Source organism: Osmerus eperlanus, chromosome 18 (assembly GCF_963692335.1).
Source record: "Osmerus eperlanus chromosome 18, fOsmEpe2.1, whole genome shotgun sequence".
Taxonomy (NCBI): Eukaryota; Metazoa; Chordata; class Actinopteri; order Osmeriformes; family Osmeridae; genus Osmerus; species Osmerus eperlanus.
In genome coordinates, this window is record NC_085035.1 from 7,982,486 (window position 1) to 8,107,839 (window position 125,354).

General features: G+C 41.3%; 3 protein-coding genes across 7 annotated transcripts; 1 reads left to right on the forward strand and 2 right to left on the reverse strand.

Moving 5' to 3' along the window:
• Positions 1-10,640: 10,640 nt before the first annotated feature.
• Positions 10,641-11,945, reverse strand: LOC134039087 (uncharacterized). The gene is made up of 4 exons (XM_062484836.1): positions 11,332-11,945; positions 11,025-11,234; positions 10,770-10,899; positions 10,641-10,722 (listed from the first exon to the last, which is right to left on the reverse strand). The coding sequence occupies exons 1-4, from the start codon at positions 11,846-11,848 to the stop codon at positions 10,641-10,643; spliced, it is 939 nt and encodes a 312-aa protein (XP_062340820.1). The 5' UTR covers positions 11,849-11,945.
• A 46,296-nt stretch (positions 11,946-58,241) lies between these two features.
• Positions 58,242-64,412, reverse strand: LOC134038834 (GTP-binding protein Di-Ras2). Its single transcript, XM_062484443.1, has 2 exons — positions 64,225-64,412; positions 58,242-61,073 (listed from the first exon to the last, which is right to left on the reverse strand). The coding sequence occupies exon 2, from the start codon at positions 61,051-61,053 to the stop codon at positions 60,454-60,456; it is 600 nt and encodes a 199-aa protein (XP_062340427.1). The 5' UTR covers positions 61,054-61,073; positions 64,225-64,412; the 3' UTR covers positions 58,242-60,453.
• Positions 63,311-119,664, forward strand: syk (spleen tyrosine kinase). Of its 5 annotated transcripts, XM_062484427.1 has the most exons (16): positions 63,311-63,375; positions 63,751-63,840; positions 71,276-71,745; positions 72,392-72,552; positions 73,755-73,893; positions 74,114-74,192; positions 74,497-74,534; positions 75,038-75,082; positions 75,513-75,584; positions 77,191-77,269; positions 77,507-77,666; positions 80,427-80,636; positions 81,252-81,441; positions 82,323-82,463; positions 118,675-118,787; positions 119,066-119,664. In XM_062484427.1, exons 3-16 carry the CDS (start codon positions 71,344-71,346, stop codon positions 119,136-119,138), a joined length of 1,902 nt encoding a protein of 633 aa, XP_062340411.1. In that variant the 5' UTR covers positions 63,311-63,375; positions 63,751-63,840; positions 71,276-71,343; the 3' UTR covers positions 119,139-119,664. The 5 variants fall into 5 exon arrangements, with proteins under 5 accessions (XP_062340411.1, XP_062340410.1, XP_062340413.1 ...); XM_062484426.1 differs by lacking the exons at positions 63,311-63,375; positions 63,751-63,840 and adding an exon at positions 66,407-66,661; XM_062484428.1 differs by lacking the exons at positions 63,311-63,375; positions 63,751-63,840 and adding an exon at positions 66,666-66,780.
• The last annotated feature ends 5,690 nt before the right edge of the window (positions 119,665-125,354 follow it).

Sequence of the window (125,354 nt, forward strand, 5' to 3'; positions counted from 1 at the left end):
AAGTCCTCGGGCGGAGGAGGCGGCGGCCAGAAGTCCTCGGGCGGAGGAGGCGGCAGCCAGAAGTCCTCGGGCGGAGGGGGCGGCGGCCAGAAGTCCTCGGGCGGAGGGGGCGGCGGCCAGAAGTCCTCGGGCGGAGGAGGCGGCGGCCAGCAGTCCTCGGGCGGAGGTGGCCAGCAGTCCTCGGGCGGAGGAGGAGGTGGCCGGGGCACAGGGCAGGACCGGGGCACAGGGCAGGAACGAGGCTGGGGTACAGGGCAGGACCGAGGCTGGGGTACAGGGCAGGACCGAGGCTGGGGCACAGGGCAAGAACGAGGCTGGGGCACAGGGCAAGAACGAAGCTGGGGTACAGGGCAAGACCGAGGCTGGGGCACAGGGCAAGAACGAGGCTGGGGTACAGGGCAGGACCGAGGCAGGGGCACAGGGCGAGAACGAGGCTGTGGTACAGGGCAGGACCGAGGCCGGGGCACAGGGCAGGAACGAGGCAGGGGCACAGGGCAGGACCGAGGCAGGGGCACAGGGCAGGAACGAGGCTGGGGCACAGGGCAGGAACGAGGCTGGGGTACAGGGCAGGAACGAGGCTGGGGTACAGGGCAGGACTGAGGCTGGGGTACAGGGCAGGAACGGGGCTGGGTACCGGCGGCAGGTGGCCGAGACTCCCCGGCAGGAACAGCCTCGGTGCTCTGGGTGCTGGGCGGCGCAACCTTGTTCGTCCGGGCGCAGGGCGGCACAACCTCAGAATGAGGCAGGGGCACAAGGCAGGATCGAGGAAGGGGCCCAGGGCAGGACCGAGGCTGGAGTACAGGGCAGGAACGGGGCTGGGTACCGGCGGCAGGCGGCCGAGACTCCCCGGCAGGAACAGCCTCGGTGCTGGGCGGCGCAACCATGTTCGTCCGGGCGCAGGGCGGCACAACCTCAGGATGAGGCAGGGGCACAGGGCAAGATCGAGGCAGGGGCCCAGGGCAGGACCGAGGCTGGAGTCGGGGTTCAGGCTGGGGCTGGAGCCGGGGTAGGAACCCGGACTTAGGGTGGGCCCTCCGCTGCAGGCTTCGGGGTCCACCAAAGGCAAGTCGGGTCCCTAGGAAAGGGTTCAGGGAACTCTCTGCTGGGTCCATTTGTGGTCTTGTCCTTCTGTCAGGGTGTGAGGAGGGGTAGGACCCAAATGCACGAGAGATGCGAGGCATGGTCGAAACAAGGGTTTTAATTCTCAAAAAACCGGGGAACAGATAGGGCACTCACAGGGACAGGTACAGTAAGGACAAGACAAAGACTGGACACAAAACAGGAACCTAAATACACACCCAAACGACACACAGGTGGACACAATGACGCTAACGAGACAGGTGAAGACAATGACAGGGAAACACTAGGGCAGGACAAAAAACTGAAACTGGGGGGGCACGGCTGTGGCCGTGACAGCTTGTCTGCAAAGCTCTGATCTAAATCCATTGGGTAAGCAGAGGAATGTGTATTGGCCCGCTTACGAATATCACTGGTGTCAGACTCATTGTCATCAAACACAACTCCAAAGCATTCATTCAAAGGCCTGTATGCATCCAGTCGTTGATTGAGACAGCTGAGTAACTGATCAATTATCACGTTGAAAGTCTCAACTTGAAACTTGTGGCTCCCCTCAATTGTGACTTCATGCTCCCTGGTTTCATCTGCAAATGCTTTCCATTTCCTTATCCGATGAAGGTTGTGCTGATAGGTCTGGCACACATCTCTAACACCCATGGCAGTCTTTTCAAATTCTGAAAACTGATCCCGAAGTGATGCCAGATATGACAGCAAAGACTCCAGTAGTCGCACAGCAGTCTTTAAATCAATGTCGCTTTTCTGCAACAACTCACTTGTCACCTTGAACCTGTGTAGGACCGCATCCCAGAAATGGGCCATGAAGGCTGCTTCCAAGCGTTCCATTTTGCCACACAACAAAGCTGCCTCGTGTCGTGTATCGGGAGTTTCATGCATGTCACCTGACAAACTCCCCAAAGCATCCCTTATTGAGCTGTAGTTCTTTCAAAGTGCTGATGTTGAATCTGCGCGACAGCTACATTGTGTGCTTGATAGGGATTTCAGAGTCATATTTACTTTGATGTCAGCAATGTGAAAAACTTTATTCCACCGGTGAGTTGACGCGGCGCAAAAACTGTACGTGGACTGCAGTATCCCAAAAACACTTCGAGCCTCTTGGCAGCTGTTCTCAATGGTATTGACACCAACCAAATTCAAGGAATGTGCAGCGCATGGTATGTAATTAATTAGTGGGTTTTGTTTTTTTAAATGGGCCTGAAGACCGTTGTATTGGCTGAATATGTTACTGGCGTTGTCGTATGATTGGCCGCGACAATTAGACAGATCCAAGCCCAGGTCACTGATCATTGCAAGTACACTGTCAGCCAGGCTCACCCCAGTATGGCTTTCAATAGGCTCGAATCTGAAAATAAAACAAAGCTGGTCCACATGAGATAGGTCCGGTGTTGAATCCACAATCACAGAAAAATATTTGGCATGCTGTAGCTCGGCTGCAATGACCCGCTTTATTTTCTCCCCCATTAGCACAATAAATTCCTCGCATATTGTAGAAGACAGATAGGATGTACTGCCTCTACCCTTCTGACCATATTTCTGAATGTGATCAGCCAAAAAGGGATCAAACTGAGAAATCAGCTCTAATATTCCCAAGTAGTTTCCATTGTGCGCTGACCCTAGAAGCTCATCGTCGCCACGGAATGGGAGGCCACTCTCATCTAACTTGATCACGGAAACAACGCGCCTCAGCACCTCTTTCCAATACTTGCTCTCTCTTTCCAGTTGCCGCTCAAGGGATGCATCAACAGTACCAATTGCTTTACATCGCTGTAATAACGCAAGCGTATTAGTTCTATGCTGTAAGCTCTTCTCGTGTTTAGTTATGCGATCAGAGGGCTTCCAGTCGCTGAATCTTATGACAAATGCAGTTGCTTTTGTGGACAAAACCTTGCAGGCAAAGCAGTACACATGTCCAGTACTAGGTGAGTAAATCAGCTGACACTGGATATTTGGCCGCTCGGTTTTGGAAGGCAGACACCCCGCTTTCAATTAACGTTGTCCGGAGTCGCTCGTCTATTGTGCCCCACAAAGACGGGTCATTTATATTTTCATGGGTTGTGCTTGAGCTGGTGGCACCAACCTTTGGGACCGTGTCGCATGTAGCACTGCTGGCTCCAGGTGGTGGTAAGAGACTCTCCGGCGGCTCGGGCTTGCAAGCGGGACTGGTGGCCTCACAATCAGACTCATTGCTGACGACATTAGCAGAGGAGTTAGCAACAGGTGCCTCCTAAGATGTGCAATTAGCAACCTCTTTTTTTTAAAAGCTGTCGATTGAAGGCACACTTTGGAGAAGAGCTGCTCCTCTCGCTTCTTTCTCCTTTTTTTGTTTTCGTTTAACGTACCCGCTAGCACTAGGAGTGCGTCGATCCATTGTTTTCTTGTCTAGCTAGGCTACAGTACGATTGTCTTAATTTTGTCAGCCTTTACTGTAAATTAAACCCACCCTCCCTTACCATTGTACCAATCGTAAAGGGTATGTATTCTGGTCGAAAATATTCACACGATTTAATTGGTCAATTTGTCGCGCTTAAACAGTGAGTGTGTAAACATTGGACAGTTGACTTGCTCATTTTAATTTATTTCAGTTACACGACATGTCGTCGGGGGCCCCCTGGTGGTCGGGCAACTTCCCCGGTTGCCCATATGGTAATCCGGCCGTGCATAGGTCAATGATCATAAACAACGAGATAGCCCCAAAAACATTGCAGGTAGCCAAAACATGAAGCATACATTGTGAAAAGCAAATAAGTGCCAATGGGAAGAAACATAAGAGCATGTAATTAAACAAATTACAAATTAAACAACATGAACCTCAGAAGTGCACAAGTGTACCTGTATGAAAGCAAGCAAAAATAATATAATTTACAGCGAGTACAAGTAGTTAAATCAGTTACAACTAACCAACAAGTGCAACAAGTCCCTCAATAAATGTCATTGTGTTCCTGGAGCTCTGGAACTGGGGATGGCCAACTCATTCCTGAGGAGATACGCCACCTCTTCCTTCATAACTGCCCTTTTTGTCATGTTCACCCAATAAGGGTGTTGGCTGATGGGGGCAGAGGGCAGGACAGAGTACTGACTCTGACAAATCTAACACGTCACTCAGCCGGCGTGACTGTGCGCGCGTGACGAAGTACATGGAAAAGCCTCAGGGAACTCTCCAGCCAGGTCATCGGACGAAGAGAAGTCGGGGAAATCCAACACCTCCAATACAGGCATCACCCTACCACCAGCAATATAAATTCCTAAAAGGAAGTTTATGCCCTTTACAGGTAGCACGGGTTGTACACCTCTCGAAACAAGCCGCTAACAAGTTCGGAGGCTATATGCACATTGTGTAGAGGCACCGGCACACAACCCATCTCGATGCCCTGCAACAGTACCTGTGACCCACAGTAGGACTGAGCAGACCACGGTAACGTGTCCAACAAGAGCAGGGACTGTGAGGTGCCGGTATCCCATAGGATAGTGACTGGCCGCCGATCCTCGGTCCTACCAGTCAACGAAACAAAGCCCTTAAAAATATCGACCTTCAGGGAACGGTCAGGGGTTGCCCCAATCACAGTTCCAGGCACTCCTCTCACCAGACCAATCCCTTTAAGTGGTTTTGGGGTTTGTGAGGCTAGAGGTTTACGTCGTAGGACAGGTCATGTAGATATAAGATGACCTGTCTGATGACAGTAAATATACTTACGGGACTCCCTCGAGCCCGGTGGCGCATCGACTGCACAGCTATGGGGGCGAGACGGGAGGCAGCGGTTTTTCCTTCTGAACGCGGAGACGCAAAGATTCTCCGTCCAAATACCTAACGCTCAGATCTTCCCCTGACTTAGCATCGGAGCTGGAATTACGGCTAACGCCATTCCTTGCCGGACGACAATACACCAGTTTGTTTGAGGCAGCATGATGCAAAGACTTTGCATGCTCGTGTAATTTGTAAACTAAACCTTTGCCTTTGCTTCTGGGACTAACTCATACGTACGGAGTACGGTGGCCTTGACCACTTCATACTGGGAACTGTCCTCAATCGAGAGGGAAGATATGACCTCTTGGGAGTTCCCCATCATCTTGCATTGTAGAAAAAGAGACCACCCTTCTTTTGCCCAATGCAAAGCCACAACCACTCGCTCAAACGCACCAAAGTACACGTCCACCTCAGACTCCCTGAAGGGTGGGACCAAAGAAATGTTTCTGCTGAGGAGTGGGCTGGCCTGGATGCTGGGCTTCTGCGTGATGATTGGAGGGTCTGTTGAAAGACTGCATCTCCTTTTGATTGACAGCGATTTTGTACTATAAAAAGTCGCTGAAGCTATTCAAGCTCAGTCCCATCGCGGATTTTGCAAGTGTAGTCGAAAGATATACAGCTGCAACCTATTTCTTGGTAATTGCTTGCCAATTTTCATAATACATTTCATACAATTATACACCACATTCCTTGTTTCAGTTTAACCTAATTCCCACATTTCCTCCTTCGAGTTTAATATTGTTTCGTTTCATTCATTCATTCATACAGTAGGCTAGGCTAGAGTCGTAGGGGTGAACTAGCCAGTGAACTAGCCAAATAAATGGAACATTTTTATGATGTAGGCAGAAAATGAGCTTCCCCTCTTTGAAAGACCAGCAGCCGCCACTGGTTTGTTGGTCATGGGGGGAAGAGGAACGGAACCCAGGGGGAACGACAGGGGTGTGGGCAGCAGCCTCCAACTCCAACTGTCAGAGCTGTACTCCCCAGATGTTGTGTGCCTAGGATGGGGAAAGGGGATGCAACACAGCTAGCCCAAACATGTAGGGAAATGGTTTCGGTATAAAGGGTACACTGGACACAAAGGTCCACGTCCTTTGTGGTGGTTCATTATGACTAACAACCCCGAGAAGGGTGCAAGGGAACAGAGAGCGGTGCCAAATAATAGAACAGAGTAAACAACCCTGCCTGCCTAACCAAACGCTAGCTAAACAGAAATACAATGGGTGGCACACGCTCCTTACCTAGTGTTCTTCAACAGGTCGCTAACTACATGATGGGTAGTGTAGACCCATGGGTAGTTTGCCTGTCCCCTTGTTCCTTGCCAGGTGAAACGCAAAGCTCTACACCGAGGTAGGCATAAAACAGAACTAATAATTAACGGTACAAAACCAAACAGGGAAAACATGTACGAAAGTCTACAAACACAGAGATCGATTTTGCAACCAAAAAGCGGACCACATACACAAAACACGGTTCTCTGTTGAAGTGAGTGGCCTTAATAGACGGGAGCAGGGGTTGCCGATTGGTCGTCGCAGAGGGTGAGTGGGTAGATGAGGGATGCGCCTGTGAGGGAGAACATAGCGGGGAGTGGACAAAAAGACGGGGAGAGAACATAATACAAAACACAGACACAACAACAGGGGTCGTAACAGCCATGATGCATTTGAATCCTGTTTGTGGACTTCAGCTCTGCCTTCAACACCATCATCCCTGCCCTGCTTCAGGACAAGCTCTCCCAGCTGAACGTGCCGGACTCCACCTGCAGATGGATCACAGACTTCCTGTCTGACAGGAATCAGTGCGTTAAGCTGGGAACACAAGTCTCTGACTCCCGGTCCATCAGCACCGGATCTCCTCAGGGCTGCGTCCTTTCCCCTCTGCTCTTCTCCCTGTACACCAACAGCTGCACCTCCAGTCATTCGTCTGTCAAACTTCTGAAGTTTGCGGACGACACCACCCTCATTGGACTCAACTCTGACGGGGATGAGTCTGACTATAGGTGGGAAGCTGACAACCTGGTGACCTGGTGTAGCCAGAACAACTTAGAGCTCAATGCTCATAAGACAGTGGAGATGGTTGTGGACTTCAGGAAGAATACAGCCCCACTCACCCCCATCGCCCTGTGCGACTCCCCAGTCAACACTGTGGAGTCCTTCCGCTTCCTGGGCACCATCCTCTCCCAGGACCTCAAGTGGGAACTGAACATCAGCTCCCTCACCAAAAAAGCACAACAGAGGATGTACTTCCTACAGCAGCTGAAGAAATTCAACCTGCCAAAGACAATAATGGTGCACTTCTACACAGCCATCATTGAGTCCATCCTCACCTCTTCCATCACCATCTGGTACGCTGCTGCCACTGCCAAGGACAAGAGCAGACTGCAGCGTATCATCCGCACTGCTGAGAAGGTGATCGGCTGCAATCTGCCTACCCTCGAGGACCTGCACACCTCGAGGACCCTGAGGCGTGCAAGGAAGATTGTGGCCGACCCCTCCCACCCTGGTCACTCTCTGTTCCAGCTACTCCCCTCTGGCAGAAGGCTGCGGTCCATCAGGACCAAAACCTCACGCCATAAGAACAGTTTCTTTCCATCTGCTACTGGCCTCTTCAACAAGGCCAAGGACTCCCATTGACATTCATTCACTTATTTAACTATTATAAGTCCATCTAATGGCAATTCAGTATGCATAAGCCACTTATCTCAGTATCCGATTGCACTATGTTGACCATTCACGCTGCTCATTCTATTCTTATTTTTATATTTATTTTATTTTATATTTAAATTGTTGTATTCTTAGATTGTTTAGTTCTTAGAAATAGTTAAACTTTTGTACTTTTACTTAATTTAAGATCTGTATATGTTTAGTGTTTTGCACCTCCCTGCCACAGTAAATTCCTTGTTTGTATAACATACATGGCGAATAAACCGAATTCTGATTCTGATTCTGAATTGTATTTATTTATTTACAGTGCACTGGGGCAGTGCACTGTAAATGTGCCAGAATCATTTTTCATCAGTAGACCCTTGACTGAATGTTAAAAGGTCACCCTAAAAAACAATACATCTTATTAATACAAAAACATTAAGCAGCGATGCGGGTTCCTCGGCAAAATGGCAAAACATTATAAACATGTACACTGTAGAAGATCGAGAGTTGGACAACAAGAGAGCAAAACTACTTCATGTTCAGCCAACAACAATAGGCTGAATGGAGATTTGAACTCATGAGCATAAAGTTAAAAGTCAGTCTCTCTAGCCTCTCTGCTACACACCAATTGTTGAGATTTTATGAATAGAAAGAGCAGAGTATTAACTTTCTATAGGATATTTAAACTCTTCTTGAGTTGATATCTTTCCAGAATCTCAGTCAATGCACAATTAACATCAGTCATGTGGGCAACAGGCCTAGACAGAGCTCATGTTCAGCTGCTTGCAAGAATAACTTGTGATAGTACAGCAGCCGACTCTCTGGTCCCATTAAACTACACAACATGCACAATCAGGGTGACCAACAAGATTATATTAACTAACAAACAATAACATTACAAACATCTAACTGAACGAACACAACAACTGAAATCCCTTGCACGGCTGTTGTAACCAAACTATTTTCCACAAGTCTTTGTGTTTTTTGACATGCCGCACTGCATGCTGGGTACCCAAGGGCGCTGACTCTGATTATCTAGCTGTGCTCCAACTGAATGATATGAGTATTAGCTTTGGTCAGCTTTGGGACAAAGGTTAAGAAACGGTTGACATTTCAAGGTGAAATTGCAAATTGCATGAAATTGCGCATATTTCAGAATGATGTCATCTTGTTTAACTAAACAGATAATCAAAATTATGACAGGCCAAAAGACTGGCTGGATTTGAACCTGTGACCTTGCTCATTGCAGTGCACTGTCTTAGCCTACTCCGCTAAAGCTGGGAAACAATCACCTATTTGAGGGGGGAAGAAGAGGGAGAAGGAAGGGGGAAGAAAAAGGGAGGAAAAAGAAAGAAAAGAGGAAAAAGAGAGAAAAGGGGAAACTCAAAAGTCCCCATTCATAGTTTAAACATTTTTAACCCGTTACATTTAAAGATAATTCGAAAAAAACACCCGAAATGACGAATTTTACATCGTTTGGGGAAGACGTAGAATGGAACCAAAGGTCCGCGGTTCGCGTCCCACCTACGGCACCTTTGACTATTTCTAATAAACAACCACTTGAGTTTCCAAGTGTGTATGTTATCAAAACATTATGTTATCCTAATTTAGTGTAATTTGAAAAACATTTGTATCCACTAGAGAGTGCATTATTTATATTTTACGTGGTTATCTATTGTACACTATTTGCCTTTATTTGTTTTCACTCCGCACAGGAGTACTGTTTTTAGTTCGTTTTAGTTAGATCTATCTCTCTATCCATCCATCTATCTATCGCTCAAACTGTGTGGCTTCTGAGCTTGTGTGCTCTTATCTGAAGCTCTTACTTTTTGGTTTCTGCACTTACCATTTCAACACTTGCATGATCCGTATATTAAATATTTTAAAACAATGTGCGCAAGCAAGGGTAAAGTTAATCACTTTTTGCTGCTTCTTGTAGACTTGCCGTATTTGGTTAGAAAGAGTAGTGATTGGGAAATAAATACGGACTGACCAACAAATAGTTGATAAATAGAAACATTTATCCACAAGTGTAAAAATAGAACAATGAACAACAACAAAGGAAGGTGGAACGAAGCTGGGGAAGGTGGGTGGTGCAGGAAGAGGGTGGGACAAAACGCAGGGCTTGGGGGACCATCAATGGAGAGGGGGCAGAGGGTGGCCTCATACCAGGGGCTCGGGAGACAAACAGCACAGTAGGGTGGGCAGCAGGGCGAGGGGCGATATGGGTAGGGCGAGGGGCAATGGGGGTAGGGCGGGGCATGATAGGGATGGGAGTGGGGCCTCCAAGGGCGGCTGAAGGACCAGGGAAGAGCTGCCTCTGGGCTGCCAGCCTGGGTCAGACCGCTGGAGGTGGTGCTGGAGATGGCCTCCACAAGGCGGCAGCAGTCTGGCCACTGAGCAGGCGAACCAGTGGACCCCAGGACACACCTCTCCACACCTGGCGTGAACTCCACCTTTTTTTTGTGGCGGAACCGCCCCTTGATGAGCCTGTCCAGGTGCCGCGCAGCAAACACTACCCTCTGCTTGTCATAATCCAGCAGGTCTTGCCACAGCCCCACAATGTTGCTGACCTAAGAAGGAAAGAAAACATATATTATATGTTTATATATTATAAATATATAAACATTGTACAATGCATGTCTTGCTGACCTGCTGGTTATGGAGGATCATGTTGGTCTGATGCCTCAGCTCCACTAAGCACTCTGCCAGTCTATCCACCCGATCCATGCCAGGCATGCCATGCTCGTCCACAGCCTGAAACATTCAACAATTTGACATTTAGTGCTGAACACCTTATGGCAAAGGTTTGTTATATTGACTGCTGCTGCTGTGTGTTTTATTTGTTTGCTGTCAATTACTGTGTGTTGTTCCTAATAATCAATTGCGCTTGTATTCAGACACTTTCCTATCTGCTGAACTTGTTAGTTTCTATGAATGACAGTTAGTTACTAGTAAAAAGTTAACATACCAGCTGTTCTTCAGGCACCTGAGAGGAGGCACCTGGGACACAAGGCTGGGTTATGGGGGGAGGCAGGTTGGTGGGGGTGACAGGTAGGATAGAGGTGGTTACAGTCAAGGTGGTGGAAGGCAGGGTGGAGGAGGTGAGTGGCAGGGTGTTAGAAGGCAGGGTGGAGGAGGTGAGTGGCAGGGTGTTAGAAGGCAGGGTGGAGGAGGTGAGTGGCAGGGTGGGGACCACAGGCAGGGTGGTAGAAGGCAGGGCGGAAGAGGGGAAGTCTTCCGAAACACTACCGATAGTGAGGTCCTGTCCTTCATCCTCAAACCCTTTATCCGCCTGTTCCTCCTCTGTGGCGTGGTCCTCCAGCAGCTGGTCTGTCTCCTCAGAGTCGGGGTCCATGTCCTGCAAGGGCTGCCCTGTCTGCCTAAGCAGGTAGTTCACCCCAAGCAACTCTCCTGAACATGAACAACAATGCAATGCTAATTAGTATTAAAAAACAGATATGGAACTTACCATAATGCATAAATACTGAGCTTTCAACAACATAATTATTTGTATTTATATTTGCCCTGAGACTTACCGGTGTACTTTCTAGGCGGGATGAAGGAGGGGACATACTTCCTTCCAAAAACCTTCAGGCTGTTGCTGTTGACGGACTCCAGCACGTCCCCCGAGTACGTCAACAGCGCCATGCGCTTGGTGGTGATGGAGGCCGCTGCCCGGTTTTGGTTCCACCTGTTCAGGCCTTCCAGGAGGTACAGCTGGAAGTTGAGCAGGTTTGCACTCGTTCCTAAAAAAAAGAGAGAACGTGAACAATGATGAACAAGGCTATTTGAATAAAATGTCATCAGTAAGAATAATGATAAGATGATGAAATCTACACCAACCTGGAATAAACCTGTTCAGGTGGCAGTGGAAGGACTCCAAGGAGGTGGAGCCTCTTGCACACCTGTATGTAGTCAGCTGGATCCCCTCCCTGGTGGAACTGCCTGTCTCCGTGTACAGGAGTACACCTGGCACATCCTGGATGCACTTCACGTGCCTCTTCTGGGTGCGCCAGATGTGCTCCATCTTTGCCTGGTCCAGCAGCGGAACCCCCAGCAGGTCTCTCCCCTTCTCCCCCATCAGCTCCTGCAGCAGCTGCTCAATGCGGAGGACCGTGGCTTCCACTCCACGTGTCCTCCGCCTGCAGAACTGGGACAGCTCAGCCTTGGTGATGGCCTTGTCCACCATGTCGTTGGTGATGAGGGGCACACCCTCCCTTCTGAGCTGCTCCCTCTTCACCCTGCGCAGTAGGGCTACGTCCGCTGCATCCCACTCAAAGAGGCACACAGACAGGCGGCTCATAAAGAGGGGGTACAGGGCATGGGCATCGGTGGTGCATCCCACGGCCAGCCGCTGCATAAAATGCCAGATGTCCAGCCTTATCTTCAGGTCTGGCCACCCACCAAACCTGGCCTGAAGCTTGGTCTCCCCCTCCTCCGAGCAGCAGCCACAGTCCACATAGAGCAAGACCTGGGTGCCTGGGTGTACCTCTCAATGAGACCAGAGACCATCGCGTCCAGCCCCGGTCCCTCCTGGGCAGTCAGGACACTGACGAGGACCTGGCCGATCTCGTTCCCCACCGAGGTCACCCAGAATGCAGTCCCCTTTGCTGCACCAGCCAGCTTCTTTGTCATCTGAAATGACAAAATGTACACAAACAACTTAATGAGAGCTTTCAAAAGAAAGTCTGTTAACTAAACACAGAAGTTTATGTATTTATTACTACAGTCTTAATCAAAGGCACGGATATGTGTGCTTATAAGAATACAAATCATTGAGGATTCATGTTTTCATTGTGGCATAATTGCCACAATGGATTTTCTTCATCTTATTACCTTCTTGGTGGAGTCCATTTTTAAAATGGACCCAAAGGTTGACGTGATGGACGCCTTTATATGGTCCATACGGCTAATGATGTCCCTTCCGTACACCGACAGCACCCACCGGCTGGTTGGGACATCGAGTGGCTGTGGAGGCTCCTGGCAGGTGACTGGGAAGAGGCTGGGCTGGTCAACAAAGGCCGCACACTCCCCCAAGTAGTCGGCCAGGCGGTCCAACCACTCTTCCCCATGGTTCTCCCGCAGCTGTTTCACCAAGCATGCCGGGCTGTTGCCGAGGGTCCGTTCCCGCAACATGCGGATGACCCGTATGTCACAAGCATACCTTGAAGAAAAGTTTAGTTTCAAGAACTTGTTCAATTATGTAAGGACCTGCAGCAGGCATTATCAGAAAATTATTGTAGATTTTTAACTCACAAGCGTGTCAGGATCATCCTGAACTTCCTCCTGTGAGGCAGGTCCAGGACAGCCTGACTGGTTGCCAGATGGGTCAGGCGACACACAGTGCACCTGAGTGTCTCCGTCACCATCAGGTAGTACCGGTCCACGTCCAGGACCTTCCGCACCCTCTTGTGCACACCATACCCCGTCAGCTGCTTCCCACAGGTTTGGCAGAATACCCTCACTTTCCACAAGTGATAGGGCATCCATACCAAGAGCCTGTGGGCAATAAAACGGTCCGGTGTTGGAGCCTGGTGGTAAATCAGGGCAGAGGCTGGTGGCTCATACCAGAGCTTCAAGTGCAAACGCAGCTTGCCAGACTGAAACAGGGTGGACGCAATCCACCGCTGGTCCTGAACTGGGATTGTCTCCTTCATTCTGACAGGAAGCCATAAGTCAGGAGTGGGACCAGGAGCGGGGCCAGGAGCGGGGCCAGGAGCAGGGCCAGGAGCAGGGCCAGGAGCAGGGCCAGGAGCAGGGCCAGGAGCAGGGCCAGGAGCAGGGCCAGGAGCAGGGCCAGGAGCAGGACCAGGAGCAGGGCCAGGAGCAGGGCCAGGAGCAGCAAGCTCATCCTCATCATGCACATCCTGTTACAAAACAAGAGAAATATATTTACAAAAACAGAATAGCCCAATCATATGAGAACATCCTCATCCTATAAAACAAAAAACAGTTCAAAGAACACAACACTTACAGCAGCCATTGCAGGGCTGGTGCTGGTCTCGGAGACAGTGCTGAGGCTGGAAGCTATGCTGGACCTCACAGAGGTCGTCGCAGGGCTGGAGCGGGAAGATGTCCTCACGGAGGCTTTGTAGGGGGTGGATGTGGGCTTTGAGAACGGTGATTCGGTCCTCACAAAAGCTAAGGCAGGGCTTGATGGTGTTCTAGGCCTCACAGAGGCCATAGGGGAACCAAAGCCTGGTGGGGTGGTCCTCACAGAGGCCTTAGGGGAACCAAAGCCTGGTGGGGTGGTCCTCACAGAGGCCATAGGTGAGCTGGCAGTGGCCTGGGTGTCTCCTGTCATGGTTGGTGACTGCACAGAGACTGGGAGAAGGAGGGGGGGAAGCATTTGTAAAAAGTAGAGCTCAATGGAATCAAATCAAGCTCTTAAGATTTAGGTTTGCTCATATTAACCTATAAATATATATTTACATATTATCATATTTACCTTTGCCTTCTTAAACACATTCACATTGGGCTTTGCAGCAGCGCCATGTGAGCCTCCAAATCGTGGTTTAGAAAACTGTGGTGACAATTAGAGACATTTATCAAAGGAATACATTGTAAACCTGAAATGCTCTTCCATTTTGCCATCATCATATGTAATCAGTGGTTGTCCATATTTGAACGCTTGTATGACAATAATAATATTGAAATAGTCACCATGGACAAAGTCAGTGTGGGCCGTGCTGGGACATGGGCTGAGGCAGAGGCAGAGGCTGAGGCCATTCCCAATGGAGGAGGGGCAGAGGCAGAGGTAGAGGCCGTTCCCAGTGGGGGAGGGGCAGCACAGGTAGAGGTCTCTGCCACAGTTTGTCCAGTGGTTGGCTGGATTAAGGACAGAGAGATCCATGTCAGACATCACATTACTGAGCACATCACAAAGTGATTCTTTTAGTGTTTTGGTGTCAAGAAGTCTCATTCACATTACCTTTGGATTATGAAAGCCACAAGTACACTGCTGTGTCCCACCAAACAGCATTCTTTGGCCACGTAACTGCAACGGGCACTTCTCAATCTGTTCCAAATAAAACAAACACATTTTTTAAAGAAAACAACCCAATATAAATGGAGTGTTTTGACATATCATCTTCTATTGGTGACTAAACATGACATTGACAGTGAAGTTGCTGTTCATTATCCTTATCAAGGTCCCATACTGTGACTGGTATTTCTGGCAATTCAGTAATCTTTTATAGGCCATCAGAATACATCAATTTCTTTTCAGTGATCTTTTGGTCATTTTACATACCTTTTGAAAGAGGTCATACCACCTCTTCTGTCCTGGGGCTGGCCTGTTGCCTGCATCAGCAGGCCGGGCAGATAACAGCATTTTTTGATGAAGAATCGTTCAAATGTGGATACAAGCGCCAAAATTGGCACAATTACTCTATGGGTACTGCTCTTCCAATAAAGAACGTTAGCCAACGCAAAAAAAACTCATGTTGGCCGCGGCGGCCATTTTATTTCCCGCCATTATCATAGTATGCGTTTTCCATGATATCTCCTGAAAAAAACATCAGAGCACATATACGATGATGTCAACCCCTATGTTTTGATGGTCAAGGAATGCAATGATACCATAGACAACATCATTGAATGCTTTGTGGCACTCATGGCTGCCATTTTGCCTTCCTCCATAACCGAATTCTGTATTTTGCATCATATCTCTTCAGCCAAACACAATAAATGGAAAGTGGTAATGTCTACCCCTATGTTTTGATGGTCAAGGATTACAATGATACCATACACAACACCATAAACTTTATACATCTAAAGATAAGTCTAATTGTGAGGTATAATACTGTGGAATGGAAATCGTAATATTAATAGACCAATTTTTTTAAGGGATTTTAGGTGACATTTTATTTTGAAGAAAGAATAATTGAAAACAGAATTTGGGTTTTCTACCTGTTTGTCTTGTTACTCCAAATTGGAATAACACAAATTGATGTACTGTCTCTTTAAGTGGGACTGTCTCTTTAAGATCAGATTTTGTTGGTGGCAACTGTTGCTGAGCAGAGCATATCTGAGGTAAGATATATTATTTATGTATATTTATGTAAATTTCCAATACTTAAGGGTTTTATAGCATACCCTCTATATGTGAAAATATGTAATTTAAGGGTGTAATCTTATTGACAGATAACATAATTTGTTTATCAATTTTGGAGTTAATTAGACAGCTGATTGATTACTAGCATTAGCTGAACATGCTAATGTTTTAACATGACATGACGATTGAAAAAGGTCACTGTAGCCAGTGTATTGGCTGTAAAATGACTATGTGACTCATTTGTTTGCACTTAGTAGTTACTTGTACTACTTTATACATGTGTAATACGCTGTTTGATTAATAGATGATAATAATAATAATAATTAATAGATAGAAATAATAGATTTAGGGTTTGCCAATCTCTATATCAACATCACTTGTGCCAGTTTTATCTTGAGTATACAGGCCTACGCAATGTGTTGTTTTCATTTTAATCACTGACACTTATGTTGTCATCTTGTACACTGAATTGGTTTCAATTATGTGTTTGTGTTGTTTTATGTTATAGGCATGTATAGCAGAAATAGACTAGCCTGCCAAGCAAGATGGCAAACTCTTCACCAACACCAGCTAAGTGGCAAACCGACTGGAGAAAATGTTGTTTATGTCAAAAGGAGACACAAGAAGTTCTCAAAGCCCCGCCAACACGATATTCATCTGATCAGGACGGCTACAGCATGATTTCAATGACCTGCCAATCATTCTCGATCCTGCGCGGCTGGATGAGGGTGGTGGGATAGATGGAACATTAAGACGGAATAAGGCCATGTATCATCAGAGCTGCCGCCTCCTTTTCAACAACACAAACCTTGACCGGGCCAAAAAAAGGAGAGCACAGAACAGTAATCAAGGTGATTGCCAAACAAAGATGCGCAGAGCTCATGAAGGTCAGAAGTCTACCCTAGCTTTCTTTCTCTGTAATACAGAAGCTCCAGCATCCGAGCTTAGACAAGTAATGACGATGCAACTTAACCAGAGACTAAATAAATGTGCCAAAGCACTTAATGATGGAAAACTTCTGGCAGCACTGAGTGGTGGAGATGCCATTGCCCAAGAGCTGAAATACCACGTCACATGTTTGACTAATCTCTACAATAGAGAAAGAGCATCCCTCAGAACCATCAAGAGACAAGCACGTGAACAGACACGTGAACAGAATGCGTCCCCACAGGCATTTTCTGAGCTGGTCATTTATATAGTGGAGACCAAATCTTGCTCCGAGGATCTGTCTGTCTTCCGGCTTGCAGATCTAGTTAACCTGTATCAGCAACGGCTAGAACATCTGGGTGTGGAAAAACCTGTAAATGCCACCAGACTTAAAGACCGATTGCTGGCCGAAGTACCGGAGCTGGAGGCTCATAAGCAAGGAATAAATGTACTCCTCGCCTTCAAAAGTGATGTCGGATCAGCTCTATCCCAAGCCTGTGAGTACGATGATGCCATGATCCTTGGTAAAGCAGCTAAGATCTTAAGAACACAGAAGGAAAGTGACCAGCAATGGCAAAATACCAACTAACTGGCGGAACTTTCTTAGAAATGACGACAATAAAACCGAGTTGTTCCACTTCCTTGCTGACAAGGTTGCACAAACATTGACACCAAATGTGCTTATAGTGACCAAAGAGGAGCAGGCTGTCAGCAATCAGTCCATCAACCTAGATGAAGTCAGTTCATGCCCACATGAGGAAGCAGACACCAGGATCTTTGTCCATGCCAAGCATGAAGTCAAAAACATCATGGTCAAAGCCAGCAATACAGACATCCTTGTTATAGCAGTCAGTGCTTTGCCAGTTCTTCAAGCAGCAGGTCTAAAACAATTATGGATTGCTTGTGGTCAAGGAGTTAACATGAGGTGGATCCCTGTACACGACCTCTGTCAGTGTATAGGAAGAGAGAGGAGCAGAGGAATCCTTTTCTTCCATGCCTTTACAGGCTGTGATGTTGTTTCAGCCTTCCGTGGCAAAGGGAAGAAGACTGCTTGGCAAACGTGGGCTGCATTTGATGAAGCCTCTGAAGTCTTCACCAAACTCAGCCAATATCCACCAAGAATAGATGACAGTGACCTGAAGACTTTGGAAAGGTTTGTGGTCATGATGTATGACAAATCCAGTGAAGCAGCAGGAGTGGATGATGCTAGGTTAGACTTGTTTGCCAGAAAACAACGGTCATACGAAGCCATTCCTCCGACTAAAGCAGCATTGCTCCAGCATGTAAAGCGTGCAGGCTACCAGGCAGGCTGCATTTGGAGTCAGGCAACAACATGTCAACCAGAACCCGTGAGTCCTTCTGAGTGGGGATGGACCAAGAAAGATGATGAATGGCAGGTCCTCTGGACAGAGCTATCACCAATAGCAGAGAGTTGCCAGCAGCTGACCAAATGCGGATGCAAGGTAGAATGCAAAGGAAGATGCAAATGTTACCAGTTTGGTCTTACCTGTACAGCTCTGTGCAGCTGTAGGTGTCTGGACTAGAAAGAACTGCAATGAACTTTCAAACATTTTAGATGTCCTAGAAAAACTAAATAGATCTAACCTCAATAACATGATACATTCTGTCAATTAAACATTCTTTATATTAAATCATTTTTCTGTCTTTTTCCATGTTATTTACTAGAGATGGCACAAAAAGACCCTCAATCCTTAAGATTCTGTACATTATTGATGTTCCCAGGGCAAATAATAGAGGATTTAATGGTAAAAATATAAAAATATGTCCCATGGGTACAATTCTGTGGCAGAATATGTCTGTCAAGCAGCAACATTGGCGGCCATCTTGGAAAATGGCAGCCATCTTGGAAATGTAAGTGGCTAACGTTCTTTATTTAATTAATATATTTATATTTAGTCATTAATGTCAATTAATGACCCCAGAGGGATGCATATACCAAATTTGGTGCTTGTATCCACTTTTGAACGATTGTTACAGTTATCTGCCCCACTACAAACCCCAGAGCTGACAAACCTCCTCAAACGAGACATCCATTCCCCATCTCCCATACTTTTGTGGCTTTTTGAACTCGACATCTAAAAGGTAAAAGGAGCGATTTTTCACACTAGTACAATAACATGTATTTATTGTTAACTTAGGTAGCTTTTTAACATATCAAATATTTAGCTACTATTTCCAGAGGAAACTTTTTCTGGGTCACTTTATTACCACAAGTGAAAAAGTTCTCTTTATTTCGTTTTGTCCCCAGTGACATCTATAATATATAACAGGTTAAATATTGCTTTTGCTAGTCTGAATAACATCTGTCGCTACAGTAACCTATTAGTAATCCCTTAAAAAAGTCAATGACAGCCAATACTACCTGAGGAAATCTACTGTAGCTACTGTACATGACAAACTCTAATATTCGTGATATGACTTGTCATTGACCCGATGAATGATAACATGTATTTAAATGTCAAACGGATTATTTTTTTTATTAGCTATGTATATATTTACCTTTGCGGTGCGGTACTGCAAACAGCTGGAAATGGCGTATCCTGCAATGAATGAACTGACGTGACTTACTGTCACTCATCTCACATCTTTGGCGGGGGTCTCTGGGGTCGTGGACACCGTTGCTATCGGTGTGACGTAATTGGAGATGTACGTGTTCCGATTGGCTCAATCGGCCTGACGCAATTGGACAGGGTGAGAATCCGATTGGCCCTCGAACCTAGAACCGAGGTAGCTGATTGGTCGCGATAGATAGTCGAATGTGCCCCGGGTGCCGCTATTCTCAGTGTTGGGAGTTGCTGTGGTCAGTTACCGATGCAGAGCCCGCATCACTGCGGACACCACACCGATCCGCCTGTCGATCTCACGCTCCATCCTTCCATCACTCGTGAACAAGACCCCGAGATACTTGAACTCCTCCGCTTGGGACAAGATCTCCTCCCCGACCCGGAGATTGCACTCCACCCTTTTCCGGTCGATAACCATGGCCTCAGATTTGGAGGTGCTGATTCCCATCCCAGCCGCTTTGCATTCGGTTGCGAACCGCTCCAGTGAGAGCTGAAGGTCACGGCCCGATGAAGCCAACAGGACCACATCATCTGCAAAAAGCAGCGACCCGATCCTGAGGTCACCAAACCGGACCCCCTCAACGCCCTGGCTGCGCCTAGAAATTCTGTCCATATCAGTTATGAACAGAATCGGTGACAAAGGGCAGCCCTGGCGGAGTCCAACCCTCACCGGGAATAAGTTTGACTTACTACCGGCAATGCGGACCAAACTCTGGCACCGGTCTTACAGGGACCGAACAGCCCCGATCAGGGAGTCCGGTACCCCGTACTCCCGGAGCACCCCCCACATGAGCCCCCGAGGGACACGGTTGAACACCTTTTCCAAATCCACAAAACATGTGTAGACTGGTTGGGCACCCTCCAGAACCCTGCCGAGGGTATAGAGCTGGTCCACAGTTCCACAGCCAGGACGAAAACCACATTCCTCCTCCTGAATCCGAGGTTCGACAATCCGACGGACCCTCCTCTCCAGAACCCCTGAATAGACTTTCCCAGGGAGGCTGAGGAGTGTGATCCCCCTAAAGTTGGAGCACACCCTCCGGTCCCCCTTTTTAAAGAGGGGAACCACCACCCCGGTCTGCCAGTCCAGAGGCACTGTCCCCGATGTCCACGCGATGTTGCAGAGTCGTGTCAACCAAGACAGCCCTACAACATCCAGAGCCTTAAGGAACTCCGGGCGGACCTCATCCACCCCAGGGGCCCTGCCACCGCGGAGCTTTTCAACCACCTCGGCGACCTCAGCCCCAGAGATAGAAGGGCCCCCCCCAATGTCCCCAGACTCTGCCTCCACGTCGGAACGCGTGTTGGTGGGATTAAGGAGGTCTTCAAAGTATTCCTTCCACCGATCCAGGATGTCCCCCATCGAGGTCAGCAGCGCACCATCCCCACCATATACAGCGTTGACAGTGCACTGCTTCCCCCTCCGGAGTCGCCGGATGTTGGTCCAGAACCTTTTCCGAGCACACTAAATCATTTAAATACATTAAATAAGTAGGAAATGGTATCTAAACTCATGACTGACGTAAACGCAGCAAACCACGGGAAGCAGAAAACGTACGACTTGACGGCTCCATATACACTCCTCCCCCAACTGCAAGCAGTAACTCTCGCAGATCGGTGCATCCAGCCACAGCCTGGAAAGAATCTTCCCCTGACCCACTAATCAATCAGCAGGTTATTAGTGGTGATTTCAGATTCACATCACCGATATGACTCTATCGTTATTGTTATGACAAAAATAGCATACACCATTTTGTGAAGGTATAAACATTACTTAGATGGAAGATGCATGTCTGAGACTGTTGAATACTACATTTTGTTTAGTTTACATCCATTAAAGGCAGTGCCTATTTCATTTCAGTCACAAACTTTACTGTCATACAAACACTGAAAATGCTACAGTTGAACTTGCCGGTTACATTATCAGTACCTCTTGAGAAATTAATATTGATTAGTCTGTTTGAAATGGAAAGGAATGAAAGGAAAACTGTTGAAGGGTTGTTTCGAAATAGTCGTTGTCCTACTCTCGTGCTTAGATTTAATGATGATAAAGCTCAATCAAATGGTTTCCATGTGTTTTGCACCAAAGGCTGACTGACTTCACATCCAGGCCAAGGTTGGATACTCGGGTACCTTTTATGTACATTTTCAGGAACACAAAGTACAAGGCTGCTTCAGCATATTGAGAGTTCAGACAAATGGTCTCAATTGAATACAAATAACTCTTGCCAGTCTGACACCTTATTTTAATGCTGACTAGTTGCTACTGGCATGGACAGATTCAGTCACAGGGAAGTAGGATACAAATGTAATGTGAAAGAAGGACTGAAAGACAAGACAGTGACAAATGGTCAGCAAAAAGACATGGTCTTTGATTTTCTTTGTGCCCTATTCAGCTGAGGTGTTTGAAAAGGAAAAACACAATTTGCTTGCACAGAAAAAAAAGGGTAATTTTGAATTATTTTCATCCTCAACTCAGCAGGTATAATGACTTTTATTATTTCCAATTATGCCTGCAATTATAATTAATCTGTCTAACAAAGTCAAGCTGAGCACATATAGCCAATTTGGATTTAGATTGTATTATGTCTGTAGAAAGCTCAATCAGCTAATCAACTATCCCAGTACTGAACTAACTTAATTCCACAGTTTGCCATGCCATTCCGGATCAGAATCAGAATTCGGTTTATTTGCCATGTATGTTATACAAACACGGAATTTACTGTGGCAGGGAGGTGTAAACACTAAACATATATTCAAGATTGTAATGCAATTTGTATTAATTTGCCAAACCCAACATAAACCTCATTAGCACCTCAGTACAGTACATTGTAGAGTACTGTAAAGCAAAAGTTGGCTTTGGTGGTGCACACAAAACCATAGGGTAGCAGACTGCACTGCATCAGTTACCCAGAATTGGCATTTGTGACACTGGTGGTTGACATTATGTGAGAAGTCACAGTGCTATTTTGAGAACATAAAAGAGCCCTAGACAAATCAAGGTCAAAGCTAATTGAGCTTCAGTGAGGCATCTTAGACAGACTCTCCATTTTGAAGAGCTTCTGTAATCCAATTGCAGAGATCTCAGAGTAAAGGCCAGAAAAATATTGAAAAGACTATGTTAAACTGTAGCTACTGGCCCAGTCTCCCCTACAATAGTAATAGTTGTATCCCAAACTGATGAGACTTTTGGAAAATGCAGTTTGATAAAGGAATAAATGTGATCATTGCGTTAAGTAATTAATCAGTTAATCCAATTCTGAATAGTCACAAGTTCCTCCCACCAAGGATGCCTAATGACACAAGTAATTGAAAAACCTGAGTCTGATATCGCAATCAATCTATATTTATTCAGCTACACAGCAGGAGGTAGAGATACATTTCTATAAAAAGAAGAAAAACAAACAACTAGAGAGGGTACAATTTCTGGGGAAAAGCAAATCAGTAAGTAGTGTAACATTAAATAATGTATTAAACTCAAGCTTGTGTGGTGCGTCGCTGGCTTCAGTGGCACAGCCTAAACTTTATGTCAAAAGAAACGTTCTCATTTCAGGCGCTTTCAAACAATCCCCTCACTCAGTGAAGTTTGGCTAGCCACCGCAACTAGCTTGCTCGTAGCAAACCTCTTTTGAATTAGCCAATTCTCCCTAAATAGATGTCAAGCTTATTTACGTTTTTGGGGGCATATTTTCAGTTAGCAGATGGTACAGTTTGAATCGCGATTCCATCTGAAATACTACCGGTGACAACGTTGTTACAGTAGTTTGTTTCAAAGGGGGTTCTTAATGAATTATGCAATATGAGTATGCTAGTTAAATGCTTGAAAAATGTCACTAGAAGAGAAAAACTTAAGGGGACGGACCCACCTGCAAACAACGCAAGCAAGCACACCCTACAATTTCTCCAGAAATTGTACCCTCTCTAGTTTAATCCGATACAATGCGTTGGAAATCATACTCATATCACAAAGAAAAAAAGCAACATATGTGATGAGTTCCATCTAGAATAGCCCTATAGCCTATTTGGCCCTATAGCTTATTTCTAAAAACCAAGTGAAAGGAATACTATACAGTGACAGCATACATTTCCGTAAAGTTTGCATCATGTCTCTGATTCTTATCGGACTTGTACCCCATTCTTAGCCTGGTCCTAACCAGACTCTCGTACATTGCATTTGTACAGAGAGTCTGGCCTCGCTCCATTGACAAGCGTTGACTTCCTTGTAGGCGGGTACTCTGTTGAAGTGTAAAACTATTGGATCTGCCCAGATCCACTCTGATCTGCCATAACCAATCTCTGGCGTTCGCCTTAGCCAATTCCTTCACCACTACTGTAACAGAGCTAGCTGCCGTAGCTGGAAAATATAACTGTTCCCGAACCCCGTGGGGAGGAGGGCCACAACATCATGGCCACCAACAAAACTCAGCAAAACTTGTTCTTGCTCCGGCTTTAGCTGTTGGATATTCGGCAGCGTTGCCACAACGGACCGAATGGCTTTCCTCGCATCCGCCGCCATTACGGAACTACAACACAAACTAGCGCGACATCAACGTCATTGTTCTCAGCCACTCCCTCTGTTCGCTGATTTGCCGGTAGAAAATCAACCTGAAAAATCTGACTTACGTACCTCATGGCCAGACCTATGTACAGAAGCAAAAATAAAATTGAGCGGAAGTACGTAAGAGGGCAGAGCCAGGCTACCCCATTCTGCCACTGCAATGCCTTAGCCCACATGCTCGCAACCATATAAATCTATGCTCGAGACTGGTTGTCGCAAAGTATGACGTGTACAGCTAGTTGCAAGTGTGCACGAGGTCTCGGAGCTAGGGAAAAAAAGAGCCACTGTTTAAAGCTAGACCGGAAGAGTCGGAAGTGGAAAGATGGCGCGGTCCAGTTTCGTGCTCTCGCTTGCCTCACTGCGCCACTGAGCACTTTTCATAGAAATGAATGGGGACGCCATCTTGGAAGACAAAAGTTGCTTCCTCTAGTAATATTAACTCTATGTTTCATATTCTCACATTCGGAAGAAGCTACTTTGCAGTGTCGCGTTAGGGTCCGGGTAAAAACTACCGATACAATTTTGAAAAATTATGACTTATAATATTTTAATGAATATAAAACCTCAAACGGACACCAGAGTATTCTTACAATGTCTGGTGTACTTCCTCAGCCTTTACTTTACTAACCCCCAACAGTGCCTAATGCAGTGTCTGCTCATGAAGGTATGTCCTCTGAACATCAGTAAGATTTACGTAATACAGTAAAGGTATGATATCAGTTATATTTATGTTTGTTATTACTCTAGGAATCTATAAATAATGGTAAAATTACTGAATAAATGGTTCTAAATGTATGAGTAGGCCTACAAATAATAAATCTGTAATTTCAAGTTTGCAGTTAGAATGTTTATGACCTGTATGACTAGTAGAACTTACGGAATCGATCAAAGAAACTGTAGACTAATTTCTAGACTGTTGAAAATTATTATAAATACATTAGAATAAATCATAATTTGCAATAGGGAAATCCCATATGCGGGATGCTCAATTTAGATTAAGGATGTGACCATTTACTAACAACTACACAAAAAAAATGTTTTATAGAAAATTCTTAGTTTATTGAGATATAACATGCAGTGTTTCATTACCTACAACTAGTGTTGTTTTTGGCGGCCTGTTTTAATTTGAGTTTTAGCGTAGTCTTTGTGTCAAGCTGTCATTTTAGTTTTTATTCGTTTTAGTCAAGTTCATACTCTTTTTAGTCTAGTCTAGTTTTAGTCGACTAAAAGTCTGAGCATTTTAGTCTTGTTTTAGTCTACGAAAACTGATGACATTTAGTCTAGTTAAAGTCAATAAAAATTGTATTTTAGTGTCTTTTTAATCAAAACAGAAGTAGTCTAAGCAGTAGTCTCAGGAGGCATGTTAATGCCAAAACCATTTGTTTAATGTATTGGTCGAGAACAAGGTATTCAAAGTCATGTTGTTGATGCCAAATTCAGTTCAGTGTGATTGCTATGTGAATGACAAAACTAGCTACAGTATTTGGCCAACAAGGGATGCTTAGTACACATGCAGTCAGTCAGGTAGGAACTAAGAACCCACTTTACACTGTCTCATACAAATACACACACACACAGTACACACACTAGTCACACATGGTAACCCACTTCACACTCTCTCACAAACACACATGCGCTAGTCACACACGTTTGTCTCAGACTCTCAGTCGGTTTCAGCTCAGTAGCTAACGTCTAAAGCTAACGTCTAAAGCTAACGTTAAAATGAGACACATTAAGCACAGCCTCATGAGTTAGCTAATAATAATAGCGCGACTAAACAAGATGAAATAACGTTATAACATTTTGTCTCGTTTTTATTTTGTAAACTACATTTCGTCTCGTTTTTATTCGTCTATGATATTGCATTATACATTTAATTATAGTCATCGTCAAATGACCAGCATTTACGTTGTTTCTCGAAATCTTCGATTTCGTCACTTGATAAAGGTTCGTTGACGACGATATTTAGTCCAAATTTTCGTTGACGAAAGCAACACTACCTACAACAACAATGGTAGATTTTTTTTTTTTTACTTGAGTCTCGATACGTGGTTGATGGCCACCCTGCTCTGAGGCTGTGCCCCTGCCTGGACACCCTGTTCAAAATGTTCTAGACACGCCCTTGGTACGCGGAGGAATCTCAGAAATATTTAAATACTTTAACCATGATATAATTGAAATGTGATTTTAAATAAGTTTTGCCTTCCCTATAATATTTTAGTTTCGAAACTAAAATAAATGTTGGCACGTGCTAGGACCTGACTGTTCCCGGGTGGTGGCGCATGCAAACATACACGATAGTTACTGCGTGTGTAGCTCAAGCTCAAAAAAGCGATCAACATTTTTTATCCTATTACAGTAATATACCACAGTGACTGGACATAATGTACATTTACATTTACATTTATTTACATTTATTCATTTAGCAGACGCTTTTATCCAAAGCGACTTCCAAGAGAGAGCTTTACAAAGTGCATAGGTCACTGATCATAACAACAAGATAGCCACAATGTAGCTACGTTAGCCTGCTGCTGCTACATAGGTTATTACTTAGCTTTGATTCGTGTAAAGTAGCATGATTATACGTCGTCAATATAAGGCAAGGTAGCGCGTCGTGATGCAAATGTTACAAGCTGATGCTGCACATTTTATTCGAGACACAAGTGGATATATTTTTTTAAATTACTATTCACAGGGCATTTGTCATTATCTCCATTATTTCAAAAAGTCACGTGAAAGTGTAAAGGCCGAATTATACTTCTCCGACTCCGTTACGGACAGGCGGACGGACGGAGTCGGACGGATTGGTTGAATTTATAGTACTCCGAAGGCTGTGGGTGCTGAAAACACTTAACTGCCAGAAGAGTAGGTGGCGCTGCACTGCGATGCTAGCTAAGTTATCGAAAAGTCGGAGCAAATTTACAAATTAGCCGTTTCATAAATAAAATAAGCACATTTTCAGCAACTACACTGCCCATTTCTTGTCACATTTTAATTCAGATGCTGATTTACATGTACTGTTTAGCTGAAATATAAATTGTAAACTTACAGCAATGGCGGTCAAAGGATTCTGTTCCGTCTTGTTGGTCACGGCAACCCCGCCCCCGCCCCTGACGCAAGCGGTTCTTAATACGGACCAATCACAGCCAAGGGGTATCCGTAAAATGACGGACGGATAGTCAGGAAAATCAGGAGGTGCACGTAGAGCTCTCCGAGGGGCTCGGAGAGGGCATGGAGAGGGAGTTCCTCGTCGGAGAGGGCGTTCCCTGTGTCCGTCTCCGTAAAAACGGAGAAGTATAAATCGGCCTAAAGGGTTTTCCTCTCCTTCACTCGCAGTCCACCGGCGTGTGAATACAAACAATGACATTATGGTGGCAAAATAAATTAACACAGAACTGGATAATATCGCAATTTAACTTTACTGATGATGGGCTTATCGTATTGATGCAGCCACAAGTTTATTTAGCCTCTTTCTCCAGAGGGGCAGATCAGCCAATCAGGGCAAACATGCTGTTGCCCAGGCAACACTAGCCTGTACCTGTGCACGTCCCTGAGGGTAGGCTTACGCTATTGTAACGTCGGTCATAATGGTGGTACTTGGAGTCAAATATTTTCTGAGGTGGTACCGGCTGTAAAAGGTTTGAGAACCACTGTACATAAACATTATTACTTAACATACAGAAGTTCAAATTAAAATATTTGCACATTCTTGAAGTTGATTTAGAATTATTATTATTTTCTTATTATGGGGGTGTTCAACGTATCTAGATACATATCGTATCGTGACGCCAGTATCGGGATACGTATCGAATCGTGAGCTGAGTGTATCGTTACACCCCTACGAAATAGTCACACAAAAAACTAAATAGATCTAAATTGGCTTTTTCCTGCCCAAACGCATCAGCTACCATTCATCTTCATAGTGTGTGTGACAAGTTTTGAAGCACGTCTTCATTTGCTGGCCGTTGACTTTTTGACCAATGACAGCAGACGTATAGACAGTAGAGGTGCTAGCGGCTACTGTGTGTGATAGAGTGGGGAACGTGATTTTTGACATGGCTGGCTTTAGAAACGATTTGAATGAGGTGGATTACTTACTTTCTCATCCATTTTCATTTTGTGAAAAATTTGAAGTAAAGTGACTTGGGACACCGTCCAAATTACACAAAAGGACAAACGACAAAATCGTTTTGTGTTGGTTTGAAAGAAAGGACTGGCTAACTTCAAGTGTAGCTAAGAAGCCTTTCTGTTAACTGGGTATCTCGGATGTAATTATGCATTTGCTGCAGTGTGAACAATTTATGAATGTATAATAGCCTACACTTTTTTTGCCCTCCCACCCGAGCCGTCACTGGAAGGAATTAACTGCTCCGTTTAGCTTTAATTCCTTCCAGTGAATGCATAAATATATTTACAATGTCTGAGCATATGGTTAGATTGCGTGTGTGTGTGTTTGTGTGTGCCCACAAATGGAGAGTGAAGCTCATTACTGCTAAGTGAAGAGGACTATGAGAACATAATGGAACACCTGCTTGAATCAAGAGCCTATTCCTGCATTGTGGCTGCTCCTGGCAAAATAAATGGGTGTAGCACAGTCCACAGACAAACCACGTACCATCACACCTTTCCCCTACCCCCGACAAGGAGAAAGGGGGTTTTCCTCCTTTGTCCTTATCTCCAGAGCAGGAGCTTCAAAGCTTCTGGCCCAGCATGGGGTCAGAAAGTAGACCAAAATGGCCTTACAGTATGGAGACAAAGGATTTTAAGGAAGAACTAACTTTTCTGGATTTACAAACATATTCTCAAGGACTACATGGCTCATGGACACTATTTCAATGACAGTAGTTGATGTGTTATAATGTATGCTTTCCCTTTAATGCTGTGTTGACATAATTTGATGTTTTAATGTAACTTCCTTCCCTGTTATGATAAATCAGTCAATCTTGATATCAAAATGATTCTAATCTACAAACTAAACCATTTATTAATGTTGTATTGTTATATTTCGAAGTATAAGCAATACATGGACATTTGAAATAGCTGAACTCTGAAAAGTTATCAGCCACTTCACACCTAGGCAGATCTCAGGACGACGCCCAGGTGGGGGAAAACTGACCAATGAAAGAGGTCACCTTCACGGGGACCCCCCCTTTTCCTTTGGAGTATAAAACCCCCAAACGTACAATCACCCCCGCTTGTTCGTAGGATTAAACTGAAGTGCTAGCTACATTTCTAAACTATTCCTCTCAACCTGCAAATTCACTGAGCGCCCGGAACTTTGGCCAAAGATTCCGTTGTTCTATTTTCGTTGGACGATAACGAAACCATTGACTCTACCTTTCTTCAAACCGACAAAAGTAACTACGATTTGCAATATTTCTTACCTGTGACATATTGGCATGTTGTGATTAAATTGTTGATGTTTGATTGTATTTTACAAATGAGTTAGCTTAACCCTTGCTAAGTTTGTTGCCCTTGCTCGTCCATTGTTCCCAAAGGCCTACCCCTCTCTCTCTCTCTCCCTCCCCCCTTTACACGCGCTCTACACAGCCATTGTGTTGCTCGCCCTCATTTGCATCCAGCCACTGTACTACTCTGACTAACCCATAACTTATCTGGTATTTGTTCATTATAATTACATTCTCCTAAATAAATCATTGTGTATAATATTCGCGTATCACTCACGTTATCTGATCTGCTCTACTTTCATAGAATTCACGACTTAAGATTAGACTGATTATTACGAAGGCTATTATTTAAATATTATTCAATAAGGTTTCCTCTATCCCTTTAACAATAAGAGGTGGTGCCCCAAGAACTACATACTTTATTATAAATTAAGTATTGCTAATCTTAAACGAGCAAACCCCGCTACATATTGGTGCCCCGTGTGAGGCTAAGATAGATTGAAATGAGCAATCGTAACTTTTGTGAAACGAACTGTTAAAATAGAGCGAGCTCTAACTGTATGTAGCACCATGTATTTAATACTACTGTGCCTGGGCTACAGTGGCTGTGTGCGTATTCAATTGTTTTTCGTGAAATAGCTGCTAGTGTGTGTGTGGGACCAGCTAGCTCAAAGGAAGCGGCTAGGTTTGACCGGAGGTACGCGCGTGCTCAGAAACACCGCTGCCCCGACATTTACGTTGTAATCTGCCTCGGCCAGCTCTTCACGGAAAGTAGCATAAGAGCCTTTATTATAGCCTCTATTTTTAATAGTGTAGCTATTTGGTTAAGTGAATTAACCAACCAACTAATACGTTGGTGCACATGTCTAGTTCAGGGAAACAGACAGTAGTGCTTAGTCCTGAAGGACTTTTGTTTAGAAGCAACTAAACAATGCAGTTTCTACACGTAACCTATTATGCCGCCACGATAGCTTGTCGAAAAAAGCATTGACTATTCCCACAGCTAACTGTGTTTTAAAATAACAGTGGTTGCCAAACTAAAGTTACATTATTAGATGCAGTTCATCAATGTGGTTTAGTTACGTTGACTTCAAGAAGCTACTTAGTAACTATAATTGTGTAAAGTATGTACTATAATTACCTTGTACCTTTATTTGTTATTTGTATACGTCTTTGGCAGTCAATTGTAACCATAACCTAAATGAGTTTATTGAAACTAGTTTGATTTAAAAAGATTGGAAAGCCGACAACTTTTCCCTCATCTAGACCCCTAGTCACAAAGCTTCAATTGCTACGGCCATTGTAAGCCACTTCAAGTGCCTCTTTTTGTTTCAATAATTTCCTCTCAACCTTTTTCCTATGTCATGTCATAGCTTAATCACTCATAGCCATGCCAATGTCTGGGGAGGGGGGGTGACATGCTGTTACGCTGCTGTGGTCTTTCTTCTCTTGTCTTCATGTCAACAGTTTCATCGACGACGGTCTATGAAAGTTGAGATCCGGGGGGATGTAGTGAGGTCCACAAGACCACACGGAGCCAACATCTTGCCACACCTGAAGAGTGATTCAATCACATCAGAATCAGCCCTTGTGACACCCTCAGTATGCTGATTACCCACCAAACGCCGATGCAAAGGAACCATAGAATGGGGGGGGGGGCCTCCCCAATCTACCTAATCAGCCCTCCTGCTAGCTTGCAAGCTTCAAAGGGCCTGATTTAGACAACACGTCTCCAGCGACCATTTGCTATCCGTTTCGGCGGCGATTTGAACAAAGAACATACCTTGATCAGAACTTTTGAGGAAAGTCTTGAGACTTCACCTTTACCACAAGAGTACAAGGTGGAGAATTATGAGAGGGATATTTGTGTTATGTTTGTTACTTTGTTTTAATGTTGTGTTCACTGAAATCTTGATTCTAGTAACAACTCCTTCTTCCTGAAAGATAACCACGTCATTCTTGGTATCTACACGAAGCTATCATAATAAAACAATCATTCAACTATATTTTGTAACTGTACCAAGATGTCCAGAACAATATTTGAACCATCGAATGAACCAGCCAAAGATCAGATCACACCTTTGGTAGGTGTGAAGGAAGGAGGGGGGAGTTGAGAACCCAACTTCCCCCAATCCACATCTGACCCCAGACGGGTCCTCCCTCGAACTGTATAAAGCCCTAAGATGACCATCAATCTCTGACTCCAGCGAAACCGACCATGGCATGAACGCCATCAGGATTGGCGTTCCAAAGGACGTCGCCAAGCTTCTCCTGAGATTCAACTTCATAGTGAACGCGTCACTATCGGGACGTTTCAACAGGAGAACCAAAAACGCAATTCCAAATGCGACTTCACTGAGATCCCGCAGACTCAGTCACATGACCCAGCGCAGCCGCGCTGTGACTTCAGATTCTTCAAATGGACCTTTGGCGCAAACCGCCCTCAACATCATTGATCAACCCCTGATCAAACGTAACTATGGCTAACGCTCTTTCCTCCTCGACATGGCATTGGCGTGAGCTCTGTTTATGATTTGTAAGGATGTAATCACTGACTGTACAATTTCTGCCTTTCTTTAAGTTAGACCATTTCATTCTGTTCATTGAAACCAATCTCTCATATCAAACCCATAATCCAACTTTTCATAAGATCTGTTTACCTTACTTGAATAAATTCATTGTAAAGATATTTTGACGTGCGTGTTCACTGATGTTACGATTGGCTCTACTCTTAGAACGAATTCATTCTTTAAGATTAGACTGATTATTACGAAGGCTATTATTTAAATATTATTCAATAAGGTTTCCTCTATCCCTTTAACAATAAGAGGTGGTGCCCCAAGAACTACATACTTTATTATAAATTAAGTATTGCTAATCTTAAACGAGCAAACCCCGCTACATATTGGAGCCCCGTGACAGGCTTTGAAACAGATTGAAATGAGCGATCTATAACGGAGATACATTTTCCGTCTGAAACCCACCCTCCCACCCTTTTGGTTAAATTAACGCTCCGTTGTATTTAACTATTCCCCCAGATAGCTACGGTTTTAAACACTGTTTGAATACTGTGCTGCGTACTCATTGAATTGGCTTTGTCGTGAACAATTGGCTATTTGTGTGTAACTAACTAGCTTCGGAAAAGCTAGACTTGAGCGGAGGTACGCGCGTGCGCAGTGACACTGCGACCCGTCTCATTTCATCTTGTGAAACAAAGGCAGCGCTTCTACATGAAGGCGTAAGAACCTTTTTATAGAGTCACAACACTACTATTTTGGTACCATACACGCTTCGGAAAGGTGTATTATAGTAGTGTTGGCCATTTGGGTTGAGTAAATCAACCAAGCAACTGATAAGTTGCCATTGTCTAGTTAGAGGTAGATAACAGACATTGATCAGTCCAAAAGGACTTTGATTTTGAAGGAGACTACGCAGCTCTCTACATTAAGCTATATGCTTCTACCTTGTTAAACAATTGGTAAATTGATTAACTTAGCTTTTCGGAAAAGCTTCACTTTGTTTTGCATATAATTCAACATTAATGTAAACACTCAACCTCTAGAATCAGTAAAGTAACAGTAAAATAATTATTGAGACAGGAGAAGCTGCTTATTTAAGGACCTTTATTGTTGCTTAACCGGAAATAGTTACCTTTCGTGAACAAAGACCTGTAATTTGATTTTCATTCCGCGCACTTAAAAGTGGAAGTTGTCAGAATATCGGCGTTGTTGACCATACTGAACTGTAATCCTATTTATCCCTCATCAATATACAACTTTAACAACAATCGCTAAATAATAATTAAACGTAAAGTGTATTATTTTTAGTTTGCCCACTCTATCTGCGATCAGTCCAAAAGGACTTTTGTTTGGAAGTAGCCGAACAACGCAGCCTGTACTGCCACAATATTGTTAAACAATTCCGAAATTGATAAACTAGCTTTTCGAAAAGAAGCTTCACTGTTTCGCATTCAATTCGAGGTGAATATAAAACCCTTGCCCAATTTAAAGCTACATTATAGATGCAGCAACAATTTAGTTCATTATCTGTTTGATTCTACAAGCTAAACCGGCTAACTTAATGTGCTATAGTATTTAAATACATTGTACTTTCTCAGTCCAGTTTAGGCTAAAACAAATCAACAGCTACTCAATCTAAATTCTCTAATCGTTTATAGATACTATAACAAGATTACTGAAATTAAGATTTAATATAGGCCTAAAAGAATAAATAATTTGTTTGAATCTTTGATCCTGGAAGGTGACTTTAATATTAATTTTAATTTCTGAATATTAATCTCAGTTTTTGATTGTTAATCTTTGAATATTAACTTCTGATTTTAATTTTAGTATTGATTTGATAAACAATTTTTTTTAATCTTTGATCCTGGGTGGTGACTTTAATATTAATTTTAATTTCTGGATATTAATCTCAGTTTTTGATTGTTAATCTTTGAATATTGACTTCCGATTTTAACCTTAATATTAATTTGGTAAACAATTTTATTTATTTTCTGAATCTTTGATCCTGGATGGTGACTTTAATATTGATTTTAATTTCTGAATATTAATCTCAGTTTTTGATTGTTAATCTTTGAATATTAACTTCTGATTTTAATTTTAATATTAAGTTGGTAAACAAAAAAAAAAAAGGGAAAAGAAAAGTATATATATTGCTGCCAAAAAGAGAACCACTACAAAACTAAAGTGCCTATCAACATTATCACAATAGCATTGTGTTAATAACTTCCAGTAGCCGAACCAAACATGTCTCACCTCACGGAAGCTGAGAAACTGATTGTCCACCTATCCGAAAAAGAAAACCCAAATTATGTGGAAACGCTGACCGATCTAAATTCCGATATGATCACCAGGAAAACTCAAGAAGTGGTCATAGAAAATGTAGGCCAAATATTGAGCAAATCCCAAATTGTCAAATGCCTATCCAGCCTCGGTCTCAACTATGCTGCACTACTCAGGTTATCAATAACAAAAGTCAAAACACAATGGACACAGGCTCTCCAGGATCGAGAGGATGCTACCAAGGCGGCACAAAGAGAACAAGAGCAGAGGAAACGATTGGAACAGGAAACCAGCAACCTGGCTGTTGAACTGGAAAGAGCTAAGACACAACTAATGGAAAAGGAAATAACCCTCAAAGATGCCCTCAAAGATGCCCTCAAAGAAAAAGAAAAGGAACAGGACCGACGGGAGCTAATGGAACAGGAAACCAGCAACCTGGCTGTAGAACTGGATAGAGCTAGACAACAGCTAATGGAACAGAAAACAACCCTCAGGGATGCCCTCAAGGCGAAAGAAACTGAACGAGATATCCGGGAAACACTTCAACAGGAGAACAAGGAACTCGCTACGGAACTGGGAGACCTAAAAGAAGAAATGCAGGGGGTTCAGAAAAGCAAAAAGGACTCAACCGCCCTCATGGAAAACACTATTAAGATGTTGGATGAAGCTAATGAAAAAGTAGCAGACTACGACCACCAAAAAGAAGAATTGCACACTCTCTACACAAAATTCCAACACCTGGACCAAGATCTCTCACACATCACAGCTGACAGGGAGACAATGAAGGAGGAGTTACAGGAAACAAGAACTGAACTGCTATCTACCATTCGTAAGCTGAACAAGGCGAACGCCACAATCCAGTCCACAGAAGACCCCAACACCAACCGAAGGTGGGGAAGAGACGACAGAGAAGTAGATCGGCATTCAAGAAACCAAAACCCAAGACAGCTGCAATCACCTGAAGCACCGCTCCACTCAGAATACGAAACAAGAAGACCATATAGGGATACATCCCCTCCCAGCCAATCTCTGTACCAAGCTGACACGAATCCACGAAGGATGAGGAGAACAGAAGATGTGGAACAGCAGAGCAGAAGACTGTATGACCAGAAAATGGAGCTACAATTCCAACCTGAACGTCGCGGTCAGACCACAGCCCCAAACAGATGGAATGACCATGATGAACCCTCACGTTCAGCCTATCCACAAAATGCATGGGAAATGCATGACCTGCCACCAGCAGTGTCACTAGATCTGCTATTGAAAATTAGCAGGAACATAGAGAAGTTCGATCCAGACAATCCCACTCAGAGCATTGAGATGTATCTAGAACAACTGAACTCTAATCTCGAACGCCTGCCTACAGCTACAGACGCGGACAAGCTGTACCTGTTGAAGAACACCTCTTCCAGCTCAATCAGAGCCCTGCTTGACAGGCAACCTGCTGGAGAACGCCACAGCTATGACATGGCTTGCCGGACCCTCAAGGCTTGGCACTCAGAAAGTAAAGGCTCCTGCTGCACTATCGCCCTGCACACAAAACAAAAGGCCAACGAAAACCCAAAGACATTCTATGAGAGGCTCCGGAAAGCCTATTTTGCAACAGAAAACCAACCCGGAGGAGAAGAAACTCCCATGTTCAAGTCAGTGTTCATCAACAACCTCTCCCAATCCATAAAACCCTTCATGACGACCTTCGCGAACCAGGAAACCATGACGGCTCTGCAGCTGAGGGACATGGCATATAAATCATGGGCGAACAACAACCGAGCTCCAGACTCAAACGTCTATGCGGTGGAATCAGATTCACACCTACAACTAGAAGGAAGAGAACTCCAGAGACCCCAGGATCCAAAACCTGCCTACAAGCAACACAACCACCAAACAAGAGACCACTCAACAAGAACCAAACAGTACCAAAACGAATATGACAGGCCACACCACAACAACCCTGGACGACCCCAGGACAACTATAAAAGAGACAAACCCCAACAGTATCAACAAAGAAGAAGTAAACGTGACGAGGAAATTGACATCATGAAGAAAAACATTAGTGACATACTAAGGAAAATGGATGAAGCAAACAAAAAAGTTCCATCAAAGCCAGCATGACTAGAAGGCCCCGACACTGAATACTCACCCCAGGTGCTCCTCATTGGGTGGGAAAAAGGAATAACGATTCAGAAACAACACAAACCCACAAGGACACGTCCCCCAAAACCAACAACACCCCTGCAAGCACCACAGTTACACACATTTCTGGGTGAGCTTTCCAGAAAAGGAAGAGCTAACCGAAGCTATGTCCCCATCACACTTGAAGATGAAGTGCCCTGCGAAGGATTGCTGGACACGGGTGCAGAAATCTGCCTGATTGCACCCACCTTGGCCGCTCAGCTAAAAGGAATAGCCAGGTCAAACAGAAGATGGATTAAAAGTGAAGATAGTGAATTCAACATCACAAGCTTCACCCAAAACAAAGCTCCAGTCACAGAGACGCTGTACTTGAAGCTAACGTTTGGGGAAATGTCCCTAATCCACCCCATCCATGTCTCACCGCTTGAGACCGAAAAGCTGCTGATTGGACACGATCTACTCAACAGACTGGAACCCCTCATTGACTTCAAACGAAACCAGATGTGGACAAACGTCGAGAAGCCCTATCCACTGCCTCACCCTGAAGCCCAGAACACAGTCTTCACAGTGGAAGGGGGGGGAGATTCCACGTCTGATCCACATCTCTCAGAAGAGGACCGAATCCATGAGTTAGATGGCCGCTCCAGACCGCCCCAGAGCTACGCCACTCACCCATCAAGACACAAGATTCAAACAAAATCAACACAACGCCATGACCGTCGGGTGCCATCAGAAACCCACCTGCGACGAGAAGCATCACAGGTCCAAAAGAAGTCATATGATGCCAACTGGATGAGAGTGCAGGAAGTAGGAAGACCTACTATGGCCACCAAGCATCCCAGAAGAAGCACCCCAGCTGCAACAAGCTGGCACAACCCCCGGAAGAAACCATCAGTACTCGCGGGGACAACAGGCCATGCACAGAGGCCTGGCCTGGCCTTATACCAGCAACCTGACCCTGTCAAACTGCTGACGAAACAAGTGCACAACAGGTGCCTTAGCCAAAATGCCTCAAAGTTCAAGAATGAATGTTCCTTTAAACCAAAAATAATAGGAAAATACTGTCATGAGACAAATATGGCTCCACCAATCTATCAAAATTTTTAATCTGTTACCAGAAAACCCAACATGAATGACCTTGAGGTACTGTCAAAATAATAGGCTACAACGCCTCATAACCAAACTACCCTGGCCCCTGACAAATGAGGTTTATGACTCCAGGAAGTCAAAGCCCACTCCCACTCCTATCATTTTATTTTATTTTAATCTTTCTCCTTTCTTTCCCTTTCCTTTTTCCTTTTATTTCCTTTCATTTTTAGGCATAGAACCTTAGCCCAGAGAAACTTAGTAATAGGACCCAAGTTAGCCCCATTGATTCCTACATTGTTTAGAGTCCACTCATGCCAATGTGTCCAGTAGAAATGCTATCGTACTGTCGTGTTTGTCTGTTCTCTGCTCTTCTTACGTGCCAACAGCCCGACGACGTCGAATCACCGGACGTTGCCAGCAGGGGGATATGTAGCACAGTCCACAGACAAACCACGTACCATCACACCTTTCCCCTACCCCCGACAAGGAGAAAGGGGGTTTTCCTCCTTTGTCCTTATCTCCAGAGCAGGAGCTTCAAAGCTTCTGGCCCAGCATGGGGTCAGAAAGTAGACCAAAATGGCCTTACAGTATGGAGACAAAGGATTTTAAGGAAGAACTAACTTTTCTGGATTTACAAACATATTCTCAAGGACTACATGGCTCATGGACACTATTTCAATGACAGTAGTTGATGTGTTATAATGTATGCTTTCCCTTTAATGCTGTGTTGACATAATTTGATGTTTTAATGTAACTTCCTTCCCTGTTATGATAAATCAGTCAATCTTGATATCAAAATGATTCTAATCTACAAACTAAACCATTTATTAATGTTGTATTGTTATATTTCGAAGTATAAGCAATACATGGACATTTGAAATAGCTGAACTCTGAAAAGTTATCAGCCACTTCACACCTAGGCAGATCTCAGGACGACGCCCAGGTGGGGGAAAACTGACCAATGAAAGAGGTCACCTTCACGGGGACCCCCCCTTTTCCTTTGGAGTATAAAACCCCCAAACGTACAATCACCCCCGCTTGTTCGTAGGATTAAACTGAAGTGCTAGCTACATTTCTAAACTATTCCTCTCAACCTGCAAATTCACTGAGCGCCCGGAACTTTGGCCAAAGATTCCGTTGTTCTATTTTCGTTGGACGATAACGAAACCATTGACTCTACCTTTCTTCAAACCGACAAAAGTAACTACGATTTGCAATATTTCTTACCTGTGACATATTGGCATGTTGTGATTAAATTGTTGATGTTTGATTGTATTTTACAAATGAGTTAGCTTAACCCTTGCTAAGTTTGTTGCCCTTGCTCGTCCATTGTTCCCAAAGGCCTACCCCTCTCTCTCTCTCTCCCTCCCCCCTTTACACGCGCTCTACACAGCCATTGTGTTGCTCGCCCTCATTTGCATCCAGCCACTGTACTACTCTGACTAACCCATAACTTATCTGGTATTTGTTCATTATAATTACATTCTCCTAAATAAATCATTGTGTATAATATTCGCGTATCACTCACGTTATCTGATCTGCTCTACTTTCATAGAATTCACGACTTAAGATTAGACTGATTATTACGAAGGCTATTATTTAAATATTATTCAATAAGGTTTCCTCTATCCCTTTAACAATAAGAGGTGGTGCCCCAAGAACTACATACTTTATTATAAATTAAGTATTGCTAATCTTAAACGAGCAAACCCCGCTACATGGGTAATGGATAAATGCTAAAGCCAGTTACAAGTGTTGCCAGGGCAAGTTCAATACAGACCTGTTCACTCCATGACAAGTCTTTAACAGGTCATAAACAAGTGGTGACCATAATGTATGTAAATTGATGTCTGCAGTGATGGGAATTGGGGATGAGTGTGTGTGTTTAACTGTTCCTTAAAGCGTTATGTCTTGAGTATCATACATGACATGACATGTATTTTAATTCAGAAATGTTACTCTTATTCAGTGATATCTACTTTGATAATGTTCATCTTTCTTCACTGAGATTTTAATCAGATTTAAATCATTTAAACAGCAAGGAGAGAGAGAGACTGTTTTCCCTGTCACCGTTGCGTAACTTGGTGTCTGCGTCAGGACCCAATGAATCACAAGCCTGGTTGTATTGACCTCCAGTGATTGTGTGTGAAGTTGAGCTTTTGGCTATATTTACTTCTTCTCCCAGGGGGCATCGTTGGAGTCAAAATGTGTTTTAGATTTTTTTTGTTGGTATAATGTCAAGGACAAGTAAGGTGGAACGAGGTTCCACATTTTGTCATTTTTCCCACAAAGCAATTCTTTCCTATTGCTACTACAGATAATTAAATTATTTCACAAATACTCATTCAATTTCATCAACCATTTATAGTAAACGCTGCTTACAACAGTAGCAAGTCATTAGGGTTTTGCATAAATAGTGTCTACTTCTTTGTAGCACATATCCTTTTCACCATCTACAACTCAGGTCTTAAAGATCCTGTAAAGCAAATTCCATGATTTGCTTCTCAGTACATTATATACGTGTGAAATGAGTTCCTGAAAGCATGTGCAAAGCGCGAAAACTTTGTCGACCTGAAATGTGGAGTTAGACCGTAAAACAGTTCCTCTTCGGTTTTCAGATCAGGTTTTAATGGGCGGAGCCAAAAAATTACCTATCTACGTCATTTTGACCCATCTACGTCAGATCACTGAATGGCTCCTCCTGCCGTACTGTTATTGTAGCCTACATCAGCTAGCAAGCTAGCTTCAGGATGTCTCCCTCCACCCGCAACTGCATCTTCGCTGGATGCAATAACTTCAGCTGCGCTGCAACGCTATTTAATTTCCCTATTTATGAGGAAAGGAAAAATAGGTGGATTGATTTTGTGAAGAGCCACGCTGATGGAAAGCTTCGGATAAACTCCAACAGCTGCCTCTGCAGTGACCATTTCACGGCGGATAGTTTTAACATGGACCAGAGACAGACGGGGTTCAGGGACACACGGCTTCTCTTGCAGCACGGAGCCGTACCGAGCATCACCCCTCCCGGCCGTTCCTCCTATGGTCGCACCTGGACCATCCACTGCCGCCAGCAGTTCATCACTCAGTTCTGGGTGCTTGTTATAATTGGGTGTGCTCAAGCCTTCGGGGAGAGCACAACCTTTGTTCTCTCACATATATATTTATTTATTTATTATTGTTTATTTTCGCCCCCCTAAGGATCAGTCAATATTTGGACTACATACACAACGGCGGTGTCAAAAGGTTCGTCTTGGTAGCGATTGCGTTGGTTGTATTTTTATTTACGTTCCGTTGCATGGTTTAAGTAGAAATTGTGTTTTTGTGGTGAAATGTGAAGCTAACGGTGGCTAATTTGCTAGCCACAGTCACTGACGTTACTAACGTCACTACGTCACGAAAACACGCGTGACTACCTGTAGCAGAACATTCGTTTCACATCTGTTAACTTGGGGGATAGCTAGGCTAACTATAGCTTTACTGCAAGGCAGCTGCAGGAACGCCACAAGCAAAGAGGCCAGGGTGATAACTATTTACTCATTTTACTTTGTGATGTGAAACACAATTATGAAATGTAATGTACAATATTAGCTGATATTATTAAGGAAGTAGGCCCACATCTACTTTTGGAAACGGTAGTCTACTATTTCACTGAAGCATTAGCATCATGACATTAGCCTCTGTTGCCCGGGCAACACATACTACAGTGGTCTATGATGCATCTGTTTTCAATCTTTAAAATAAACATTCCTCACAAATACATTTTCGTTGTAGGATTTATTATGACATTACATTACAAGTAAACGATTTGTGGGTGAAATGATCATTACCTGTGGTTTCAAACCAGTGTTGCTCACTGCAATGCTGTAGCCTACGCGAGACACTACAAAAACATCTACACAGCTGTAGGAAGTCAAACGGCTACAGAACATGTTCGGCACTCCCCTTACTTAAATCAAAAGTCTAACTACTAACCTGAACTTCGTTGCCACAGCCTAAACGTTGTCAATCTGTTCATGAAAATAATTTATTTCAGCCTAAACCGTACAACGGAACGTTAAATCCAATTCAACCAACGCAATCGCTACCAAGACGAACACAGCAGTAGTCTACTAGTACTGTACCGTAGTAGTACAATTTACCGGGGCAGTAGTGATGGGTCGTTCGCGAACGATCCGTCTCTAAGAGCCGGCTCTTGAAGGTGAACGTCGGGAGCTGGCTCGCATATCTGAAGAGCCGACTCTATTTTTAATAGATTAATACAGCCTATAAAAACTAAATGATTATGAAATAATGAATTTTAATTGTATTTAAAATAATTGACTAATTCAAAGAACAACAAAAAAATACTTGTAGGCTTAAAGGCGCACACGATCATCCTCACATTCTGTTCCTGTCAATCCTGCATGAGGGAGGGCCAGTCAAAACTCGGAGGAGAGACATTTTTAAAGATATGTGGTTACGGTCGAGTATGATTTCATTTCATAATTTAATTCAAATTGTTTTCACACCCATCATAGTCAAATTCATAGTTAAAACATGTATTTTTTAAAGAGCCGTTCGGGAGCCAAAAGAGCCGGCTCTTTTTGGTGAGCTGAGCCATACGAGCCGGCTCACGAAAAAGAGCCGGAATGCCCATCACTACGGGGCAGCTTCTCCACACAGGGCTATGTCGCATTTTGCGTTGTTACTGACAATGATCGCTACCAGTGAGCTTTTTATGAATGAGCGATTTTCCACTAAATAAATGTCAAGCTTATTTACGTTTTGGGGGGCATATTTTCAGTTTGCAGATGGGACTGTCTGAATCGCGATTCCATCTTCTACTGCCGGGTAACGTCGTAGAATCATCTTCAAAGGGGGTTCTTTATTAATGAATGAATGCAATGAGTAGGCTACATGCCTGAAAATATCACGAGAAGGGAAAAACTTAAAATTACGTTTAAGTCATAGAGATTAGGTCCATTTTTACACCGGTCTGCCAAATTTATTCGTTTTGATTCAACGATGAGGCTGCCTCTTGCAGGGGAAATGAGAAGACATCTATTTCATTCTACACTTCACTCGTATTTTCAGTTGTAAATGAGCAGCAAAAAAAATGCTTTTAAATCTATTTAATCTTGATAAATAATAAGTATGCATTTTCATATAAAATATACAGAAATCAGTTGTAAAAATGTCATTCAAAAACGGACCCCTGTGCAACCGACGCAAGCAAGCACACCCTACAATTTCCCCAGAAATTGTACCCTCTCTAGTTGGGTGTGCTTTGCCTTCGGCAAGGGCACAACCTTTGTTCTCTCACATATATATTATTATTTTTTTTATTTCTTTTTGCCCCCCTAAAACTCAGTCAATATTTGGCCTACATAGACAACCTAGGTGTCAAAAGTTTCGTCTTGGTAGCGATTGAGTTGCTTCTATTGGGATTTACGTTCCGTTGCATGGTTTAGGCTCAAGTTACGTTTTTGTGGCGAAAAGTGAAGCTAACGGTGGCTAATTTGCTAGCCACAGTCACTGACGTTACTAACGTCACTACGTCACTAACGTCACGAAAACACGCGTGACTACCTTTGGCAGAACATTCGTTTCGCATCTGTTAACTTGGGGGATAGCTAGGCTAACTATAGCTTTACTGCAAGGCAGCTGCAGAAACGCCACAAGCAAAGAGGCCAGGGTGATAACTATTTACTCGTTTTACTTTGTGATATGACACACAATTGTGATGTGTAATGTACAGTATAAGCTGATATTATTAAGGAAGTACATCTACTTTCGGAAACAGTAGTCTACTCTTTCACTGAAGTATTAGCATCATGACATTAGCCTGTGTTGCCCGGGCAACACATACTACAGTGGTCTATGATGTAGCGTTATCTGTTTTCAATCGTTAAAATAAACATTCCTCACATATACATTTTCGTTGTAGGATTTATTCTGACATTAGTAAACGATTTGTTGGTGAAATTACCATTACCTGTGGTTTCAAACCAGTGTAGCTCACTGCAACGCTGTAGCTTACGCGAGACACACTACAAAAACATCTACACTACACAGCTGTTCAGGAAGTCAAACGGCGACAGAACATGTTCGGCACTCCCCTTACTTAAATCAAAAGTCTATCTAACTACTAACCTGAACTTCATTGCCACAGCCTAAACGTTGTCAATCTGTTCATGAAAATAATTAATTTCAGCTTAAACCGTACAATGGAACGTTAAATCCAATTCAACCAACGCAATCGCTACCAAGACGAACACAGCAGTAGTCTAGTACTGTACCGTAGTAGTACAATTTACCGGGGCAGCTTCTCCACACAGGGCTATATCGCATTTTGCGTTGTTACTGACAATGATCGCTACCAGTGAGCTTTTTATGAATGAGCGATTTTCCACTAAATAAATGTCAAGCTTATTTACGTTTTGGGGGGCATATTTTCAGTTAGCAGATGGTACTGTTTGAATCGCGATTCCATCTTCTACTGCCGGGTAACGTCGTAGAATAATCTTCAAAGGGGGTTCTTTATTAATGAATGAATGCAATGAGTAGGCTAAATGCCTGAAAATATCATGAGAAGGGAAAAACTTAAAATGACGTTTAAGTCATAGAGATAAGGTCAATTTTTACACCGGTCTGCCAAATTTATTCGTTTTGATTCAACGATGAGGCTGCCTCTTGCAGGGGAAATGAGAAGACATCTATTTCATTCTACACTTCACTCGTATTTTCAGTTGTAAATGAGCAGCAAAAAAAAAATGCTTTTAAATCTATGTAATCTTTATAAATAATAAGTATGCATTTTTATATAAAATATACAGAAATATCAGTTGTAAAAATGTCATTCAAAAACGGACCCCTGTGCAACCGACGCAAGCAAGCACACCCTACAATTTCCCCAGAAATGGTACCCTCTCTAGTTATACTATATAACTTTAGTTAGTGCAAACCGATAAATTGATATTAGGCTACTCGGTGTAGAATGATGGTATTTTGGTGAAATGGTAGCTAATGTGCTAGAAGTAGTTGGAGAGCTCACTGTCTGCTGTCTCTGGTGTCCATTTTTACTCCTGTGTTACAGCTCAGGGGAACAAGCTTCATATATATGCATCTGTATGTTTCACTCATTGAACAAATAAATTCTAATTCTATACTGTTTTGTTCAGCTTGACGTAGCGTCCATTATCTGGGTCATAGGTACTTGAGAGAGGCGGCTCCTCCAGCGAGGGGGCAGAGCTTCGGCTCCTTCAGGCGACACGCCCCCCCAGTCTCAAGCAGAGAAGACTGCTGATTTTCTCACGATTTCAAAGCCTAATTTAACATACTTGTCTGTGTTTTTTTTCCATTCGAATTTGGATGGGTTGTTAATAACACATTCTTCTGTGGTGTGGTTAACTTAAAACTCGTTTTCAATTCCACTTTACAGGATCTTTAAAATACCTAATAGCAGTTCAAAGTCCCTATTCAGGTCCTCTTAAAAAACAACATGCACAGTGAAGGTTGTCCCCTTCAAAACATGTACAGTGGATTTAAACACAGCTAACGACACAAGACTGCATTGTTCATAGAGGATAAACAATTAAATCTGACATCCCAGTGCAGTCAGGGCTGACATTGTTAGGCCTGATTTCCTATCAGTGCTGTAGCATGGACAATGTGGTTCTCAAGCTTGGAAAGCAAGGCAAGCACACACAGGGACCAAGGGCAAGGCCAAGCCCAGATGGAGATTAAGAATTACCATGGAGACCACTGTGGCCATGCCTCTGGCAGCACAGTGGAGGAAGTAATTCTGTAATGTTGGCTACTGACTCAGTCAGTGATACAAGTCACACACAAAACAGAGGAGAAAGCTAAGAGCTAACCATGCAGCTAGGTAGTATATGCGCATTAAATGTTTGGACTCACAGCTTTTGGCTATTGATAGACCATTGCACAGAGGGAAGCAAGTTTACTGCAGCTTTAATTAGTGTTGGAACAATGGGCGTTTAACATGGTCGGGTTGGGTATGGGTATGCAGTACAAATCTCGGGTCGGGCCAGGTAATGAGTGTCATTTTACTTTAAGTTTTGCTAGCCCCTGCACAAGCTTAATACTATACTATAGCCTACAAATCTTTTTACATCTTTATATATTTTGTCTTCTTTTTTGATGCTGTATACTATATTATTTTACATTTCTTCTAATGCTACTGTGTAGATGTTGCCAGCCAAGTCATAAGAATGTCACTGTCCTGATGACGCTATCTATTCAGTGCATGTGAGTAATAAACCACTTTGAACTTTGAACATACGTTTGATGTAGTTTGTATCAACATAGCAAATGAATCAGGGATCTTAAACTGGGCTTACACTGGTATCGCACAAATGAAAATCATGTTTTGTGGGTAATGTATTTAATACACATTGGGATAACTCTACAACGATTTTCTTCACTTTAGTATTTCTTTTATACATAAACCTTTCAACTATTATCTGGATCAGTGTTCCACAGCTCTTGTGGTACTAGTGTTATTTTACACTGTGTCATACTGTGTAACTCTCATCAGTGTGTTTCAGTATTTACTAAATTATTTTCTTTAAGATGATGGCAACTCAGTTGCTCTCTTGTTTTGATGTTTCAAAGCTATTCTGTTGACAGTGTACTTGCGTAACACTCTACAACTGAATTATTTTGAAGATAGAAGAGTAGAGTAAAATTGAGTATTACTTTATTATTTACTTTTCTTTAAGACATTAGCTTGTCACGTATTAATCAAACAGTCCCATTGAACAGAAAATTCAATTTAAGTGTGTTTTTTATGGCAATTATTTTCATTTAGACTGTTACAGTGAACATATTGTGCGGCCTGAGAATACTCAATTCTGTAGGTGAAAGTAATTTTAATACTTTTCCATCTCGGTCTGTCTTTGCCCTTTGAAATGTTAACACAGGGGACCTTTGAAATGTCTTACATTGGATATTAACTTAAGGGAGGAGAAAGAGACCCTCTCCTCTTCAACAAGCTATTTATAGTTCCTCCATCCACATTAGTTGCAGATTCAGTGCTTTGGCCTGGAGGCCAAACATTGCCCTTCCATCTCGCCAGGTCCGCAATTTCGTCATTGGCCTGGGCGCACATTCCTAAAGCCTGGCCTAAATGTTCCTACTTATTGACCCTGATAACGGGTTTATAACAATACCAACCTAGAACACATTAAAGGCATGTCAAAGCACCTCACATGTCTCTCCCTCTCTTACACACCTGCCTGCTTGCACGCTCCCCTCTTTCATCGCCACAGAAATGTCTTCAGCATGGTGATATCCGGTGTGATACCCTTTATGAGTACTGTACAGAGCCGACACTCACATATTGTGAAGGCTACTGGCCCTGTCAGTATAGCAGAAAATTATTTTACAGTTAGCAGGCACGATGTGAAATGATACTCATCTATTCAGAAAATCAACCCCATTCAAACTCTGAAAATGGAGCTATTAATAGGACCAGTTATTTTGTTTATGTTTATGTTTGATGCATCACAGGGGGTCCTAGCACGCAAGATACAAGACACAATATTTGTACACCACCGTGGCACATTACATCATTGTGCTTAGACCTTTTTTCCGTGTTGATTGGTTGTTGATTTACATATAGCCATGGGGCATTGAAGTTCTGAATGTACAGTGAAAGGATAGTACATACATTACACAAGGCAGATTCAAATACAATACCCACAACAAGACAGTACATGACTTGTTGTGAATTCATGAAAGTAATGTTTTAGACCAATATTACGAATTTGCTCATTCTGTTCTAAAACATCTTATAACTATCTCAACTGTTCTGATATTTGTACTCACTTTCACAATTTGACAACATTTTGAATATCCCTAATGTCCACTTGTGATACATTAAAGCCTCTTTACAGAACTGGATTTAGTGCTGCTGGGCCAAAAAAGGGCCAAATTGTTTTGGAGCTCATGTCCCATCTTGTTGGACCAAATAATCTTTCTATTGGCTTAGACTGTAAGTCTAGAAGTGACCCACGTCCTAGACAAGCAAGTCAATGTTGTGTATGATTTGTCCCTGTGAAAAATGGCTGTCAGTTCCAAATTATTTAACATAAGTAATAATAATTAGGTCTACATACTTTGACAGGGTAGTAAAGTTACTTAGATTGTTAAATAAGTTAACCACACATTTCAGCCTGCACAAAAAATCTGAGCTTTTATTTAGTTTAAAGTACATGTAATCCGTCAGGTATTGTTTCAACTAAATAATGTATTTAGTTGCAATAATGAATTATGTTTCTATAATCATCAACCAAAGTAAACAGCATCAAGCACTCGTGGTCACAACAGTAATGTGTAGCCTACTCTGCTGATCTGTGATTACCTCTTTACCCCTTCCATTCTCATTTGCTCTTTCCCTCCCATTTTTTCACCCTCCTTATTTCTTTTTTTACCCTTTCTACCCTACTCTGATCTTCTCACTCCTCTCCCCCTAGAGAAAGCAACGATGATGCATCCTAGAACTCCTGCGCCCCTGTGCGAGAGTGCCGGTTGCTATGGGGACATCATTGGAGCTGGTAAGCGCTAGGTGCTGGTTGGTCGGGGGTTGTGGGATAGAGAGATGGATAACCTGACTCATTCTGCCTGCCTCGGCTCTACTGCAACAGGCAAATAGGAGAGGAAGTAGGCTTCAACAAATCTGGTTGAGGATTGTCTTTCATAACATGTTTATTGGGTGTGCTTGTCTTTGGCAAGACACCTATATTCTCTCTCATATTTATTGCAAGCAGGGCCGGTCCTTCCTATAGGCGACATAGGCAGCCGCCTAGGGCGGCATGAAGAGGGGGGTGTCATTTTCCGAAGTGCATCCATTAATTAACCCTTCCGCACTACCAGCAAAGGGCGCCAACTGCGCCACGTCATGTGTCCGTGTTGTGGCTGGGGGGGCGGCACCCCCCGGGGGGGGGCGCCTAGGGCGCCGAATGTGCTAGGACCGGTACTGTTGGCAAGGCACAACCTATATTCTCTCTCATATATATTTATTATTATTCATCATTATTTTCCCACCGTAAAAACTCAATTTTTGCATACAATGTCGGTGTCAAAATGTTCGTCTTGGTCCTGATATGCTTGTATCTCCGCGAACGTTCCGTTTGACGGTTTAGGCATAATTTATGTGAAGCTAACTAGCTAGCCACAGTCAAAAACGTCATTGTCACAACGTCACAAACCCGCGTGCGATTACCTATAGTAGAACATCAGTTTAGTAGCTTAACTTCTGGGAGATAGCTAGCCACCTAAAACTGTAAAACAGCTGCAGAAACACCACAAGCAAATGCCGGGGTGATAACATGTAGCTAGCTATGTTTCCAGGCTGTGATATCAACACCCTGTATTTTTGTACGCCCTTCGTACTGGTAAACTCCTTCAATCCCACACAGCGGTAGTCTAGTTAGCTCAGCTGTATAACTTAGGTCAAAAAAAAGCTTATAGCAAAACGTAGCACAGCAGGCTTCTCTCCAGCCCAGGTGATCAAAATGATACATTATGGCTTCTAGGATGTGCTCTTCTGTAGCTGAAAATCCAGTTCTCCAAAGCACAGGATGTACCAGCTGGTAGACAGCTACATTACTACCTGTGGCGATTTCTTTAAGACTGCAAGGGAAGCTCAGCTTCCCCTAAAATGTCAAAAAATGAATGGTCAAATATTTACAATTGTGTTAATGTAACCGTAACAGGTTGAAATGTTTGACCCTTCGATACATACCAATACCAAAACGTATTCGTAAAAGATGAGATTTTTATTAACAAGGTCTAAAACAGGAAAACTGTCATCCTATAAAATATTAGCAGAGGAAACAATTCACAAATAAAACAAGGTGGCTAGACTAGGCGCCGACAGTGGCAATGAATATTATGTGCAAGTCTGCAGAGAGGGCTAGACTAATCTAAACGACCATGTAGCAACCTTATAGTGGTAAGAGTCACTATGTTGCTCGGGGTCACCCCGATCGCTCGGGGTTCCGAGAAGAGAGTAGCTGGCTCCGGATCTCGCCTCCGTGCGTTGAATTTGTTGTCGTCCGTAGCCGGGTGCGAGTTCTTGAGAGGAAATCTTGGTGTGTTTTTATGCATTGACAAAACCAATCCCAGGCAGGGGCGTGTCTAGAACATTTTGAACAGGGTGGCCAGGCAGGGGCACAGCCTCAGAGCAGGGTGGCCATCAACCACGTATCGAGACTCAAGTTAAAAAAAAATTATCTACCCTTGTTGTTGTAGGTAATGAAACACTGCGTGTTATATCTCAATAAACTAAGAATTTTCTATTAACATTTTCCTCCTGTGTGAAGTTGTTAGTAAATGGTCACATCCTTAATCTAAATTAAGCACCCGCATGGGATTTCCCTATTGCAAATTATGATTTATTCTAATGTATTTATAATAATTTTCAACAGTCTAGAAATTCGTCTACAGTTTCTTCGATGGATTCTGTAAGTTCTACCAGTCATACACGTCAAAAACATTCTAACTGCAAACTTGAAATGACAGATTTATTATTTGTAGGCCTACTCAAACATTTAGAACCATTTATTCAGTAATTTTACCATTATTTATAGATTCCTAGAGTAATAACAAACATAACTAGAGAGGGTACAATTTCTGGGGAAATTGTAGGGTGTGTTTGCTTGCGTCGGTTGCACAGGGGTCCGTTTTTTAATGACATTTTTACAACTGATATTTCTGTATATTTTATATAAAAATGCATAGGGCCTACTTATTATTTATAAAGATTACATAGATTTAAAAGCATCTTTTTTTTGCTGCTCATTTACAACTCAAAATACGAGTTAAGTGTAGAATGAAATATGATGTCTTCTCATTTCCCCTGCAAGAGGCAGCCTCATCCCTCTAAACATTGGACGTCGGATAGACGTGCAGATAATGTCTATATTGGGTCCGTCGGTCCATGACCAATCCTGGACATCTGTTCGACGTCCAAACTAGGTCCACTATTTGGTCCGTCCAACTGTGACCTAACGTGGACGTCATATTGACGTTCAACATTTGGCCTTTAAACTGGGTAATTGTTTTGGACGTCATTTGGACGTCCATGAAAGACGTGGAAAATTTACATTATAATTATTTTTAATTTACAAATATCAACATTGTTGTTGTCAACATGATTAATGTATGATTACAGATTATTTTTTAACAGACACGATTGATTGTGTATGCCTATTCATTTATGTTGGACATGTTTTTTGGTTTTGTGTTATTTTTACATTTTCCTGTTTTTCTTTAACAAGCTTTGTCATCAAGGACGTTCTATCTGAAATAAATGTTTCCCTTGTGATCCCAGCCTTTTTAGGCCTAAAATTGACATTTCAGCCCAGAAGAGGTGAGAGATACAGGCAATAGCCAGACTATGCAGTCATGTCAAGCGTGCCATTAAGAGGATCTAAAGAGTATCACATATTTGAGTCTTACCCATGACAATAGTGAGCTCAGTTAACCAACTGACGACTGTGTGTGTCCTCTTAAAAAACTCCAGGGTAAAGGGACTCTGTTCAAAAAGAACAAGTCTGGTTTTGAAGTTTAAAATGGAAAATTACACAATTGCTTCTCCCCCCCTCCATGTTTTTACTTATGAATTTATATTGATTATAATTGTCACAAAACCTGTGAAAAATAAAGTTCATTTATTAAACAGACCTGTTTCATTAATAGATTATTTTATTAATTTACCTTTGTTGCATAAGGCAGGCTGATATTATGTATGTTTTGATTTCATTTTCTTCCAGGTAGAAGTAGACACGCTCTTGTGCTGATACCTGTCTTTGATGGAACATGCCAGGCTTGAGTTGGGGGGGACAGATGTGTACCCCATGTTTATATTGTGGGTGTTTATAGCAGTCCTATCAGGTGGTTGCACGGTTCCAAGCCAGAGATGAAACGTTCATGGCTTCACAGCCACTTCATGGAAGAGAAAATCCAACCAGACATACCAGGTGATTATTATCCCCATAACCAACATTGAACACTACCAGCACTATCAAGCATTATTTCTGTTCATACCAACCCCAACTAACCTAAATTGTTAGGCTACAATCAGTACACTGGTAGACAGTCAAAAGTGTATAATGTTTAATTTATTGAAGGTTGTGGAGACAATGGTGATAAATGACGAGGGAAAGGTAATGATGGCAGATGTGGAACTGTAGCTGGGCTGAGTTGGATGGTGTTGAGGGACCAGCAGAGGTCCTCAGGAAGGGTGTTGAGGGATTAGGCGAAGTCCTCAGATATGGGGACACCCAGGAAACTGAAGACAAAGATTACTTGTATTATGCTGATATTAGTTTTACATTAAGTTAATCAATAAACACAGTAGGAATCATTTTGGCCACAAGTTACTTTGAGAGAATGCATGTGAACGTTAAACATCAAGAGTCAATTTGTAAGTTTGTAACATATCCCCCTGTACTACTAACACACAACTTGATTATACAACATGTATGGCACAAAAGTCTCCATTCATATGGGTACAGAAGAGTAACACAACAAACAAGGTGGCTGGATTAAAACCACCACTGAAACTAGAGACTGAACTCACGAGCCAGGCCGTCTCGTGGTTCAGAAACACATTCAAATTGTGATAACAAACGTTATTCTTCGCAGTTGTTGGTGGATTTGTAAGACATAGGTTAGAGTTTGACATAGTGTAGTTTGACTAGGATATTCGTTTTATTAGTATAGTTGTTAGTATAGTAGTAATATAGTTGATTAACGCTAGATATTGATAGTACTGTAGGTTTTTGTATTTTAGTGTGGCTTAGAATAGTATAGTTAGTTGAATAATTGTGTAAATATTACCTTTAATCAATCGTTTTATCTATTAGTGTTTTAGTGTAGTTAATTGTAGATTTTTGTAATTAATCGTTAAGTTAAATCAGTAGTTAGGTTAGTTGACAACCACCAACTTCGACAAGCTAGCTATAACGCTAGCTCTACGTAGCTACCAATCGCCGTTGCCAGGTGAGGCTACACTGGTGTATGCAGATAGCTACATGTTAGAGCTAGCTAATGTATTGTTAAGGTTAATGTGGGTATGAACTTAAGAGTATCTTTGTGTCTAATTTCCGACAAAATAACCATTTTGTACTGTACTGTGGTAAGGTGTTCTATGCTAATGTGACAGTTGGAAAACCTCGGTGCTACTATACAGTAACGGGTAACATCAAATGCATTGCGCGAGCGAGCTAGTGAGCGGGGAGTCAATGTTAACCTACTCCTTACGATACTGATGGTTAACCTAAAAAATACTCGACATGACTGATAAAAGAATATAAATTGGACAACAAAACGATTAATCTAAACTATGCATGCCTTCTGTATGATAAACAACTTACCATTCACGCTTGTCCATCACGAATGGCTCCTCTTCCAGGTTAATTCATCGACTGGTGTCGTCGACCTTGTCCTTGTCCGATGTGGTATTTTTTATACAGCCCAAGGACCCGAACATTGGCTAGCGGAAATGTAGGTTACATTGCTTGATTTCGTTGCAACAACTGAGTTTATAACTTTAAAAAGTTAACAATAACCAAACGAGCAAATAAATGTATGGACTATAATCGTAAAATGTCTAAACATTCCTATACAGGTGCTTAAAATGGTCTGATTAATTGTATGGGCTATATTATTGGTCAGGCTATTTATCATATATGATAAAATATCTCTGTTCAACGTTTTGTATAATGAACGAAAACGATAACAAAGTAAAAATAAACTACTTAATTTATACTATCATTTGTCTATTTCCTAGTGTTCTATTTGAACATATGTTATTGGCAGACGTCAAATCTAACTAATATTAATATAACCAATATATATTATCACGAGTGATTCACCTCGAAGTTAATTCCTCGACTGGTGCCGACGGCAGCTCAGGCACATTGCGAGGTTGCGCTAGATGATAAACCAATCAGAATGATCTTTGAATTAGGACCCCAAAATGTAAACATTGAATGTCTAGCAGTAGGTTGCATTGCTTGATTCTGAACAAGTTCGTAAGCTTAAAAATTTAAAAAAGTTACAACCCTTGACCGAATTAATGTCCAAGTAGAATCGTATTCTAAGCTGTCTAAACATATTCCTATACAGGTGCACAAAATGTCCTCTGTGTTAAGATGTATTCTGCTATTATTTCTCATATTATCTAAAGTTAAACAGAATAAATATTTTGCATATTGTTGTAAACCCTCAATTGAAGAATGTCAAAATAAACTATAATGTAACTATTAGTCTGTCATGTCTGACATCTTTGTTTGATGCTAAACGTGGGAACATGTATGGAGTGTTGCAGCAGTTAACAAGCTGTAGTACAACGAATACATGGCGAATAAATCCCATTCTGATTCTATAGCATTTTGAGATGCAAGTTGGACCATATTTGTACATAGTTATCTGCAGTGGGTGAATTTCATACAGAAAACTAAACGGCTATAAAAAAAAAATAGATAAGTCACATTCCAGATGTGCCAGCTAATGTAGTCCACCACTCGCAATATAACATTTTGAAACCCAATATTGTAAATAGCACTAAGCACAACAGGCTGATAAAACACAACATTCTAAACACACATTAAAGGATCTAAGCTTTCTCAAAAAGTACAGTCTGCTTAGTCCCTTTTTGTAGACAGCCTAAGTGTTACAGTTAACAACTGCTTGAGATGGCTTTGTATTAATTTGGATTTACCACGCCTAGATGAGCCCTACAGGACTCAAGAGTTCAATTCTATGAATTATTAATTCATAATTCTCTCTGTACATTGTATTTTTGAATAAAAATCGATATGGTGGTATTGAATTGTGATTTATTTGCTTATAGAAGTAGTATAAAAATGACGTCTAAAATTAGTCTAAATTCGATGTTGAAAAGACGTCCACAAACGACCACATTTGGACTATAAATAGCCTTTATACTGAGGTCCCAATGACGTCAACATTAGACGTGCGGTAGACGTCCTAAAAATCACGTCGCCTGGCGTTACAAAACAACCCCTTCAGTGGACCAAAATTAGACGTCCAAAAATTACATAGAAAAGACGTCACTCCGACGTCACATTGCGCGGTGGGATAGCTTAATCAACGAATAAATTTGGCAGACCGGTGTAAAAATTGACCTAATCTCTATGACTTAAACGTCATTTTAAGTTTTCCCTTCTCGTGATATTTTCAGGCATTTAGCCTACTCATATTGCATTCATTCATTAACCCCTTTGAAGATTATTCTACGACGTTACCGGCAGTAGAAGATGGAATCGCGATTCAAACATTACCATCTGCTAACTGAAAAAAACGTAAATAAGATTGACATTTATTTAGTGGATAATCGCTCATTCATAAAAAGCTCACTGGTAGCGATCATTGTCAGTAACAACGCCAAATGCGATATAGCCCTGTGTGGAGAAGCTGCCCCGGTACATTCTACTACAGTACAGTACTAACCTAGACTACTGCTGTGTTTGTCTTGGTAGCGATTGCGTTGGTTGAATTCGATTGAACGTTCCGTTGTACGGTTTAGGCTGAAATTAATTATTTTCGTGAACAGATTGACAAAGTTTAGGCTGTGGCAATGAAGTTCAGGTTAGTAGTCAGATAGTTTCACCTATTGAAAGACTTTTGATTTAAGTAAGGGGAGTGCCGAACATGTTCTGTCGCCGTTTGACTTCCTAAACAGCTGTGTACTGTAGATGTTTTTGTAGTGTGTCTCGCGTAAGCTACAGCGTTGCAGTGAGCAACACTGGTTTGAAACCACAGGTAATGATAATTTCACCAACAAATCGTTTACTTGTAATGTAATGTCATAATAAATCCTACAACGAAAATGTATTTGTGAGGAATGTTTATTTTAACGATTGAAAAAAGATGCATCATAGACCACTGTAGTAGCTATGTGTTGCCCGGGCAACAGAGGCTAATGTCATGCTAATGCTTCAGTGAAATAGTAGACTACCGTTTCCGAAAGTAGATGTGGGCCTACTTCCTTAATAATATCAGCTAATATTGCACATTACATTTCACAATTGTGTTTCACATCACAAAGTAAAATGAGTAAATAGTTATCACCCTGGCCTCTTTGCTTGTGGCGTTTCTGCAGCTGCCTTGCAGTAAAGCTATAGTTAGCCTAGCTATCCCCCAAGTTAACAGATGCGAAACGAATGTTCTGCCAAAGGTAGTCACGCGTGTTTTCGTGACGTTAGTGACGTAGTGACGTTAGTAACGTCAGTGACTGTGGCTAGCAAATTAGCCACCGTTAGCTTCAATTTTCGCAACAAAAACTTAACTTGAGCTTAAACCATGCAACGGAACGTAAATCCCAATGGAAGCAACTCAATCGCTACCAAGACGAAACTTTTGACACCTAGGTTGTCTATGTAGGCCAAATATTGACTGAGTTTTAGGGGAGCAAAAATAAATAAAAATAATAATAATAATATATATGTGAGAGAACAAAGGTTGTGCCCTTGCCGAAGGCAAAGCACACCCAAATATAACTGATATCATACCTTTACTGTATTACGTACTTATTAAATCTTACTGATGTTCAGAGGACATACCTTGATGAGCAGACACTGCATTAGGTACTTTTGGGGGCTCATTGCTGCCTGTGTCAGTCATTTCTTTGTTCTTCAGAAAGTTCACATTGTTCAATAATATTATGTTCACCTCACGTCAGCCGTATGTAGAATTCCAATGATTTCTTCTTTTGTATTATATGTGGAAGTAGGCCCTACATTATTAGAATAATCTGGTGTATATTTGAGATTTTTTGACACAATTTTGAAAAAGTTATTAAGATTTGTGAAGATTAAGCTATTTTCAGAGATTAGTGATTTTCTATAATTTTTTTTGAAACTTAATTGAAAAAGTAAAGGCTGAGGAAGTACACCAGACATTGTAAGAATACTCTGGTGTCCGTTTGAGGTTTTATATTCATTAAAATATTATAAGTCATAATTTTTCAAAATTGTATGGGTAGTTTTTACCCCGTCCATAACACGACACTGCAAAGTAGCGTCTTCCGAATGTGAGACGAATGTCAAATGTCGAATATGAAACTAACTTCACCTCAGTCTTCACAATAAAAATGACCGGAAGAGCCGGAAGTTTAACAAGAAATGCAATACCACCTACATCCACCGGGGCCGTTGCTTCAAGCCGAGGGTCGAGGGGTGGGGGCTTGATATGAAACTAACTTCATCTCGGTCATCTTATGACTGAAGTAAGCCAGGATCATGATTTCCACTTATTGTAGTACGCTTGCCAGAATAACAATACAATGCATTGCATTACTTGGGAGTCAGATGGCTGAGCGGTGAGGGAATCGGGCTAGTAATCCGAAGGTTGCCAGTTCGATTCCCGGTCATGCCAACTGACGTTGTGTCCTTGGGCAAGGCACTTCACCCTACTTGCCTCGGGGGAATGTCCCTGTACTTACTGTAAGTCGCTCTGGATAAGAGCGTCTGCTAAATGTAAATGTAATGTACTTTTGTTAACTTCTCTACAAACCAATTATCATGTGAAACACTTACAGACAAATGGAATGGGTATTTAACATCTTATAAATAAAATGTCTCACATATCGTGAATGCTTGCTAGCTAGCATGCTATTTAGCAAAGCAAGCTACAGTCTGTAGAGACTTTACATCAGGCTATTTTTGGAATACGAACTGTATTCCATACACCAAAAGTAAAGGGGCTGCATGGTGTTGAATAACGTCATACAAATTCCTAGCTCATGTTTAGTTTCAGAATGTTTATATCCTTACGAATATCTCCCAGCACACATGGAAAAATCGACGTTAGTATCTTCAGCGTCTTCTCTCATGCTTCTCCAGTGTAGTTGTTGAACATGCCATTCGGCCTGAACTCCTGCCCCTCATATTTTAGATTTTTTTTCATTGGCCAGTATTCAAAGCCTGGTCCTAACCAGACTCTAGTACATTTCATTTGTACAGAGAGTCTGGCCTCGCTCCATTGACAAGCGTTGACTTCCTTGTAGGCGGGTATTCTGTTGAAGTTTAAAACTATTGGATCTGCCCAGAGCCACTCTGATCTGCCATAACCAATCGCTAGCGTTCGCCTTAGCCAATTCCTTCACCATTACTGTAACAAAGCTAGCTGCCGTAGCTGGAAAATCAAACTGTTCCCGAACCCTGTGGTGAGGAGGGCCACAACATCATGGCCACCAACAAAACTCAGCAAAACTTGTTCTTGCTCTGGCTTTAGCTTATGGATATTCGGCAGCGTTGCCACAACGGACCGAATGGCTTCGCTCGCATCTTTCTCCGCCGCCATTACGGAACTACAACACAAACTAGCGCACGACAGCCACTCCCTCTGTTCGCTGATTGGCCGGTAGAAAATTAACCGGAGACATCTGACTTACTTACCTCATGGCCAGACCTAGTACAGAAGCAAAATCAAAATTGAGCGGAAGTACTTAGGAGGGCAGAGCCAGGCTACAGTATTCATGCATATGGACAAGACTGTCAGTAAATAGCAGATCACATGGTAGGGGTGGCACCAGTGGTGGCCAATCACTTTTCAGTGGTGGCCAATGTCACCCCTGGCCACTCCCTGGACACGCCCCTGCTTAGGAATGATTTGCTGGACTTGATGTTAGTTTCCTCCACGATCACAAATGACTCTTATTGAGAGACTTGTTGCTGTTGTTGGTTAGTTGTAACTGATTAAAAATGATTGTACTCGCTGTGAAATATATTATTGTTGCTTGCTGTTCTACAGGTACACTCTTGCACTTTGAGGTTCATGTTGTTTAATTGTAACTTGTTTAACTACATGCTCTTGTGGTTCTGGCCTTTGGAACTTATTTGTTTTTTCACAATGTCTGCTTCATGTTTTGGTTACCCGCAATGGTTGGGGCTATCTCGTTGTTATGATCAGTGACCTATGCACTTTTGTAAAGCTCTCTCTTGGAAGTCACTTTGGATAAAAAAAGTCTGCTAAATGAATACATGTAATTGTAAACTCCATGGAAAACACTATGCTTTGGGTTTTCACCCCACTTCTACAACTTCTACATCCTACATGCCAGTGACTGTTGCAGCACATAAATGTTTGTTAGGGAAGTTCTTTCAATTAAAGATAATTTCGAAACTTTCCTGCTTCTCATAAATGATCATTAATATACACAGATTTAATGATAGGACAAGTGTCTTATTAAATGCATAATAGTCTTTATTCTTGTGATGCAGTATCTACAATTCAATATAAACATATAGGCACACATGATTTCTATACAGGCATTGGATTAAAACTATGTACTATGAAATTCCAGAGATTTTGGCTTGGAAATAAACTGAAATTGAGTTTAATTACTTTAGCACTTGTCCTTAAGCACATCCCCAGAAAACGCACCATTTTACTGACAATGTTACACTTTCACAAACCATTTAATTTACTTAAAGAGCATATTAAATAGCTGATCCCTAGTTACTTTGGATGAGACTATTTGCATAAACTTCTCTATCTCAACTTAACAATAGTAGTCAATGGTCCACATTACCTGCTCATTGTGGGATCGCATACAATCAATACAGTTTCTCTACTCAAATAGTGCAGTAAAATAAGCTAACTATAAAGCCAGACAGCACTGTTTATTGAAACATGACCCATAATGGGCTGCTGAAAATATGTACACATACACTTCATTCTGCTCAGGTGAATAGATGTTAAATGCTTTAAAATAAAAGAGATGTACATGTTTATCTTCATGTACTGTAATAAGACATGAGGGATATATTTTCAGTATCCACCTATTTACTGTAACATGACAATCATGTGAGAATGCAAGTAAAGGCTAGCTAGAAGACTAACGTTGTTAGTGTAAATGTAGATTTCTGCTGTGAGTTTGTCTACCATGAATTAAATCCATAGTGTTGGTAAAAAATACATCATTAATGAACCCCCAAAACTTCTAACCGGAAGTGACCTCACAAACCACACCGATATGATAATATTCTTTCTCCTTACTGAACTCTCTGAAAACAGCTACCTTGCTTACAATGTACATCAAGTGCGACTGCTTTACAACCTGCAAACTTCATCTATTATCAAAGCCAGTGCCAGTGTTAGGAATCATCTGTTGTCTTGATCTTGTTATCTTTAGGGTTTATATTGCACTTTCCATTCTAGTTATTTTTGTCAAATAGGCTTAAACACTATAAATATTGAAAAAAAATATATTTCTGAACTGGCAAATATAAAGCTATTACTTAAATCAGAAAACCATACATTCTCAGAAAGCAATATAAGAGGGGTCAGATGGCTGAGCGGTTAGGGAGTCGGGCTATTAATCAGAAGGTTGTTGGTTCGGTTTCCGGCCGTGCATAATGATGTTGTGTCCTTGGGCAAGGCACTTCACCCTACTTGCCTCGGGAGAATGTCCCTGTACTTACTGTAAGTCGCTCTGGATAAGAGCGTCTGCTAAATGACTAAATGTAAATGTAAGAAGCGCGGCATAAATTCCAAGTAAATAATTTTTGCCATACATTTTCTTTTTGACGTATAATTTGAGTTTCTTAAAGATGATACATTTCCTGTGATGGATAAGGAATTTAAGAATACTTACATTATCAGTATAAATAGAAAATATAATTCTCACAAAAAATTCTAAGCTATAAAAAAAGAAAGAAAAGAAATTGACCCTTTCCTCTTTTTTTGTAAGTACTGAACTGTTTAAACAGCTTCCAAATTTAACTCTGTAACAGACCTGCTCTGATAAGTATTGCTTCTATGTAGCACAGTTCTTGGGAGTAAAAAATATATTTGGTAAGCATTCTAAAATGTGCCCTCCCATGTTGCCACTATTAAAAACAACTAATTGTCCAACTGTGTTTGCAGAGATAAACAGTCTCTAATGACATTCATGGAAACCAAGCATCTCCCAGGCTCTCTGTAGCCCTGCACTGTACGCTTCAGGGGGTTAGGTGGAGGGTGGGGGAAGGTTGTCAAGCGCTGCTTATTAGTGTTGAGACTTGAACGTTTGAAATTCTGCAGTAGGTTAAAATCCTTAAATCCATTAAAATCCTCTCGGTTGCAAGCTTGGAATAGTAATATTTAGTCAATGCACCTTTGTTTATATGAGTAGCTTAATGGTTAAACCTTCACAACATCTCTCCCATTCTACATTATGGATAATAAGATTGATTAAATCACCTGCCTTTCCGTTTCCAAGCACTCTGCATTGGGTGTAAACGTTCAGGTACTGTATGTTCTCTAGTATGAAAGAGTATCTTTTCTTGCATGGTCCGCCTTCTAGGAAGACTCAAATCTCTCTGATTCCTTCCTCTTCCCCCTTTGAGGCATCTGCTGTGCCTCCCTCACGTCCCTCAAGTCCACATCACATGACCACACACTTGCCCTTGAGCTTCTCTGCACGTTTCTGCTGCTTGTTCTTTTTACCATCGATCTGGAGGCTAACAGTCCTTCGCTTTTCCAGGTTGAGCAGTTCCTGGAACAGCTCCTTCACATTGTGGTTGGTTTTGGCCGATGTTTCCATGAAGGCACATTTCCATTTCTTGGACATGGCCTCCCCATCCAATGTTTCCACCTCTCGCGCTGATGTCTCATCACACTTGTTGCCCACCAGCATGATGGGGATGCTCTCCACATCCCCCTTGATCTGACACACCTGCTCAAAGATGGGTTTGAGCTCCTCCAATGACTGACGGCTGGTGATGGAGTAAACCAGGATGAAGGCGTGGCCCTTGGAGATGGACAGGCGCTGCATGGCTGGGAACTGGTGGCTGCCGGTGGTGTCTGTGATCTGGAGAGTGCAGATACTTTTGTCACAGCTGATCACCTGTCGATACGTATCTTCGATGGTGGGGATGTAGCTCTCGCGGAAGGTTCCCTTGACAAAGCGCAGCACCAGTGAGCTCTTTCCTACACCACCGGCACCAAACACCACCACGCGATAGTCGTTGCTTTGCTCCGGCATGATGGACTAATCAGATGGATCTGAAAGGAAAGGAACCATGCAGGACGGAAAACAAAAAGCAATCTCTAATTAGAAATAGACATTAACCTCCTTGATTAATGATGATGGTCATCGTTTAATTATTATACCAAATGTTTGGTATTAGTCATAACGTACACCATTTATTCCACTTTAAGAGCTGCTACAGTGATCTCAGATGATACCTTTAATTTTGAGTGAACAATGAAAAATTAAAGCTAGGATGTGTAATTGTCTCCAGAATTTTTTTTTTTGTTATGAAGGTCTCTTCACATCCTGATAGCATTCAATAATTTAGGTGGTCTTAATGTGAGAAAAAAAATACACACACACATATATCTTCTGTGGAAGGGACAAAGAAATGATCAACCAATTATTGCATTTAGCCCGAATTTAATGATAGGATGTTTTTCCTTCGTGTCTGTCAATCTATATTTGCACACCGTCACAGGCGTTGCTTTTCCACGCTGGGGGAAACATATGTGGGCAACGAATCGAAGGATCTGAAACCCCACGCCATGGTTGCTGTTTTTCTTTTGGACAGGTAATTACATGGTTTGATTAAAAAAAAACATATATATATTAGTGTAATTAAAAGTATTTAGATCATGTAGTTTGTGGACATCTCTCTAAAAATGCCAGGAATCTCTGTCTGTCTGCCTGCCTATGTAGCCTATCTATAGTTTGACTGGGATTTTAGGGCAGTGAGTTTCCAACAATTTTGTTGGAAACCCACTCTTGAAAGTTCATATTTTGCAGGTGTCCTTTTTATAATCCAATGGAGTGCAGTGCTGCTATTGACGTTGTTTGAATAAGCATTTCTACATTTCCCGATGTTACCGGAAACATTCACACGGCCAAGGATGAAGGAAATACAACTTGTAAGAAGTGTTTTAGAGTGGTTACTAGAGGAGGCAATATGTAGGCCTATGATATCCCATCTACGGGAGCACCACTCGTCAATATTTGCAAAATTCAAGATAACTGTGTCTTGAAATTAATATGCAACAAGTTAATAGAGTTAGCGTGTTTATCACTGGGGAAATAAACTTTGAACAATACTATTGGCATTCTACCGACTGAGGTAGATAACACGGCTAATTAACTATCTAGCATCAGCTAGTTTCATGTTAAGTTACACCAGAGCCAAAGAAAAATATTTCTCTGGGGAAGAGCAGATTAGCCTACTTCAGGTCTCTCAAATCTCACGCATTTGCAGTGAGACTCACACATTTCAACCATTTCTCACACTGAGAAGCGTAGATTTCTGCAGAGTTGATACTTGTCTCGAGTTATACAGAGTTAAAAACCAGACAATAAGAAACAATCTCACGCCAAACTTTTGATAAAACTTGAGAGCCCTGCTTCTACATTTCTGCGATTTAGTACAAAATTAGGGCCTAAATTTATCTGGTTTCACGTATATACTTGTATTTAAGACTTCCACCGTGTGTATATAAATTACATTAAAACAATATATAGGCTATGTGCTGTTCTTTTTTGTAAAAAAAAACAACAACTAAGAATTGAACTATTTAACTTGATATTACTGCTGTTCAAACAGCTTTATGTTTTTTTGTATAAAATACATTGTGTTCAACAAATATATTTTAAAGCTGTAATCGCAATACCGTGATACCGTGAAACCATGGTATTTTTTCTCAAGGTTATCATACCGTCAAAATCTGATACCGGCCCATGCCTACTCTCGACTCAGCCAACTTGAGTTGACTGAGCTGCACAAAGCTAGCTCTCGCAAGCTGAAACTATAGCGTTCCGAAAACAGGCATAAGACATGAACAATATTATTTATGTCAGTGCAATACAGAAAATCCAAGACTATTTTACTGATGAAATACTGGCTAGCTAACTAAGACAAATACTATATTTAAAGTGGATGGTTTATTTCAGTAGGTGTAGCTGGAAGATTATTAGCTACACTTGTTGCTGTGTAGATTAAAAACTAAAAAGTCTGAGTGCTCGTCTATTTTCTTTTTTTCAAAGATAGTTTCTGTCATTTTAGGTACTTGTTATTATGCTGATGTCTGTTCAAGTGCTCATTTTTCTGGTCAGTTAGTTTTTAATGAGTTATTTGACGATAGAAAAGGGGTTTAGTGTGTGCTCGCGATTGGTCCATACCGCGGCTCCACGACCCGATCACTACTGCGCAGAATCTGGCTCCAAATGACATCACCAGCGCAAGATGGCAGAACCCGTATCCGGGATATTTTGGCTTCATTTTCGTACAGTGGGAGGAAGCGGAGCTGTTGCCCCTTGATTAGGCAAAACATAATAGCTTTAATGGTAGGCCTATTATTTTCATAAGACTGAAAAATATATATATATATTTAAAATTCTAACTTTAATTAGGAGATAGGCTACAGTAGACTGACATGGGTTAGTCTAGCGATTGACACAAATTCAATTAACAGCAGACAAAATAGTGCTGCAAAGATGTTAGGAACACGCACGCCAAGCAGCGGTGCATTCCCAATACAATATATTCGACTCATTCAACACCGTTTTAGAAGAATTAGCCTGCGTCATAAAACACAGCAATCTCATTGGATCAAAGAGATTGACTAAAGCAATAATAGGAATGCCTGAACCCCACTCCGAATAGTTGACGTGAATTATAACCCAATTTAACGTACCCTATATGCTAATTGTTTATTTAAGTGATAGCCTGCAAGATGAGGTCACGAATGGTCCATGTCAGTTTAGGGCTAACATAGCATCTTGGATAGAAGATACCAGTTGTCGCGGAGGGTAAGTATAGTGCTATTCTAGGGTGGCTTTTAGATAACATTTGGCAATTATACGCGAAAAAATAGCCTACATGATTTCCATGTGCTATATTTCATTCTGTAGGCTACTGATATATGTTTCAACTGAGAGCATTGCAGGAATCGGCTTTCGACAGATGTAGCCAGGATGCAAGGCAATTAGAATGCGGGTAAAACCACTGCATTGGGAAGACAAAAGGCTAAATCATATCCTTTACATCAAGCAAATCAAGGAAATGTTTCATTCCAAAACATATTTTATCACTTTTTAAAATAGCCTACCATTGCGTTGTAAAATACCAGATAGGCCTAAATTGTAGAAAGACAATTTCTTAAGTAATGTTTTTAAAAACGAAACAATACTTACTTATTAAATGCAGCGATGAAAAGATTAACGTTTAGACTGTTGATCTCATGGTGTAGGCTATCAAAGGAATGCAATATCAGACACCGCAATTGTCCCGTCCGCATTGAGGTCTGCAATACCACTAAAAATCCATCTGTTTCTGGACTGGTAGCATATTTAAAGGCGTAGCTTGCTGGAAATAAGTGCGTCTCTGTAGGTTCGCCCTCTCATGACGTAGGATGGAACCTCGCAGCTTTGCTACTCCCGTTGCTGCCCTAATCAAATCCCAACCAGAAACCCACGCAGAAGCGTGGGGTGACCACAAGAATCCATATAACTATTTTAATGCAGTTTGCTTCAAACGTTGACTACAGCAATTAATGATTATTCAGCTTTATTTATCCTTATATCCCAATTACATATACATATATTCAAGCCAATATTTTTGTTGAATCTAAACCAAAAGTACAAATTGTCTGACACATTAATACCATAAGGTACAATCACGTATAAAAACAAAATGAGATTCACAGTCCCTCACATAATATCTTTAGAAACATGCAGTAATTGGTTACCAATATTTAATTGTGAGTTTTACCAGCAATTCATACATTGTTTATAATGTAGTGATGTGTGATTGTAGGGTTTTGTTGGAACCATGTATAGTCCAGTGAAGGAAGTTAGATCAAAGTGGAAGTGACAAAGAAGGCAAAATAAAGATCAGTAAAAAACAAAGAGTCAATGTTGAGAGGTACAATCGTGATCACATATGTTGAAGTCTACTCCTACAACTTTAATTAATCCACAGATAGTCACTTGTTGTCTCAGAAAAGGTAAAGACGAGTAGATGTGAGAATCCCTCAAGTAGATGACACTGTGTTAGTCTGTCCCCTATTGGTTATAGAAGGAACTAAACAATGGCCATGTCCACAAGACTATTTGGACATTTCTATCTTTGCACTTTTGGCAGCAAAACTCACTGGCAGCAAGAAGGAAATAACAAATATTGCAAATTTCATAAAGCAGAATCTTGAGTACTGTCAAGTTAGGGCTACTCCTAATACTACTCATTGTAGTATTAGGATTTACCCCATGACTTAGTAAAATGTAGAAACAAGTTTAGGCCACCATGGTGGCATAATTTTCTAAGGTTTCAACCTCTTGTGAAACTTTGAGGAGATGGTGCTGTGCCAGTGCTACCTCAAAATAGTTTTTTGTGCTGTGAAATGTCAAATGGTTGCATGTTACAAAACATGTTCACACTTCTCTCATGTTTTACTGAAGGCTTTATAATAGATTCATTGTACAATGTACTTTAATTCTGTACAGTATTTTTTCTCTTTCTCCTTTTCTATCTCTTACAGATTGTAAGAATATAGGCATATTTATGGGTTATTTCTAAATTTATGAGTATGAATGGTAAGGCATGGTGGGTTCAGTGGGTATTTCATGGCATGATAACAATGCATCTATCTTTAGCTTGACTTCCTGAGTTAGTAAATGTGAATTTGCATGGATGACTGGTTACACACACATGCTCAAAAACCACACAAAATCATCAGCATATGTACATGATGTGTGTTAGGGCAAATTTGAACACATTTAAAGACAAACTCTCACATGAGAACAAATTCTGTTGTATTACACACACGTTTATAATCGCAAGAGCAGTTTAATTGCAACCCGTTTTCCGTGCATAATCAAAGAACATAATGCTGACAAGAGTAAATCCTTAATAAATGTAGTCATTTGATCAAATGTATCCCTATATCATGAAGTATTGTTTTCATATTCATGAAAACATTTGCAGTCTTGGTGTATAAAACAGAATTTGCATTTGGAATTGCTATTTACATAACTTTTGCATCTTGTGTCACCGTACATGGAGCACAAAGTTAGAGAGTGAATGAACCAAAGTACCATGGTACCATGAAAGTTAATTCTTAACTAATTGCCAAAAAATAGGTAACATGGTAACTTTCATCTGAACTGAGAATGGCCTTAATTGAATCAATGTCTTCACATAGCTTTTTTACACTGGCATTATGTCCTCCGTTAAGCAAATTTGCTTTGGTCAGTGTTTAAGATGAAAAAAGGAAGTAAAGACATTTCAAAAGTCAAGGAAGTAGCCTTTAATGTTACACAAAAATGAGGAAGCCTAAAAACACTAACACTTCACATTCTACATTCTTATATGTTTGCTACATTTCAATGAGCAAAGGATACCTGTTTTGATCCCCAACAGACTTAACAGAATGTTCTCTTAAGAATGTTCTCTTAAGAGAATGTAGTTAACAAGTTGTGGCTTTACTGAATTTGGCCGTGTCTTAGTTCCTGGTTTTGCAATCAAATTTGAATTGACCTGATCACATCCTGCTCAGCCTGTGGCAGTTGAACATGGTCGACCTAGTAAAACGTCATATGCAACAGCAGAAGTGAAGCAACATTCTTTTACAAGGTAGGTTCACTATGCCAAGCAATGTATATTTTAGTGGTTTGAGTTGCTTTGAGCAGTTTTCTGGTCAACATTGGTCCTTGTTGTGATGAAGCTTGGTTTGGATACGTTTTAAAAGACTGGTAAGAGACAGTACCTTGGTACTATGCTTTCACATAAGTATATTGGTGTTTTGCTAGAACTTTGTTGAATTGTAATTACAACTGCTATTCCATTTGCAAAATCTTGAAGTATAACAAACCAACAAATGTTATACCTAGACAAGAAACAGGGAAAGTTTCTTGATTATATCCACTGCCCACTACCGTTGAAGAATACAGTATAAGAAATTATTTGATTTGTTTTTGGTGATTTAATGAAATGCTTTTAATTTGCCTTTAGTTTCTTTGATTACCACAACGTTTTTTATGCACTTGATATGTGTGCATGTTTTCATCAATCGATTCAATTGATCATGCCACATAAAATGCATGCAAGTACGTTAATCTTGGTGGTTTCTTGGTTTTGTTTGATGTTTTATACATAGAAGAGATTTATAATAATATAAACTGAATAGGAAAATAGACTAGAAAAAATGTCTCTGTGATAAAATCTGTAGTATAGTGAAATTATATTTTCAATGCTTTTATCTTCTTCAAAACCTTAAAAAATCTTTTAAATAGGTTTTCTTTTTCTTTACTGTTGTCCTATCCAATATTGTAATCTTTGATCTACCGTATCCATACATGACAGAAATTGTATCTCTTTCCAAGATAGTTTCAGTTTGAGAACAAATTGGGGCGTCAGGTGGCTGAGCGGTGAGGGAAGCGGGCTAGTAATCTGAAGGTTGCCAGTTCGATTCCCGGCCAAATTACGTTGTGTCCTTGGGCAAGGCACTTCACTTGCCTCGGGGAGAATGTCCCTGTACTTACTGTAAGTCGCTCTGGATAAGAGCGTCTGCTAAATGTAAATATAAATTGAGGTACCTTTAAATAATGTCGTTGTAGATATATTTGAGTTATTATACTGAAAGCTCCTGCCTGTTTGTATATTAGCATACAACTTTGTATGTTAGAAGCATACAAAGAAGCATGGAAGAATTATGGATTAAGACAAAACACCTTTGCAAATTTGCACAAGAGATCCAACAGAATATAGAGTTTCATTGTATCCCTGGTCAGCTAATAAGGCCCCACCCATGAAGTCTGCTTTGCATAAAGCAATGATATTTGTTGAATCATACAATGTCTTGGGTGTTTCACCATATTTATCATCATCATCATGATCTCCCCTTCCCCAGATGAGTATTAGACTCTAAGGCCCACTCAACAACAACAAGTAACAAGTACTTTAGTAACACTTTACATTACCGTGTCCTTGTTACAGTGTCATTGCATAAGTATGTACTGTGAAATAGGAAAAGTAATGTGAACAATATGTAATTAATATACTGTATAGTAATTTTGGGGAACAGACTGTAATTACACACTACATTTATTTGTGCCACCAAACATCACTCTGAGCACCATTCTGCTCTTTCATGTGGTTCTAGTAAGGCTCTCTCCAATTATTACTGTTTGAGCATTCAACAGCTAACAAATAGCCACAAGCCTAAATTCTCAGGATTCACATCCATTTTACTTCTTACTTTTAAAACTAAATAACCCAACCACAGAATACAGTGTCACAACATGCCTTCTGGTTTTTATATGTATTAGTTACTTCTCTAAAAAGCATTTGAGAGGTTTTCCAGTGTCAATGATGTTGCTGGTGGCTATCCTTGACCTAACAACATGGATTCCTCGTCAAATTACAATTAATAGGGACTTGCACTAAGGCATCACATTTTGAAACATCAATACACTGATTATATGGCAGTTACAAATTGTTCAACATACAAGGTCAAGTTAGATGACTGTTCATGTAAATAACATTGTTACTTAGGCTACATACTTTTTGAGCAACAATATTTCCTCTAGAAAGGTTTTGAAGGAAGAAATACTTTGAAACCTAAATATTCATATTCAATAAAATTCTTCAAGTGCAATATTTGTATAGAATTGTTCCACAGTACGATTATAACTTTTCTTGAAGTATTCTTTTTGATACAATTGTTGATAAGTAAAAAAGTATTCTTAGAATTTGTGATTTAAATATTCTACACACCACATACTTAACCATTCAGTTTTAGTCAGTACAGTATTATTCAGTTGCGAAGAAGTCACATGATCTAACGGATCTAACATTTTAAAGAATACAACTCAGTATAGTGCTTATGTAATATTGTCTACACAATCTATATTGTACACGTGTGGCTCATGTGTTGCTCAATACCAGCATTCTTTCCATTAGGCCTTCACCCAGTTAGTACTTGTTTGCTAAATGCAACCACATTTTTAGGTCTTTCTTAAAAAAAGCTGTACTTTTGTCTGTCTATCCTTTGAAGACTGTTTGAGTAGTCTGTCTGCAACAGGATGTCGACCTTCCAGTTTCTGCAAGTTGTTTCTTTATATAGTTTACACATACAGCAATCTTTAAAATCCACAATCTATTTTTAAAAACTGTGTAGGTTTTACACAAACCTTTGGTCAATGTAGACGTTTTTATAATATTTTGTTTCCTTTTCTTAATTTTCTCGTTTCTTATATTTTGTTTTATTTGTTTGTCACTTGGGTCTATGAAATGGAACAACAGGAAGTTTCATGGTCAACCATAAAAAGCAACCTTCCAAAAAGGACACTGTTGTGAGACAAATAGCAATGCCAATTTTGAAATAATAAGTTGGAATATTTCGATATAAACCAACAGCTTTCAAAAAATTACAATACACCAGGAAAACAAATAATATATCTCAACATTTATTAGGGGGAGTTTTTTCCTCCTTCAAAATAGGTTTAATTATAAAGCTCACAATGGAAGTTAATGACACAGTATTTTAGTGGTTAATACATTATACTCTATGTACTATATTTTGTTGTGTTTTTTAGTAGGTGAAATTAATTATGAAATTCAACTACAGGTAGGTTCAGTGATTTCATAACCATCAAGAGCAACCATCCAAAAAAGGGCATTGTTTTAATATCACAGTATTTAAGTCAGTGTCCTCTTTGTAAGGGATATCTGATTACATGCCTGAAAGATCAGATAGGGATTGTTTTAAAACATCCGATTGGGCATGTTTTACGTCAGCACCATTGACTGACAGACTTATCTGTATCTGTCCCCAGTGCTTCTCCGAGACACTTTTCTGAAAGGAATTAGCATAGACTATTCACTGCAAGTTGCCCCAGCCGATGAACAACTCATCAATTTTCTCCCGTCACCAGTTTCTTGGTTACTATTGAGAACTGGTCTGTGACGAGAATAGGTATTTTTCTTAAACAGTGCATGCTTAAGATATGCCTACATCCCTCCATGTATGTTAGTCAATACAGACATATGAACTTGAGAAAGGCAACATTTCCACAAAATCTTCTCTGAGAAATAATAGATTACTTTCAAAAAATCATGACACATACTGTAATATGGATGCTAGCCACTATGAATATACTTAAAAACTCCAACTTGAAATGGAGGACTGGGTAAACTTTAGTCTTAGTGAATGTTTCAATAACATTTAGATAGTTGAACATACTGTCATTTTTTTTTTACAAAGGAGCTCCTTAAACAGCTCATTGGTAAAAATATGGTTTCAATTATCCCACCACAAGACTAAAGTTGTTTTAAAGCACAATACCTTATGCATATCAACATATTCCTTAGTGTTGGAGCTAATATTTGAAATATAGATTTAACATAACACACACCACACTTCAATTTTATAGTTTGATTTCATGGATATGTTCTCTACATTAATATAGACCATAGCCGTGCCCATGGTATATATTTCAGACTATGATTGGTTTCCTAGTTCTTCGAGTTAAACAGACAGAATGTGCCTTCTCCTGTATATTTCCCTATTTCTAATCAAATAACAAAAATCTAATCTGAATAACCTTTCCAGTTACCATGTAGCTAGCTTAGGTAGCTAATGCTGTGTGGTGATGTAAAACGTTCCCCTGCTTTTATCTCTGGATGATCTCCTCATTCGACATGAAACCTATCCTTGACTCTTCGTCCATGGTAAAATAAAATAAAATGTTCAGTGATGAAGTGAAGTCGGTGCCAGTTCGCGGCAAACCTATTATTATTTTATATTATTGATGTATGAATATATTTACGCTGTGTTCCTCACCTCTCTTTCACCCACCATCTCTGGAGGAGGGGATCCCTCACTGAATTGCTCCTCCCAAGGATTTATTCATTTCATTTCATTCATTTTTTTCTCAAATGAGTTTTTCTGGAAGTTTTTTCTTGTCTTCCTTGAGGGTTAAGGTTGGTTGAGGGGCAGTTCTATAGACGTATGTGAAGCCCACTGTGACATTGCTTGTAAAAAGGGCTATACAAATACATTTGATTTGATTGAATTTCAATCTTAGCCATAGAGTACACAACCAGCACATAACTTCTTTGCTTCTGCACAAGCAATAACTTATAAGTGATGAGTGTGAGTATACTGTAGGTCCTTAGTCTTCTATCGCAAAACCCTTGAAGCGCACTAAACATTTAACATTCTTGTCTTTTTGATGTGTTTTTAAGGTATTCGTTTAAAGAGACACCGAGCTTCTATCAGACATTTCCAGAGCAACCAAGTTTTAGGACCTACAATGGCTGACAAAGTAAACATGTTGCCCTTCTTCTATGGCAACATCACTCGAGAGGAGTCAGAGGACTACCTCCATCAAGGTGGCATGGCTGACGGCATGTACCTGCTGAGGCAGAGTCGGAGCTACTTGGGGGGCTATGCCCTGTCTGTAGCCTACGGGCGCCAGTGCTTCCACTACACCATTGAGAGGAACCTCAACAACTCCTACGCCATCGCTGGTGGTAAAAGCCACCCAACCCCTGTGGACGTAATTGACTACCACTCTCAGGAGTCTGATGGGCTGGTGTGTCTACTGAAAAAGCCCTACAACAGGCCCAAGGGCATGCAGCCCAAGGTCGGCCCTTTTGAGGACTTAAAGGAGAAACTGATCAGGGAATACGTAAAACAGACCTGGAACCTCCAGGTTAGTCAGAGTACCATATTTGCTTTGTTGTTCCATGACCAAGACTATCTTGGAAAGTTATGTCATAAACAATATGTACGGTTAGAGAATGTTACGTAACATCTTGGATAGAAGAGTAATAAACAACTGCAGTGATCTGAATAGCAGTCCCTTGTCCCCAACATTTTGCTTAGATAGAGAGTTCTAGGTAGTGGTGTCATCAATTATATGTAACATACACTGAATGCCCACAAGGATTTCTTGTATGCCCATTTTAAAATGAGCAGTGAAAGATCAGTGGCGGATGGCATAGGGAGGTGGGGAGCTGGATAATTTAACCCTTACTCTAACCCTAAAAGACGACATGCCAGGTACTAGGAGTACAGTAGAAGACTAATCACCCCCTTCGATATAACCATCAGATCTGAGGCCATTGAAAGGAATATACTGTTAATCCTAACCATCAGTTCTAGCCCTCAGAGTTTTAAAACCGTATAGGGCCACAGTCTTCTATGTCAAGGGAAAATAATCAAGTCCATACAAATGCCTCCACTCAAGTCCATCGCAAGACCCCATCACACACATTGCAAGAGCAGCTAACACTTCTTATCCATTTAAAAACAACACAATGTGGACTGAGATGAAGGGTAGTTTGTGGTTTCCTCAGGGTGCAGCCCTGGACCAAGCCATCATCAGCCAAAGGCCTCAACTGGAGAAGCTCATTGCCACCACCGCTCACGAGAAGATGCCTTGGTTTCACGGTGCTATCACTCGTGAGGAGTCTGAGCCACGCCTACAAAGCGGCTCACGCACCAACGGGAAATTTCTGTAAGCTTTAAGCCTCATCTAGGCTTATTGTTTTTTGCATTTCTAGTTTTAAAAATATCTGAAATAATTGGAGTGGAGATTATTAAAAATGTCCCCAATAATACTAGGAAGTGGGACTTCCTAAAAATGTTGGGATTGGAAAACCACCCCCACTCTCAAAACCATGCCCCTCTCTATTTCAGTGATGGTAGTGGAAGAGGATGAATATTCTGTACACATTAACATGCATAAGAACATGGCTTTTGCTTTTTCCTTAACTTAGTTCTCATAAAAATGTGTATGCCTAAAACATGCATTCTGGAATGACATTCTACATGATAAATACTTTTCAGTTCTACTTTCTAGAGCTTGCTTTTCTGGGCCAAGACCTATGTCTATGGTAGACTAGTAAGCTACAACCAAGAGCACAAAAGCACAAAGTGGTACAGTACAGGCCAGAGACACTTCCACACAGACATGCTGCCTTTGAGCATTGGGAAGTATTTATAGAATATGAACCTTGTGCTGCAGAGCACTAACACTTGCCTAGGCTGTAGAGAGAGAGAGCACACTGTGGTTTCCGCTGTGTCAGTTTGCAGAGGACTTCCTGGAGTGACCAAAGAGCAGAAGCAGTGAAAATAAGTTTGAATGCTTTATTGTCTGTCTTGAGAATGCTCGAAAAGAAAGTTTCTTTACTCAAAAGTGTCTTTATAGAAGAAATACAATTGAGTAAAGATTTCACTTAAACAATTAACTGTTTGTGCTTATTGGAAACAAAAAGATTTTCGTTTTAAACTAGCACTAATTTAGCATAAACAAATCCTTGCCATTGACAATTTATTTAACATATTACATGTGGTTGAAAGGTTTGAAATTTTTTATGTAAAGTTAAGACACCCCCACCTATACCACCTAGATATGCTGTAGATTTCTGTCTTGATTGACAGTGGAGTAAAGTATTACTTATTTTAACTGGTGTCCTTTACATATACAATGACCTACAAACCTATTCAATGCCATTATGTATCTGTGCCTGGAGCCAACAAATGCATTACAGTACCAAAGTTGCACTCATCTGTATCTATAATACATCTCACCTTTACCTAGTAAGCAATAATGTAGCTCTAGGACACTTTCTCTATACACAGAAAGTGTGCTTTGTCACCCTGTCTCCCTCCTTGGTCACTGTGTTCTTTAATTATTTCCTATCCTTTTTTAAACAGTATTAGACAGCGGGACTTGAATGGTTCCTACGCCCTTTGTTTCCTACACGGAGGACAGGTCATGCACTATCGCATTGACAGAGACAAGACGGGCAAGCTTTCCTTCCCAGATGGCAAGAAGTTTGACACGCTGTGGCAGGTCATATTGTTATACATATTGTCTCTTCCAAATCCACACAACTCAAGTGTCAAAAAGTACATTTCTCATTCAATAATTAATACCCACAGATGAAGAATATGATGGGACATAAAATAACATTGTACTGTATGTATTCAGTTGTTTTAAATACAGTACATTTTGATTACCTAAAGTGCTTTTTGCCTTTTTTTAAAACAGTTTGACTTGCTTTGTATCCTAGTTAGTGGAGCACTACTCTTACAAACCAGATGGACTGCTTCGCGTGTTGACAGATCCCTGTCCCCGACCAGAAGGAAACGGTACTCTACTGTACATGAATAAATAAGACTGTGCATTATTAATGTAATATCAATTTATCTAGATATCACTATGTTATGTATAAATGTCTTCTTGTGACCTTTGTATGTTATGCTATATGACGTTCAGTTTACAAGTAAGTTGAACGTTTAAAAAAAAGTTGTTTAAAATAAAATCACATTGGAATCAAATTAATTATTTTGCAAAGTACCTATATGGTATATTGTGGCAGGATAAAATTTGTCTATGGATGTTGGATAATTTTAAGAAATATTTTAACGAATATGTTCTCTTCTTGTTATGCAGTGGATATTGGCCGACCTCCTCTACCACGGGATCACCCTGTAAGTCTTTCCCAATGACTGTATATGTGTTTGTTTGGCCAGTGCGAAAAGTCAAAATCTGTATGTAATCAAGGAAGTTGAGTGTTGCTTTATCAAAAATATCAAGGACTTACTGAAAAGAGGAAATTGTAATTGTATGTTACAGTAGGGCTTCAAAGAAAGAGGGTACTACCTTTCATTAACTACAGTTAAAATAGAAGTGTCAAGCACACAGACACGCTCATGCCATTCACAATAAAAAGTGAACAGTATATTTATAGCATCGACATTATCCACGCAATAAGCAGGACTCTCAACACAGTTACACCATTGCCCCACCAAACTCAACGTTCCCAAACACGACCTCCAACTAATTCAGCAGTTAAATTAGTTTATTGTACCAGTTGGGAAGATAAATAAAGGTTCCCCCACCATTCTTTGTGAGGCAAAAAAAAATACTTTCTGCCAATATTGATCTTTCTGATTGCACATTGCTGACACTCTATTCTTTGATGTTTTTCAAGGTTGACAGTTCTGGTATCACTTCTCAAAAAGCTATTCTGTTCCTAGTAAGTAAAACTGACATTGTGCCATATGTTGACATATTTACAGTCAAAGCTATGGATAAGTCTAAATAAGTGGGTTAAAAGCTGGGCAAATAGCCGTGCCTGTCTTTTTCTTGCATGAGATCTTTTGCTGTTGAAATTAAGTTTTGACTCAGATAACTTTTAATAAATAGCTGTACTACTTAAAAGTTACTGTGTAATGAAAGTGAAACCCTTTTCTGAAGTGTAGGGACCCTCTAGTATGGATGTGACAGAATTCTATTTTTGCTGTAATTACCAATGATAGCCAGGAACTACAAATTATGAAGAATTATACTTGTTTACATTACAAACAGACCCTTTCCCTGAACAACTTAACCGCTGTACCCCACTTAACCAACATAGACATTAACAGTCCTTAACGTTCATGACACTCTGAAATTGTGATTTCTAGCAAGGAGCGACAGGTGGAATGCTCTCCAGACTCAAATCCTACACCTTACCCATACCTGGGAAGAAAGAAAAGGTGCACTAACACACAATTCCCCCTTCCCCCTTCCCCACCCCCTGTGGTACGTTGGACCATATGCATCCACCTAACTCTCCAAATTGTGGTTTTGCTAAAGTGTGGTTTGCTATTTACTAACACACCTGTGAGATTTACCTTGCACTCTAATTTCTACCGTCTGTTTACTACCCTTCCCTTTTAATTGTTATTAAAGGTGATGACAGACATCCTCGTTAGTATAACTATTGATTGATTGATTTCAATTGAAGATGTCAATTCTAAACAAGGTTTTTTTATTATTATCAGGCCCTCTGTTTATAAACCAAGACAAACGTTGGTCTCGAAAACTAATTAAAGCATTGATGACCTGAGAAGGACATTTTCCTTCTACGACACTATCTAGGCTTTCTCAACTTAAACTTAGCTTAGACTTAGGATATTCACAAAAACAACAAATATTATGAAATTGCCATTGAGAATTGTTGCAAGCAAAGTTCAATCATCATTTCCAGGAAACTGTGACATTGTAAACATGCCCAAGATACAGTTCCAAAGTTTTATTGACTATTCAATGTTCTTGAGTAAATTGATCTTCTGAAAATTATTAAAACCTATATGTTTAGTTTGAAAGCATATAGGTTGTAGGGCATGTAGGGTTGAAGGGCATGTTGTCATTAAAGGTCACTCACAGGTAGGATTTCAGCACACACTGACATCGTCTATTGTAGGTAATGGGTTATACTGTATGCCTGTAGTCTACATAGACTTCTTTGGGCTGGAATGCTAACCCTTGGCTACTATTATGTTCCCTACTTGTCCTTCAGTTGCATGTATACAAATCTAGACCTCTGCATTAAAATAATTTATATACTACTATGTGAATCCATTACCTTTTAAATTTGATACAGTCTTTTCTCTTTCATCGACACCCATGTATTATAAACATATACATTTGAAAATGCAAATTACATAAATGTCTGATTGATAAATGTCAATTTTCAATTATAAAATGTCACACTACAGATGTGTTTTATAATGTGATATACAAACACCTTAAGAATACTTTCTCATGGACATGAGTAATAGGGTATAAGCCTTTCCTCCAATTTCAAAGCATTTTATTTGAGTCAGGGGGTCTCTTACCAGTGGGAAAGTTCAAATAGGAAAAATAATTACATTGTCAAACAACTGGGGGGGAAAACGTTGGCCAAAAATGAGTAATTTTCTTCATGTAGGCTGAGTATGACATCATGCTATTAGTAGTACATACTCAACCTAGGATATGCCTGAGGAATATGATGACATCATAATCTCAAGTAAAATGATGCTGATTTTGGAAAAAGGCTGGCTTTCATGCATGATTGAAACGTTAAAGTATTCTTAAGATGAACAACATGTTAAAATATTATATGTACAATATAAAATAAAGATGGGTGTATTGTCATTGAAAGAAAGAGAATGAAGGATTGGTATCATGCTTTAGAAGGAAATAATATTTTTCATTTTTGCTTGTTTCATGCATTTATCAAATCATTGTTCCAGCAGAGTTAATACTATATTATTACAATATATTTGCCATTATATGTAATATGTCTTCTTAACCTTGTGTACTTTACATTACCAGAGGGAGACACGTAACAAAACCACAGATAACCTTAACCCTTATGAAACCAGGGTTCCTAATAATCAGGGGCTCAACAAAGGTAAGTAATGAGAGGACCATCATGTACAAATAAATGTTGCTCTGGGCTATACCTGAGATCTAAATTTCAAAATATATTATTTATTCAACATATCCATTGATATTAGCCACAAGTACTTGAAAATGTGGAGAAAAAAGCATTCCGTCTAGTAATCCCTATTTTAGGGATTACCTATTTCTGTCATTGTAAGTCAACTATCATAGTACTTTAAGGCGGTGTGTGTTGTGTGTTCAACAGAGGCCATGCCTATGGACACAGAGGTGTATGAGAGTCCCTACGCAGACCCAGATGAGCTTAGGACCTGCACCGTAGACCGCAAACAGCTCTTCCTAGAAGATGGAGAGTTAGGTTCTGGGAACTTTGGCACAGTCCTTAAAGGCGTCTACAAGATGAGGAAGTGGGTAACCTTGAACCATAAAACACAAACTTACTCTGTGATGCAGAACCACTGCATTGTAGCACCTTCTTGTGGTCATTTTATATTACAGTTTTTCTCAATGGCTTTGGTTAATTTCTTGAAACAGTAATAACATTCTCAAAGCTCTAGGTGCATTTGTCAGAATAGCTTATATGGTACGGCACAACATGATAGCTCACCTGCAAAAGGTAATTTGATTTTTACTTTTCAGTTTTTCCTCAATCGTTTTTTTTTCTTTGTCTTAACATTCTCTAAACTATAAGTGCAATCGTGCAGTTTGGGACATCACAACATCTATTTCATTACTATGTCACCTGGCAGGTAATTTAGCAATGTAGCAGACATCACACATTCCATGTCATAGATATTTACACAATACATATTTACTATGTCAACTGACATATGAGAACTGTTTAATGGGACGTCACATCACAACTCTATTGCATGTCTGCAAAAGTTAGTTTCTCACCCAAACATTTACTTCATGCTTCAAAACCCATTCATTGTGTCAGTGAATTGGCCAATGCTACATAAAATGTTTTTAAAAAATGTCATTGTGTGAGCCGTATTGGCTCACAATTTCTTTTACACATTTCCCTAACATTTTACACATCTTACATGTAAAGTCATATATACTGAACTAAAAATTACCACAAAATGACATCCATGCAAAAAAAAAATATGTGGGTTGATTGGAAAGATTGTCATTCCTATTTAATTACCATGTCACCTTGCAGGGAATTTGCCAATTTAGCAGACATGGCAAATATTCCATGTCATAAATATTTATTGTATATACATGTATGTCTGACAGATTTTTATCATTGAATCAATCATGCTTGTAAGGGCTCACATGATGAAAGAATGTTTTGAAGTTGTGAAGAGTATGACAATTTCACTGAGAAACAACTCACCAGTTTTGATCAGCAAGCCATGTGCATATAGTTATTGTGAACAATTGTAGAATCAGAATTCGGTTTATTCTCCATGTATGTTATACAAACACGGAATTTACTGTGGCAGGGAGGTGCAAAACACTGAACATATAAGAATCTTAAATTAAGTAAAAGTACAAAAGTTTTACTATTTCTAAGAACTAAACAATCTAAGAATACAACAATTTAAATATAAAATATATATGAAAATAAGAATGAGCAGCGTGAGTAGACAACTGTACTTACTCTTTTGCACACAAGCTAAAACATGTGCAACTTGCTTACAGTTTTTCTTGATTGCTAACACACTTGAATGTGTACTATGTTTTCTCAAAACTCTAAACAATATATAACAATTGATACTTCCACTGTTTTGGCCAAACCCTTGACTTTTGACTCCAAATTAAACATTGTAGTCAAAACCACATTATCTGTCATAGAAACCAAATTTTGCATTCAAAATACACACAAAGCTCTTAAATAAAATCAACCTTCTGAATACTCTTTACACACTGCTGAGAGGCATTGAAAACAATATTATAAAAAGGTTTTCATGAACCAATAACTATAATGTGTCCCTGAATTTCATTTGACTTTAATCATACAATCACACAAATACCAAAATTGTCCTTTTTACAGGATGTTGATTTTCAATTCAAACATTCTAGAGTACCGTACTGCAGTTGCTTGTCAAACAATCATGCTTGTCACTGTAGTGGTCACAGTAATTTACTGTAAGTCACCAACACAAATTCACCAAATTGGAATCTGCGGAAAACAAAGTAGGCTAAGAAAACAAGGAAAGTAACATCCTCTGATGTTTGAGTCATTGATTCTTACCTGTTGCCCTTTTTATTCATTCCAATCTCCTGATAGCATGTTGAGTATTTTTGTCCGTTTTTGCGTACACATGGTAAATGGACTGCATTTATATAGCGCTTTTCTACCTTAGCAGCACTTAAAGCGCTTTACAATGTTTGCCTCTCATTCACCCATTCAAACTCTCACTCACACATACCGACGGCAGCGAGCTACCATGCAAGGCACTGCCATCCCCATCGGGAGCAACTTGGGGTTCAGAGTCTTGCTCAAGGATACTTCGGCACATGACCTAGGAGGAGTCGGGGATCGAACCACCAACCTTGCGATTAACAGACAACCCTCTCTACCCCCTGAGCCACAGCCGCCCCACATGGACAATTGGTTGTTAAGCATTTGAGTTTGGGTTAGGGGTAAACCTTGCCTAGGACACCAAATGTGCTAGGACCAGCACTGGGTACGTGGTCTTTCTGCTGGGAATTGGCAAAATGGTTTTGTGAGGATGGCTTACACATACCATTTTTGTGTGTTAGCAATCGAGAAAAACTGTAATAAATAAGAAATTCCAATCTGGTGTGAACAAGAAACAAATTGTTCAGAGATTTGAACTTATTGTAAAAAATATATATACTGACTCATTGTAGAATTGAGCCAAAGAGATTGAGGAAAAACTGTAAATTACTATATTGATATTCATGGTATATCCCTGGTGTATTAGAATACCAAAATACAATAACAATGCCATACCTATCACAATAATAATTCTTGTTTGTCTAATCATAGCATCCAAAACCATAACATCTCATTGAAAAAGCCTCAGTGGATGCCATCTTCATTAACATAAATACAACTGTTGCTTGGTAAAAGTTTGGCCCAAGACACTACAGTACTGTCGTGTAACACAATAGCCTATGTGTTGGCCAGGCCAATACTGATAAGCTCAGTGGACAGTCAAATTTCAGCAGTTCCCTTCTTTCCATCCCAGGACAGAGAAGCCGGTGGCAGTGAAGATCTTGAAAAATGATGACAACAACCCGGCCGTGCGTGATGAGATGCTGAGGGAGGCCAGTGTCATGCAGCAACTGGACAACCCCTACATTGTCCGGATGATTGGAATCTGCGAGGCCGAGAATCTTATGCTGGTCATGGAGCTTGCAGACCTGGGACAGCTCAACAAGTTTCTGCAGAAGCACAAGTAGGTTTCCTTGACTGTACTCATTACCAGAGGCATTCATCCAAACCTTTTTTAAGAGATTGAAATACAGTAACAAGAAAAACTTTAGAAAAACCTCGTTATCTAGGGGAGAATGACACTCTGCTAGCCTACTCAAGTACAAAACCCTAGTAAAATCTTCCTGTATCCTTATTGTACTCACAAAGGTTGGTGTCTAATGTCTCATTACAGATGAATACAGTTATTGAACATGATCTTTACTCAGTTGTTTAAAGCTGTACTAGGTAATATTATAAAATAAATAAGAAAGATTTTAGAATTTAACCAACATGATTAACGGGGACAAAACTTTTCACTTACCTACTGTACCTTTTAAGATGAAGTAACACTTTAATAATCCCTTGGCAGGGACATTTGGGTAATCTCCCATGTCACATCATACCTCTTTCAAGTAACCCAAAAGTCACATTTACACCCACCACCACCAACAACTTTCAAGCCTAACCTCCCTGCGCTCTACCACCACATCACTGCAGTGCTGTATAATGTGTTTTAACACAGTCAATTATTGTAATCACTATTCCTCTTCCAGCGTATTACAGATAATGTATTGGTATTTAATTGTGGTTTTCTTAGGCAGATCTCCATTAAGAACATCACAGAACTGGTGCACCAAGTCTCTATGGGCATGAAGTACCTGGAGGAACACAACTTTGTCCACAGGGATCTTGCAGCCAGGAATGTGCTCCTTGTCACCCAGCACTATGCTAAGATCAGTGACTTTGGGCTCTCCAAGGTCCTCACAGAGGAGGAGAACTACTATAAGGTCAATGAAGGGCCTTGATATATAGCATTGTATCTTTTGAATTGTCTTTGATTTGTTTAGGAATTATTTAACTTAATCATTCCTGATTATGAAAACCACCCACTCTAAAATCAAATGTGTTTTTGCTAATTAGTTAGTTTTTTGGTGATGTAGCTGTCAATTGGTAGCATTTATGAGCATTTATTAAGATCAAAGCCTGTAGAGTAAATTAGGAAGCAATACTGGGAGCAACATAATGACACCAGTGAAAGTAATGACTCTGGAAACACAGTTGGGCTCTGCTCGAACAGCAGGGGTGTAAAAGAGTGAGTTTAGGGGTCAGTGTAACAAAGTTGAAATGGTTCAATTCACCCCTCAATATAAATAACGCCTACCCATGCCTTGTTAGCTTGGAGAAACGCAATTTAGATCGTCTGTGTAACTACTTGTTGCATGGTCTGATTGACAATAAAGTTCACTTTGACTTTGACTTGGCTGTTTGGTTGGGTAACTGACCAAAGCAATATTTATGAGAGGTGATCAGTTCGGTGCATGAGTTAGCGATCTCAAGATCAATCTCTTGAGGGACCCAATGAGACGAAGCAATTCTGATGATCACATTCACATCTGTTACAATTTATGGTAGAGCAAGTGCAGACTTTAGAGAGTAAAAAGTTCTAATATTTTTAAAACATTGTGTCAAGTTAGACACATTTCTGACCCTCAATGCACTGTACATGCTACATCAGGTGGACTGATGCTGTCAGTCACAATCTTTGTTGCTGCTTTATGTGATGTTGAAACATTTTCAGTCAATTTGTGTCATAAATAAATGTATTGTTATTGCAAAATTATTGCTCAATGATGTGTAATCATTAACCTGATTCTACTTCCTCCTTTAGGCCAAAAGCCATGGGAAGTGGCCAGTGAAATGGTACGCCCCAGAGTGCATGAATTTCTTCAAGTTTTCATCAAAGAGTGATGTGTGGAGTTTTGGAGTCCTAATGTGGGAGGCCTATTCACAAGGGCAGAAACCGTACAAGGTAGTACACTGATAGTATAAATAATAACAGCACTCACAATCATGCTTTTTTCATATTGGTGTTTAGTATCCCTCATCTATAGATTTTTTTAAATTTGTATTACCTACAAACCTGAAACATTTCATTCATCAAAGGGCTTGACAATCAGTTGACTTTATGAGTCAAGGAGCATATGGGCTGTACTAGAACAAACAGTCATGCGAGAAATCTGTCTGTACAAGTTTTATAGTAGGATTTTAATGCATTACATTTACATTTATTAATTTAGCAGACGCTTTTATCCAAAGCGACTTCCAAGAGCGAGCTTTACAAAAGAGCATGGGTCACTGATCATAAAAACGAGATAGCCCCAAAACATTGCGAGTAGCCAAACATGAAGCATACATTGTGAAAAGCAAATAAGTGCCAATGGGGAGAACTATAAGAGCATGTAGTTAAATAAGTTACAAATTAAACAACATGAACCTCAAAAGTGCAAGAGTGTACCTGTAGAAAAAAGCAAGCAACAATGATATAATATAATTCACAGCGAGTACAAGAAGTTAAATCAGTTACAACTAACCAACAAGAGCAACAAATCCCTCAGTAAGAGTCATTGTGTTCCTGGAGGAAGCTAACATCAGGTCCAGCAAATCATTCCTAAGTACCGTTGTACACCCGGAACAAGTGCGTCTTAAGCCTTTTCTTGAAGGTGGGGAGAGAGTCAGTGTCTCTGATGGAGGTGGGGAGTTGATTCCACCATTGGGGGGCCAGACAGGAGAAGAGCTTGGGTTGGGAGCGGGTGCTCTTGAGAGGTGGGACCACCAGACGGTTGTCAGAAGACAACCGTAGGTGGTGGGTGGGGGTGTAAGCCTGGAAGAGAGACTTGATTTAGTCGGGAGCAGTCCCGTTCACTGCTCGGAAGGTCAGTACCAGGTAGGGCTGGGCGATATGGGTAAAAAATAATCGATATAGATATTTATATTTCCATTCGATAATGATAATTAAGACGATAGACCACAGATCCGTAGTAGTAGCAAAATAAGTATTTTCCTCAACTTTTCCCCTACACTCTGCAAAAGGTTTAGGCAGCGCGGTGTGAGAGACATGTTTGCGGCCAGGGAGCACGTACCTGGGGTCAAGTAACTTAAGCTTTTTAAAACCTTGCTTTTTATCAATACCTTGGCGCAAACTCACACTTTCTGCATGTTCCAACGAGTGATTTTGCTTCAGTCGGTGAAAAAGGTTTGTCGTATTACCAGACTTGGTAGCCACTATTTACTACACAATTTGCACCAAACATTGCTCTGCTCTTTGTCGGATTTCAAAAAGCCAAACCAATTCCAAAAGACTGAAGAAGACGAACCCTTTTTATCAATAATTTCTTCATTGGAAGTTGCTCCCTCACCATGGCTATCGCTGGCACTGTTTTCGGCAATATGACTCAATATCATTTTACGCGGTTAACATTAGCTACTCCACTTGAGGTGCTCAGTATATTTTAGTGCGCGTAGGCTACCATTTCTCCGCAACTTCCTGCTGCATCACAGAAATTAAATGGACTGCTGTTCTTAATTATTCTCTATCGACATTATCGATATTATTGAAAATGAATTAATATTACGATAAGTTTATTGAGGGAAGTCATTACTTCGATAAATCGATAAAAAAAAATATTTCCCAGCCCTTGAATCTGATACGGGCCATGATGGGAAGCCAGTGGAGGGAGATGAGGAGCGGGGTAACATGGGAGTGTCTGGGTAGATCGAAGACCAGGCGGGCCGCTGCGTTCTGAATCCTCTGGATAGGGCGGGTTGCGCATGCTGGGAGACCGGCGAGCAACGAGTTGCAGTATTCCAACTTGGAGAGGACAAGTGCTTGGACTAGCAGCTGGGTGGAATGCTCAGACAGGTATCTCCTGATCTTACGGATGTTGTAGAGGATGAATCTACACGACCGGGAGACCGCAGCAATTTGGGCAGTGAGGGAGAGCTTGTCATCCATCCTTCATCCTTGCCAGGTTCCTGGCAGAGGATGAAGGGGTCACCATCGCAGATCCCAGGGTGATTGAGAGATCGTGGGAGATGGAGGGTTTGGCCGGGATGATGAGAAGTTCTGTTTTGGCGAGGTTCAGCTGGTGGTGGTGCTTGGTCATATACGCGGAGATGTCTGTGAGGCAGGCTTTATCCTAGCTGAGATCCCCTGATCAGTCAGGGGGAACGACAGGTACAGCTGCGTGTCGTTAGCGTAGCAGTGGTAGGAGAAGCCATGGGAGGTGATGATTGGTCCAAGTGAGGTGGTGTACAGGGAGAAGAGGAGGGGTCAGAGGACATAGCCCTGTGGGACACCAGTGGAGAGCTGGCGAAGGCCTGACACTTTGCCTCCCCAGGAGACCCAGTAGGACCTTCCCGACAGGTAAGATGAGATCCACTGAAGTGCAGTGCCAGTGATGCCCATCTCAGAAAGTCTAGCAAGCAGGATCTGATGGTTAACCGTATCAAACGCTGCAGAAAGGTCCAGCAGGATGATGACGGATGACCTCGAAGCCGCTCTGGCAGTCTGGAGGGCAGTGGTGACTGACAGGAGGGCAGTTTCTGTGGAATGGCCAGTCTTGAAGCCTGATTGGTTTGGGTCAAGCAGGTTGTTCTGAGAGAGAAAGTTTGACAGTTAGTTAGATACAGCACATTTAATTGTTTTTGAAAAGAAGGGTAGCAGTGATACTGGTCTGTAGTCCTGGAGGACGGCAGGGTTAAGGGATGATTTTTTGAGTAGAGGGGTAACTCTGGCCTGTTTGAAGGCAGAGGGGAAGGTGCCGGAAATAAGGGAGGAGTTAAGGACATGGAGAAGAAAGGTTATGATGGAGGGGGAGATGGTTTGAAATAGAGGAGAGGGGACTGGATCGAGGGGACAGAAGGTGGGGCGATGAGAGAGAATGAGGTCAGAGATCTCTGCCTCGGACAGGGGAGAGAAAGAGTTAAGGAATTTAGTTTACATTTAGTCATTTTTTTTGTTGGGTCAGTCATAGAGGGTGAGCGGGTATGAACGGTGTGCACAGGGAACTGGCTGCTAATGTCAGTGACTTTTTCCTCAAAGAAGGAGGAGAAGTCATCTGCCGTCAGAGAAGGAGGGGGTGGGGCGGGGGAGGTGGGATAAGAAGGGTGGAGAAGGTAGAGAAAAGTTTGTGAGGGTTTGAGGCAGAGTTAATTTTGTTCAGGAAGTAGTGGGTTTTAGCACCAGTTATGCCAGCAGAGAAGGATTAAAGGAGGGAGTGATACTTATCAAGGTCCAGACCTCTTTGGACTTACGCCATCTCCTCTCAGCTGCCCTAAGGGTGGACCGTTCTTCACGAATAACATCCGTGAGCCACGGGCAGGGGGGAGAAGATTGTGCAGGCCTGGTTGACAAGGGACAGAGAGTGTCAAGTGATGCAGTTAATATGGACAACAGGGTGTTGGTGGCAGTGTCAGTGGGGTGGGACGTGAACTTGTCAATGGGAGGGAGGATGTTACAATGGAGGAGAAATGTGAGGGGGATAGGGAACGGAGTTTGCGATGGAAAGTTACGAGGGGTGGGGAGACAGGAGGAGTTGGGGGGAGAGAGACAGAGAACTGGATAAAGAAGTGATCAGAGATGTGTAGTGGGGTTACAGAGGTTAAGTCAGTGATACAGTTACGTGTCAGGATGAGGTCGAGCTGTTTGCCTGCCCTGTGGGTCGCCGGTGTGTTCAGCAGCATCAGGTCAAAGGAAGTCAGGAGCAATGCAACAATTGTTTAACGATTATCTCAAGAACCGGGCAGTGTGCAAAGTTGTACATTTTCCGGTGAGCATTTAAGAATCCAAGGATGTGCAGTGCAGTTTGACATTGTTTGGATAAGCGCTTCAAGAACCCTAAAAATTATTTGTCGCTAGTTTCGGAATTGATCCCTGTCCACCATGTTGAGGTGGCCCTATACATAACGATGAGCTGCACTATGGACTACACAGTGTAACTTTTGCTCAGTTCTAAGAGCCTGAACCACAGTGTGTGTTAAATACTGTGTATTGCTCGGATGAGTGATTAAATGATAACCAAAATATATTAAATAGTCCTATAAAGTGCATTGCTTTCTCTGAAAACCTCAATAAAGACAAGCGAAAGATTGCGAACGCAATCGCTAGGTAAGCAGGGTTTTCTTTATGGATCAAATGCTAGCTAGTTAACTAATAGAAAGCAAATTTTTAAGTGGATATGCCATTTCAGTTTATACCATGGTCTGGGTGAATACTCAATTCTGATTGGCAGCAGGGGTGTCCGTTATCATGTGATAATGTACACCTACTAAGTAGTTTCAGTAAAACTGTCTGTTTCCTGTTCTAAATGATTGCGCTGGATACATAGTATAATGAGCCTGTGTCTAAAATGAGTAACCATAGCAACAAGTTCTGTTTACAAGCCATCGTTTACAATTTATTGACAAGCTAGCTACTAACATGTCAACTCGATCAAGGGGCAACAACTCCGCTTCCTCCCACTGTAAGAAAATGAAGCCAAAATATCCCGGATACGAGTGCTGCCATCTTGCACTGGTGATGTAATTTGGAGCCAGAGTCTGCGCCATAGTGATCGGGTGGTGGAGCCGTGGAGCCATATAAAAAGAGAGTTGTGACACTTCCATGGACTTCCATTGTAATCGAAGAATGCGGAAGTAAAGCGTGTCATGTGCGACCTATAGTTCCAAACGTTGTATATATCCAACTTTCAACCCCATTCATTTTCAGTGTTTCCGAAGCAAGTTAGCTGGTAAATTGATAAATTGCTGAATTTTTTCATATTTCAACACATTAGTGGATCCCTTATCAATTTTTATTAGTAATATTTTATATAGCCAGCTTTACTTCAAGTTTATCGTAACATAATAGCTTGTTAGATTCTAATTGCAGTTAGAGCTAGACTGTAGGTCTAGTATCTAACGTAAACAACATTTTACTGTGGCTAGCTAGAGAGCACGTGTATCATTAAAGATCATGTAAAGTGGAATTAAAAACGAGTTTCAAGTTCACCACACCACAGAATAATGTGTTATTAACTACCCATCCAAATTCGAATGAAAAAAAAACCCGACAAGTATGTTCAATTAGGCTTTGAAATCGTAAGAAAATCAGCAGTCTTCTCTGTTCGAGACTGGGGGGCGTCTCCTTCAGGCGTGTCGCCTGAAGGAGCTGAAGCTCGGCCCCCTCGCTGGAAGGCGCCGCCTCTCTCAAGTAAGCTACCTACGACCCAGATAATGGACGCTACGTCAAGCCGAACAAAACAGTATAGAATTAGAATGTATTTGTTCAATTAGTGAAACATACAGATGCATATAAATGAAATATTCCCCTGAGCTGTAACACAGGAGTAAACATTTACAGCAGACAGCAGACAGTGAGCTCTCCAACTACTTCTAGCACATTAGCTACCATTTCACCAAAATACCATCATTCTACACCGAGTAGCCTAATATCAAGTTAGCGGTTTGCACTAACTCATAGCAGAGATACCTCTGGAAAAGTTATCTAGTATAATTATAACAAGCACACAGAACTGAGTGATGAACTGCTGGCGGCGGTGGATGGTCCATGTGCGACCGGAGGATGAACGGCCAGGGGGCGATGCTCGGTACGGCTCTGTGCTGCAAGAGAAGCCGTGTGTTGGTGAACCCTGTCTATGGTCCATGTTAAAACTGTCCGCCGTGAAATGGTCAGTGGCGCAGAGGCGGCTGTTGGAGTTTATCCGAAGCTTTCCATGAGCGTGGCTCTTCACATAATCTATCCACCTATTTTTCCTTTCATTATCAACTTAAATGGCGTTGCAGCGCAGCTGGAGTTCTTGCATCCAGGGAAGATGCAGTTGCGGGTGGTGGGAGACATCCTGAAGCTAGCTAGCCAGCTGATGTAAGCTACAATAACAGTACAGCAGGAGGAGCCATTCAGTGATCTGACGTAGATGGGGCGAAATGATGTAGATAGGGCATTTTTTGTCTCCGCCCATTAAAACCTGATCTAAAAACGGAAGAGAAACTGTTCTTCGGTCTAACTCCACATTTCAGTGCGACAAAGTTTTTGCGCTTTGCACATGCTTTCAGGAACTAATTTCACACGTATATAATGTACTTAGAAGCAAAACATGGAATACTTTACAGGATCTTTAACCCTTGTGCTGTCTTCGGGTCACATGACCCAAAGGTTCATAACGAACCATCGTTGTGTTTACCCAATTTTACCCAATACAAAAACAAATAAAAATAATTTTCTTTTAACCTTCGCAATGTGGGGGGTCTGAGACAGCCCACCGGTTAAAAGAAAATGCTTCACTTTGTTTTTGTATGCGGTAAAGTTGTCGCAATACAACAGTGGGTCACAATGACTGATGGGTCAGAATGACCCGAAGATAACACAAGGGTTAAAGAAGTCAGTTGTTTTTTTTGGTCTGTCAAATTAGTTCTAGTTATTGGTGTTTGTTGGCATACAAAGTTAGTCTTCTCTTATTAGCCTAGTTAGTACATCTGATTAGAGCTAGCAACAATGAATTGCAGATTTAGGGGTCCCCTATCGGCCAGCTAGCTCTCGACGCTCGTCAGGAATTTCAGGTCCACTCACTAAAAACCAACTTGACCCTCTTACTGGACATATTGTAGAATAAAATGTTTTATTAAATGTAATTGGTTGCCTTGCCTATATTCTGTTCTATTTACCAAACTCCTTTCTTAAATTTAGCAGTTGCTGGTGTGATTGCTATCTAGATTAGATTCAACTTGCATCAAGTAGGCTACTACAAATATCAGACCCTCCAGGAATTCGCGATGTTGCGATCGCACCAATTCACGCGAATTCAACGATTCCCCGCGAATTCAGCGCTACGTTGCAATTTTAACCAATCACCGCAATTTTCCCGCAACTTTGACCAATCATCGTCGTCTCCCACAACTCTCTCCAGTAGGGGTTAAATCCTACGCCTGAACGCGTTCATTGAACGAAAGTTCATGAACTCGTTGATAATTTTGGTGAACGTGAACTGAACGTACTGTATTACTGCCTGATGAACGATACTGTGAACGTATTCATTCTGGTGTCTGTGAACTCTTTCACTCTTTTTAATTTCGTTCAATAAGGTGCCAGATTTATAGAGACTTCCAGGCGAAAAACACACCGTTAACAGTCCTGTATCCAGGGTTGCCCAACCAGTCAATTGCTGTGTGTGCTTTCTTCTACTGTCTATGCCTGGCAAGCGTGATAGCGCCGAGTTGCGTAGAGGCCGAGAGCGGTATTGCAGACATATAGAGATGTCAATATTTTTTGTTAAAAAAAGGGAGATTCCTCCCTTCAATGCATGCGAATGTAAATCCTGGTTAGATAAGGATTAAAAATGGGATATGATGAAAATTGGCATGTTGGTAATGTTATTTAGGGGAGCATTTCTCAATGGTTTTATTCTTTGATGTTGTTTGTTAATTACTTAATTTTCAACCAATAACTCAATTAAAATTACAAAGAGGGAAATTCGCAACTTTTTATCACAACTTTCACTTGCTCCCGCAATTTCATCGCAACAAACACCTAAAAAACACAGCAACTTTCATCGCAACTTTTTAGAAAAGCTCCCGCGAAATCAGGAATTTTAGCCCGCAACTATCACAAAAAAGGCCCGCGAAATCCTGGGGGGACTGAAATATAAGTGTTGTTAACGTGGTAAATTGTAAGTGGGCTGATGAATAAAAAAAACGTGTTTAACAAGTCCCATTTACTTCAACAGTCCAAGGTTAAATGTTAAGTAGAACAATAGTTCTCATTAGGCTACAGTATGGTAGCCTGCATAGCCATTTCTAGCTCTGCTTCACAATATTGCTGCCATATACATGATGCAACACACCAGTAACCAATTGATATTATGTGTTAATATACCGAAAATGTCCGTAAATCGAGATGGCGCTGCTGTCTGTCCCGTCGAAAGCCATTCAGGTTGACAGCAGTAGATTTTTTAGAACTACAGCAAGCTACTTGAACCACGTGATCACGTGTCGGTGAGATCAAAGAGTGTCATAACACTTTTTATATGGCTTTGGCCGCGGTATCGAGGTCTTGATCGACATTCACCCGACCCAATCATAAGGACACACTAACCCCTTTTTCTATTCATAGTTTTCACGTGACGTCCCGTTCCAAGGGGCACGCCCCCTTGGAGGGCAAAAAAGACTTTCCGCTGCCCGCCACCCATTATAAAGTCATACATTTTGTCTGTTGCTTTTGTGTTTCCAAAATGCCGGATAGTTGTTGTTCTATCGGATGCAGTAATCGAAGAGGAGACAAGCCTGGGCTGTGTTTCTTTAGAATTTCGTCCGATAAAGAAAATCCAGAGGAGGAGATTGGATTTGTGCCATTAAACCTAACGTTACCTCTGCCTCCGGGGAGGGCAAACAATGCCAGCCGTCCAAACTTATTTGCAGCTAACACTTCATCAATCTCAAGTGAAATTAAACACAAGAATATACAGGTATATTAATTATAATATTTTTTGCCATAAAACACATCTTTATGTAATCGGTTTGACATAGTTTGTTGTGTTTTGAGGCGACCAACTGCAGTGGTCGTAGTGAGTTAAAGTTAGCTAGTTGTTGTGTTAGACACAACTAAATTCAAAATGCATGTAAAAATGCAATGTAAAACAAAGACAATGAGGCTTGTGTTAAGACTGTTTTTCATACTCATTTGGTCCTTTGTTTTTATTTAGGTTTTTCACAGCATCCCAACTTTTTTGGAATTGAGGTTGTAATAAGTAAAAATTAAAGGAAAAGTTGACTTTCCGTTTGAATAGTTAGCAGTTGTTTAAGAGAGAGAGGGGTTAGCTAGTTTACAGTTATGATATCACATAGTCATCACATATATAAAAACCTTGCGGTTTTTAGGGGCAGAAATACGGCAGCGGGTCGGTGCTGTATATGGATCGCAAGTGCCCAACACTTGCAGTGTGTGTCCATATCTTTCATTTTCTTTAGCTAAGAGGTGATCCAAAGAAACGTGGGAAGGTAAATTTGCCGGCTTTTGCTGCGTCTCAACGGTGTGAGCCGCTATGCCAGCAGCTTTCTGCCCTCCAGGTCTCTGCGGATGTCACGTGACTGAAAACTATGAATTGTCAAATAACAAATTAAAAACAAACTGATCAGAAGAATGAGCTCTTGAACAGACATAAGCGTGATAAGAACTAACTAAAATGACAGAAAGCATCTTGAACTAGAGAGGGTACAATTTCAAATTGTAGGGTGTGCTTGCTTGCGTCGGTTGCACAGGGGTCCATTTTTTAATGACATTTTTACAACTGAAATTTCTGTATATTTTATATAAAAATGCATACTTATTATTTATAAAGATTACATAGATTTAAAAGCATTTTTTTTTTCCGGCTCATTTACAACTGAAAATACGAGTGAAGTGGAGAATGAAATAGATGTCTTCTCATTTCCCCTGCAAGAGGCAGCCTCATAGTAGAATAAAAACGAATACATTTGGCAGACCGGTGTAAAAATTGACCTAATCTCTATGACTTAAATGTCCTTTTAAGTTTTTTCCCTTCTCGTGATATTTTCAGGCATTTAGCCTACTCATATTGAATTCATTCATTAATAAAGAACCCCCTTTGAAGATTATTCTACGACGTTACCGGCAGTAGAAGATGGAATCGCGATTCAAACAGTACCATCTGCTAACTGAAAATATTCCCCCAAAACGTAAATAAGCTTGACATTTATTTAGTGGAAAATCGCTCATTCATAAAAAGCTCACTGGTAGCGATCATTGTCAGTAACAACACAAAATGTGATATAGTACGGTGGCCCTGAAGTGCAAATCACACCCACTAACATGAGTGCATCCCCTAAATGAAAACACTCCCCCCAAATACGAGTCAACTCCCCCCAAATAGGATGACTTGCTCACCTCCCCCCAATACAAGGACACGCTCCCCCAAATTGGAAACGACATTACATTAACTCAAAAACACATTACATTAACTCAAAACGGAAAGGGTTACACTTCGTTGCTGAATGGATGCAGTAACTAACAAGAAATTGATAGACAGAAGTACAAAATGCAATAGTCTGACAGAGTTACGTGCACCAGGACATTTGTTTGGCTATCAAAGCATGTAGCAAGTAGTAGGCTACTTATGCAAAAGTATAAATTGCATGTTAAACGTCAAAATCGATAGCGAAACAACCATCCTGGTCCACGTAACTCTGTAATTACCATGAAGTTGATCATTTTGGTTGGAAAAAAAGAAGAAACATTTGTGTTAACAATTCAGAGTCATGACTTGCACTACTCTTTATTTTAATCAGGGACATTCCTATGAAATTAAATAGATATGCTGTTAACGTTTCACAACATTAAAATAAGTAGCCTATGCGCACGCTAAAAACACAGTTGAAGGAAGCAGGACTTTTCAGAAGAAAAAACTAATAGTCCACAACAGAAGAACGAAATGCCACAATGACAGAGTTACGTGGACCAGGATAATTGTTTGGCTATCGATTTTGACGTTTAACACGCAATATATACTTTTGCATAAGTAGCCTAATATTTGCTACATGCTTCGATAGCCAATCAAATGTCCTGGTGCACGTAACTTGTCAGGCTATTGCATTTTGTACTTCTGTCGATCAATTTCTTGTTAGTTACTGCATCCATTCAGCGACGAAGTGTTGTACCTACCCTTTCCGTTTTGAGTTAATGTAATGTCGTTTCCCATTTGGGGGAGCGTGTCTTTGGATTGGGGGGAGGTGAGCAAGTCATCCTATTTGGGGGGAGTTGACTCGTATTTAGGGGGAGTGTTTTCATTTGGGGGATGCACTCATGTTAGTGGGTGTGATTTGCACTTCAGGGCCACCGTAATATTAGCCTGGTCCTAACCAGACCCTTGTACATTTCATTTGTACAGAGGGTCTGGGATCGCTCCATTGACAAGCGTTAACTTCCTTGAAGGCGGGTACTCTGTTGAAGTCTAAAACTATTGGATCTGCCCAGAGCCACTCTGATCTGCCATAACCAATCACTAGTGTTCGCCTTAGCCAACTCCTTCACCACGGAGCTAGCTGCCGTAGCTGGAAAATCAAACTTTTCCCGAACCCCGTGGGGAGGAGGGCCACAACATCATGACCACCAACAAAACTCAGCAAGGATTGTTCTTGCTCCGGCTTTAATTTATGGATATTCGGCAGCGTTGTCACAACCGCAGAATAGCTTCGCTCGCATCTTTCTCCGCCGCCATTACTGAACTACAACTCAAACTAGTGCACGACATCAACGTCATCGTTCTCAGCCACTCCCTCTGTTCGCTGATTGGACCTACAATTTTTTTTTCCTGAAAACTATTTGTGAGGAATTTATATTTTAACGATTGAAAACAGATGCATCATAGACCACTGTTGTATGTGTTGCCCGGGCAACAGAGGCTAATGTCGTGATGCTAATACTTCAGTGAAATAGTAGACTACTGTTTCCCGAAAGTAGATGTACTTCCTTAATAATATCAGTTTATATTGTACATTACACATCACAATTGTGTGTCATATCACAAAGTAAAATTAGTAAATAGTTATCACCCTGGCCTCTTTGCTTGTGGCGTTTCTGCAGCTGCCTTGCTGTAAAGCAGTTAGCCTAGCTATCTCCCAGAAGTTAACGAGCTGCTTAACTCAGGGCCAGGAGCCGAGTGCACCAGCTGGGCGTAAAAAAGTTGGTCTTAACTCCTACGTCGGTCTTAGCTACGTCCGATTTTGTGATTTGAATTTACACCGAGTGCACCAAGCTTGACAGGCCACGGTCGTAGCTACGCCTGGTTTTAAGATGCGCGTCCTTGTGAAAATGCGAAAGCGTCGATCGTTGCCAAGCAACACATTTAAGAGCCTATCCAAAGCGCACTTAGCTAGCCTATCTCCCTTCAAAACAAGCCATGGATTTAAAAAAGAAAGAAAAGGAAAATACATTTTACTGATAGAGAAATTAGAAAACTTCTTGAGTTGTTTACTCAGAATAGAAGCGTGCTCACGGGGAAATGTAATAATATCAACACAAACAAACAGAAACAATCAGCTTGGAAATCGATCACCAATAAAATTAACAGTGGATTTGTGCGATCACAGACAACTTTTTCTCGCCTTAATGTCCTTTCCATATGTTGCCTATAAACAAGACGCGCTGCATGTGCGATCAAACTGTTGTACATTATAATTACCATGGATATTAGTCCGATTTTCCAACTTACGCCTGCTCCCCACTAGGCGTAAAATGTACACCCAGGTGCAGCACATAAAGGGCTTAAGTCTAACTGGTGCACTAGTCGTAACTTTAAGTTAGTCGTAACTTTCAGTTCTACATCGGACGTAGCGTTACACCCAGGCGTACGCCCAGCTGGTGCACTCGGCTCCAGGTGTTGGACCGAATTCTCACTCCCCCGCAGAATCCCACTCCCCTACGCGTGAACGCGCACTGCCTTCCTAGCGTATTGCTAGTTGTAGTTTGACGAACCGAGGCGATTTTTACAAGCCTAGGTTGGCGATTTTTACAAGCCTAGGTTCCCTCGTCTTAAGGTGCGTTTACTGTGCGTGTCCACTGCAGCGACGCGATGCGAGCGACAACATGTTTCCCATTCATTTTCTATGGAGCCAGGAGAATCGATTGCGTGGTGCATTGTGGGTAGCGACGCGACGCGACAGAGTTGAGATTTTCTCAACTTTATGCAAATGAGGAGCGATTTTCGCTAGCGATGGCCAATCGGAGTGTTTTCTTGTTTCTCGTAACGTAGCAACCATGGTAAACATTTCTAGCTTTCTAGGTTTCAAGGTGGAGGAGAAACTAATCGTTTGTGTGGCTGCTTACCCAGTCCTGTACGATACATAGCTGTATTTGTACAGAGATGTTAATAATAAAAAAACGATGCATGGCGCAAGGTTGCCGAAGTTGTTGGTGCTTGTACTTTCTAATTCAGTCTAGTGACATTACGTAACTTCGTTCTGTAGTAACTAGCTAGCTAGCTAGCCCGGCTGGAACTCACTATCGTATCGACAGATTAGCAGAGACTGAGGAATATAGTAAAACGTTTTTTACACATGTCAACGTGTATGTCTATTAAGCAGTTTTGTATTTTGTATACAAGTTGTATTTTGATCGATGTTGCAACTACGTAACCCCAAGTCTGCACACTTGGCCATGAGAACTACAACAGTGATTTTAGAGAACTACATTCTACATTCATCTGTTTGAAACGCCCTTGAGTGTGGTGAACTGTGGGAAGGCGAGCGATGGCAAGCGATTCGCGTCGCTGCAGTGGACACGCACTGTTACACTGCAGCGACGCGATGCGAGCGACAACATGTTTTCCATTCATTTTCAATGGAGCCAGGCGAATCGCTTGCGTGGTGCATTGTGGGTAGCGACTCGACGCGGTCGAGTTGAGATTTTCTCAACTTTATGCAAATGATGAGCGATTTTCGCTAGCGATGGCCAATGGCAGTGTGTTCTTGTTTCTCGTAACGTAGCAACCATGGTAAACATTTCTAGCTTTCAGTTTTTAAAATGGAGGAGAAACTAATCGCCTGTGTGGCTGCATATCCAGTCCTGTACGATACGTCTCTGTATTTGTACAAAGACATTAATAAAAAGAATGAGGCCAGGCGCAGGTTTGCCGACGTTGTCGGTGCTCCTGGTGTTTGTTTTGTACTTTGTACTCTCGAACAAAGTTACGTTACGTCGTATCGACAGATTAGCAGAGACTTTGAGTACTATAATAAAACGTTTTTACACATGTCAACGTGTATGTCTATTAAACAGTTTTGTATTTTGTATACAAGTTGTATTTTGATCGATGTTGCGAGTACGTAAACCCAAATCTGCACACTTGGCCATGACAACTACAACAGTGACTTTAGAGAACTACAATTCTACATTAATCTGTTTGATACGCCCCCGCGCGTGGTGAACTGTGGGAAGGCGAGCGATGACAAGCGATTCGCGTCGCTGCAGTGTAAACGCACTGTTAAGCCCAATTTATACTTAGGTCGCAGACACTTTTGAAAAGGTCGCCGACAGAAATGACGTCTCGGTCGACACTTTTAACCGTCGCTTAGAAGTGTCGCCTACCAGGAGAAATTTCTACTGGCGCGGATGTCGTCACATAGTGAAAAATTAAAATTGTCAGTTTCTCCGATTGATCACCTAGGCTACAAAGCGTTAACAATGTAATATTGCTATGAATGTAACGGTAAAATGATTCTGTTTACGTCACGCGAACCTTGAGCACAGGCGACTGTTTTCCAAAGTATAAATGCAGCAGCCTGAGTGCCACTTTTTTTTTTTCGTCGGCGACCATTTCAAAAGTGTCCGCGACCGAAGTATAAATTAAGCTTTAGGCTTTGAGGAAACTGTCATTAGGCTATTTAATTTATGTTTCATCAAAATATAAGTTATGTTGTGCTGCACTTTAGAGCCTATACGATTAGTATGTCGTGCTACTCGTAAAATCCGAATGATTGTCTCAAGAAAATAGACGTACTTTGGAGCTGCACTTGAAAAACGATGTTGATGTCGATGTTGTGCTACACTGTCCTATTATCGGAATGAGGGTAATATGTGAATTATGTTGTAGTTGCGACTGCTGTTGTCACTGTCTGTTAAAAGCGAGCATCGTTCTTTGTATTCATTTGTACGAATCACTTTTAGTAGAACCCATGGGCGGAAATCCCGGGGGGACAGGGGGGACACGACCCCCCCAATCCTGGGAAAAATATGATTTGTCCCCCCCAATAAATCACTGTAAACATAACTATGTAATTTCTACAACATTAATAATATGCAATGAAAGCGCTTTGCTGATTATGGACACAATGGCGCTTTTTGAAGTTTAAAAAGATTTCGAACCCCGCCTTTGGTCCCACAATGGTTTGATCCACAGCCCCAGCCCTCAGCAGTGATGCAGGTGCGTGTGTGAAAATCGGACAGTATCTGTTTGTGTCGTTGGTGGCTGATGTCCAGTAAGTAGTTGTAATATCTGACAAGGTGACTTGAGTGTCTACCATTTGAAATGCACGTGGCTAACATGAAATTAATCCAGTTAATCGCACCATAGCGATTTCACTATGTTGGCAGGGTTCACACACACTAAGCTAGCTGCATTTGCATAGCTAGCAAACAAACCGATAGAGAAAACATTAGCTAGCACTATTCCATTTGGCGTCGTCAAAAGATGGAAACTTTGCTATCGTCAATTTAATCCAAGATCACCATGGATATTGTAGTTCTTCTAAATCCATTTGCCATGCTTAGCGATACTGAACAGAACTATACTATATTCTACCATTATCATAATTATCTTAAATGGTCTCGTTGCAAAAGCTAAATCGTCTCTAGGGACTTTGAAGCACCTGTGTGCCGATCTGGAGTAAACTGGCTATAACAAAGATGATGGCAAATACCACACAAACGGAATTGGGGCTCGCTAGCTGCATATTCAGCTATTCTGGGAAGCCAGCCAAATATAAAACCAAAACATGAATTATATTAAAATGACAAAAGGTTGCAGTTTGCGTTGTGTAAAGGGTGAACTCATACAGCTGTCAATCCAGCTGTCAATGCAATCCGTTTCACCTTTCCTAACTGACTGTCTAGCTACCTGGTAGATCGAAGCCTATTCTAGAAGAATGGTAATAAATGATAAAAGCCCATCTTCTACTGTAAATAACCTGTACATTGTGTGTGCGGCCAGCATGGTAGAAAAATTGCAGAAAAAAGAAAGACGGACATCAGAGCATTTCAGGACACCAAAACGCAAAGAAAGAACCCTAGTGGCCTAATTTCAAAGACTAGTTGATAAAATGTTCATAAAAATGATGTGAAATGTGCTAAAATAAGTTTGTTGAGTCTCTTGTTTGGCAACATGACGGGTTCCTCTTCTTTAGACTTATAAAATAGGGACATAATTGCACAATGCCATGGATACCCCCATTCTCTACTTAAACTGGTGACTGAACCAAGATTAATTTGAGGCAATGGTATTGTTGTTGTGATTAATTGTGTAGTATTGGGTACTGGTAGTTAGGAGGATGGCAAACATCTTATTTCTTTTCTAGGAGACAGACTGTGAGTCAGTGAGGGTGGTGAAAGGGAAAGAGCCAGGGAGAGACTTCAGATGATAGTGTCATAGCCATGGCAGGACCGGGGGTCAACCTTTTTGCCAGCAGCACCAGTATAGGAGACAGTGGCACAGCACTGTTTAGTCACCTCAGTGGTGGCACAGAACCATATCAGCCACACCCACAATTTATAGAACCGCAGACTCTTGCCAACAAAGTGTTGACATTTCAAGAGAAATGGTTTTGCGATTTCCCCCGACTTTATGATGGTTCAATTGAGATTATTTTAGATGAGACTGCACCATGCCCATTGTAATTACATAAACTGCCATACTGGCCTTTCTTGGTATTGCTGGTTGTAAATACTGTACACCTGCATTCATACTTGACTGATAAGAAACACTACTATAACTACATTTGAACAAGTTGAGACAACCCTTCAGTTACTAACTATAAATGATCCAGGAGTATTAATTATGGTTCCTCAATATACATTTAACATATTACAATGTAGGCTGTGTTACAGCAGTCATTTTGGTGTCCCCCTCAGAAATTGCTCTTGAGAAAATGTCATATAATTGTCCCCCCCAAAGTTGATAGCAGATTTTCGCCGCTGGTAGAACCATTCACTTCTGATTCTTGATTGCGTTGTACTTGCTGTTATAGGTATGCTTACTAAATGCACTATATGCCCATTCATTGGCATATAATCGTCTGGTAAATGAGTATAGCTACATTATTTTACAAATGTAGGCTATATAAAAAGGCCCCTGCTCACAGGTCCCTCCTACCAGAATTCTACTTCTATTTCCCTCTCAGTAAACTACTTTCCACACAACTGTTTTGTGTTTACAATCATATCCATTTTATAGATCCTGCTTCCCACAGCCTAGTTTGTGTCTTCTAACTTGCAATGTACAGTGCTTGGTTTTAGTACCTGATAAGCCAAGCCTGGACCTTCCCTTTGTGAATGGCTAGTGAAAAACATCTAATAAATGATGACATTTTGATTGGTTCCATCACATTTATTTTAAACAAAAAACTATAATGATATATTTAAGAAAAGGTAGAAAAAAGAAAGAAAGTGATAATTTAAATAAGAGTTTTAACAAGTTTGAGGCTTGATCATGAAAACAGGTCAGGGATGTTTACGGCAGGCAACATTTTGGGTAAACATTAAGATTAATTTGTGGAATGATAATGAATGATCAAACATTAGGAATGGCAAAAACTGTCACTGTCACCTATAATAACATTACCACTTATACAAAGAAATACCAATGCTTCATTATAAATGTGTCTAGTAGTGAAACAAGTATTGTATTCAATACCAGTTGACAAGCTATTACCCAGTTAGTGTCGCCATCCAGATTGTCCACATCCCCACATAGTTGGGGTGTCAGATCCTATAGCCCCAAGATATGGGGAGGGGGGGGGGGGTGGATTTCGGCAGGTATGAAAAACTGTGTTGCCAAAATCCTACTCCACTTCTAACTTTTACATTTATGCTACTAATATCAAAAACCTTTTATGGCACACTCTACAGGGCATGAGGAGCCACCAAAATAATTTGGGGGGGGGGGGGGGGGGGGTCAGATCTTATAGTCCCAAGATATGAGGGGGGGAGGATTTCGGCAGGTATGAAAAAAAGTATTGCCAAAATATTACTCCCCTTCTAACTTTTACATTTATGCAACTAGTATCAAGAGATTTTTATGGCACACTCTACAGGACATGAGGAGCCACCAAAATAATTTTGGGGGGTGTCAAATGTTATAATCCCAAGATATGAGGGGGGGAGGATTTTGGCAGGTATAAACAACAGTGTTGCCAAAATCCTACTCCCCTTCTAACTTTTACATTTATGCAACTAGTATCAAACACCTTTTATGGCACACTCTACAGGGCATGAGGAGCCACCAAAATAATTTGGGGGGTGTCAGATCTTGTAGTCCCAAGATATGGGGGGGGAGGATTTCGGCAGGTATGACGAACAGTGTTGTCAAAATCCTACTCCCCCAGTAAGTTAAAAAGAAATACTGAATTGCTGCCTCATTAAATAGTTGATTCAAATAGCAGTTGGTTTTTAGGATTGTTAAATTGGTGAGGTAGCGTGCGAGATAAAGAGAACTCATACACATTAGCCTACTGCAATGCATACAAGGTGAAAATAATGGGGCATTTAGTTGTATTAAACATGGATAAACACAGCTCTATTTGAACATTTCAGGGAATTCAGTTTTATTATACTGTTTCTAAAATGCATTGTGAAATGCATTGTAGTGCAAATGCGACGTTTCACAACTGATTACGTAGGATAATGTCTGCGGATTGAAAAACATGTGATTGCTGTTCTGCTACAGGGCAAACTGTTAACTCCTTAATGGACAAAGTGTTTGTAATTTCACTAACAGAGTTACAAAATTAATCTGAGTTGTGGGTTTTATAAGAAGCCTATTATCAATCTGCAGATTAGAGAGAATGTTTAAATAACACAACAATTTAAAATGAAGTCTCTGAGGATAGGACGGTGTTGATAGTCAATAGAGAAAACAAATATTACATGATTTACAGCCAAATAGGGTTTGTCAGGAATCAGAGAGCAATCCTCTTTACAGAATCTCTGCAGATACTCCAGGGCCCTACTCTCTTGTGCACTCATCTTCAGCTCAGCCCACAGGTTTGCAATAGGGTTAAATAAATATTGCCTTTGTCACCGTATCTATATAGGCTACAATATTTTACTGCTCGTGAATTCCTAAATATTACTGTGTATTTGTATTTTTTTTTAACACATCGTTCACTTATATTTGCCAATGTGTTGCCAGTAATTCTGGAGTTGGCTGTATGAACAGGTGATAAGGAAATGGCTATTGTGATCAGCATAAGCACATAGGAAATGTATTTTCTTCCACCCCCTATATACCTGAAATGTTCAAATAGAGCTGTGTTCATGTATGTTTAATACAACTTAATGCCCCATTATTTTCACCTTGTATGCATTGCAGTAGGCTACTGTGTATGAGTTCTCTTTATCTCACACGCTACCTCACCAATTTAACAATCCTAAAAACCAACTGCTACTCTAATCAACTATTTAATGATGCAGCAATTCAGTATTTCTTTTCAACTTACTGGGGGAGTAGGATTTTGGCAACACTGTTTTTCATCAGAATCAGAAAGGGTTTTAATTGCCATGAAAGTTTGCACAGACAAGGAATTTACTTTGGCAGGAAGGTGCATACATTAAACATATAGGAACCTTAAAACTTAAATATGTGGTCTAACTATACAAAAGGTACAAAGTCTACCTAATACTAAGGGGATTTAGAATAAAATATAAAGTAGCCATAATTTACAATATGAAAATACAAATAGTACAAAAGATACAAATAGTGTAATATAGTGCAAATTGCAATGTGGCAAGGTGTCATTGTGCAGATTGTGATTGATGTCATTTAAGTCAGTGTGAGCCCCTTGTTGAAGAGGCCAACAGCGGATGGGAAGCGTGTGGTATTGGTCCTGATGGACCGCAGCCTTCTGCCGGAGGGGAGTGGCTGAAACAGAGTGTTCACAATCTTTCTTGCTCGCCTCAGGGTCCTCTAGGTGTGCAGGTCTTTGAGGGTAGGCAGATTGCAGCCGATCACCTTCTCAGCAGTGCGGATGATACGCTGCAGTCTGCTCTTGTCCTTGGCAGCAGCGTACCAGATGGTGATGGAAGAGGTGAGGATGGACTCAATGATGGCTGTGTAGAAGTGCACCATCATTGTCTTTGGCAGGTTGAATTTATTTTGCTGCTGTAGGAAGTACATCCTCTGTTGTGCTTTCTTGGTGAGGGAGCTGATGTTCAGTTCCCACTTGAGGTCCTGGGAGAGGATAGTGCCCAGGAAGCGGAAGGACTCCACAGTGTTGACTGGGGAGTCGCACAGGGTGATGGGGGTGAATGGGGCTGTATTCTTCCTGAAGTCCACAACCATCTCCACTGTCTTAAGAGCATTGAGCTCTAAGTTGTTCTGGCTGCACCAGGTTGTCAGCTTCCCAGCTGTAATCAGACTCGTCCCCGTCAGAGATGAGCCCAATGAGGGTGGTGTCGTCCGCCAACTTCGAGTTTGACGGATGGATGACTGGAAGTGCAGTTGTTGGTGTACATTTACATTTAGTCATTTAGCAGACGCTCTTATCCAGAGCGACTTACAGTAAGTACAGGGACCTTCTCCCCGAAGCAAGTAGGGTGAAGTGCCTTGCCCAAGGACACAACGTCATTTGGCACGGCTGGGAATCGAACTGGCAACCTTCAGATTACTAGCCCGACTCCCTCACCAGGAGAAGAGCAGAGGGGAAAGGACGCAGCCCTGAGGAGATCTGGTGCTGATGGACCGGGAGTCAGAGACGTGTGTTCCCAGCTTAACACACTGCTTCCTGTCAGACAGGAAGTCTGTGATCCACCTGCAGGTGGAATCAGGCACGTTCAGCTGGGAGAGCTTGTCCTGAAGCAGGGCGGGGATGATGGTGTTGAAGGCAGAGCTGAAGTCCACAAACAGGATCCTGGCGTAGAATGCTGGGGAGTCCAGGTGCTGTAGGGTGAAGTGGAGGGCCATGTTAACTGCGTCGTCCACATACCTGCTGGCTCTGTAGGCAAACTGCAGGGGGTCCAGGAGGGGGTCTGTGATGGCTTTGAGGTGTGCCAGCACCAGGCGCTCAAAATACTTCATTACCACAGAGGTCAGGGCGACGGGTCTGTAGTCATTATGTCCTGTTGGTCTTGGCTTTTTGGCTACAGGGATGATGGTGGATAACATCCTACCTGCCGAAATCCTCCCCCCCCCCCATATCTTGGGACTATAAAATTTGACACACCCCAAAATTATTTTGGTGGCTCCTCATGCCATGTAAAGTGTGCCATAAAAAGCTTTTGATACTAGTTGCATAAATGTAAAAGTTAGAAGGGGGAGTAGGATTTTGGCAACACTGTTTTTCATACCTGCCGAAATCCCCCCCCCCCCATATCTTGGGGCTATAAGATCTGAGACACCCCAACTATGTGGGGATGTGGACAATCTGGATGGCGACACTAACTGGGTAATAGCTTGTCAACTGGTATTGAATACAATACTTGTTTCACTACTAGACACATTTATAATGAAGCATTGGTATTTCTTTGTATAAGTGGTAATGTTATTATAGGTGACAGTGACAGTTTTTGCCATTCCTAATGTTTGATCATTCATTATCATTCCACAAATTAATCTTAATGTTTACCCAAAATGTTGCCTGCCGTAAACATCCCTGACCTGTTTTCATGATCAAGCCTCAAACTTGTTAAAACTCTTATTTAAATTATCACTTTCTTTCTTTTTTCTACCTTTTCTTAAATATATCATTATAGTTTTTTGTTTAAAATAAATGTGATGGAACCAATCAAAATGTCATCATTTATTAGATGTTTTTCACTAGCCATTCACAAAGGGAAGGTCCAGGCTTGGCTTATCAGGTACTAAAACCAAGCACTGTACATTGCAAGTTAGAAGACACAAACTAGGCTGTGGGAAGCAGGATCTATAAAATGGATATGATTGTAAACACAAAACAGTTGTGTGGAAAGTAGTTTACTGAGAGGGAAATAGAAGTAGAATTCTGGTAGGAGGGACCTGTGAGCAGGGGCCTTTTTATATAGCCTACATTTGTAAAATAATGTAGCTATACTCATTTACCAGACGATTATATGCCAATGAATTGGCATATAGTGCATTTAGTAAGTATACCTAGAACAGCAAGTACAACGTAATCAAGAATCAGAAGTGAATAGTTCTACTAAAAGTGATTCGTACAAATTAATACAAAGAACGATGCTCGCTTTTACCAGACAGTGACAATAGCAGTCGCAACTACAACATAATTCACATATTACCCTAATAATAGGACGATAATAGGACAGTGTAGCACCACATCGACATCAACATCGTTTTTCAAGTGCAGCTCCAAAGTACGTCTATTTTCTTGAGACAATCATTCGGATTTTAAGAGTAGCACGACATACTAATCGTATAGCAGGGCTCTATGCGACCAAAATGTGTACGGGTGCGACTAAATTTTTTCCTAGGTCGCACCGGTGCACCTAACCTCCTCGCATCCGCTGTCTCTCCACAAACGAAGCGTTTGTTATCCTAAGACGGAACTGACACTCATGGTTGGATCATATCGTGGTCTAAACCAATCAGAGACAGAGATGGGGCGGGTCTTTGCCTCTGATTGGCTGTGGTCCAGATATTCCTGTAGCTCCGTGCTGTGTGATTGAAATTACGACCTGAGCACCAGAGTCAGTTTAGCAGACCTGGGCATTGTATGGCCCGCGGGCCATAACCGGCCACAGGCTGTCTCAATCCGGCCCGCGTGAGGTAAATCAAAAATTTAAAATAAATAAATGTGTTGAGCGGTAGTAAATATGTAGTCCTGAAAGACTACAGTGATCAGGCGATTTACATATGTGCACTTGCGCAACCTCACCGACAGGAGAGTTAGCTGTTGGTTAGCTCTCAAAAATGAAAAACTTTGCCACTGATTAACTTTTAACAAGACATGGACTTCTAAGTATCTGTTTACTGAGGTCAAAGTGAAAGCTGTGAAGAAAAAAAACTAACGCGGACATAATAAGAACTTGACTGATTCAGTGGGCGCGGGCTGATGATTTGCTAGTTGAACTGCAGACCCTGATCATTACCTGTCAGCTGTCCTTCGCATATCCACCTCAGACATTCAGACAGATTTCGATGCACTTGTTCAAGCCCACTGGATTTCTCTCACAGAACAAAATGAACTGAAAAAACGTATTGCTTTTTGTATAAAGTTGATCAATTCCACATCTTTAACATACTGCAAAACAACTTTTCAGTGTTTGTGAAGATTAACTGGTTACAAATAAAATGAAACACTGTTGTTGTTGTTTATACTGTTTATTACTTCTATAATCTTTCCTATTTGATCTACACCAAATTCTAAAATATTTATATAAATATTTACAGAATATCCTTATTCTTCTGATAACCAGTAGGAGCTAATCAAAATATATACTTTACTGCTTTTTACAATGGGAGAAAATGAATAGTGAGCAAATTGATGAGGCCCTCCAACACATTTCAGGTTTCTCATGTGGCCCCTTGTAAAAATGAATTGCGGACCCCTGAGTTACGAAGCTGGGTCATGGAGCTAACCCATGGAGCTAGGATTTTGATGCTAGGGAGAGTGTGGCAAGATGATTTAGCCAAGGTCATAGGGCAAGAAGGCCAAATTACAGGTGTTGGCCATCTGAAGGGTATGGGACAGCAAGGTGGGACCCGCTATAAGACTTTGAGCCATGAAATGTTAGGTCTCAGTTCAGGGAAGCACTTTTAAACAGTAGCACTTTCTATTTTGAAATGTTTTATTTTGCTTAAAATGTTTTAGTTTGGTAGCTCAGTGAAGCACTTAAAATATATTTTTTTAATATATATACAGTATGATTGTGCTTCAAATAAAAAATATATTTACCTACTCCTTATTCTTGTTTAAGATCATTTACATAATATATATGAATGTATATGGAGCGTGATAAAAAGGTGACCTTGAAATTGTGGCGACGCAAGGAAAAATTTGGGTTCACCTAAATTTTGTGCTGGTGCACCTAAATAAAAAAGTTAGGCGCACCAGTGCAACCAAGGCAACAAGTTAGTCTGGAGCCCTGTTATAGGCTCTAAAGTGCAGCACAACATAACTGATATTTTGATGAAACATGAATTAAATAGCCTAATGACAGTTTCCTCAAAGCCTAAGACGAGGGAACCTAGGCTTGTAAAAATCGCCAACCTAGGCTTGTAAAAATCGCCTCGGATCGTCAAACTACAACTAGCAATACACTAGGAAGGCAGTGCGCGTTCACGCGTAGGGGAGTGGGATTCTGCAGGCGAGTGAGAATTCGGTCCAACACCTGATTAACCCTTGTGTTATCTTCGGGTCGTTCTGACCCATCAGTCATTGTGACCCACCGTCGTATTGCGACAACTTTACCGCATACAAAAACAAAGTGAAGCATTTTCTTTTAACCGTTGGGCTGTCTCAGACCCCCCACATTGCGACGGTTAAAAGAAAATTATTTTTATTTGTTTTTGTATTGGGTAAAATTGGGTAAACACAACGATGGTTCGTTATGAACCTTTGGGTCATGTGACCCGAAGGCAGCACGAGGGTTAACAAATTCTGGGCCCCTGGGCACGAAGGCATCATGGGCCCCTCCCACCCCTCTTCCTATCAACTCAACCACAGCTAGTTATATATGTAAAACTATGTCGGTTATAAATTCAACTCAAAATTCAATGATCAGCACACAATCTATAAATGTAATTAACCCTTGTGCTGCCTTCGGGTCACGTGACCCAAAGGTTCATAACGAATCATCGTTGTGTTTACCCAATTTTACCCCATACAAAAACAAATAAAAATAATTTTCTTTTAACCTTTGCAATGTGGGGGGTCTGAGACAGCCCAACGGTTAAAAGAAAATGCTTCACTTTGTTTTTGTATGCTGTAAAGTTGTCGCAATACGACGGTGGGTCACAATGACTGATGGGTCAGAATGACCCGAAGACACAAGGGTTAAATCATACATACCAGCAGCGAGCATAATAGCATGTAATAATAATAAAGATGCCTCTTACCTTAGAACATCTGCCTCTTTCTTGATTTCTTCCTTGAGAATTTAGTCACCACGTCATCAAAGTCCAGCTCTCTGACAAGTTCGGACTCAATAGCCATCAATGAAAGCGCACTAAGGCGTTTCTGACACATACTTGTTCTGAGTTCATTTTTTATTCTTGCCATTTGTGAAAACGATCGTTCCTCCTCACAATTAGTCACAGGTAGATTCAAGAAAAGTCTGAGGGCAACAAACACGTTTGGAAAGGTTGATTGTAGGCCATTTTTCAACAAAATCTGCAGCAGTTTTGAGGGTGATTTATCCTGCTCACCTCCTTCAAAGAACTTAAATTGAATGAGCTTGTCTGCAAAGCTCTGATCTAAATCCATTGGGTAAGCAGAGGAAAGTGTATTGGCCCGCTTACGAATATCACTGGTGTCAGACTCATTGTCATCAAACAGAACTCCAAAACATTCATTCAGAGGCCTGTATGCATCCAGTCGTTGATTGAGACAGCTGAGTAACTGATCAATTATCACGTTGAAAGTCTCAACTTGAAACTTGTGGCTCCCCTCAATTGTGACTTCATGCTCCCTGGTTTCATCGGCAAATGCTTTCCATTTCCTTATCCGATGAAGGTTGTGCTGATAGGTCTGGCACACATCTCTAACACCCATGGCAGTCTTTTCAAATTCTGAAAACTGATCCCGAAGTGATGCCACATATGACAGCAAAGACTCCAGTAGTCGCACAGCAGTCTTTAAATCAACGTCGCTTTTCTGCAACAGCTCACTTGTCACCTTGAACCTGTGTAGGACCGCATCCCAGAAATGGGCCATGAAGGCTGTTTCCAAGCGTTCCATTTTGCCACACAACAAAGCTGCCTCGTGTCGTGTATCAGGAGTTTCATGCATGTCACCTGACAAACTCCCCAAAGCATCCCTTATTGAGCTGTAGTTCTTTCAAAGTGCTGATGTTGAATCTGCGCGAAAGCTACATTGTGTGCTTGATAGGGATTTCAGAGTCATATTTACTTTGATGTCAGCTTTGTGAAAACTTTATTCCACCGGTGAGTTGACCCAGCGCAAAGACTGTACGTGGACTGCAGTATCCCAAAAAAACTTCTAGCCTCTTGGCAGCTGTTCTCAATGGTATTGACACCAACCAAATTCAAGGAATGTGTAGCGCACGGTATGTAATGAATTAGTGGGTTTTGTTTTTTTAAATGGGCCTGAAGACCGTTGTATCGGCCGGACATGTTACTGGTGTTGTCGTATGATTGGCCGCGACAATTAGACAGATCCAAGCCCAGGTCACTGATCAAGTACACTGTCAGCCAGGCTCACCCCAGTATGGCTTTCAATAGGCTCGAATCCTATAAATCGTTCAACAACTTTCCCCTCATTATTGACGAACCTGAAAATAAAAGTAAGCTGGTCCACATGAGATAGGTCCGGTGTTAAATCCACGATCACGGTAAAATATTTGGCATGCTGTAGCTCGGCTGCAATGACCCGCTTTATTTTCTCCCCCATTAGCGCAATCAATTCCTCGCATATTGTAGAAGACAGATAGGATGTAGGCTACTGCCTCTACCCTTCTGACCATATTTCTGAATGTGATCATGCCCCTGGGCAACTGCCCCGGTTGCCCATATGGTAATCCGGCCGTGGCTAAACTAATGTTCTGCTAGAGGTAGTCACTCGAGTTTTCGTGACGTTAGTGACGTAAGTAGCGTCATTGACTGTGGCTAGCAAGTTAGCCACCGTTAGCTTCACTTTTCGCCACAAAAACTTAATTTCTACTTAAATCGTGCAACGGAACGTAAATAAAAATACAAGCAACTCAATCGCTACCAAGACGAAACCTTTGACATCAACGCTGTCTATGTAGTACAAATATTGCCGAAGGCTTAGGGGTGCGAAAAGAAACAATAAGAACTAGAAAGTGCATTTCCTGCAGAAAATGCGTTGGAATGCTGAAAGATTATTATTTTTTATTTTTTTTGCTGAAAATACAGAAATTAGAAAATACCCAATTCAATTCAGCTGAAAGCTGAAATGAATTTCAGCTTCAGTGTGGAAGCTGAACTGCATCATATAACAAAGCTAAGTGCTTAACCCTGTAAGACCCGATTTAAAATTTCAACATCACCTTTAGCTCTCCAAAAAACACATTTGCAAATACAATTTTTTTGGAACGGCCACATTTACATAACCAATGGGTCCTATATTATCTTGCCTTGAAATTGGCAATTAAAGATCTAAAGGTGACGTTGTAATTTTACAAGGGGTCTTACAGGGTTAAATATAATGCGGGAGAATAAGTTTGAACGTTGTGAAGCAATCGAAGAAATAGTTGAATTTCAAGAGGCAGTGTGGAAGCTGAACTGCCTTATCCAGGGCCGGCCCAAGCCTTTATGGGGCTTTAAGCAGAATTGATTTGGGGGCCCCTCGGCGTCGCCAATTATTTTATTTTTTTTCTTAATTACCGTATTTATTCGATTAAACTTCAATTTATTACACATTGTACATTTTTGGTGCACCTTTTATTCGAGGGCAGCGTTTATTTGAGGGCGACGTTTAATCTAAGAAATATGGTATTCTAGGCTATCAGCGCTTGCATGCTAACGTGTTAGTTTGCTAAATTAAATGTTCTTAGATACAATACGCTCTTCTAAATCACCGATCAAGCAACAATCAAATGTCAATGTTAGTTAGACTAGCTAGCTCTATCTCATCTGCTTTTTGTTAACGCTGATTTGCAAGGAATGCAATACAGCTAGACTACCTACTGTAGCCATGTAAACTAGTTTATCTTGCTAACGCAAGAGCACCTGCTTCTCTCCAGTTCTTTCAATAGATAATCTAGACAGGCGTTATCAATAGGCTAGACTGCTATTCGTTTTCTGGCTATTTTTTTCGTAAGCTTCCCTTCTAATGCCGACTAACAGCTAATCTCTAGCTAGCTAGAGTCATTTGCTAAGTAAGGTATGTTTAGATATTTGAAACGCATAGCTAGCAGTGGACCCCGAGTGCAACACAACAGATGTTTATTAAAATGACATGCTGCTACTAGGTATTTCAGGACATGCTGCTCCTACCGTATTTCCGGGGCGGCGTTTATTACACAATGTTCATTTTTGGTGCGGCATTTAATCGAAGAAAGACGGTACATTAAGGGAGTCAGATGGCTGAGCGGTGAGGAAGTCGGGCTAGTAATCTGAAGGTTGCCAGTTCGATTCCCCGCCGTGTCAAATGACGTTGTGTCCTTGGGCAAGGCACTTCACCCTACTTGCTTCGGGGGGAATGTCCCTGTACTTACTCTAAGTCGCTCTGGATAAGAGCGTCTGCTAAATGACTAAATGTAAATGTACATTAAACTGTAATTTCATGTGCTCTTGGGCGCCCTCTGGTGGCCACGGGGGCCCTAAGCAGCCGCTTAGTTCGCTTATGCCTTGGGCCGGCCCTGGCATCATCTAACAAAGCTTAAAGAAAATACAGAAATGAGAAAATACCCGCAAGCTGAAATGAATTTCAAAAATGTGTGAGTCACACAAAAGAGGCTGTGTGGAAACTGTGGAAACTGAAGCTGAAAGCTGAACTGTTAAACTGTAGAACTAGTAGAAGTAGGATATTCGTTTTAGTAGCTGAAATTATAGTGCTCTTAGTCTTTTAATGAGACGAGTTGACTGAATAGCTCTGTCTTGTGACTCCACTAATCAGCTAATACCAATCACCTGTGTAAGAGACTAAGTGGCGTGTCCGTGTGGTTGCCACGGTGATGGTGCAGCTATGATTGCTAACGCGCTGAGGGCGAGAGAATAATATACATTTACCTAGAATCCACACCTTAAACAAGTTAACCTAGACGCAAAACTATACGTCCAATCAAAAAAATAAGGATATTTTCCGAGTTCCAAGACTCTGCCGAAACCAGAGATGTCCTTTATATGTCTGTGCGGTCAGAAATACGACTCTACCGGCAGTTTAAAAAACGTGTTCCTTCTGCTTTCCTGGTGCGTGTCTGTTTGGTTGCCATGGTGATGGCGCAGCTGTGATTGCTAACGAGCTGGGCAGAGAATAACATACATTTACCTAGCATCCACACCTCAAACAAGTTAACCTAGACGCAAAACTATACGTCCAATCCAAAAAATAAGGATATTTTCCGAGACCCAAGACAGGGCTCGACAATACCGATGGCCCGATGGCCCGGGGCCAGTAAAAAGTAACGTCGGGAAAGTTAAACTAGCAACTCTGGCCCGATCGGGCCACTGCAAATTATTGATTGAAAAGAAAATTCGCATTGTAAAAGTTAACATCCTTCATATGTTTTGCTATCTGCTAAATGCATAAATAACTTTGCAGCTCGTGGGGCGCACAGTTGGCAAATCAAGAGTTGAGTAGTGAGTGACGAGTGGTTGTCAAATTGTAATTCTCTAATCTCGATGTATTTTTTAACAACTGGCGTGAGACAATAAAGTGAAGATGGCAGCAAAGTAGAGCTACGATCTCAAACGGAAGCAACTTTTTTATGGAACGAAGATGGACTGTGTCGTCTGTCGTATGTTCCCGTCTAAAGCAGACAAAATGGATATTTTTACAGAGGCACCGACAATTTTCGAAAACAATACCTGACCAGCCATGCTAGCAGACAGCCCCTGGTTTGCGTGACAGCTAAGCGGATGGTTGACAATCCATCTTCGAGGCCGTTGACCATGCTGGTCAGGAATTTAAATGTAGATGCCCATCGTGTTATTGCACGACTTATAACAACCGCATATCACGTAATTAAGACGGGCCAGCCGTTCGCCTAGTTTCCCCAGGCAATTGAACTGCAGCAGAAGAATGGTGTCGACTTGGGTACTTAGTATCATACTGATGAAATGCAATGGAAGCTTTTATAGGGAAGAGACCACGTCATGTTTGAGGTTAAGTCAATTGTTTTTCTGACTATTACCTTTAAATTTTTTATCCCTAGAACTGTGATTTCATTTTTGTTTGTTTTTATATCCAGGATGTGTTTAATAAATGGTTAAATATGTTAACAGAATAACACAACTTATAAGTCTTTGGTTTTGTTGTAACAATGATAAATTACAACTTTTGGAGGGGGGGGGCCAGTAAAAACTGTCTTGGGGCCAGTAAGTTTCAAACCCACTGGCCCGATGGGGCCAGTGCCAAAAAATGTTAATGTTGAGCCCTGCAAGACTCTGCTGAAACCAGAGATGTCCTTTATATGTCAGAAATACGACTCTACCGGCAGTTTCAAAATCTTGTTCTTTTTGCTTTCTCTGACGAATTTGTCACCAGATTTGCATTGGACTCTATGGGGCAAGAGTTGGACTTTGTCTCGCTTTCGTGGGGCTCTGAACAAATGTGTAAGTCTGTTGGATTCCACAGACAACTGTCCAACGACCAATACAAAATTTGTTATCTATTGATCCAAAAATGAAGCATGAAGAGTGAAAATTGTGGCAATGCTGGCAAACTAGAAATACTTTTTGAAACTGATTTCGAAGCTCCCCTGCACTAAGCGTTTCAGTCAACACTCTAGGCTCTCACATACACACCCATGTAAATCTCAGAAACGGTTTGAAAAACTCATGAAACATAATCAGTGATATTAAAATAGGTTGAATAGATATCAAAAAGCTGCTTTAAAAAAAAACTAGTTTAGGGTTTTGTCAACATTTTAAAGTTTAAATGGTGGCTGTAGCTGAAGGTTTGATGAAGAAGAAGGATTTGAAAGTTGAAGAAGTTTAAGAGGATTGAGAGGATTTGGAAAAAAACTCAATTGGAAAACCATGTTAAAAATATTATGAATATTGATTTATATTAATTCAAGCATAAGAGGTACACAGCTGAAAAGATATAACAGTCATAGCCTGAAACTGCTGAATTTTTTGATAGCTGAACGGTTTTAATAGCTGAAGATTTGAAGGCGCTGAAAGGTGTCGCGGAAGAAATAGAATAATATTAATATGAAGAAGTTGAATACAAATTCAAAGAACAATACTTGGAATGCTGAAGCAGCATTCCAACAATTACACATGTAAACAGAGTAATCGTATTATTGGCATAAATCGACAATTGCTAGTAATCGGGTTTCTCATGGTCAAGTAAACGCACGTATCAGTGGCGTAGTAGAATAAAACAGTTCCGTTAGCAATAGTAGTAAAAGAGATATTAGCAGCACCTGCAGAGTCACCTCTTGTAAATTGTATCAGGTTGAAATACTATCAAACTCTGTCTTGTGACTCCACTAATCAGCTAATACCAATCACCTGTGTGAGAGACTGAGTGGTGCGTGTCTGTCGTTGCCACTGTGATGGTGCAGCTATGATTGCTAACGCGCTGAGGGCAGAGAATAACAGAAATGTAGCTTGAATCCACACCTCAAACAAGTTAACCTAGACGCAAAACATACGTCCAATCCAAAAAATAAGGATATTTTCTGAGACCCAAGACTGCCGAAACCAGAGATGTCCTTTATATGTCTGTGCGGTCAGAAATACGACTCTACCGGCAGTTTCAAAATCTTGTTCTTTTTGCTTTCTCTGACGAATTTGTCACCAGATTTGCATTGGACTCTATGGGGCAAGAGTTGGACTTTGTCTCGCTTTCGTGGGGCTCTGAACAAATGTGTACGTCTGTTGGATTCCACAGACAACTGTCTACGACCAGCACAAAATTAGCTATCTATTGATCCAAAAACGAAGCATGAAGAGCGAAATGCTGGCAAACTAGAAATATTTTTTCAACGACTCCCCTCCACTCTAAGCGTTTCAGTCTGCACTCTAGGCTTTCACGTACACACCCATGTAAATCTCAGAAACGGCTTGAAAAAGCCATGAAACATAATCAGTGATATTGAAAAAAGTTGAATAGATATCAAAAAGCTGAATTTTTTGAAAATAGTTTAGGGTTTTGTCAACATTTTAAAGTTTAAATGGTGGCTCTAGCTGAAAGATTTAGGAAGAAGAAGGATTTGGAAATTGAAAAAGTTTTAAGACGTTTGAGAGGATTTGAAAAAAACCCCCATTGGAAAACCATGTTAAAAATATTATGAATATTAATTTATATTAATTCAAACATAAGAGGTAGAAAGCTGAAGTTATAGCAGTCATGTCCTGAAACGGCTGAATTTTTGATAGCTGAACGGTTTTAATAGCTGAAGATTTGAAGGCGCTGAAAGGTGTCAAGGAAGAAATAGAAGAAGAAGAAGAAGAATATGAAGAAGTTGAATAAAGATTCAAAGAACAATACTTGGAATGCTGATATATATGATAGAGAACAAAGGTTGTGCCCTTGCCGAAGGCAAAGCACATCCAATAAAAGAAAAATATTAGACTTTTAAATTTGACTCATGTCCCATCGGCTAACATGGAGGGGGTGGGATTTATGACCTATACTGCAGCCAGCCACCAGGGGACAATCGAGATGTTGTGGCTTCACTTTTGAGTGGCTGTTGCTTTGTCCAGATGTTGTCTTTTTACAGTCATTGGACTAGACTACCAGCGATAATCTCACATCCCATTCGCTATTAATCGCTACTTTAGACTGCGGCCGACAGTAGCATATGCCCTAGGCTATGGCCGATAATTTGTTCATGACAATCTTGATATTTATTTGGGGACAGTGCTAGTCTTCTTGTCAAACATAGGCTACTGTCAAATTATATTTACTATTTGTCAACAAAGGAAAGCCAGTGTTGGGCTGAGTCTATGAGCTGAGTGGACTAGGAGTTGGCTAACGTTGAAACACGTTAGATGTTTATTGCAAAACGCATGAAAACATCAATTAATGTTTGTAAAAAAATATAATTGGCAAGTGACCATGGTATTAACCCTTGTGCTGCCTTCGGGTCACATGACCCAAAGGTTCATAACGAACCACCGTTGTGTTTACCCAATTTTACCCAATACAAAAACAAATAACAATTATTTTCTTTTAACCATTGCAATGTGGGGGGTCTGAGACAGCCCGACAGTTAAAAGAAAATGCTTCACTTTGTTTTTGTAGGAGGTAAATTTGTCGCAATACGACGGTGGGTCACAATGACTGATGGGTCAGAATGACCCGAAGATAACACAAGGGTTAACTACTTACTGACCGAACGGTCAAGGTTAGTAAGTTGTTTATTATATGGCATTTTTAGCTCTTTTCATTTAGTAAATGAAAATAACTGGTAATTGTAAATAGAAAACATGTCGTTTTTTTCAGCTCTCAAGTCTTCTCAAGGTGTGTTTCAGGTGTTGCCTAGCAACCAAACTGAAATCTGAGCAACCAAACCTAGCAATCTGCCTAGCGTTTGTCGTTTTTCTCTCTGTGTTCACACTTTACTGCTCTTTTAGAAAGTTAAGAATTTCCTTGTCGCTGTTGATGTCTTCATTATCATCTGGATAGTAAAACTCTGACTCCTCGATATCGCTCATTTTGAAGATAACGTCAGATGTCAATAAAAGCGGGATAATGCCCGACGAGGTGTACAATATTATACAAATGGACTCCGCGGAAGCGGTGCATGTCGAACGGTTCACGCCTCCACATCGTCCATTATTTAATGATATTGTACACCTCTTCGGGCATGATCCCTTACACAGCTACAATTGTTGCTGTAAAGACTAGCCTACACAAACAATGCACTACAGTTTAGCCAGATTTCCGTTGCTTTAGGCATCATATAACAACGAATTAGCCTACTTGCTGGACAACATTTCAATTTGCAATTCACAAATATGTTCTTTGGGGAATATTGACATTTAGAAGCACATTTTTGTATTGCTTTTGAAATGCCTATATGGCCGGGTTAGCAGTGCTGACTGCCGGCATAACTTTGAATCAGCTTCTTTCAAAGGGTTTTCTTTATGGATGAAATGCTGGCTAACAGAAGACCATACTTATATATATACTTATTTCAGTATAGATCAGTGAATTTTGTTTCATGAATTAACGTGTTGACTTATTCAAAAACTCTGCCTGCACGCTGCAAATGTGCACAAACTCCAAACTAACACCAAATAAACTAACCAACATTATAATCACCAGATGCATCATGGGCATGGGCACTGCACTATCTATAATTCTAGGAATCTCTGTGTGTCTCTGGCACCAAATCAACTAAGCGCCATCATAAGTATCTGCAAAAAAAAGAAATTGAATGAGAAATTGCTTTTATGATCAGAATCAGAATGGGATTTATTCGCCATGAAAGTTTGCACAGACAAGGAATTTGCTTTGGCAGGAAGGTGCATACAATAAACATATAGAGACCTAAAATTTAAATATGTGGACTATCTATACTAAGGGTACATAAACTAGCAGTACTATGTGTAATTAAATAAAATATACAATAAAATATAAGTACCGTAATTTACTGTATAAAAATACAAAAATACAAATGTACAAGATACAATTTTGTAATGCAGTGCAAAAAGCAGTGTGTTTTAAGCAGGAAGTCATTAGAGTCAGTGTGGTCCCTTGGCCTTGTTGAAGAGGCCAACAGCGGAAGGGAAGAAACTGTTTTTGTGGCGTGAGGTATTGGTCCTGATGGACCGCAGCCTTCTGCCGGAGGGGAGTGACTGAAACAGGGAGTGTCCAGGGGTGGGAGGTGTAGGCCACAATCTTCCTCGCTCGCCTCAGGGTCCTCGAGGTGTACAGGTCCTCGAGGGTAGGCAGATTGCAGCCAATCACCTTCTCAGCAGTGCGGATGATACGCTGCAGCCTGCTCTTGTCCTTGGCAGTGGCAGCAGCGTACCAGACGGTGATGGAGGAGGTGAGGATGGACTCAATGATGGCTGAGTAGAAGTGCACCATCATTGTCTTTGGCAGGTTGAACTTCTTCAGCTGCCGAAGGAAGTACATCCTCTGTTGTGCTTTCTTGATGAGGGAGCTGATGTTCAGTTCCCACTTGAGGTCCTGGGAGAGGATAGTGCCCAGGAAGCGGAAGGACTCCACAGTGTTGATTGGGGAGTCACACAGGGTGATGGGGTGAGTGGGGCTGTGTTCTTCCTGAAGTCCACAACCATCTCCACTGTCTTAAGAGCATTGAGCTCTAAGTTGTTCTGGCTGCACCAGGTCACCAGGTTGGCCGCTTCCCACCTATAATCAGACTCGTCTCCACCAGAGATGAGCCCAATAAGGGTGGTGTTGTCCGCAAACTTCAGGAGTTTGACGGACGGATGACTGGAGGTGCAGCTGTTGGTGTACAGGGAAAAGAGCAGAGGAGAAAGGACGCAGCCCTGAGGTGATCCGGTGCTAATGGACCGGGAGTCAGAGACTTGGGTTCCCAGCTTAACGCACTGCTTCCTGTCAGACAGGAAGTCTGTGATCCACCTGCAGGTGGAATCAGGCACGTTCAGCTGGGAGATCTTGTCCTGAAGCAGGGCGGGGATGATGGTATTGAAGGCACAGCTGAAGTCCACAAACAGGATCTTGGCATAGGATGCTGGGGAGTCCAGGTGCTGTAGGGTGAAGTGGAGAGCCATGTTAACTCTATCGTCCACAGACCTGTTGGCTCTGTAGGTAAACTGCAGGGGGTCTAGTAGAGGGTCTGTGATGGATTTAAGGTGTGCCAGCACCAGGCGCTCGAAAGACTTCATTACCACAGAGGTCAGGGCGACGGGTCTGTAGTCATTATGTCCTGTTGGCCTTGGCTTTTTGGGCACAGGGATTATGGTGGAGGACTTGAGACAGGCTGGCACATGGCATGTCTCAAGGGAGGTGTTAAAGATGTAGGTAAACACCGGAGACAGCTGGTCAGCGCAATGCTTGAGGGTGGCTGGAGAGACAGAGTCCGACCCAGCTGCTTTGCGGGGATTCTGCCTCTTGAAAATTCGGTTAACTTCACCCTCCTGAATGGAGAGAGTCGTCACTGTAGAAGGGGGGGAGGTGGGAGGCCTCCTGGGTGGGAAGGGGTAGTTCAGGACTGTCCAATTGTCTTTCAAATCTGCAGTAAAACTCATTCAGGTCGTTGGCCAGGCGGGAGTCGTTAGTGGAGTGGGGGGCTCTGGGCTTGTAGTTGGTAATCTGCCTGAGCCCTGTCCAGACAGAAGCAGAGTCGTTTGCAGAGAATTGGTGTTTTAGTCTCTCCGAGTAGTCGTTTAGCCTCCCTCATCGCCTTGCTAAACCTGTTCTTCGACTCCTTGAAACTGTCTTTGTTGATGTGCAAGTAACTTGATGATTTCAATTGTGATCTGAGAAATGTAGGTACCAAAGCCACAGAAGAACTGTCATCACCAGCTGTATCACGGGCACTGTGCACTAGTGACACAAATTCATAACACTTCCTGGCAGAACAGTCAACGCAAATCACAAGGCCATTAATTCGGGGCACACACACCTGATTGCGGAAAACCAACGTTGCCACATTATTATCTGTTGTGACAATAGCAGTTGTCTATAGCAATATCCCCTTTCTGTGTGCACAGGGGATGAAAGGAAATGAGGTCATCCAGATGATCGAAAGCGGTGAGCGCATGGCTGCCCCTCTCAACTGTCCACCAGAGATGTATGACCTTATGAAGAAGTGCTGGACATACAAGTGAGTGGGAATCAGTACATCCTCTTCCAAATATAGCTTTCACTTTACATGACATAAATTTCAACGTCAACGCTAATTAAATTAAAACTTATACAAAAAAAGTTACGCAATAGATTTTCCTGAAAATAGACGTCAACTTAACAGCCTTTAGTCAAAGTCAATAACAAATTCAAAAGGGTGAAATTCTTAAACTTCCAGAGACATGAAAATAATAAAATAAATAGAATAGAACTGAATTTTATAAAGAATACTTAACTTTTTTTTATCTTATCTTGCAGAGTGGATGAAAGGCCTGGATTTGTGGTTGTGGAGCCAAGACTGAGAGATTATTACTATGATATATCTCAGTGATCATTCTTTATCAGTTCATTAAGCATTGGAGAGCGAGAATGTAAAAGACAGAACAATTTAAAAGGAAAGAGAGGAGATAATGAATGAATTTATTAATGAATAAATCTGTAACATTTTAAAACCAAACAATATGTACAATATTTTTTTTAAACAACAAAATGTCAGAGAAAATCAGAATCTAATCTATAGACTTTAACTTTAAAATGGACCACAGACCACAATTGATGATAGATTTTGTTTCAACTAATGCAAATTATGAGTCTGATTTTCCAATACTCAGTATGTATTTTGAGGTTTATTTTATAGTTCATGTCCTAACTGTATTATTCTTTATATTACATGACTTAAACAAAGTGTATGTGTTTTAGTAGTCAATTGTGTCCTATATATTCCCTTTGTAATGTAATGGCACCTACTGTTATATACAAAAGGAAATTGATTCCTCACATGTATGTTATAAACTTACGGCTGAATATAAGATTGAATGTGTGCTCAAGATTGATAAATAAAATGTGTATTATTGCAAATTGAACTTATTGTTGAGTTTTGTTTCTGTATTGTGTGTTTTTTGCAATAGTGTAGTACATATTAATAACATAATCAGCTGAACTCAAAATTATAAAGAAGGTGATAAATACTTTCATTATGAAACTCACTTATCCATAGATATGTTACTGATGGTGCATTTTGAAAACACTTCAAATGGGACTGGGGTTGTTATTCATTGTTTGACCGCTAGATGTCATTGTGCATTTAGCTTAGACTAAACTGCTGACTAAAGGCTCCGTCACACCATAACGTTCTGGTTAACGTTATCTGAAAGTTCTAATCGTTCAATTTCGAGCGTTCTAGGGCGAGGTGGACACATCTGGCGTGTGACTAACGTGTGACTATAAACCCTTTTATGACCTACGTCATAAAAAGTATGCGCGCGCATCCTGGAGGCAAAAAAGCGTCAATTTCAGCCACAGTTAGTGACAGTGCAAGTGCATTTTGTATCAATTGTTTAAAAAAATGCCATCTTGTTGTGTTGTTGGATGCCAAAACAGGTCAACTAAAATAAAAGGTCTCAATTTCTACCGCATTCCATCGGGGTAAAGACCGTTTAATGCAAACAGGCGGAGATTGTGGCTTCAAGCTGTAAAACAAGTTCACTGAATTGAAGACATAAAAAATGCACGCATATGTGGGGCGCATTTTATATCCGGTAAGTTAATTTTGTTTATGTTAGCTAACTTAAAATTGTGTTACTTAAATCTGATATAACTTAGTTATATCAGATTTTAAAGAAATAAACAGCGATCTGAGAGATCTGTTAAATCACCCTTCCCCATTGACTACAGATCCTTCCCTGGTGAGAACACCCTTTTCAATCCAATCAAACATGTAAAATGTGGTTGTGCTACTCATTATTTGTGTTTGACATGTGTTGTCAGTACAACTTATAATTCCTGTCTTCACATTAATATCTTACAGTTGAAGATGAGCCCGTGGCCCCAGTGGAAGAGGATGCCATGGTCCCAAAGAAAGATTACGACAATCTGAGGCACATGTATGACCGCATTAATGTTGAATATGTGAACCTGCGCCAAGAGTTTGGTGAAATCCAAAATGAAAACAAGAAGCTGAAAGAAGAGCTTCAGAACAACAAATATTCTTACCTCTCAGTCAGAAATAACACTGCACCGTTTCTTTTTCTCACGGGAATGACCACTATAATCTTTGACTGGTTATTGAAAAAACTAAAAGGCAATGTAGAAAAGTTAAATGAAATACTTACCCTGGGAGATCACCTACTGATTGTGCTTATGAAACTTAGATTGGGTCTCACTAACACTGACATAGCATTTAGGTTTAAAGTATCGAACAGCACAATATCAAGTATTTTGAGAACCTGGCTACCTTTTATGGCTAAAGTGTTGAAACCACTTATTAAGTGGCCAATTTAGACTGCTGTTTTGAAGAACATGCCCAAAAGTTTCAAAAAACATTTCAAAAGTCCATTCTGGACTACACAGAGATTTTTATTGACAGACCTAGTAACTTGACTGCCCGGGCCCAGACATGGTCTACATATAAACACCAGTTTATAATAATAATACAGTTAAGTATTTAGTTGGCATTACACCTGCCGGGGCTATATCCTTTCTATCCCCAGGTTGGGGTGGCCAGGTGTCAGACAAGCAGATTACCAAGCAATCAGGATTTTTCACCAAATTTCCAAATTTGGTGAAACCAAATTTCACCAAAGGAAAAAAACAACTACCAGCTAATGAGGTTGACACATCAAGACAACTTTCACGTGTAAGAATTCACATAGAAAGAGTTATTGGCCGATGGAAGCATTTTAAAATCTTTCAATCGGTCATTCCAGTGTCACAAGTTGACCTTCTAGATGATATAGTGAATGTGTGTGGTGCCCTCACAAATCTCTGCAAGTCCGTTGTTCCCAGATGATATAAAGTGTACTGTGTTTGCTGATCTGTAAATATTTAAATGTAATCCACAAATGATGTTCAGACAAATAAATGACTTATGTAGCCTACTGTACAGTCTTTATTAAATGATATTAAAATATTTGAACGTTGTCTGACTCATGCTTTTTACCTCTTGCACTGCTTGCAGAGCCAATTTGGGAACTTTCTTTTAACCCTTGTGTTATCTTCGGGTCATTCTGACCCATCAGTCATTGTGACCCACCGTCGTATTGCGACAGATTTACCGCATACAAAGACAAAGTGAAGCATTTTCTTTTAACCGTTGGGCTGTCTCAGACCCCCCACATTGCAAAGGTTAAAAGAAAATTATTTTAATTTGTTTTTGTATTGGGTAAAATTGGGTAAACACAACGATGGTTCGTTATGAACCTTTGGGTCATGTGACCCGAAGGCAGCACGAGGGTTAATTTGCACACACAGCTGTAGTGGAAGTGGCTGTCACATTGGACACAGTGAATCATTTTACCATAGACTGGCTTTTCACACTGTATGCAGGCTTTCGGTGTTTCCAAGTCAGGATCATGGTTTCGTGTCAGTAGTTCAGGCAACACATTTGAGACGAAGAAAACTTTAGCTTTTGGCAAGGCCTCTCGCAACAACTCTTCATCTCTGAATATGCGTTGCACAATGACCTCATGCTTCGTCCACACCACAAATTCGCAGTGGTTGGATTCCATCGCTTAATGTCAGTTTATTCAGGTAACTTTCAAGATCTTTAGGATTAAGCGGACGCAGGTATGAACTTACTTCCGCCATTTCTTTTGCACCCAGAATGCATGCGCACACTACTTGATGTGAGCATTGTTTACCAACGGCAAAAGGGTCTATAACGCATGACTAGCGTGGGACTGACGCATGAGGAGCGTGTAACAGCGACCAAGTAAAACACCCCTGAAAACTATTAGCGTGTGACGACGTGTCACTGGGTCGCAACGACGTGTGACGAAAGCAAGCGATGAAAACGACATTTGCTTTCGCAAACGATGAATAACAACCAAGTAACGCTAGGGTACGCTGGTCTCCATGAGAACTTTTGTGCATGTTCAAAACTTTTTTTTTGGACCAGCGTTCTCAGATGATTACCGACGATTACCAGCGTCACCAGCGTCCACACAACGCTCTTCTGGCGCTATACCAGCGATCATGGACGATTACCAACGTTTCCTCTAACGTCATAGAACGTTGACCAGAACGTTATGGTGTGACGGCCTTAACAGACAAAAGATGTTATAGACCTGCTCTACATATTGCCACTAATTATAAACTGACCATTCAACTGTGCTTTTTGAAGAAGCTAAACTGTGCAAATAACACATTGAATACAAAAGTACAAAGGTGAACTGGTTGCCTTATAATACCCTGTGACAATGCCTTTCAAATCCCTGCCACAAAATTCCAAGATACACTGATTTGAGTCAAAGACCAGAGTTTATTAAATATATATGGACTAATTATTCTCACTTCTTAACAATGACCTCTGGCTTTGACTTAAGAATAAGAGACAGACAGTCAGACTGACAGGGACACACATAAGCACACATCAACAGACAAACCCAGAGCCAGATAGACACAGACAGAGGAGCCAACTAGGGTAGTGTAAGGTGGGGGAATTAAGATAGCATATTTACACAAAGTCAAACAGAACCACAACAGGCTTCAACAGGCTTCTGGTTGCTGTCTCTCTAAGGCTGTGGAAATTTTGGCCTCACCGCACCCTTTCCCTCATCCATGTCTCGAAACCTTTCGCTCACCCTCAGTCAGCTAGTAATCCTTGTTGTGCTCTGACGTATATTGAATGTTGTTTTTTTTTCCCCTTTCTTCTTTTAAAGAAAAGCCATATAGTCAAATGTGAGACCAAAGAAATGCTCACCAAATTAATTTTTGCAGGGTAAGGAGTTGTTTTATTGTAGCAGTATGAGGGCAAGTCTGTGTGGTTCATCGACTGAATTACATGTTTGGCGAGTCCATGAGAAGATAGCGGTTGGTGGTTTGATAAGAGACACTAAATCTGAGATAGGATGGAGTTGTTACACTGCCCAGTGTAATAGCCTTATCGTGGCGTGGACAAACATTATGAAACAAATACATGGGTATGAGAGATGTGTGCTATTCATCTTTTCAGCAGTAACTTCTTAGTACTTTGATATGAAAAAAGTTGTTTCACACAAGAAGTTGGATGTTCCCTTAAAAAAATGTATTGCCTTAAAGCAAATGCTACTTATTGGGCCATTAGCTTCTTAAGAAAGTTTGGTTGGTGGCTACAGGGTAGTGGAGTATAACATGGGCCCAGAACGCATCAGAGACAACCATCTCATCTACTAAAACAAACTCATGAGCTTGAGCTGACAGGAGTTGAAGCAGCCTGCTAGCAGTTTGACAGAATCAGGACATTCCCAACAGCTATTCCATGTAGCAAATATCAACTGACGGATGTTGATAATCCCAATGACACCATGTCAGACAAACGATTAAGGTAAAACAGAAACAGTTACTCCACACAGCTAAGGAGGAAGAGACAGACAAACCCGTTACACTCATTGGGTTTGCGGTGACAGACTTGAGGACAGAAAAAACACAACCTGGCCCCCTACAAAACAACCATTTCGTTTTTCAGACATCTGCTCTGGTGAATTCTGACCACAGTTGCTACCTTGAATATCATCCACGAGCCCTGGCCAGGGGAAGAGTCAACCATTAATGATTGAAGAGCTTCTCTCTCTCTCTTTTACGCAACCCTCACTTCTGTGGTGGTATCCCTCTCGGCTCAGTGCTGGGACATCTGCCGGAAGCAGGCCACCCACAATGGGATGTGTAGCCGTGTCTCAAGCCCTGTAAAACAGCCTGCTGAAGCCACAGGGCAACCCTGCACACACGCTCTGGTCAGGGGCCTAACAGTCTGCTGGGGTTTAGAGGCCTGTGCATGCATACACATATACACACAAACACACACACGGTAAACATACTCATGAAGGAATACACAAACTTACACACACACATCTGTTGTGTGTATACATAAAAACAGACTCACACACACACACACACACACACAAAGACTGTGCTAAACCGGTAAACCAGATGTTATATCTGTATCGTGAAGGACATTATGCCTGCTTGTGGTAGATTGGGTTCTACTGGTAAGCAGCACCTGGTTCTTTGTCAACATGGACTAACTGTCAGCATGAGTTGTAGGTAAATGCCCTATGGCTTTGACCTCTGAAATGTAGGCACAAATATGTATTACCTTATTTACTTCAAAACACGTCACAATGCAATACCTATACTTTCTAGTTAACTTAATCGACAACAATTCAAGGTACTGAATCAGGTACTGAATACATTTCTCAGCAAAAGTTATTACGTTTATTTTTACAAATGTTATAGTTATTAGTCAGGTGCATATCCCTATGATACAAGTTCATTCTTCCTTCCTAATCAAACAGCTATTTTAATAGCCAACTACTTTCACATAAAACTCTGATCATAACAGTGTGCTAACTCTGAGCCAAGCACACACAATCACTGCTCAACCATATATCCAAAGTCCTAAACTCAATCAAAGCCTCATAGATGTACTTTCAAAATGTGAACAACAATTTAGAAATTTATAAATCTAAGGCTTGGAGCTGTTGTGTACGTGGCACACTGTCAAATGTATTACAAAGAAGCCATGCAGCGGTTACCAGTTCAAACCACCGGAAATTCATTGGAAGTCTATACA

Bases quoted from the DNA above. Each gene is read 5' to 3' on its own strand.
- LOC134039087 (XM_062484836.1), bottom strand. From the start codon at position 11,848: ATGCAGCGGCTGGCCGTGGGATGCACCACCGATGCCCATGCCCTGTAC. The intron at 11,235-11,331 runs GTTGGTGTAGAT...TCTTTTTTTTAG, and splicing joins CCTGAACAGGTTTATTCCAG to GAACGAGTGCAAACCTGCTC. The intron at 10,900-11,024 runs GTAAGTCTCAGG...GTTCATGTTCAG, and splicing joins CCCGCCTAGAAAGTACACCG to GAGAGTTGCTTGGGGTGAAC.
- syk (XM_062484427.1), top strand. From the start codon at position 71,344: ATGGCTGACAAAGTAAACATGTTGCCCTTCTTCTATGGCAACATCACT. The intron at 74,193-74,496 runs GTACTCTACTGT...CTTGTTATGCAG, and splicing joins TCCCCGACCAGAAGGAAACG to TGGATATTGGCCGACCTCCT. The intron at 77,667-80,426 runs GTGGGTAACCTT...TTTCCATCCCAG, and splicing joins GGCGTCTACAAGATGAGGAA to GACAGAGAAGCCGGTGGCAG.
- LOC134038834 (XM_062484443.1), bottom strand. From the start codon at position 61,053: ATGCCGGAGCAAAGCAACGACTATCGCGTGGTGGTGTTTGGTGCCGGT.